Source organism: Notolabrus celidotus, chromosome 17 (assembly GCF_009762535.1).
Source record: "Notolabrus celidotus isolate fNotCel1 chromosome 17, fNotCel1.pri, whole genome shotgun sequence".
NCBI lineage: Eukaryota > Metazoa > Chordata > Actinopteri > Labriformes > Labridae > Notolabrus > Notolabrus celidotus.
In genome coordinates, this window is record NC_048288.1 from 22,829,067 (window position 1) to 22,973,245 (window position 144,179).

Below are 144,179 nucleotides of genomic sequence, written 5' to 3' on the forward strand. Positions count from 1 at the left end.
ATCAGTCACTCTTGGATGTGAATGTGTCATGCACAAAAAGTTTTGGTCCAATTTGTGCAAAAGTTGTTTCAGTTTTACTGTATCCTGTAGAACGTTGTATACAAGAAATATACGAGGGCACGGAAAATAATGATTCATTCTTAAAGAACAACCATCATAAAGCTTAATTGTTTAGTTTGTTAAGTAAATAATTTAAAACAGCATGCTATCTTTGAGTTTTGACTTCTTTGTGATCAGACTTTGTACAAAAACCAAATACATTTGAGATTTTTAAATGCAAAATTAACTTCTCCTACTTATTGATATAATCCAAATCTACAATGAATGCAAAAGTAACATATTGCTGAATTCAAGCAGCACTTTTTGACTTTAGATATTGTGTTATGTCATGGAGGAATATTTAGCTGGTTGTGAAATAGACTGAAATTCCTACTGATGTCTCTTTATGACTTAAAAAAGCAAACAAGATCATCAACAAGACAATACATCTGCTTTCTGCTAATACAGCCTTTTTTAATACTTTAGGGGCCATAATGTGGATTTGCATGTCTTATTTGTTATCATGATTATTTCCTTTTTATGGTTTACTTCATTTCCGGTTTTGGGTTCATGGGTCTGGTTTACCTTTTAAGTACCTGTTCAGTTGTGTGGTGGGAGGCATACAAAGAGGGTGAGTGAGGTTGAATATTTTTTGTTGACCGCCACCTTCATCGTCATTATTAGCGTTTATTTAGATCGTTTTGGTATTGAATTATTTTGAGTGTTTCGTTAATAAATAGAAAACTTTCCTTGGACTTTGATTTTGATTTATGGCCAGACACGTCACAAACTTCGTCCACTTAGTCTCTGCGGCACCTTTCAATCTTAGCCGCTTCAAATACGTTCCTCGGTAAAGATTCATGAGTGATTGTTTTGATTGTTGAAAGAGAGCAGGGTGAGTTATTTTGCAAGAAACTCTAATTACACATGTGCAAGACAAAGTCAGCAATTACTGCTTTGTCCACAGGGGGGCGGCAAAAATAACACCAACAGAGAGTTCCTCACAGGAGCTATAGAGAACTCAGAAAATTAATTTGGGCTGTTGCCTCACTGTCATACATTCAGTGGTTGAATTTAACTACATACTGTGATTGAGGTACTTGTGATGCTTTTATTGAAATGAATACTGTGTGAATGGCAGCTTCAGTTACTTGTAAGATTACATTTTTACAGCCCCCCTGCAAAAACTTCACAATTTCTTCTTTTTTTAAAAAGTTATATTTAGGGGCTTTTTTGTTCTTATTGATAGGACAGCTGGAGAGAGACAGGAAACGTGGGGAGTAGAGAGCGGGCGAAGACCAACTCCCAAACCAACGAACTCTCCGACGAGGACTATTGCCTCTATATGTGGGGCACTTGGACCGCTAGGCCCTCCCTCCAAAACACAAAAACAAACAAACAGAAAAGAAACCCTTCACAATTTCTGAATTTGAATGTGAACTTTAAAAGAAGACTTTGGATCAGCTGGATCACCGGACGATGTCATGAAGATGAAAACGGGAACATATTTAGCAGAAAGTGTACTTTAAAAAAATATGTATAAGAGCCTTTGATGCCTTTATAAAGAGGATAGAACAGTGGATGGAGTAGGAAACTGGGAAGAGAGGGTCAGGGATGACATGCAGTAAAGGGCCACACACTTTGAGGATCACAGCCTCTCTAAATGGGACGCCTGATTTAACCGCTGAGCTAAACCAATGTGAACGTGAGCTTTTTAAATACTTTTTTCAAGCTGCAGATTAAACAACACAACAGTATTGAACCTGTGTAAATTAAAACAGACCTAAAACCGGAAAAACAACAGTAAAAAGTAACATAGAAACTGACCCAGCAGTAATGTATTCAACTAGAATCCTAACAGAGACTTTTTTTCGGTACATGATGACGAATTGACCACGCCGAATTTCCCTCATCAGGATAGATGAATAGTGACTCTGATACTGAAACTTCTGAAACTTTTATCCTTTGTTGCTGTTTATAAATAGAAACTTAAAGAATTTTGAATGCAAGCTTTTTACCTGTTTTAGATGCAGTTAGAATGCTTAACTGGTGGCAGATGATAGAGCTATTGCACAGTGTTTTTGTTAAAATACACAATGAAACGCACTTTTAAGATTAATTTCTTTTCCTATTTTCAGCAGAGATCTACTGTAAGACAGTAGAGTAGTTTAAAGAGCATTTGTGTCGTTTGATATCTTTGGCTTACAGTCTAAAGACAGTTACCCAGGAAGACTTTTAATCTCTGAATCTGGTGGTTTATTGTTGTAAGTCCACAGAGGCCAACAGGAGCCGCTGAGGTCAGTGACCTACAGTCCTTCTTTTATTTTTGTCTGTCCAGTCCTTACTTCATTTCTTTTTCACCAGGATCACGGTGAAGCCTCCGGTCCTCAACCAACTGTCTGACTTACTGCAATAAAACATCCCCGTTCATCCTGCAACCACCTGAAATTGTCCTGAATGAGAGTGAGAGAGGAGAAAAGAGGAGAGGAGAGGGAGGCCGGATAGAAATATTATGACATGTCTGCGCTCCAAATGGATTATGTTTCAATATCAGTCAGGACACAGAAACAGAGAGGTGCAGAGGGAGCTAGCATGTGTTGGATGCAGATGGTTTTAAATTGCTGCCTTTGTTTTCCATCAGGCATGAAGCATTCACTTTCCTTATCTTTCAGACAATGCGCGGTGGGGCTGATGTTCTGCGTAAATGAACTGTCTGTACATCCCTCACCCTCCGCTCCTCCTCCTCCTCCTCCTCCTCTTCTGCCTTGTTTTCACTTCCTCCTCAAGGTTGAGATGTTGGTACACTGACTGTGAAGCCCGAGCTGCTCAGGCGTCTCCCACTTTGCTGCTCCACACACCCTGATGCCTCTGGAGGTGCAATTACCAATCCTCACATGCAATCGAGGTTGGCCATGCATATGATCCCTTTTACTTTCACTGTTGTTCCTCATTTTTTTCTACCTTTTTTCAGCATTATTAGCAATGACACAGAGTGAGGTATTTGCAGGTAGAGGAGTTAATAGCGCAGATCTTTACAGAGACACCTGTCTGACGTGAGCAGCTGATTGCATCTCCTCATAGTCCATTTCACTTTCTAGCAGCACAGTTTTTGAATGCACATCTTTAAGCTGTGATGTCTTCGTTTTCAGCGGCCTGAACTTATCTCAGTGTTTCTGTGGAGGAATCTTTTCCCAAAAGTCTCACAAACACACAGGTGAGACTGAAGGAGCTGCAGTAACACACCTGCTTTCCCCCTCTTTCACACACACACACACACACACAAACACACACGCACACAGAGAGAGAGAGAGAGAGAGAGAGAGAGAGAGAGAGAGTGAAAGAGAGAGAGACTGTACTCTAGATTTATATATGCTGAAGATAAAAGAAAGTGATCAATAACACTTTATTTAAAAGTTCACATCCAGCTCTAATGGCTTGAAGCTGTGTGAATGCATTTCTTTGAATACAGGGAACATTCACAGAAGGACCTGATGAAAACAGACAAAACAAACATGTATTACTTGGTATTACTAAAAGAAAATGTGTGTCTTTGAAAAGTTTCAATTCTTCATTTGTTACAGCTCATGAGCGTGTTTAATCGATAGCTCTATGATTGTAGTCACCTGTTTAAAAACCATTAGGACTCTTTTTTGAGTCGACCTCGAGTGCCAAAACCTTTATTTCTCAGTCTTATCCAACACTTCACATTATCTCTTCTGGCTAAGTTTTAAAGTTTCTCTCAGTTTTTTTGAAACTCTAGAGTTCTGTCCTCAAAGACAAACCTCCATGAAAGATAATCTTTTAAGAAATATTCTGATTTTTGTGCATATGTTCTGGCTTATGAATCTTTTTTATATGAAATAAGAATCGCAGCTTTACTCTTGTCCCTGAATTCAACACTTGAAGATAGTATGAAGATGATAAGGACGGCAGGAGCCTAGAAAATGTTCATGAAGAAAGGGATGGCCTTTCTTTCTTTTTTTTATCAAGGAAAACTTTTGTAACAACAACAGTTACCAATCTGAATATTGATTTATTCAGTTGTACCTCTTCAGGCCTTCAGAATAATAAAATGTGACAGTCTGAGACCAGGTGAATGGTTCTCATAGCTCCAGCTGTCACTGCACACTGTTCCAAATGTATTTAAGGTTATCTTATTTCTCTATTCTACTAATCTTTTTGGCATCTGTAGCAAAATAACAAAATAAAGAATATTCCATTAAGAAATAAGGATAAGCTAGGGACATAGCCACAGCTAGCTTTAGCTAAAGCTAAAACATATTTAAGCTCTAATAACTACAACTAAAATTAGGCATGCTAGTTGAACAACATGTGTAGTGTTTATGAACAGCTCAATTAATAACGGAAAGAAAAATTTAGCTACAACTACTGCTAATGCTGTCTGGCTTAGCTAACAATAAAACAGTTATAGTAACTTTTCACTTCAGGAGACGTATTAAAGTCTATTTGCCCATAACTCAAATATTTAAGTGAAGTTTACTGCAGTTTCATTCTGTATTGATTTAAGTTTTATTACATCTTTTTTCCACTGAAGAGAAATAGCCAAACCCATGCATTAGCTAACTAGCTTATTCAGCGCTGTAGCAGTGGCTGCCATCTCAGCTTTCCACTCTTCTTGTGACGAAGCAACAATACTCATATAACAACAAATGGACAGATGGGGGGATTATAGATTGATTTATTGTTGGTGTCAGTGTTCTGTAAATGAAAGTAGCACAAAGATGCTATCAAAACAAAAACGTTTTTGTATTTAGCTTAAGCTAAATGTTGTCTTCTAGAGTTGCCACCCGTCCAGTTTTTCACAGAATTGTTCTCTTTTTTCACCAGCTGTCCCAGGAAAATAAAAATCTTTCCTGGGACACGATTTGTCCCCTTTTTTTTTTAGGAAAATGCAAAAACCTCATTTGATTTCCTTCGTTCTGTAGTCTAGAGAGGTCCCCTGTGCTTCTGTGGCTATTTAAAATTATCTCTGTTTTCTTCCCATCTATGCATACGTCACACGCGTGGGCCCTAGCGCTCAAAGCGGCTCAAGCAGGGAGGGAAACTTGACCGAAGAGAGACAGCAAGCTGAATTGACTGACGTACTCCGCACTGAGGTCTTCTTTTCACCAACCTTTGGCGTCTCCATTTGAAATGGGAGGAGAGACAACTGACGAGGAAGGAGATGGAGCAAATACATGCAAGCCACCAGCATGAAAAAAAAAATATAATAGTTACAATCCAGACTGGGCGACACTGTCGGAGTTTGAATGGTTACGGCCGACCCAGTGAGACAATTTTTACGCCACATGTGTTTTGTGTCCGGTGAAATCTCAGTAAAATATGAAGGGAAAAACGAGTTGGAAATCCACACAAAAACCAAAAAGCATCAAGCTGTGGTATCAAACAAACAAAAACAGGCAGCCATTGCAACTTTAATGACCAAAAAAGGTTCACCAGAAGAAGAAAAGATTGCAGCGGCAGAGCTTACCCGTGTCCTATGTCCCAATTTGATGTTCATTTGGTCAGTCTGAACTAGTAATTGTGGCCGAGCCCTCCACCCAAAACAATTGGTCGAGTGTCCCTTTTTTTCAAAAATCCAAGGTGGCAACCCTACTTCAGGCAGAGTGAAGTTACTGTATATTAACACCGTCATGTTTCCTTTGTTTTCACTACTTCTTTTGTCCATTCTGTCGACAAAGTTGTTCAATCTGGTTAGTTGTAGTCATTCTGCCCTGATAGAGCAGCTGAGTGAACGTTGGTGTTTCAGGGGTCATGACCACCAGAGCATCAGAGGTGGAAGACTAGTGCAATAGCAGGCTACTGGGATATGTTTCATGACATAATACATCAATCTGAGGCAAAAGGGCTTAAGAGAATGCTAAATGGACTGTTTTTATATAGCGCTTTCTTTAGTCTTCTGACCACTCAAAGCACTTTTACATTACATGACACATTCTCCCATTCAAACAGTGAGCATCCAACAGAGGCTGCTACGTAGAGCCAATCAGTTTTTACTAATCCCATTCACACATCGATGATACAGCCCAAGAACACTCCGCATGTGGTCAGTGCGACCTTGGATCCCATCCCTGACCTTCCAATTGAGAAATGCCCGACCCTACCACTGAGCCACAGCTGCCCTGAGATTCAAACAATCACTCTGCACTCTCATTTGAAGCATTAATAAAACAGTTTCAACCAACAACAGAACTTTTGACCCATGTGGTTCAGCTGTAACATATGAAATAAAGCTCTCAATGATGCAACGGATGAGTCAGTACTACACACTACAGGACTTCCGTCGCTACAGATTCAGAGGATTTGTTCTTGACATCAGTTTTTCCTTTTAATGTAACTTGCTACTAGTCTATGACTCAGCTGCAAATGTCACCTTTTACTAATTCCATTTACAGATTTCATTAAATATGACTTTTCTCCAACCCTGCAGTAAAAACGTAGCTCCAAATTTGGTGCTTTTCTTAAATTTGAATGTATCTGACGAATGCATGTTGATATTGTTCGTTTATGGATGAATAAAATGGCCCATCCTCAAACTACTTTAATGATGTAAGAAATTGTGGGTATACTGTGGTAGAACTCAATGAGAAGCGCTGTTATTTTTTTAAGCTGTCTGTGCATCCCCTTTTTTTTTTTTTGTGTGTGTATGTATTGGTTGTTGTTATGATTATTATTTGTATATGTGTGTATGTAATTTTATTGTTTTGTTTTTTTAGTTCTAGGTGGCCCTTGCCGTTCAGGGTGCCCCTGCTTGTTTGTGCTTGTTTACTGTGAAAATAACAATAAACTATGAATCATAAAAAAAAAAATGGCCCATCCTCCACATTTGCAAAACAGTAAATGTGTTTCTCAAAACAATTCGTACAAATAGCAAAACATCATGGATCACCTGCAAAAGCTAGTATCTTGCTCAACATTCTTAGTTCATCTCTCAAAAGTAAATATCTGTGTCAATGAACATGTCAGTGCCATCAGAGTGACAAGTCCTTGTCTCATAGTGTACGGATAGACAGTCAAACTGCTTAGTCATGTTGTCAATATAACAGTGTACTGTGGAGGGACGTTCTGATGTGAACTATGGCTAAACTTTTGATGATAGTTATTGTAAATTGTAAGTTACACCTTAGTGGGTGTGGGAGATTGATTGCAAGAGACTGGACAAGATTCACATGTATGTACGTACTGTTTAAGTAAATGGTATATTTATAAGTAGGCCTATATATATACTTGCTGATGGTTCATGAGATGCACCTTTGAGCTGTGTCAGAAAACTGTTTGATCATTAGTTGATCTCATGCTTCACACATTTCCCTTCATTAGAGAAAGTCGAGATTCACCTGGGAGCAATTTACCAATTCAGGACAGATTTAGAAAAAAAGTCTGATGGAAATGTACAGAAATATGATATTCTGACAACATGTTCAACCATTTTGCATGTGAAGACTTATTTTGCATGTGAAGACTAATGCCTAAATGTTGTGGAGGGTGAGACTATTCAACAGAGACCCATTATAACACATTTTGATCATCAACATGACATAAGCACTTCATAATTTAGGAAACAGCAGAGAATTGTACATAATAATTTGCATGGATGTACCAAAGCATTTCAACTTGTTCAAAGAAATGAGAAACTGCTTTTTTGATGTGCACAAGTGACGCAATGATGTGAAGATTGAACAAGTAGTTTTGAGAATTTCAATTCTGATCTGAGAGATGTACCAAAGCGACTGAGAAAAACTGTAAGACGTGTGGCTCTCAAGAAACAGCAGCACAACAAGCAAATGATACACGTTCGAACACATGATGAACGTATATCAGTGTGTGAGACCAGTGAACAAACAATGGACATAGAAATAGAGAAGCATGAAAATAAATATGCTAAACTTTTAGTGATGACAAAGTTTTTCACTGTTTGGTTATGACACTTGAGTAAATGATCTGTGTGCCTCCTCACTTAGTCTCTCCATGCATACATTCCTGCATGTGTGCGGTTATATTTGCTGTAAAAGTTCTCTAAAAACCCTTGCCATCTTGTCTAAAATATGAGCAAATAGAATCACCGCACTCGGCCTGAAATGTGAGTGTATGACTTAAAAAAAAAAAGCAGCAGATGAAAAGTGAAATTGTTTCCCCCTCTGTCAGGTAGTTTGTAAGCAGCGCATGGAAAACCCTTTGGCAGAGTGCAACTCTCCTGCTCATGGGTCATCGCAGCTTTAAGAGCCGGAGGAAAATAACCGTCCCTGCCCTCCATCATCCTCTCATCCCGCTGACCTCTACGCACGGTATAGTATACTTACAGCACATGCAGAGAGAGAGAATGATTGCATATCTGAGAGGTGACACGCTCGGACACATCTTTGCTTTCTTATTAGTGGACGGACACTTTGGTCCTTTTTTTTACACCGCCTGTGATGAGACCCCTCTTCTTCTTTGTGCATCTGTGGAAAATGGCCAGGGGAAATCACAGATGAGAATCACTCAAAGACAGGGAGATGTCAACAGGCACATAATGATAGCTGATGGCCCCAGAACACTCTCCCCTTCTCCCTCTCAGCCTTACCTGCCCAAGTTGCACTACACTAGAAAACATAATTAAGGGTAAAAGAGAGAGACGGAAGCTTATAGCTGTGTTTTCTGTAAGCAATGCTCTTTGTTTTATACATCTGGGAGTCCTTTTTTTCTTCTCTATTTCACTTCATGGTGAGAGAGAGAGAGGGGAGGAGGAGGAGGAGCGCTCCCTCTGTGAGATGCCAAGGTGCTCCCAGTCCATTGTGCTGCTGGCTGTCAGGTTAAATTAGGGAGTACAGGCTCCGTGAGTGTAAAAAAATCAATACTTGATGGAAGATTGCTCCCCGGAAAATCTGTTTTGATTCCAGGATTAATTCTTGACCAAAGGCTCCAGCAAAATGACATGCCATTAGGCTGAAAATGAACACATTCTGTGGTGGAAATTGGATGGAAATGTGTCAGGTGATTGCCCCGGCTGCTTGTTTTGACTCCTTTCTGAGCGAGGGGGGACTGAAGGTGTGGCAGCCATGAATGAGGCCTCCAGGCCGACTCCATTTTCCAGAACAGGGACAGCTCCGCCGTGGCCTCGGAGCAACAGTCTCAAGGCCATTGTTGTCTAGCGGCTGCAAATGCATCCAACAAGGTGAAAGGCATTAAGGCCCACCGGCTACTCTCTCTTGTGTTTTTTCATAAAGCCTGGCATGAAAAATGAGAAGATCCGGAAATAAAACTGAGGAATTCTTTCCTCTACACTCAAACGTGAGGGAGAAAAGGGAGACAGGATGTTTTATTGATGGGTGAATAATGTGTTCGTCACAGCGGATGACATTTTCTGTTTGAAAACTTCAGCAAGGAGCTGTAAAGATGAACTGCAAAGTGATTTAAAGGTGCGCTAAACATGAAGTGCCCCAAAATCAACATGTCTTCAGATGCTTAACAACAAGTCTCTGAGCAATATAAATATAATTAATTTGATTTAATGCAATGATAAATTACTTCTTATTTGCATTTTTTTGCATACCAGATGTAAATGTCACAGAGAAACAGATTGGTTTTTTTTGCTGACCATGATTAAGCAAAAAATTATTGGATGTGTCATCTAAATCTGTTTCCATTATATTCATGAAAAATAAATGGTTTTTTTTTATTATTGTCATAGTCATATTTAATACAATTCAATATAAAATAATATTTTGAAAAATTAGATCAATATTTAATTAAATTTGGAGATTTTTTTTTTTAATTTTCCTGAATGTAGATCAGTAAATTTGGATTGATCCAACTTAATGAGACATTTTTGTTTTCACAATTTTGCACTTTTGTAAGAACTTTTAACATCGATAGTCTCTGAATCCACAATTTCTCAAAGTTTGATAGTGATGCATTTAAGGTAAGTTTCTGATGCCTGATCTGGCATGAAACATGGTTTTCACTGTACAGCAACCACACAGATATTTTACTTAATCTAGTTTAACTATCCTTGGCTTCATCACTTTTCTTGGTTCGACTTATTTCCTAAAAAATGTCCATCCTTTAAGAGTTGTTGATGGTGTGTCCAGATTAAAGAGAGAACAAAAGTAAAGTCATATAAAGCCAGTGTTGTTTGGATGATGAATACTGATTCTGAGACAAAGTTTAGAGACGATATTATCTGTGAACACATTGAAGCTGCTCTGCCTGAAAAGGTTTGAGTCTATTCAGTTACTGTTCAGGCTACACTAAATTTTACAATGAGATACTAGCGCCCCCTGCAGGATTAAATATTTAGTATCATCTGATGTGAAAGCTGCTCAGTTTCAGTCATTAAAACTACAGAAATTAAAGTTAAAGGAAAAAATACACCCTTAAGACTTCAAAGTACAACTTGTGAAATATGTATCATAACCGTATAATGTAATACAGATTTACAAGTGGACAGTTTTTAAAGCTCTTAACAGCCTTGCTCCTCCATACATCACTAATCTGTCATTTTATGTTCCACCACGATCACTGAGGACCTCTGATGCTTCCCTTTTAAATGTTCCTCATGTGTCCCTCACAAGCACCGTCCAGAGAGCTTTCTGTTTTAATGCACCAAAGCAAATCTTATTTTAGCCTTGTATCATTTTATCTATCATTGTTGTTTTCTTTTGTGAATCACTTTGGGCTGTATGCTTGAATGTATGAAAGGTGCTAGATATATAAAAATGAGTTGAGTTGATTTTGAATTTTTTTTGAATGTTTCAATTCAGTTCTAATTCATATGTATTGCCATATATGTATTGCCATAACTATTCTAACTGTTCACCAACCCTAAACTTAGGAGTCATCTGGCAAAAAGAAAGGCTGAAAACTCATTTTCTATTTCCTAGGTTTTATTTCAAAAGTAGCTACTAATTTTGTCGTTATTTTGTACTATAATGGGTATAATTCACTTTTTTTTGGTAACTTTTGTCATTCAACTTTTTTTATTGCATTTTTTTAGTATATCTTTGTTAAAAAGTTAAAAAATGTATATATAGTAATATAAAACCAACAAAGGGAAGAAAAGAAAATACAAAAAAATATTAAAATAATAATAATAAAAAATAAATAATAAAAATTAACAGTTCAAACCAAACGATAAACATAAGAAAACAAGGTAAATAAACAAAAATAAATAAATAAATAAATATATAAATAAATAAATAAATAATAATAATAATAATACACTTTTTTTTTAATAAATAAGAAAAACATTCCGGAAGACATCTCGTGACCCCCCATGTGTGTCTCATGACCCCCCAGGGGGTCCCGAACCCACTCTTTGGGAACCCCTGGTCTAGTTGAGCCCAATTGTACGCCCACTGATGTCAAAGTAAGACCAATTTTTCTCTTTATCTGCAATTGGTCCCAACCATAGACTGTAAATAAAAACAACATCCCAACATGACCCCACAGAGATAAAAAACGGTGCTACAATATAACTACAGACCTCTTCGTCCCCTTTAAGGCGCAGGATGATGACGTATAGCTAGCTAGAAGTTGCTCCCCGTTGCCTCAATGTTTGGTTACAGTTGAAGCCGCACAGTTTGCTAACATCTGGCAGGCTGCTCACATGTCAGACATATTTACCTTATTTTGTAAAGTGTTATTTTTAATCCAACATGGCCTGGGTGAAAGCTGTTTCGTATAATGGAGAGGACGTGTTTGACGAGAGTGCGGACGACTTAACTCTGCTCAGTAAAGAGTGGACATCCAACATGAAGAAACGAGTCAGGGTACATATCATGTTAGCTTCAAACACATGTGGCTGTCTCTGCTCCACTGCACTCAAAATATTCAACTTTACCCCTTTATGTTATCTGCTATTTCAAACGTATTATGTGTGAGTGACAGACCTGTAAAGCTGTGTTTAGTGTGTAAATGTGACACCTCACCTTCTCACTGGTGTTATGGACAGGATGGTTACGTTGACGGAGTAGACGCCGGGGAGGACGCTTTACTTCAGGTCGGGTTTAACCAGGGCTTCATGGAAGGGAGAGCCAAGACTGCAGCTGTGGGCCGCCTCAAAGGAATAGTAAGGTAAAAGATCAAAGATGCTTTAGAACAGGGGTGAGGACTGGGATGAACCCGTGGGATACTAATGTGATTTTGAAATTAAGTATTTACATATTATACACAATTATGGAAAATGTTTTCAGATATTTTATTATTCTGAGGTTTAGGCAGAGGTGTCAAAAGTATTCACATTCAATACTCAGGTAGAAGTATAGATACTAGGGTTTCTACTTCTGTAGAAGTTTAAGTATCAACTCAGGCTTTTTACTCAAGTGAAAGTGTTAAAGTACTGGTTTCAAATCTACTTAAAGTATAAAAGTAAAAGTAATGTAAGGGGGAAAAATGCCATTATGGACAAAAGCTTAGGCTGTGCCACAGGAGCCTATAGTGCACTATCCCACCTCCCCAAAAAAACATGTTTTTAAAGGCCATAATGACTATAATGTTATATTAATATGTTAATGTTGAATATTTGTTTCCGCAGCATTCATGCCCATTGAAAAGGAATGCATTTTCGTACAATGCCAATACATTAAAGAACCATATATGCATACTTTAATGCTCAGTGGTGCACATTATATGTGAAAAAGTAGTGCCAACTTCACAGGCATGTTATCAATAGCCTTTGTTGGAATGTCAATGTACATAATATGTGTTATTTTAAAGATGACAAGCCGGAATGAAAAGAAGCCGAAATGAAATAAGAGTAACAAGGCTATTTTTAAAATGTAAGGAGTAGAAAGTATAGATAATTGCGTGAAAATGTAAGAAGTAGAAGTAAAAAGTCAGCTGAAAAATAATTACTCCTGTAAAGTATAGATACCAAAAATGTCTACTTATGTAAGGTAACCAAGTATTTGTACTTTGTTACTTGACACCTCTAGGTTTAGGTATATTTTAATATCATTTGCTTGAAGCTTTCACATCTTGGGTTGAACTGGATATTAATCATGTGGCAGAAGTCACCAGCTTTTGAAAGCGGGCCATCAAAAGTCTTAATCCTAAACCAAACACGTCCAGATCTAGATTCAACAGAGAACTCCAGAGATACTCTGTTTGGATTCTTTACACCACTTCCTGTGATAATGAGTTAATGCCAGTTGTTTTCTGAAGTCTTGACCTAATGTCACATGAGAACAAACATGTAAATAAGCATAACCTACCTCATTACTGTGGGCAATGGTAGCACAGCACACTGGGATCTGGGTTGTCACAGTGGTCAGTCTATTGTTTGTTTTCTAGATTGTCTGAGAATTGTCCTGTTTTCCCAAGAAAAGATGCTTTGTTATCCCAAGCTAAATTAATATGTTATGATAGAGAACCCAGAATTGTCATCTCAATAAATACGTCAAGGTGAAGAGAAAGCAACTTTTATTTGCATGTCAAGAGAAAATAAATGAAATGTCAACTCAGGGCTTCCATAGGGAACCTCTGTTTTGAAATTCTGAGTGGAAAAATGATAAAATAACAGACACTTAGTAAACTTGGGTGTTGCTGCCACATAGTTGTTTCTGTAGATTTTATATTTAAAGATACTCAATGCCATTTCATCTCACTCTAAGCACTCTACTGTCTGCATCAAAAATAGAGTACTTAAATTTATATGCAGCACTTTGGAAAATAACATTGACTCCCTTTGTTACTGCCCTCATCAGGAAAGTCGTGTATGCACAGCGTTGAAAACCCTCCTTGGTGCAATATGTCAGCCTTTTTCTTGTACAGAAACATCCTGAGTCTCTATTGTTCCGCTCTCTTCTGTCCCAGTCTCTTCTCTGAGCCATTGTATAATCTGACACTGTGTCCTCTTTGTGTTTCTCCTAACAGCGCTATATGCTCCTGGTGCCAGATCCAGCATCCGGAAAGCCCTGTCCCAGCCTCTGTGACCAGCCTCCTGCAGCAAATAACGCAGCATGAAGAAAGAATCATGGAGGGTATCAGGTATGCTTTGGAACATCCTCCTCCCAGTGTGAGTATCATCTCTGAGAGCATGGAGGATCTGGAGGTGGAGCAGAGGGACTCAAACTGCTGTGGAGGAGGAGGATGTAAAGAGACAGGCTGCTGCAAGGAGGGAGAGAAAATGGACCTGAATGCTTCTCCACAGCAGCAAAAGTCTCGTTCAGGGTCTACTGACTGCAACTCTGGCTCAAGTGAAAGCCTGGACCTCCTGCTGCAGCTCTGCATGGATGTTGTGTCAGAGCTCAGCCTCCCACAGGAGCTCATCAGTCACATCCAGGAGCTGAGAAACATATAGTGGCTGAATTCTAAGGACCAGTTAAAAATACTTTCCAAACAACTTTTACATGAACTATGGAACTAAGAAGGTTTTAATGGAAATTTTGTACAAATGGAAAAAAAGTATTTTTGATGTAAATAATATGAAGTGCAATGTTGCATTCCTTCTTTGTATAAGATGGTTGAAGAATATTTGAAAATAAAATGGATTTGCTTTTTTGTTTCGAATTTCTGATTCCCATGTCCACTTTGATACCCACTTGAATAAAATAAAAAAACTGTGAAACCCCATTATTTATTGTCTTGTAATTTGTTGAGTAGAAAAATGTCATTGACTTGAATACCAGAATTGAGAATATTTAAATAATCTGTTTAACTGACAGTTCAGAAAACAGAAGCAATACATTCACAGTTAATAAACAACAGAGAAATGTTGTCAACATCTATTTTTTCATACAGTAAGATGGAAGTCCAATATTTTTGGTCAAAAGTCAAAATTGAAGTTCGCAGACGACACCACTTTCATCGGACGCATCAAAGATGGTGATGCGTCTGCTTACAGACAGGAGGTGGAGTAGGTGGCTGTCTGGTGCAGTCACAACAACTTGGAGCTTAGGAGAAACCCCCCTGCACCTTCCCCCCTCACTATCCTGAACAGCACTGGCTGCTGTGGAGTCCCTCAGGTTCCTAGGCACTATCATCTCCCAGGACCTTAAGTGGAAGACCCATATAGACTCTGTGGTGAAAAAGGCCCAGCAGAGACTGTACTGCCTCCACCAGCTGAAGAAGTTCAACCTGCCACAGGAGCTGCTGAAACATTTCTACTCTGCAGTCATTGAGTCTGTCCTGTGCTCATCCCTCACTGCATTGTTTGGTTCTTCTACCAAATCTGAAGTGAGGAGACTACAATGGACAGTCAGGACTGCAGAGAGGATCATTGGTGCCCCCCTGCCCTCCCTCCAGGACCTGTAGTCCTCCAGGATGAGGAAAAGGGCAGGCAAAATCCTCACAGACCCCTCTCACCCAGGTCACCACCTCTCTGACCTGCTTCAGAGCTCTGAGCACCAGAACATCCCGGCAGCGTCTCCCCTCAGGGCGTATCCCTCATAAACAATCAACAGTAAACCACTAAAGCCTCCTGTGATGGATCACATACATGTGCAATCCTCGATTTCCAGTGCAATATTGTAATTTAATCTATAACATATTTTATCATTATATTCCTCCACTAAAATTTGCATTCTGGCTTAGGCTAATTCATCTATGTCTTAAAAGTACTGCTATGCCTTTCTTTGTATAGATAGTATTTTTTTTTATTATTATTATTCTTATTTAGAATTTTTAAGGTTAGTTTTTAGGTTTCTATATTTATTGTCCTTACTGTTTTGTTGTGTCCATACTGTTTTGTTGTGTACTTACTGTCTTGTTGTGTCCTTACTGTGTCCTTACTGTCTTGTTGTGTACTTACTGTCTTGTTGTGTCCATACTGTCTTGTTGTGTCCTTACTGTCTTGTTGTGTCCTTACTGTCTTGTTGTGTCCTTACTGTCTTGTTGTGTCCTAACTGTCTTGTTGTGTCCTTACTGTCTTGTTGTGTCCTTACTGCCTTGTTGTGTCCTTACTGTCTTGTTGTGTACTTACTGTCTTGTTGTGTCCATACTGTCTTGTTGTGTCCTTACTGTCTTGTTGTGTCCATACTGTCTTGTTGTGTCCTTACTGTCTTGTTGTGTCCTTACTGTCTTGTTGTGTACTTACTGTCTTGTTGTGTCCATACTGTCTTGTTGTGTCCTTACTGTCTTGTTGTGTCCATACTGTCTTGTTGTGTCCTTACTGTCTTGTTGTGTCCATACTGTCTTGTTGTGTCCTTACTGTCTTGTTGTGTCCATACTGTCTTGCTGTGTCCATACTGTCTTGTTGTGTCCTTACTGTCTTGTTGTGTACTTACTGTCTTGTTGTGTCCATACTGTCTTGTTGTGTCCTTACTGTATTGTTGTGTCCATACTGCCTTGCTGTGTCCTTGCTGTCTTGCTGTGTCCTTATTGTCTTGTTGTGTCCTTACTGTCTTGTTGTGTCCTTACAGTCTTTTTGTGTCCTTACTGTCTTGTTGTGTCCTTACAGTCTTTTTGTGTCCTTACTGTCTTGTTGTGTCCTTACTGTCTTGTTGTGTCCATACTGTCTTGTTGTGTCCATACTGCCTTGCTGTGTCCTTACTGTCTTATTGTGTCCTCATTGTCTTGTTGTGTCCTTACTGTCTTGTTGTGTCCTTACTGTCTTGCTGTGTCCTTACTGTCTTGTTGTGTCCTTACAGTCTTTTTGTGTCCTTACTGTCTTGTTGTGTCCTTACAGTCTTTTTGTGTCCTTACTGTCTTGTTGTGTCCTTACTGTCTTGTTGTGTCCTTACTGTCTTGTTGTGTCCTTACTGTCTTGTTGTTAAGTAACAGTGTTCCATTCAACACGTCAAATTCCTTGTGTGTGCAAGCTCACTTGGAAATGAAGCTTTCTTGATTCTTGATTTTATTTTTTTTAATTCTTGATTGTGTCCATACTGCCTTGCTGTGTCCTTACTGTCTTGCTGTGTCCTCATTGTCTTGTTGTGTCCTTACTGTCTTGTTGTGTCCTTACTGTCTTGCTGTGTCCTTACTGTCTTGTTGTGTCCTTACAGTCTTTTTGTGTCCTTACTGTCTTGTTGTGTCCTTACAGTCTTTTTGTGTCCTTACTGTCTTGTTGTGTCCTTACTGTCTTGTTGTGTCCTTACTGTCTTGTTGTGTCCTTACTGTCTTGTTGTTAAGTAACAGTGTTCCATTCAACACGTCAAATTCCTTGTGTGTGCAAGCTCACTTGGAAATGAAGCTTTCTTGATTCTTGATTTTATTTTTTTTAATTCTTGATTGTAAGTACACAGGATGTTACAGTGAAGTTTCGAATTTCCGAGGAGCTCCTGAACGCAGCAGCACAACTATCGGCGCACACGAGTATGACGTCATGCGCTCGGACCGAGCCGTGACCTGCTGCTCTGGCTATGCTAGGGGCTCGTGCCAACAGATGTTCCGCAGAAAATACAGTAAATACACATTTTTTATGAAACTAGTCTGATAAAACGTTTCAGGGTTAGTCATTATAAAAAGTAACCGATGCTGTAGCAGTGACTCTCAGAAGCGTCGACCAGTTTTTAGTAGCGCATGTTTATGATTTAAGTTTATCTCAGCTAGCCTGCTAGCTAACTGTAGCTTGTTTTCAGTTAAAGTGAAACAGGAAGCGAAGCTACATGAAGAGTTTGTGTGTTGTTGACCTCGACATGACATGTCTGTTTTTACATTAATGTTGGTGTTAATGTGCAATTTAAGATGTTGCTGTGATTCTCGTTACTTCACTGTATAGACTGTACATTAAAAACCGGGTGTAGCTTTATTATTCAGCATGTTTACATTAAATACACAACATTGTTGTCAAATGGTAAAAGCAGATATCTCACCTAACTCTATGCTCCTTGTTTATAAGTGCTTAATGTTGTATTTGGGGAGGTGCAACCATAAAGTAGTGCCACCAAAGTAGTTAGAGTCAAACATTACAGATGTGAAATAATATTGTGGCCTTAAATGAACAAAGTAGAGTGTAAAAACATTATATAGCACACACTGTGTTGAGGATTTCTATTTTTATGTTTATTTATTTGCACAATTAAAAAAATACACACAAAAAAAGCGCAAAGATAAATAATATACTGTGCAGGAAGAGGCAGAAAATTCAGAGCTTATTTGAAGCCTCCACCCAAATAATGTTCTAAATCAAAAATTAATAAAAAAAATAATAAATTGACACATATAAAGACAATAGTTGATACTAAAAATAAAATAACATAATAATACACAGAATTAATAATTAATATAAATACAGTTATTACATCAACATAATTCAAAATTACAAATTATGAATATGATATGTATGGACACTTGTTTATGAATATGTGGTTGAGAATAATAAGTGTAATTAAGTAACAGTGGTTAAAACATTTTTTCAAGCATCCTTTATAACATTTTAAAGATAAAGTTTTTCAGCACATTGGAATAAATATTCCAGAATTTGCTGCCCCTGAAACATATTGAGGAATTGACTTCTACAAGTAAAACATTTAGGAAGATGACAAAATAAAGTTTGACAAGTTGAGTAAGTGTGGACCTGTAAATTTAATTTGAAGTAAGACATAAAGTCATCAGGGATATTCCCTTCACGTTGTATCCATCCATCCATCTTCTTCCGCTTATCTCGGTCCGGGTCGCGGGGGCAGCAGCCTCAGCAGGGAAGCCCAGACACTCCTCTCCCCGGCCACTTCCACCAGCTCTTCTGGGAGGATACCGAGGCGCTCCCAGGCCAGCTGAGAGACATAGTCTCGCCAGCGTGTCCTGGGCCTTCCCCGTGGCCTCCTCCCAGATGGATATGCCCGAAACACCTCCCCGGGGAGACGTCCGGGAGGCATCCTAACCAGATGCCCGAACCACCTCATCTGGCTCCTCTTGATGCGGAGGAGCAGCGGCTCTACTTTGAGCCTCTCCCGGATGTCTGAGCTCCTGACCCTATCTCTAATACTGAGCCCAGCCACCCTGTGGAGAAAGCTCATTTCGGCCACTTGTATTCGCGATCTTGTTCTTTCGGTCACTACCCACAGCTTGTGACCATAGGTGAGGGTCGGAACGTAGATTGACCGGTAAATTGAGAGCTTTGCCTTCTGGCTCAGCTCTCTCTTCACCACGACAGACTGGTACAGCGCCCGCATCACCGCAGACGTCGCCCCAATCCGTCTGTCAATCTCCCGCTACCTTTTCCCCTCACTCGTGAACAAGACCCCGAGATACTTAAACTCTTCCGCCTGGGGCAAAGACTCCCCTCTGACCCGGAGTGGGCAAGCCACCCTTTTCCGACTGAGCACCATGGCCTCAGACTTGGAGGTGCTGATCCCCATCCCCGCTGCTTCACACTCAGCTGCAAACCGTCCCAGTGCGTGCTGGAGGTCACAGCTCGATGAAGTCAATAGGATCACATCATCTGCAAAGAGCAGAGATGGAATCCCAAGGCCACCGAACCGGAAACCCTCCGCCACTTGGCTGCGCCTAGAAATTCTGTCCATAAAAGTTATGAACAGAACCGGTGACAAAGGGCAGCCCTGGCGGAGTCCAACCCCCACCGGGAACGAATTCGACTTACTGCCGGCAATGCGAACCAGACTCTGGCTCCGACAATACAGAGACTGAATGGCCCGTAGCAACAGGCCATCCACCCCATATTCCCGGAGCACCCCCCAAAGGATACTCCCCAAATACCTTCAAGTTGTATTTTATACAAAAAAAACACACATTTTAGAGATATTGATGTTAAGAAGCTGGAGTTTCTGGAACAAAGGAGCAGATGAGACGTGTGGCTTTGTCTATCAATCAAAGTACCAATGTAGGGAAAACATTGCTTCCAGAAGCATACTTGGTAAAATTCAGTTCAAGGTTTTTAAATCAGTAAGGTTGCAGAATTATTTATAATACCTTTTAGTGGTCCAAAATGCTGCTGCTAAGCTGTTGACCAAATCATCTAGGAGATCTCATGTTACACCGATCCTCATATCTTTGCACTGGCTTCCAGTTAAATGTAAGATCCAGTTTAAAATTCTCATTGTGTAGAGCGCTCAATGGTCAGGCTCCACTCTATATCAGGGAGCTGATGAAGCCTTATAACTCCAGCAGGACTCTGAGGTCCTCTGATCAGGGTTTATTGGTTGTGCCTCGTACCAGGTTAAAAACTAAAGGGGACTCTGCTTTCCAGGTTGTTGGTCCTAAACTCTGGAACTGAGAACTGGGGACACTGTTGACAGGTTCAAAAAGCAGTTGAAGACCTATCTGTTTAGACTTGCCTTTGTTTAATCTGTCTGTTTTTATGCCATGTTTGTTTTTATTTGCAATCGCTGTTTTGCCTTTTAATGTTTTTCTATTGTTATTGTTGTAAAGCACCTTGTGACCTCTGTTCTTGAGAGGTGCTCTATTACTTACTTACTTTTACTTCAAACTAGGAGTGTTTTAACACTTCACCCACTCATGTAGCACAACGCTCTGCAAGGTAGTAACTCCGCATCATGTATGACATTAATATTGTTTCAACAGAAGCTTGACCCTCGTCATCATGGAGTCCTGAAATCTTCGGTCGTAAGGGACTCATCAGGTCGCCTGATTCAGTGGCTTGTTGTGCAGCAGAGGTCAGCGTTCAGTCACCGACCTGTCTGACCTCCCGAGCAGAGGGAGCGAGCAGATGGGGAACAGTTGCTGTCGAGCTGAGAGTCCCTGTGGCAGCGCGGAGGAGAAAAGTGTTTTGCTGAAAAATGATTCAAAGACGACGGTGACCTCGGGTGAAACCACTGTGGTCGGCACTTGTGGTCCTGAAGGTGACGATGAAATAAGGTGAGATACCTATTACATAGATATATACTGCTGATACCTTTGAACTGTTGCCTGAAGGGACAGCTAAACACAGTAACAGAAGAAGTTTGTGGGAACAGTGGTATAAAATAGAAATAACTCCAACTTTCTGATGAACCACAAAAAGGAGAAATGGCCCCTACAGATATTCTCTCCATGAAGGTTCAGAGAGCTAGGAGATGCAACAAAACACACACATTTCTGGCATGCAAGGACAAGACAAGTAGCACCTTACAGCTTGAAGTTAAAGTGAACTAGAAAAGCACTAGGATGATGATTTTGTCCTAGGCTCCACTGATGACCTTATGAGTCTCAGCTGTGAGTAGCATGAGGTGAAGTCAGCACAGAGAGGTGTGGCTAACTAAGAGTTAGAGGTGTGACCTCTATTAAAAGACATAGCCAGAGAATGTAACAATGCAGACAACCCTGAATGTCAGCTTAGCTCAGTGCAGAATCGTATCTACAATCCAGTATCTTGTCAGGGGTTTCTGGGTTATGGTCTGATGTGACACTGCTTTCCTTCTCTTTCTTATGTCACCCAGTAAAACCCCCAATGAGGACAAAATGAAGGTGGAGGTAAAAGCAGAGGCTGTGCTGGTGAAGCAGAGGGCTGAGGTTCCAGAGAGAGAGCTCAATAACACTCAGGAGAACGGGCCCTCGCAGAGAGAAGCAACACAAACAGCAGCAGCGTCCTCTTCCAGGAAAGAATCTGAACTCCTAGACGACTCCACCAGAGCACAAGATGAAGATTTGAAGGAGTGTCATCCTGCAGATGATCGACCACCTGAACCTCATCCATGCACTTTAAACTCCCCTCAAAAAGAACATGCTGAAGTTGAATGGGAGGCCCCTCCAGCTCCAAACGCAGTAACAGCAGAAGAAAGTCCCGCTTCAGCACAGAACAAAGTCCTTGACAGCATGCTGCTCACAGCCAGTGCAGCCTGCCCTGAAAACCACACTGAGACAAACATGACAGAGCACAGCAAACAGAACACTGCTCCTGATAAGGATGAAGAATCGGGCTCCAAGGTCACTATTGATGATGCTGCCGCTGAGCCGTCGGGGGAGATTTTTCAAAACAATGACGTGCCAAACACTGAGCTCTGTGCTGCAGGTCTTCAGGTGTCGTCTGACTCTGCAGTCGGTCAGGAGGTCAACAGAGAGACGCAGAAAGAGTCTCCAAGTCGGTGAGTAAAAGTACAAAGTTTGGTTAAATCTTTTTTATTTATTTCATCATTTATAATTTTATACCGTATTAAGATAAGTCACATCATGTAGAGAAAAGCTTGATATGTAATAAAGGACCAGTGCTTACTAAGGTGGGGACAAATTATTGATGTGGCAATACGTTGTCTTCCTGACTCGTGCGATACAATTATCCCATTGCTGGTGCAGAATATGGATGTTTTAATTTGAAAACAATTCAGTGCTTTATTTAAAGAACAGCCAATGAAATAAATAAACCACTCATTAAAACTGCAAAATCTTTTAGTATATTTCAAACATAAATGATATCATGATCATGTTGAAGTCTCATAAAGAAACCGTCGTTGATGTAAGTTGTTAAACATGTCTGATTATTTGTGCTATTATTTAAGTTTTTTATTTGAATAATTTAATCTTAATTTAATTTAATTTGAGTTTATTTGATTAGGACAATGCACATTAATCAACATTTCAACAGTGTGTCTCAATGTAAATATGCCTGAATTAGCACAATAGCTACATTTCATCTGTACTCCTGAGGCAGGTACTCACATAAAACATAAAACAACAAGTTTTAAAACTACAGGATGTCACAAAACAGTTAACAGGACACTACATGAACTTACAAACAGATTTTACATACAGAACATTTGTGACATTATAAAAACAGGATGGAAGGTGAGGACAATCTTCCTCAAAAATCTTCTAATTTAAATAGACATGTATTGATTGATATGACGGCTGAGTTTTTTTTTACTTTACTTGTGATCAGCACAATAAAATACCACAGATGTGTATCAATATATTGCGTCATCACATCGTTTTTAGAAATGTTCCTCTGATCAGCACTGTGGGAGTTTTGTGTAAAATAAGATAACAACAATTAATGGTGTAGAGATGCGGCATGGCAAGACTTCAGCGTAGGATACCAGTGTATCCTCGCTCTGAGCTCCTCCTTCTCCTCTGAGAAGCCTCCTCTCTCCTCGATCCTTGTTTCCTCCAAGGGCATCTAACAAATTGAAAGCTTAATTTCTGGATGAGTAAATTCATGAATTTAGGAGAAGCCATGGTGATTTTGTGACCTGCGATGTAAATAGACCTTTTTGTTTTTGGATAGTACACTGAATGTTTTACTGATATGACAAGGCGAAGTTTTAAAAATGGGATATAACCACTTCCAGAGTGCTGTACACACAGAGTCAGATTGATTGACTGATACGACTTTATTATTAGCCCTGCGCATAGCAGGGGACCCCTGCCACCCGTCTCACAGCCTCTTCAGCCTGTTGCCATCAGGAAGGAGACTACGCAGTCTCCAGGCCAGAACCAGCAGACTGAGGGACAGTTTTATCCACCAGGCAGTCAGGATGCTGAACTCTCTCCCTGTTTTGTCCCCTCTTCCCATAGTGCCCCGGGTTAAGTTCAAAGACTTAACCCAGTCACTGACCCCACCCCCCCAAATCAACGCTGAGGGTCTGAGAGAGAAACGCAATATCAAATCCTCAGTATGTCTACTGCATACTGCAGTTTATTTGACAATAAAGAAGACTTTGAAATGTGTTTTGCATCAGAGCAGCTCCATTTACAACATCCAAATATACACAGGACACACAGATAAACACTTAACATAACATTTGAAATACAGGATTCAAGGCTGTTAAGAGGGCCCTCTGCTGGACAAAATCTGTGATAACGCCTTTCTTTAATAATCTACTGTGGCATTAGAAAAATATAATCTCCCTCACATTGTACTCTATCTCTTTTGCTGCATATTAAAACAGTCTTTCAGTGTGAACATTTTTGTGCTTTATTTATTTACAGAATTTGAAGGAAATATATGTACCATAGGTATAGTTCCTCTGTCTAATACTTTTAACATTTCATCAAAGTGATACCTCTGTGTTTGTGTTAGGCTGTCGAGGACAGTGTTGATGACTCAGTATTCCGGCTGCTTCATGGAACTGGATTTGTTGGATATTAAATTCACTTGAAAACTGACAGTAATGCTGTTAGGTTCACTTTTGTGCTTATATAACAATGCAGTGATTTTACAGAAACATACAGTCTTAAAAAGATTAATCCATTTAACCTCAATCTGCTCCTGTGAAGTGTGTGTTATGCATCTCTACTTTGTATAGATTCATATCTGTGTCCTATCCTCTTGTGTCCAGAGCTGTGACAGAGCATTCAGAGAGCTCTCCAGTGTGCAGGGAGGCCGATCCTAAAATCACAAGAAGCCACGCTGCCTCTGAGTCTTCTCCTGGACCCGAGCCCGCGGGACTCGACCACAGTGAGGAACTAGACTCAGCCAACCCTGCGAGGGAGGCAGAGACCACAGCTCTGACAGAAGCCAGCGAGAGGTCAGTGGGTTCAGTGTTTGTGACTCCAAAATAAGACGCTTGTTTACATAAACTTTCTCCTAGTTTGGACAGAATCCCCCTATGGCCACCAGGGGGCGTAGAGACACTACAGCTTGTTATTGTAGCCAAATGATCATATTTGTACCATAAACAGATGTTTTGGGATATTTTAGTATAGTCAATAACTTTATATTATGTGTTAAGGACATTCATTTTTCATTCTTATATAACAGGAAAATAACAAAGGTGTCTCTCTCTTTTTCTCTGTCTCTGTAGTTCAAAGCCTGATCAGGATGCACACCCAGATCTTGACTTAAAGGAGGTCACTACCTGTGAGAAGGTTCAACTTGACGAGGAAATAAATCCAACCAATCAGGGGAAAGATGAAGATGCGCCTGAAGTGAAGGAGGAAGAAGAGGGGAAGGAGGAGGTTGAAGCTCCAGCTGGGAAAGATACTGAAGTTCAGGAGGTCACTGATGAAGAGGAGCAGCTGACAGGGAGCACATCCACGGATGTGAAGGCAGATGAGACGATGAGACCAGAGAAGGAGGAGTCTTCTGAAGACGGACTGGAGAACAGGTTGGTAATGAATGTAGCTGGACATCACACATCAGGTTAGATGGTTTGGCCTGTAAAAGTTCAATTATGATGTCCGAAACTCTGGACTCAGGGTGCTCTTTATGATATTAAAGGTGCCATAGTCCCACCCTCGTGTCCTATCCTCAAGTGTTAGCTCATGAGAATGAGAGTGATTTTAGAAAGAGACCAATAAAGAGGAGCCAGAACCGCCAAATGAAAATCTGTAGTTCCAAAGCTTCAGTCTGAGGTCAGGCTCAGACAACGGAGCCACTTAATTGCAAAATCATCATTATCCCAATATGAGCATCTGCAATACACATACTGCAATAGTCTGAATTTATTGCAAGTAAGGTAAACAAATACTGTGTTCTCTCATAGCATGCAAAAACGTAACCTGCTGGTTGAAGGCCTGCGTTTAATGGTCATGCTTTCACTTCCCATTGAAGCTCAAGGTCTCTGTCAGTAACCCTCAGACTGTTTAGTGAAATTAAAGAGGTGACAACACTGGTTTCTGGATTTATACCGGATTCAGATCAAGGATATGTTGGGTGTTATGTAATACATGAAGTACATCAGATAAATAGAGAAACAGGAAGTTAAAGAGATGCACTCGGTACTATTTTTTTTTCACACCTCACATCCAATCACAATAGAGCATACTGTAAATGCTCACTGCATATCTTTCTCGTAAACATTCGCAACTCTGACTCACTTCTCTCATTTAAAACTCATCTCAAAACCTACCTCTTCAAAAAAGCCTACAACACCTGACCTCTGCTCTCTCCCTGTCTCTGATCTGTTCTGCACGCTATGTAAAGAGTCTTTGAGTATCTAGATAAACGCTCCTATAAGTCCTATCTATTATTATTATTATGTATATGTAGGCCTAGCTCTGACGACAGGAGATTTAGATTCTGATATGGAAACAGGACGGAGTCACACTCTCCTCACTCATTTAGGAGCATTTAAAAGAGAGGCTGCATGATGGCAGAGAAGGAAAAATTTCCCGCTCAAAGGAGTAGAGAGGACAATTTTTCAGTTTAGCTATGTGGTTATAAGGATCACAAAACAAAACAACTACATGATTGTCAGATTCTAACACATTTTCTAATGCTGTCTGCGGCCTGTTTGTTTCTACTGAAGATCTAGCTCTTAAAATCACCTGCATTACAAAGTGAGCTCAACATACCCAAATTGATCAAATTAAGGGATCTCATCAAGCGGTTATCCATTTGATAAATCAATCCAGAGTAACTGAGCGCATTCACACAAAATAACTCACAGATCGCAAACATGGCCCCCCCACAGGTTAGCGCTCCTCAGGCCTCCTCTCCTGGTCCTGAACCTCTCTCCGTGCACAGCTGCCCAACTAAGTTTCCTCTCTTCAGCTCCCTGCAGCCTGCTGACTCACAGGCGAAATCCAGTCCTGTCCCTCCACCACCAGAAGCTAGTCTCAGTTCACGTCCTGTTAGCCCCGTGAAGACAGACTCCAGTCCGAGTCCACGTCCTGTTGGCTCCATGCAGATAGAGGCCAGTCCCAGTCCGAGTCCTGTTAGCCCCGTGAAGACAGACTCCAGTCCGAGTCCACGTCCTGTAAGCTCCCTATCTAGAAAAGCGCTCCATAAGTATGATCAATTATTATTATTATTATAAATATGTAGGCCTAGCTCTGACGACAGGAGATTTTGATTCTGATTTGGAAACAGGACGGCGTCACACTCTCCTCACTCATTGTCTGCCAACAGCAGACCGTCCTATTTTATTAACTGAGAGCAATCTATGATATTAGAAAACACAGTCCAGACTAAAACACATCTGTGTTCGCAAAATGAAGGCACTGAAAAAGAAAAAATGCAGAGTGAATGTTCAAATATAAGACTTTTAATATCACATCATAGCTCCTGTTTATCGTCTCAAACGAAAGTGTTGCTCAGATTTGTTCTTGTGGCGTGAATAAGAGTTTGAGACATGATGTTTCAGCTACAGATGTTGTCCTGCGGGTTGACAAATTGCACTGTTGATCTCTCTCCCCTCTCACTATCACCTCATGATCTCTCCATGATCGATTTGATTGGTCAGGGTTTTTCAAAGAAGTTAGGTGTTAGGCATAAGTTACCAACTACCTTTGTAGTTCTGAAAACCCAGAGTTAACCCTGAAGTTACCTCGATTACTGCAAATCCTGCTTCATAGTACAGACCCCTGTGTGATTGTTATCTGCAGTGGATACTGGTCTTCAGTAAACCTCACTGTAACAGTACATGCTGCGTTTGTTGGGGACTATTTCCAGCTTTATGAGAAGCCTTTTAATTGCCCATTTTTGAGCCCCAGTGAGTATTTAAAGCAGTAAGATGCTGTGAGTGAGATTAACTGAAAATAGGCTTAAGTGTCCATGTTCACTTCATGGAACCAACATGTACTCCAGAGCAGCAGTGTGGCTCCCTGAGGCGTTCTCAGAGATCTGTGACCCTCAGACTTTGGAAACACACATGATACTAGTGAAACGGATCAGTTGTTGGTTTTAACATCCAGCCTCATGGATTCTTCTTCTTCTTTCTCTTTCAGTGATGAAGACCTGTACAGAGGAGCCGAGGAGCTGCCGGTGTCACAGAAACATCAACCAGCTGTGTCAGAACCTACATGTGAGCACATCTGTCATTCAATAACACCATAACTCAAACAAAGCTCTTCTTTTGTTCTTCCATGTAAAGTAAAGACAGTAGTCCTTTTGTTTTGCCATCATTTCCTCTTACGCTCTTCTTTTTTTCACTCAGTTTTAAAGTCAGAGGACAGATGCAGTCTGGCACCGGCTGTGGATATTCTGTCTTACAGTGAGCGAGAGTGGAAAGGAAACACTGCCAAAAGTACCCTCATTAGAAAGGTTGGTGCCTGTAGCTCTTCAGAAGTCACGGTGCAGATTAAAGACAGTTGTTTTTGAATGTTTCTGTGATGCTTAAAGAGGTTTCCTGTGCCGCAGGGTTATAAAGAGATGTCCCAGAAGTTTGGCAGCTTGAGGAGAGTGAGGGGGGACAACTACTGTGCCCTCAGAGCCACGCTGTTCCAGGTGCTCTCCCACAGCACGCAGCTGCCTGTGTGGCTGCAGGAGGAGGACATTACTATGGTAAATGCTCTCTTAATGAGGTGTTATCCATTCACTGCTGGTTAGGCAGACAAGGTAGTGTTTCAAGTGTTTCATTCTTGGAGAGGAAAGGAAAAAATATTGTAAAAGAAAAAGACCGACCATGATCTCACTCGAATTGTGTCAGATTAAAACAGGTTCTGAGAAATATATCACAAAATCAGTAAATAAAGTTGCATAAGAGACCGTCAGCAACAAGGCTGAGTGTCTATCTTAATGCCTGTAACTGCTGCACAGAGGTACGAAAGTATTCATCAGTAGTGATACTTAAAAGAAGACTTAATGAGATTTACTGTCAGAAAAATCTACCTGCTCATGTAAAGGACAAAATCAGCAAAGAGATAAGACTTCCTGCTTTGTCCACAGGGGGTGCTAAATTGAAAAACCCTCAAAGGAGCTTAATGACAGCTTGACGGTACCTAGAAACATCTGCAAAGCAAGGATTGGGCATAAAGCACAGGAAATAGTGTGATTGGCTGCCTTCATGGCTAGTTGTAGTTGTTGAATTTGGTACATTTCAGGCATGATCAGTGAGATTTGGGGCGTCAGGGTTACAATATATATTGAAATGTATCATATCGTATACTATTTATCCTGTCAGTCCTTTAAAATCATCTTGTTTTGTATCTATTAGAGATGAGCACATTTACTCGCAAATAAATGTCACCCTCGCATCAGAATCACAAGTCTGCTCAACAAATTATTAATATTTGTGTCACTAATGGCCTGAAATGCTGCTTACATATTGTCTAAGCTGCAATGCTGCCATTGGCCACTAGCCAGAGCTGTAGCTCAGTTAATGTCGACTGCTCTACTACTCTGATGTAAACAAGGACAAATGACAGACAGGGTTTTTCGGTGAGGTTTGTCAGTATTTTGATCGAGATAAAGGAGATGAAGTCGTCTGTAGGCTGCGTCTGGTAAGACTGGCATGTAGCAGATTTGAGCAATGAGCAACAACACAGGCATTCGAAGGTTGAGCTGCAAGGATGACCACAGGCTGGTGGTGCTAGCTCTGCTAACCTTAGCCGCACTCGGAAAACCATTTTTTTTATATATATGTTTTTATTTAATCTTTCCAATATGGACACATAATAAAGCAAACAATCAGAAATTGTCAAAAGGGAAGCTTATGGACATATAAAAGAGATTATATCTCTCGTGGACAGTGTCCATTTTATGCTTCCTTATAGTGACAGCATTGAAAACATAAACATACACAGAGCAATACAAACAATGCAAAGACAACCTAACCAAGCACACAAAAGACACAAAAACGGCTCACATCAAAAAATTGAAAGTTACAACTAAAGCAATTTTGGAAAATAAATAAATCAGAGAAAGCATCTGGAAAACCATTTTGACATAGTTTACCTGCAGACTTTGTGATCCTGTGTTTGGCCATGTGAGATAAGTTGTGCTCAATTTTGACTGTTTTCTGAGTGTTGTCCTACCTTTAGATTAGTCCCTTCAGAACATCCTTAGTATCGATCGTATCAAATCGCATGTCGTTTTGTATAGTATTCTATCAAACCATGTATCATGTTAGGGTAATTTGCTCAAAGACAGGGTATGCTTTTGCCATAGAAGGTACAAACATTGCAAGTCTGTTCTGTTGAGATGCTTACTCTAGATTTTCAAGAGTTGACTCAATCCTGCCCTTTCTTCCAGGAGACTGCTGCTTGTGTCCTGTGTCAAACCAAAAGCTAACGCTGACATTTTGACCTCAAACCTTGATCTATTCCTTAACCTAAATATTTGTGGCTATTTATACCACACAATACGCAATTATATGCCACACCTAGAGTGAAGAAATGTACAAATCTTGCGATAGTTTTAAAAATCACAGGATGTCGTCCACACATGACCAGATAAGCCACAGGACAGAAAATCTCTTCCAAATGAAATAATTATCTGTTGTCCGTGTTTGTTGGAGTTGGAGTTTCATCTTTCAAACTGAAATGTCAATCCAACATTTCACTTCTTGTTTACAGCTGCCAAAACAACTGGAAGCTCAGGAAGGTCTGATCAGTCAGTGGACGTTTCCTGGCGAGTCTGTGCAGGGAGACGGAACAGGAGATGCCATCGCTCAGCTAAAAGGATACATGGAGCTCCTCAGAAATAAGGTACTGACTCCAAATCTGCCCCAAAAGATTCATACAGTGAGAAACAGGGTTCCCACGCGTCCTGGAAAACCTGGAAAACCTGGAAAACAGTTGACCAGTTTTCCAGTACTGGAAAATACCTGGAAAATGAGAGAAAAAGTAAAATGTCCTGGAAAAGCACATATAGTCCTGGAAAATTATTTCAACATGGCTGCGTTTGACCTGACCCGATTAACAAAACACATCCCCATTCATTGAAAGTTTAGTGCACGCTGTGCTGGAAAAGACAGCGACACTGCGCAACTTTTTTCACATCTTTTCTCCTTCACTTCATAATCATGCATTCACAGAAAACGGGGGTATATTGTTTATGTTTTATGGTACATTTGGCTCAATTACCGTACTCTAGCTCAGTTGTTCTCAAAGTGGGGTCCTGGGACCCCTGGGGGTCTGCGAACCATAGCATGGGGGTCCGTGAAATAATTTGAATACATTTAGTAAATCATAAAATTGTGCTGTCATTTCAAAACAGCAAATACACCATTGTTATGATACCATTTGGTGGCTCGAAGGGATATGTGAGTCTTGCTACTGTTAATTTTCTGAAAGCTTTTAAGATCAATTACTTGAAAAGTATAAATGCTGTCATGTTGAGTCCACAAGGAATGAAATGACCCTCTGTTTTAAAGGATACAAGTGGTATTTACTTGATTCAAATTGAAGTGTTATCTGTTTATCACTATGGTACAGGTCTGAAGTATTTACATTGATACGTTTTACAATACAAATAGTTCCAAGGGAAACTAAGAGTGTAAATGGTAGTAAGCATGTGCTTTAGTGATGGGAAGTTGGGCTCTTTTCAGAGAGCCGGCTCTTTTGACTCGGCCCCCAAAGAAGAGCCGGCCCTTTCGACTCCCGAATGGCTGTTAATTTAGGATCTTTTGTAGCCGTATGTTTTACCTTAATTTTGAAAAAACGAATGGTTTGTGTTGAAAACCCTTTTACGTACAGTGTTTTTATGAGAAGCCTTTTAATTGCCCAATTGTGTGCATTTATTCTGTTACAAAATCATTCTCACCCTGATCCTAGGGTTAGGGTTGTGATTTAAGGTTAGGTTTGTGATTAAGGTTAGGGTTGTGATAAGGGTTAGGGTTGTGATTAGGGTTAGGGTTGTGATTAGGGTTAGGGTTGTGATTAGGGTTAGGGTTGGGGTTGTGATTAGGGTTAGGGTTGTGATTAGGGTTAGGGTTGGGGTTGTGATTAGGGTTAGAGTTAGGGTTGGGGTTAGGGTTAGAGTTAGGGTTGGGGTTAGGGTTAGGGTTAGGGTTGGGGTTAGGGTTAGGGTTGTGATTAGGGTTAGGGTTAGGGTTGTGATTAGGGTTAGGGTTAGGGTTGGGGTTAGGGTTAGGGTTGTGATTAGGGTTAGGGTTAGGGTTAGGATTAGGGTTAGGGTTATGATTATGATTAGGGTTAGGGTTAGGGTTGTGATTAGGGTTAGAGTTAGGGTTGGGGTTAGGGTTGGGGTTAGGGTTGGGGTTAGGGTTAGGGTTGTGATTAGGGTTAGGGTTGTGATTAGGGTTAGGGTTGTGATTAGGGTTAGGGTTGTGATAAGGGTTAGGGTTGTGATTAGGGTTGGGGTTAGGGTTAGGGTCGTGATTAAGGTTAGGGTTGGGGTTAGGGTTAGGGTTGTGATTAGGGTTAAGATTAGGGTTAGGGTTAGGATCAGGGTTAGGGTTAGGGTTAGGGTTAGGATCAGGGTTAGGGTTAGGGTTATGATTATGATTAGGGTTAGGGTTAGGATTAGGGTTAGGGTTAGGGTTAGGATTAGGGTTAGGGTTAGGATCAGGGTTAGGGTTAGGATTAGGATTAGGGTTATGATTATGATTAGGGTTAGGGTTAGGGTTGTGATTAGGGTTAGAGTTAGGGTTGGGGTTAGGGTTGGGGTTAGGGTTGGGGTTAGGGTTAGGGTTGTGATTAGGGTTAGGGTTGTGATTAGGGTTAGGGTTAGGGTTGTGATTAGGGTTAGGGTTAGGGTTGGGGTTAGGGTTAGGGTTGTGATTAGGGTTAGGGTTAGGGTTAGGATTAGGGTTAGGGTTATGATTATGATTAGGGTTAGGGTTAGGGTTGTGATTAGGGTTAGAGTTAGGGTTGGGGTTAGGGTTGGGGTTAGGGTTGGGGTTAGGGTTAGGGTTGTGATTAGGGTTAGGGTTGTGATTAGGGTTAGGGTTGTGATTAGGGTTAGGGTTGTGATAAGGGTTAGGGTTGTGATTAGGGTTGGGGTTAGGGTTAGGGTCGTGATTAAGGTTAGGGTTGGGGTTAGGGTTAGGGTTGTGATTAGGGTTAAGATTAGGGTTATGATTATGGTTAGGGTTAGGGTTAGGGTTGGGGTTAGGGTTAGGATTAGGGTTAGGGTTAGGATCAGGGTTAGGGTTAGGGTTAGGGTTAGGATCAGGGTTAGGGTTAGGGTTATGATTATGATTAGGGTTAGGGTTAGGATTAGGGTTAGGGTTAGGGTTAGGATTAGGGTTAGGGTTAGGATCAGGGTTAGGGTTAGGGTTAGGATTAGGATTAGGGTTAGGATTAGGGTTAGGTTTAGAACCAGATCTAAATTTAAGCATACAGAACCAGAATCAAACTCATGCAAACAGAACCAGAATCAAACTAAACCAGAACCGAACCAGAACCGAACCGGAACCGAACAAGAATCAAACCAGAACCGAACCAGAATCAAACCAGAACCAAACCAGAACCCTACCAGAACTGAACCAGAACCGAACCAGACCCGAACCAGAACCGAACCAGAAACGTACTAGAACCGAACCCGAACCGAACCAGAACCGAACCAGAACCGTACCAGAACTGAACCAGAACCGAACCGGAACCATACCAGAAACGAACCAGAACCGAACCAGAATCGAACCAGAACAGAACTGAACCAGAACCATACCAGAACCGAACCAGAACCGAACCAGAACCGTACCAGAATTGTACCAGAACCGAACCAGAACCGAACCAGAACCGAACCAGAACCGAACAAGAACACTACCAGAACTGAACCAGAACCGAACCGGAACCATACCAGAAACGAACCTGAACTGAACCAGAACCGAACCAGAACAGAACTGAACCAGAACCATACCAGAACTGAACCAGAACCGAACCAGAACCGAACTCAAGCAAACTGAACCAAAACCAGAACCAAACTCAAGCAAACAGAACCAGAACCAACTCAGGTAAACAGAAACAGAACCAACTCAAGCAAACATAACCATTTAGGAACTAAATTAGAAACTAAATTTAGACTGTCATACCAGCTTGATCATCAATGAAAATGTCCTGGAAAATTATCTCTGGAAAAGAGTGGGAACCCTGGAGAAAGTATTTAATATGCGCAGAGCGAGGGAACCACAGCTCTATTTTTGTGCCATCCGTGGACACTGAGGGTATTGATACTCACCCACAGAGCTCTTACATGTGATTGCTTCCATATGTTAAAGGGAGGCAGTCTGCTCTGACTCTCAGGGCTTTTTTTCCTTGTGTGTCATTAACAAACAGACGTGTAATGCTCTGAAGGTTCTGGAGGGAAATGTTACAACTGTTACCACCACACTGCCTCATCTAAAAACAGTGGAAGGCTGTGAGCTGAGTTTACAGGCTGTCACTGCCTCTAGCAGCTCCTGAGGAGTTGTGGTGTTTACTGCACGTGTTTTTTAAAAGTCAGGTCTCTGCCGCTTTAAGAGAGGTAGATGTGTGCCGGACTTTATGGAAAACATACAGTTACACTCACAAAGGAATGCTTTGTGTTACTCTGGCTGTCCTGAAATATGACTTTTGAGGTAGAGTTATTTCTACTGGCATGCAGGAAGTGGAGTTAAGTGAGAAAAACACCTTGACAGTCAGTCAGTCGCAGAGTTCGGCTCTATTATTTCAGTATTTTTAGATCGTTGTTTATATTGCTTGGAAGGAAATATCCAATTGTTGCTTTTTTTGATGACGTACCTTAAAGTCAGGAGTTAATTTAGTTGCACAGCTACCTTATTCTGATGTTCCTGTTAATTTTCACTACAGCACCACAACTGAAAATGAATTCCAACAGGTTGCTTTCACCTGAGAAGTCACAACTGACAGTAACCGCACAGAACCTGTTTACACCTGTTTGAAAATGTGTCCTGGGTGATCAGATCAAAGATGGATCAGGGTTATAGCTTCAACATTGACACTACTTTTTTAAAGTGCTCCAGGTCCATTTTTTAGGTTTGTGTAAATACAAATTCTCCCTGAAGCATCCTCAGCAAGGAGCTAACAGGAAAATATTGTGGTAATTCAGAACATCCGGTTTGTTTTGTTTTTTGTGCTGTTTTGCAAGCTGCAAATCACGTTGTCCTGCAAATCTCAACAGCTTGTTCACGTTTTTTTGTTCTTTAAACATTTTTGTTTCCTAATGAAGCCTTTCCTAAACAAATCTGACATTTGTATTGAAATGCCCTTGTGGTCCTTGTTTCAGAGGGGATTGATGTAGCTGCCTTCAACTACGTTCAAAATGATGAGATGACAGTCTGGACTTAAAACTGAACACTGAAGAGGAAAGGGTTTACACGTTAGCTGGTGATAATGACGATTCTAAACTTTCTGCTAACAGAATCAAACTTCACTCGGCATTGTGGGTAATGAAGTCCTCTTAATACAACATAAGGCCTCCAAAACATCTCATGTGATTACTACTTCACAAATATTCAAATGAAATGTACATTCTTCTTTTAACTTAATATTTACCAAATCAACTGTTTTACATAAACCATGAACTTATTAATCACTTTATAAGATATACTCAGTTTTAAAGTCCCTACAGGGATGTAAGTAGCATGCTGTAAACTTTGAAGACAAATATTAGAAACGGTTACATTTGAACACTGATATGAGTAAACAGAGCCACAGAACACAGATGTTCTTTGATGTCGGCTACTTTACTGTTAATATGACAGTAACGTAGAGTCTTCCACGGATGTACTTAACATTCTTGTGAACAGGATATCACAGAAAGGCAAGGCAGCTTCATGATTTACAACTCTGCAAAGCACTTTGAATCGCCTCAGTGTATAAAACATGCCGTACAATAATTACAGAGCTTGATGCTCAGTTTATATTTGACGCCAGGTTTAAAAAAAGGGGATGAGTTTACAGTTGTGTTGCATCGTCTCTTCATTTTCATAAAAATGAAAAGACTTGAGTTTTAACATTAGATGTTTTATCTATCCACTATTCTAATTAGATATAGTCTTTTAAGGATTTCCGACCAATCAAATTGTTTTTTATCAAATGGCTTAGGCACATTTATTGATGTATTTTAATATTACTTTTATACTTTTCTTTGTATACAAAGTATTTTTATTTATTTTATTTATAATTATAATTGAGATTTAGGTTTCTATATCTATGGCCCTCACTGTATTGTCGCTGAGCACCGGTGTTCCAATCACCACGTCAAATTCCTTGTGTGTGTGAGCTCACTTGGCAATAAAACTTTCTTGAATCTTGAATCTTAAATTTTACAGAGTCAAAACTTCTCTTTGAATTGGGGTTGTACAACTGAAAAGATTAAAAGATTTAAAGTTTGTTAAGATAATTCCTTCAAATCCATCAAAATAGTAAAAGTCCTCAGTTCAAAGAGATAATATAAAAACGTTTATAGCCATTAGCATGCATAGTATATCATTATGATTAAATACATTTGGTGCATGTTTGTCCATGTTTGGATGGCCAGTAGTCCTTCATGGTTCATATGACACAGAGAAGTGAGACACTTCAGATTCAGTCACTAAGTAAGTAAGTATAGTAAGTAAACTTGATTTATTATAGGACCTGTTTTAACAGACATAGCCACAAAGTGCTTTACAGAGTCGACATCAATGTCGACATGAAAATACAATGAGTAATAAATAAGATAACTAAGAAAGCAGACAAAAGGACATCAAATTACAATGGAAGGTCGAAAGCTGTAACAAACAAATGTGTCAAGCTGTAGAGAGGTTCACATGGAGACAGTTTGAAATCAAACTTCTGGGTAACAGGTAGCTGGTTTAGGAAGTTTAAAACTGGTGTAATGTGTTTGAGGTCCTTACTTTTTATTAGGACTCTGGCAGCAGCAAGGCCTGCTGGGAATTTCTTCACAGACGTCCACTTTAATAACTCATAACTCAAGAAAGAGGGATTATAATCTGATGCTCAGAGGACATTAGAACCTGTCAAACAACAATCATGTCCTCTGAGCGTAAACTATTCTCTCTCTGCTGACATAGTTGTGAAGAACAACAACTTATCTTTCAGCAGAAATGTGGTATTCCCCAAACCATAGTTCAAATTTTTCAAATTCTTGAAAAACACTCACACAGCCATCATCTCCAAGGTTTGTGACAGTCATAGATTAGGAATATCTAGAAGATAGTTTGAAGGATGAACTGATCAGACTTCATTGCCTCTCATTCAGTCCCTGTTTCTTTTTTTTATCCGTCCTTTAAAGAGGAGTGATCTGCAGCGTTCATGGATTGTTTGAAGCTTGACAGCTAAATGAAGGCTCACATTCAACAGAAACTCTTCCACTGTCCTAAAGCAGTTTTAATGTAATTTGAACTTTTACATATTGAGTTCTGGTTTTGCTGGTCCGGTCATGAGAAAGGCTCATGGGAACGTAACGGTTATAATCCCACTGGCTGAAGAGGCGTTTGTCTTTATGACATGTTCAGACAGGGTAAGAAGTATCCAGACGCCGTAACCGTGCTGAATCCAGACAGCATGTGTGCAGCTTCCTTAAAAAAACAGACTTTTAACCGTTCATCTATTTAAAAAGATTCCTCTGGGTAAATATCTGCAGCTAAACAAAGTTATTAATAGACGTTTTCAGCTGAACATCCATGCCTTAAAGAGAAATGGGATTCAAATGACCACTGTGGTTTTCCATCTTGCATTCCCCTCAGGAAAGACACGATGAGGAAGCAACTATTTAATCTCTCTCACTGATTTAGCCCTCAGTTGATTTCTATTATTTGATGGAAAGATTTGAAATGAGTCTGAACTGATGTTCTCATGTTGCAGTTAAAAGAATAACATCAGTCTGAAGTTAGCTGGTAAACTGAAAGTAAAGAGGAAACTTTGTCTAATTCCTACATTCACAAGCAAACCTTTTCATTTGATCTCAGTCTTTAATGATTCAACATTTGCTCGGTATGTTATTGATTAATCACCCGTCTGTGTTTCCAGTGGCAGGCAGCAGTGGACTGCTCCTCTGCGCTGGAGCGGCAGCAGCTCTGTGAGCGAGTGTTTCAGGGAGGAGAAGAGGAGATGGGGCTGCTGGAGGCGCTCAAGCTGCTGATGCTGAACCGAGCGGTGGAGCTGCACGGCTGCATGCAGGCCAGCGGAGACGTGCCCCTCTTCTGCTGGCTGCTGTTTGCCCGAGACTCCTCCGACTGCCCGCGCTCTTTTCTCTCCAACCACCTCAGCCACGTGGGCCTCAGTGCTGGCCTTGAGCAGGTAGGAAAAAAAAAACCTGACTGCAGACTTACTACAGCAGAAGCTTTTAAGACATGTAGGGGATGTTTTATTGGGTACATAAGGTTGGTTTTTTCAACATGTTGAACTACTCTCCCTTTTTGAATCCAGCTGTAAATTTCTGCAGAGTAAACTCTTGTCACACTCAGTAACGACCAAAATCAACAGCTAACGTGGGATTCAGGTGACTGGGTGTGTAACATTCTCTTAATGTAAAACATGAACAGTAAAACAAGCCTGAGCGTGTGCAGCCTCTTGTTTTTGAGCTGTAATTTCTCTCTCTCTCAGCCTCAGGCATGAGGAGGTTTGAAAAGGGACGCTGCAGAATGATTTAATTATTATTTTCAATCTTTTAATGAATGCTTTAACTGGGGAATGATCCCTATAAAACCACCCCACCCATAAGTATCACGTGCAGCTGATTAAACAGGGGGTGGTATAAAAGGTCTATAATCTCTGCTTTTCTATTACTGTGCTATTAAACCCCCTGCTTCTGTCCCCTCTGTGCAGGTGGAGATGTTCCTGCTGGGCTACGCCTTGCAGTGCACTATTCAAGTTTACAGACTGTACAAGGCCGACACAGAGGAGTTCGTCACCTACTACCCAGACGACCACAAAGAGGACTGGCCGTCCGTGTGCCTCGTCACCGAGGACGACCGCCACTACAATGTGCCGGTTGTAGAAGTTTCAGAACTTCACGAGGAGCTCGACTCGAGCTGATGCCACAGCAGAGAAGTCTCCTGCCATACACACAAAACACTCCTCAGGTCCTTCAAGATGATAGATTTACAACAAATAAAAGAAGTAATGCGACAGTTTGGGAACTAAGATCCTGCTCTCGTGAGGAGATTGACACCACTGATGCCTGCATGTTAAATGGTAGGGGAAAGTTTGCTTAATGCTGCACAAACACTAACAAGGGGAAGCAGTTTGTCATGGTTTCCTTAAAGGTGAAATAATCCACTTACCAGCATCTCTAAGGCTTAATGATACAGACTTTATCCTTCATAAAGCAACACTGGGGACTGTTCCCAAATACTTTAGATGGTATGTTGACTCATAGTAAGGACACAAGTGCTTTTAAATATCCTGTTCTGTCCTGAGAACCCAATTCAACACTCTGCAACTAGATTGAGCAGAGAATGTTTCGTGCAAGAATTGTGCAGCGCTTTATGGCACGTCTTTCCTGGCAGAAATCCTTGAAATAAAATTCCCTAGTAACTGAAAATTGCTTGAAAATCAAAAAGAGGAAGTGACTAATGAGTGGAAAATCTCAAACTAGCTTTTAAGTTCACACAAGAGTAAGTTGGGGGCGCCAAGTTGCAAAAAAGTGCTATTTTTTGTCCCTTTTGGCACTCTGTAGTTAAGCTGCCGCAGTGTCTTCCTGCTTCCTGCTGTCGCCGTTATGAAAAATAACACCACAGTGCTTTTGAATGGAACGTCTTCCTTAAAACACTCCCATACTACTCAGTTGAAAGGTCCATATTAACATCAAAATATCATCATTTAGAAATTGGATTTAATATGGAGTTACTTGAGATTAAGTATTGAAATTCAGCTATCAATCGTAATGCAAAGATATAATCGTTTGACCGCGCTAGTTCATAAGTAAGCATTAGGCAAATTGTACTCCCTCAGGGTGCAGGAAGGCAACCCGTTTCCTGTTTCCAGTCTTCATTTTATGCTAAGCTAACACGCAGCTAGATGTAGCTTCATATAGACGAGTGGTGTCAATCTTTTTCGTCTGGAGAAGATTAAATAAGTTCCCAAAATGTCGATCTACTCCCAATAAAGATATGCTGATTTGAGACCCTGTACAAGACGTGGTTTACACACTTTTGTACACACTGTACTGTATACAGAGTTTTCTATTTGCATATGTGTACATATCTGTTCAACTGATATTGTGAGATCTCAGTTAGGCCCAAATTAGTTTGCAGGGTGTCGGTTTGACGACCTTTTGTGTTTTACCTTTTATTCTAAAAAAAAGTTGCTGCGTTCAGCGCCAAAATGATAAAATGTCCTGTGTTTACACTGGAATTTGGGCACTTTAATTTCAGTATTAATTTATTGTTTTTGTTGTGTGTTTAAAAAATGCATTTTAAATGAATACGTGTGACAGCGATCAGTGAAACAGCTGAATTAGTAAGCAGAGGGTTTGACGACTTATCAGGTTTAACAACAGCTCACACCAGATGACGATCGGAGGACTGAGAGGACTCATCGCAGCCTCTGTGTCAGGCGTGATTTGTGATGATCTGTGATGATCTGTGTGTGTGTTTGCAGCTGTGTGTGTGTCAAACTCAATGTGTAACATGTTGCCTTTAACCAAGCTGTTCCGAGGGGGAAAACGTGCCAATGTTGCTGCAAATACTGGCAGCCTTCCCAGCCACCAGCCACTGGATTCAGAAGAAAACGCTCACTTGGTCCTCCATGTTGCCTTAGAAAAAATGCACAATAAGAATGAATGTTGGTCATTAGTGATACGAGGCTGGTTCTTTTCCCTGATTCCAGAGCAGGTGAAGCTCATTCATTAACATTAAAAAAGAAAGATGGAGATGCCATTTCAGGAAGGATCTTGTTGTTAGACTTTGGGATGGCATTTAGTTCAAATAAAAGTAAAATTTTTGTAAAGGTCTTTTCTTTTCCTGTAATGATTGATTGATTTTATTAGTATGATATTTTAACGTTTCCTAATTTAATGAAAGAAGAGCTGATGTAAGTTCTAAAGGTATGCTACAGTAATCATTATACATTACATCTGTTTGGAGCCTAAACAGAGGGTGAAAACTTGGTTAAATAAAATGGATTTTCCTACGGCCTACTATTTGTGTTGACTTTTTTTGTTTTATTTTAGCAGTTCTACTCCTGCCAAATTGCCAGAAGTCCTCCTGGACGTCTGAGGTCTAACAAGGTGCAGCTCAATAATGATTATAACTGTCCGTTATAGATTTACAAAGTTATTAATTGTGAAAAAGAAGTGAAAATGTTAGTTTACGCATGGCTCATTTTACACTTCATGGACAATCTCTTGGTGTCATAAAATGCTTTATTGTGAGATTGCAAAATGTGCAAAAATTAGTTTGTAGCTAATGTAAGGGTCAGTGCAAGAGTTGTTTTAATATTGAAATACCATAAAATCAGAAATATAAGTCCCACCAGTGGGAGGATGCCACTCACTTTTTGGATGACAAAAACGGCTCTTAAAGGTGCATCACATACACAGAATATTGTGGTGTTAGAAATGCCTCCAGTACAGTCCCTCCTTAAAGTAGCTTACCAAGTGAAAGTATATATTAAACAACTATTTTAAGAGGAAATAACAGTAGCTACTTCAGTTGCACTACCATGTGATAGGTGAGGGATGATGTATTGTGAGCAGGTGGTTATGTAGATTAGAATCCAAACGGAGTGAGTGTGATGTAGTGCATTATAAATGATTGATTGAACTGGTGAAAACAAACAGTTCAATGGTATGGCAGGACTGAAGCTCAGATCACAAAGGACCATACATTGTCATAGTAGTGTCGCATTTGTAAACAATGAAATAATATACAATAGAAAATAACCGTGTGGTGCAAGTTGACAGTCTAACATTAGTCAAAGCTAGCGTAATGTCAGCTAAAATGTTTCTTTATCATGTATGTTTCAGCTTTTTTAATTTTAAAACATAGAATTAAAATGATTAAAAACGGTGATGCAGTGATGCAGTGAGCAGCGCTGTTGCCTCACAGCTAAAAGGTTCCTGGTTTGAATCCCCGGCCGGGCAGGTGCCTTTCTGTGTGGAGTTTGCATGTTCCCCCCTGTGCATGCGTGGGTTCTGTCTGGGTACTCCGGCTTCCTCCCACAGTCCAAAAACATGCTCACTAGGTTGATTGGTCACTCTAAAATGCGTGTTTGTGAATGGTTGTCTGTCTCTCTGTGTTAGCACTGTGATAGGTTGGCGACCTGTCCAGAGTATACCCTGCCTTCCGCCCGAAGTCAGCTGGGATAGGCTCCAGCCCCCCGTGACCCCTGACGAGATAAGCGGCCAAGATAATGGATGGATGGATGGATGGATGGATGGATGGATGGAAAAACAGAGGGAAGCACTTAAAGCTGTAAAAGGTGTAAAAAACTACTTTTTTCTGCTTGGTTTGGAGAAAAGGTCATAAAACCGGTCTGTAAGTTAAGTAATTTGAGATCATGGCGAAATCTCTGTGTTTTCCAATGCCTTTGTATAAAGCAATATTATTATTCCCCTCGTTCCCGTTATCACGGACCAATCAGAGCTCCTCCCCGACCCTCTGTCGCCCTGGTTGGCTGGGACGCAACTTCTTCCTCATGGAACGCACACAATGATTTTTGTAGGCTGGGTTACGGGAGCAGAGAGGGGTAGTGTTGACATTCGAAATCTCTCCGAACTGCTGTTTATATCACGACTACCAACAGCAGCTTTAAATGTTGAAATCAATTTTACTACAACACTCTTTGGTGGACACTGGACGTCAGGAGGAGGGGCTGTGAGCTGAGCTGCTGCTAATGTTAGGAGTTCCTATGTTGTACTGGGCTCTATTGTTAAAAATAATGGTATTCATATTCCATTAATACATCAAGTAGTAAACAGATCCAAATATGTGCAATATTTACATTTAGGTATCTGAAGTAATCCAGTAAGCAAATGAATACGTCAAAACATGTCAGCTTGAATGAACAATAATAGGTCGGTTTTAAAATGATTGTAGTTTATATGCACGAGCAGTACAGTAAACAATGACAACATAGAGCCAACATCAACCAAACAAAAAGGTTAATAATAATAAAGCAATTTATTTGCCAAATAAGAATGCCTATACATTATATACAGTACGTAGGACAGTCTGAATACTACCAGGAAAATGCTTGGCAAAACAGAAGTAGATGGACTTCCAGACTGCATGGAAAGTGAACGATCAGACCAGTTTTCTGTAACACGCGATGATATATCGAGGGATTCCCGACCCCTCTGGGCATTAAATATACACATTGCATTACCTATATAAAACAACAATAATCTGTACACCATTGTATGTAAAATACGATTGCACAACCCAACAAGTCCCACAACATGTCTATATTTGAATTCAAGCAAGGCCTTGCTGCTTAATCTCGATAAAATAACATAAAATGATAAAACTCTGTATTTTGGCAACTCCACTACCACTCGACAGATGTTTCGTTCTTGATGCTGCGGAGGAGGAAAAGTTCTCCTGTGTCGTTTTTTTCCCTTGTTTACCAGTAGACACACGACAGAGGTTAATACAGCCGCTGATGTGTTGAAGGTCGGAAGACAGAGTTATTTACACTGATGAATGAACACTTGGAGGTGCATGGCTTTCTTTACAGTGTGCGTTTGAATGACGTGCAGGTCCAGAAGAGGACCTCTTCACTCTTATCCAAAAGTTTAGTCCGTCAGGAGAAACCAAAACCATCCTCAGGTCCTCTCTCCTCTTTGCACTGCAACAATCGACGCTCTCCTCTTCAGCTAAAGTTCCACATGGAGGTTGGTTTGAACCCTCCCTCCCTCTTGTCAGAGCTCACTCCTGCTCCTCTTCCTCCTGAAGCTCCTCGATGGCGTCCATCTGAGTCCTGGAGCACACCTCGCTCATCGGGGCTGCGTCCTCGCCCTCCACCACCAGCTCGTTTGACATCTCACTGTTCTTCTGCAGAGACACAAGAAGTTAAAATCTTTAAGAGTCGCAGAGAAAAAAAAAAAACCAAGCACCGTTCTTAACTGCAGCTTAGACCACTGTTATGTTTCCAACACTCCACAAATGGTAAAATCCAAAAATACATGAATGTGAGTATTTAGCAGAAGTACTTAGGAGCTTTGTGAACCTGTTAACCTCATCAGATTATGTTTCTGGTGATTAGCACTCACTTATAGCAGATTGGAAAATCTGGAGGATTTGGCTCTGATTACAGCAAATCTCAAAATGGGAAGTTAATAGAAAACATTCACGGGCAGATTTCGAGGGATGTCACTCCTCATTTGGCTCTCACTGAAAAGTGGAAGGTTAAGAAATGGGAGGATGGAACGATAGGTCTTGTCAAACACTGAATGGAGTTGAGTCACACAACTCCCTTTAATTGGGGTGCAATGTGTATCATATAATATAAACATGAGCAACTCAAGATTATAAGACTGACTCAATCACTTTGGACAAGAATAATAACCGTTCCAACTTTTTTTTAGAGTCTTGCAGCAAGTTAGACGAGAAGACTGATTAGAAATGTTTACTAAATATGCACCCACAACCAGCAGCCAATCATCTTGGCACAAAGGTAGGAGGACGCGTAAGCAGCTCGCTGTGCTCTGCCAAATGAGAACAAAATCAGCCTTCCGGCACCTCTAAAGCTCATTAATTAACACCTTATTTATAGTTTGTTTAATCTGGAACAAAGTAATCTGCACACAACTTTTCTGTTTTTGGTCTAACACGGGCTTATCTGCCAGAATAAAGTCAATTCAGCTTCAGGGTGCCGAGCAAACTAAAAATGACCCTGTTTGGAAAAGAAAGCAGGTCTGGCACACTGAAACCTCAACCTCTGGATCTGAAGCATTAGTATTACATTAAAAGAGGGTGTGTGTGTGTATTTGTTCTTGTCTTTATTAAAGGCACTGTGAGGAGGTTTCATGATGTTTTTTTCATGATCCCTTTGGATGAAGTCATTAAGTGTTTTTTCCGGGCTGAAGACTGCATTTCCCATGAGCACCTCTACCTACTGTCGTAAAGATGTAGCTCTCGTCAAAGCGTGCTTTTGTTATTGAAACAACCGAATTGAATACAGATCTTCTAGCTAGTTCAAGCTTTTTGCAGGATGCAGTGATGAGGTCATGTATTGGGTTTTTTTTGCTACGTAAAATATTTAACATCAAAACGACAAAATGTTAAATACTGTAATCTAATTTTTTATTTTTAAATTATATTTGTTGGCCTTTTTGCCTTTATTGTATAAGACAGCTGAAGAGAGACAGGAAATGTGGTGAGTAGAGAGTGGGGCAAGACATGCAGGAAATGGTCGACTGGCCGGGAATCGAACCGGCGACCCCTGCGACGAGGACTGAAGCGCTTGGACCACTATGCCACCTGTGCCCCTCTAATCTATTATTGTTAGTCAGAGTTTACGGTAGACTTTGTTTTCTGACAGTTTGGCGGAACATTCCAGAGTTTACATTTTTTGAATGAATGAATTAAAGTCTGCCCGAAGCCAGCCAGGATACGCTCCAGCCCCCTGTGAACCCTAACGGGATAAGCGGTCAAGATAATGGATGGATGGATAAATGAATTAAAGTCTGAATTTGATGATACACTGTGAGAAAGTGTGCCAGTGCTAACCTGGGGGGGATGAGACATAGACTGTATAAAATATGGACGTAGTATGCGTGTCGTCACCCATCTGTTTCTGAAGCGTGGTTTTAAGGCCAATCGTCGGCGGGAGCCATATTGCTGCTGTCGAGCGATTGTGACGTAAAGAGGCGGGCTTTGAGCCTCCTAGCCAACAGCTACAGTGTTCCCACCTGTCAATCAAGTCGGCTGTGCCTCTCATTGGAAGACTCGTAATCTCAATATCTTTGAAATTGCAGCGTTAGAAAAAAAATTCACCCCCGTACAGTGTGTGCCGATCGAGAAATGAGCTATCCAGACTACACCCATCTTGTGTACCAGGCTGTAAACATGTTTATTTCTGCTGTAAAGATCGTCTTTTTTGAATTGGTGTGTATGTGGTTTCTGGTACTTCCGGAGCCAGCCTCAAGCGGATCCTCGATGAACTGCAGTTTTTAGCACTTCAGCATTGGACTCATATTTTTAGACCGGAGGTTGCCGCTTTCTTCTAGCTAGTTCAAGACAGCTTTTTGCAGGATGCAGAGTGATGAGGTCATGTATTGTTTTTTTTGCTATGTAAAATTATTAACATCAAAACAACAAAATGTTGGATACTCAGATTTATTACTGTTAGTCTGACTTTACAGTAGACTTTGTTTTCTGACAGTTTGGCAGAACATTTCATAATTACTGAGTCAATTAAAGTCTGAATTTGAGGATACACTGTGAGAAAGTGTGCCAATGCTAAACTGCTGCACTGAGTGGAGATGAGAGGAGACAGACTCCTGTTAATATAACCATAAACCACAAACTATAAAGTAGACATAAAATTGTGAGAACTCTACGATCAGCACCAATGATGTCATCACTTTCCCTTCAAAAAGAAACCAAAAACACTAGCTGTGTGTGAATATATACGTCTCACATTAAAGCTTTTTCTCTTTCAAGTGTTCATAATTGATTTTCTACAGTTGAGTGCTTTATCAACCAAACAGGACGATCATAATAAAGGACACACCTGGTTCAAATGCTGCAGCTGTGGTTTGAAAAAAAAAAAAAAATCACAGAAGGTGTGTACCGTCATGTTAGCAATGACCTCAACGCAGGTGTTCTTACCTGTTGTCGATAAACATAGCAGGCTGCTATGGCAACCATTGTCGACTCCCCTATGAAGCCGGCCAGCAGGGACCCAACCCCAAGAGTGGCCCCATGAACCCTGAAATATCAAAGGATTGGGTGAAATATTCAGTCGCTGCAGCCTTTCATCTTGTTGTTTTTACAGGAGCAGTGAGGGGAATTCTCTTTGATCTTTTTAGGAATTAAAATAGAAACACATTTTACCAGAACAACACATAATACTTTATGTAATGACACAAAAAGCCTGAGTCACAGGGCTGACCTTTGTGACCTTGATGCTGTTCTCTGAAGTGTTGACTTACCCCATATAAGGCAACACAACTAGACTGGTGATGAGGACAATGATGCGGAGAACCGAGCTGGGGGCCAGCACAAAGGTCTTTTTCAGGGTCATGAGCCATCCAGTCAAATGAGCCCGAACAGTCACTGCAGGCACACACACACACACATACACACACATAAAGTGGAGACATCACCCCACTGTTGCAGCAAGCCTCGACTAAAGCCTCAGCAGGAAGGAAATCCAGCTGGACACTGATGCTGTGATAATAAAAGAACATGAATGGAGTGTCTTACCTGGCAGAGGAAAAAAGGAGAAAATTCGGAGCGGGACCACACACAGCTCGGCGAACGCATACTCCACCCCGATGATATCAACCAGGATCTTCTCTGATACGTGAGGCGTCCAAAACACCACAAAGCAAAGCTGGACACAGAATGAACAAAAGATCATTAATTTTCGCGTCCGCTGCTCCACAAAAGAGTCGCCGGGTTGCCTCATTACATTTCATCACTTCATTAACTCAAGGGGTTTCACATTGAACGTGAGCCTTTGAAGCTCACATGAAACACATGACGGACAATGCTATTGTTTCCAGAAACAAGTGCTGCCCAGGCACGTGCACCGGCACCACCAAAGCATCTCAAAGCTAGGACTGTACTGGAGACAATTCAGGGAGAGTTGAACAGTGGAAGCCTTTCTGATCTGAGCATGAATTATACATTCATTTGTTTAAAATTGTATAAAGACAGTTTCTCTGCACTCCAAACTTAGATCAAGCCACGGGAGGGGGAGGGGGGGGGGGGGAATCCATAAAAGGTGTTTTTCTGCTTCTGCTCTGACTCACTCACACACTGCTTGCTACCTTAGTCAGGCTCAATCTGGTGCTGTCTGAGCTGTGTGCAGAAAATAAACTGTATCAGCTGAGTCCTCTCCCACTTCGCACTGAGTAATTTTATGAATGGGAATGCTGTAGTGTCCAGCCCAACGTCTGTTAAGACCTCATCCAAGTCCAAGATGCATGAGTCTGCGTGGAGAAGTTCACATATCAGCCTTCCTACCGAACTAATCCCCATCTTGATGCCCATGGAGAGTCTTTCCTATCTTCTCTTTACATGTATTCCTATAAAATCCACCGAACGAAACACTTATCTAAGGCCTTTTCTAGACAAGGAGATGAGACGGGCTATCTGACTCCTTGCAAATGGAAATGCAGCCTTATGACCCCCTCTATTAAAAAAAAGTATGGCTTTAAATACCTTGCATCATATTCAGCAATTTCCGTTTACCTCATCTTTACCCGACTTGAGTTTTGTCCACTTTCTTGTTACTAAACTCATCTCATTGGTTTCATCTTGCTAGCCCTGATCAGAGTTTTTAAATTATGAACAACCCCTACTGAGCAAGGTAACTCTACTGCCCTACACTGCCTCTAGTCCTACATCATAGTGCTCAATGCTCACAGGAATCAGTCAAAGTTGGAAAGCAAGGAAAACAGTTAATGCCGGACTGAATTTCAAGTGGAGTACCACAAGGATCGTTGCTTGGTCCTCTGTTTTTCCTCAACTTTTTCCTCTCTGCTTATTTATTTGGATGGTTTCTTTAACCACCGCTATAGTGATGATACCCTGCTTTATCTTTTCTTTCCGCCAGACAACCCTTCTATGCCCATGCATATCTCATTCTGACTCAACTTCATCTCAGAACGGATAATAGAAAGCAACCAAGAACACAATCCAGTAAGACTCGACTCCTGGAGATTCAAGTCTTTGTTGTCAGTTCAGCACAATTTTAGTAACCAGGACTTTGTTTCTACTGTAAAGTCTAAGAACTCAGGGCATCTTTGATTGATTACCAGTTAACTTACACAAGCACACATTGGCCACTCTGTCATTTTGCTTTCCACTATATATCAAAAAGATCAGGTCTGATCTGAATAGACACTTCCCTCCTGGCACAGGCACTCATCATCTCTTGTCTAGACTACAGCCAGCAATCTTTTCCGCTGTGAGCAACCCTATCTGAGTTAGACATCTGCCCGCACTACCCATTTAAGTCTACATCCCAGGGCTTAGGGTTTTCACAGGAACCATTCGAGTGACATGGCAAGAAAAATAATTCACTCCCAACTTCTCTCCCAAAAGGGTATCACAAGGATCAAGACTTGGTCCCAATTTTACCCCAAAAGGTTACCTCTTCCCATGGTCTGATCATCCACTCTGATGTTTTTCTAACCACTGCTACGCTGATGATATCCTGCTCTATTCTTGCCACCCGACAACTCAGTTCATCAAAAGGACGATTGAACACGACTTTAAGCTCAATAGCTGTGAGATTGAACTCCTGGAGATCCAAATCAGTGTTGTCAGTGCAGCAAACATTAGTATCTAGACCTGTCGACTTTGACTCTCATAGAAGGTCTACAAGAAACTTGGGCATCTTGATGGATTACTGACCAACTTTAACTGAGTGTACAATGCTCACTCTGTCAATCTGCTTTCTCCTACGTATAATCAAAAACATCAGATCTGAGTAACAACTCTTTGAGCATGCACTGGACATCTGTTCTCCAGACTATTCTCGTGACCTTCCTACAACATGCACCGTCAAATCTCTGCAAGTGTTCCAAATGTGGCAGCATATTTCAGTATTCAGCCAGCCGCCACTGATTATATAACGATTCAAGCACCCATCCTCTGAGGCTTATTTGTTGAGACAAATTTATCATCCAGATGATTTTTTTTTAAAAGTATTTTACGCCGCTAACTATGAGTCATAGTTTTTAGAAAAACAAGTGAAGGTGAGAAGAGGGAACACACACCAGAAGTTCTTCTAACTCAGGAGTACAAAACAAACTTAATGGCCCTGAGCGATTCCATAAACATTTTACAATCTTGCTCTTCTTAAAGACTCACATATGTTGAAGGAAATTGAGATTGGCAGAAAAGCCTTTGATGTGGTTTTGTGGTTTTTAACCCCCTGAACCAGAGTACAGGAACAGATTACCTGTAAGTGATGATTTAATTTTGTATCACCTCACCATGCAGGATTAGTCAAGCAGGATGGAGGCCCATAATAACTAATGTATGTGGCTGGAGCTGTACCACTGTCTCTCCTGACTCAGCTGTGGTTTCTCTAAACAAGGTGACACATGCACACTCACTGCTTTGACATCCAGTCTGTTTTCATAAGGTGACATTTTTCTCTCTCACAGAACATTGCTGAGTCTCTTTCACAAAAACATTCTCCGATTTTCTCTGCGTTTTTTTCGTCAGTTGTGTTTCCTTTTCCTTATCAGAACAAGTCCTGGCATGAGGTCTGTCAGCTTGTGTTTTCAACACCTCTACAGTCTGTACCTATCTGCCTGTTGTGCTGAGCTGAGCACACACCCACACATGCATGTTTACAGCTCTGGGATCCACATCTGGTGTGCCAGTCTCCTCCTCCTCCTCCTCCTCCTCCTCCCAGAAGAACCAACCATTGCCACAAACTTCCTGTTTTTCTTATTCAGGCTGTCTGACTAACATGTGCAAACGCCCCCTTTTGCATGACAGAAATCAATTTTGCATTGTCGGATTGGCCTTGAGTAAAAGGAAAAGCTGATAATAGAGACTGGATCTTCCTGTTCTTCACAATTATTCAAATATTCTGCTGAAAAACAAAAAATGCTCTGCAGCAGTGTACATAGTGTGACTGCAGCACTCATTACTTAGCAGAAAAGTACACCTGCATGGGGCTTTAGGAATGTGTTAACTGATATGTTTTATGTGAATGCCTGTTTTATTAAGCTCTTAAAGCGCGGGTGGGATTGTTGGGGGGGACACAAAAGCCCCCTAGCCTCTTCACAAATTCCACCCTAATGTGTCTCCCTCTCGCTGCAACCTGAAACCACAACAGGATGGCGAAGGAAAAGTACATCCAGTACGTTTGCAACTCAGTTGTGAATCAACTTGAACATGTGGACTACACTATGTTTTGTAGCTCTTTAACTCCTACCGTTGTCTCTGACAGAAGAGCCAGGTTTGGTGATTTAGTGAGAAACATCTGACAGCATTGCCTTTGGCAAGCTATGCAAAAACTATGTTAAACATGTTTCTGCATAGCACTGGGCTGGTTGTGTCAGTGTTAAAGCTGAACTCTGACCCACATACAGTATCTTTCAATCAGTGGTACAACAGGATTTAAAAAAAGGTAAACACTGACTTTGTGTGTTTTAGTGTTGTTGTGTGTATTTTTGTTGGACAGAATCATCTGTGAGAAAACAGACAATATGTTAGTTTTTTAAAGTGACAACTATCACCCAGTAGTAGAAGGAGAGGTCAAACCTCAACAAAGACACCCAAGACTGTAAACTGATACTCTGCTGCTTTAGGAGTGCCTGTTATGAAAATTGATACTGGAACATAATACTGGTTGTATTAACCATAGAGTAAGGCCCAAGTGTTTGAAAGACACTGTGACTTAATGACAGCAGTGCCTGAAATGAACAGGCTGTAGACCCATTCATTGCTTTGAAAACAATGATGATTTATGCAGGGGTACGTGCGCATTTTAGCAACGGGACTACAGTACCTATGGTTATGTGCAGACTGTAATATATCAAAACATGGATTCTGAGCTTTGTGACCACTATGTATGAGACTTGGGTTGCGTACCAGTGCATATCAGGGTACAGATCTTTTTTTTGTTTTGGCTACCTAGCTAGCATACTCATTTGTTGGTTGACATAGCTGTAAAGTGAACATGAATTCTGCTTCTGTTAACCTTAATCCAAACTTAGACCCCTTACTTACCTCTCTATATTAAGTCCTTGTTGTCTTGCTCCTGTATCTTTGTCATAACCAGACCTTGAAGGCAGCATTTTCAATACCTACACACTGCAGCAATCAGGTTCAGAATTTTGGCAATTAATCAAATTTATTTGAAAAAACTGATTGAGCTTAGGTTGGACAAAGGTGTTTTGATGAAAAATGTTACCCTGTTAACTGGCGACTTTCAGCAGAATGCGCCTCTCGCAAATGCATCTAGTTATTTCATTAAAGACCATAGACTGTATAAATAAAGGACGTAGTATCCGTGACGTCACCCATCTGTTCCTGAGTGCTGTTTTGAAGCCAATCTTCAGCGGCAGCCGTATTGGAAATGCTGAACTCAACCAAACTTAGTGTGAGGTAATGAGGCCGGGTTTGAGCCTCTTAGCCAACAGCTATGTGTTCCCGTCTGGGAGTAAAGTCAGTCATGTCCTTAAATGGGCAAAACTCGTAATCTTAATATCTTCTGAACTGTTGCGTTATAAAAAAAATACAACCCCCGTACAGTGTGTGCCGATATTGCAGAAATTAGCTTTGTAGACCCAAGACATTTTTTGATCCAGGCTGTAAACATGTTTATTTCTGCTGTAAATATTGTCTTTTTTGAATTGGTGTCTATGTGGTTTTCGGTGTGTCTGCAGCCAGCCTCAAGCGGACACAAGATGAATTGCAGTTTATAACACTTCCGCATGGGCTTCATATTTTGAGACCGGAGGTTGCCGCATGTTTGAGACATATCTGATGAGTATATTTTGACATTATAATAAAAAAAAAATAGGAAACTTTTATATTGCTGCTTCCTGATTGTCTTGCTCCATGTATTTTATGTCCATTTCTCAAAGCCTGTCATATCATGTCCTTATGTAGCTTTTAGTCATTTTTAATCGTATAGTGCTATTTGTACTTTTCTTTTCTTCTCCTTTTGTTTGTTTGTTTGTGTTTTGGTTTCTCCTCTACCCTCTTATTTTGATCTTAATTTACCCTATTTAATCTTTGTTTGATCTTGATCTTTTTAGGGAGCCTTTTTAACATCTGGCAAGGGAAGTGTTAATTAATATGCATGGTCCTTTTAAATGAAAAATAAATAAAATAAAATATAAGGACCATGTCTTATTTTCAACAGTTGTTTTAAACAAGACAACCACTGTCATATTCGGCTGAGAGTCACAAGTTAAAGGGTCACTTTTTGAACCTAAACACCAGTTGCTCTGAAATGGTCATGATCCTGTTAGCATTCTGTAGAACTTGAGTCCATGACTGGGACATCCAATTTGACAACCAACCCTGCAACATCCAGACATGTTGATGACGGCTAACAGTTTTAATTCAGTGTTTAAAGCTTGCTAACTCTGGATGAATGGAGCAAAGTGCTTCCGTTGCCAAAATGTGCATGCATACTTTTGATGACATGGGCTGTAAACACTTTTTTTTTTTTTTGATAGCACAAACCCTCATGAGGGCTGCAATGTTTTCATGATCCAGCATAAAAAATGATGCACTGAAAAATGTGTGTCACAGTCTCCCAGAGCCAATGATGAAGTGTTAAAGTCATCTACAAAACATGACCAAGTTGAAACCTGTGATTTCTCATATTTGGGAGTTGGAAGCCAATAAATGTTTGCCAGCTTTGCTTCGAAACACACCTACACATTTAATCAATGAAGAAGTTTTTGTTAGTTTATGAGTGTTTGTGCACCAACCAGACGTTCTGGATTGTTTCCAGCGACATGTCAAAAACAACTGTCAACCACACCTTTTTTTTTCCTGCTGTAATTAAAGGTTGCTTCACCACCCTAACTGAGCCTGATTCGGTTTGTTGCATAAGTTTGAAAAATGCAGAACAGTTTGGAAGGAGGAGAGGAGAGTGGCATCGTGTAGGGGCTCAGTGACATGGAGAAGATAGCTTTAATTTGGGTTTTTAAACTGACTTTGATGACATAGTTCAGCATGGGCATTCCAGTTTATAGGCTATTTAAAAGAAGTTGCCAATTTCAAACCGTTTACTGCTGATCTTAAAAAATGTGGGGATTGAGTGCAGTGTGTACACCTTGGATGACATTTTCTGAGTGCCAGGGAAAGGAAATAACCAATAAAAAAGTAGAATTGAAAAATATGCACAGTCATCTTACCGTGAGCGATAGAGCCAGGCAGCAGGATGTAAACTTTTTGATATGCGACTTGTTGACAGAGGTGCCAATGATCAGCTTGTTGCTTGGATTGTTCTGTTGGTGAGAGGGAAAATTAGTGGCCAAAACAAAATAAGCTTCAATAAACTGTTACCACACTGAAGCAAGTGGGTGGAAGTCATTACCTTGTCAAAAGCAGGGTACACTGCTCTGAGCTCAGTCAACCAGCCATACGGCATGTGACCCACAGGATATGTGGCTGTGAGGACGGCCACGGCCTGGAATGACAAAGACACAGCAGCAATAAAACACCAGCACGCAGGCTATTTAATGTTGAAAATACCACCCTGAGAACACACAGCTAAATTAACAACCAGCGTCTAACAATAGCAGACATGAAAGCTACACGTCTCTCACACTTCCCAGCAAGTGTGTGTGTGTGTTTTCACAAGTTTATGTTTGGATAACAGCCTGGAGCTTCTTATTGTGCCCCCAAACAACAACGGCCAGTGTGCAGCTTTACGCAGGAACAGTAGGGACATGTGCGAATGTTTTCACTCGCTGTGATCACGCCCTGAACTCCATATGAACGCTGTGAATCACCCTAACCGCTGGCAGCCAGTGTTGTCAATGTTGTCCAGTGCATTCTGGTAAACAGGTTTTGTATTGTCTCTAGTAGTGAGGGTCTCTGTGAGCCAGAACGCTCCAGAGAGGAGTTTGTGAGTCGGACAGATCATCCGCTGTAACTTGAGGGAAAATGCGTAGCTGTGAAGTCCCTCTGAACGACAACACATGAAGAAGAAAAGTCTGTAATGAAGTCCTTTATGGCGGCTTTTTAACCACCTTATAAACAAATATAATAACAGAAGTTGATTCCTCTTAATCACATGTGCAGAAGCAGAAAACAGCTGTTAGCAATTATTTTTTAATGCCTGGAGATATCTGAAGACCACAAGCTCTATTATATTAAGATAACAAGATAATCAACCTGTAATGAAGAGGAATTGAAGATAATTTCCTCTTGCTGCTTGTTATGTTTATCAGGAGTATCATGTGAGTAAGCAAAGGATGACTTCTTGACAACCATAAGACTGATTGAAGCTAGACTGGTGAGATCACGGCTTACCACGTTTTAATCAAAGCATGACCTTGCTAATATAACTCCGAAATACTATCCAGATATTCTACAATCAAATGCTGCAGTGCTTAAAGAGCTGAGATCGTCTTTTAGGCGTCAGCTGTGATCTCTCCTTTTGAAAACAAAAACAAGCCAGACTTAGAAAAACAGAACCAGGCCAAGTGTTTTTTCAAACATGTGAAAGTTACTCAGCCTGTTTGTAGACACACAGAGTAGGTTTTCACATTGTTGAGAGTAACAGAAACTAAATGATGTCTTCTTCCCTGTTTTCAGTTAGGAAACTGTGTCAGAGTTCACTTCAGTCACAGTTCAGTTATAAATCTGCCCGACGGTCATGACATAAGTGGCTTAATTTAGATGTGATCAACTGATCCAGACAATCATTTACAAGTTCTCCGAAATCCACTGCTTAACTCTGAGTGATAAACTAATTTTCATGTCATAGACTCTAAAAAAATTTTCTTTTGTTTACAAAACAACACGTATCAACATGAGAATATGAGCTTTCTGGTCTTGGAAAAAAACGTACTTGTGATCTAAAGATAAAGTCATTGCGTAATCTTACTTTCAGTAGGACAGTCCTCGCCCTCTGTACACACAAGTAAGAAATGACAGGAAATTCCTTGCAGAACAGCTGAGACTTCTTTAGTGACTTTAATTGCTGATGCACCCACCTCAGTAGCATCAGAGGTCCCCTTGAGGTCGCGAGAAACAAAGAGGTTGACGATGGGTCTGCTGATGCGCTGTGTGGCTAGGATGAGGGCCAGGGGCCACCAGAAACTCAGCATCTTCTTGATAGTGGCATCTCCCTGCAGAGATGGAGACATTTAAACTGGTTGAGAAAACAAACTTCATTCTCTTTGGCCAAGTTCGATTGCTCATTTGACATAAACTTCAAAAGATGAACATCAAAAAAAGGCAGCACTCACTCCCACATCCAGTCCACTGGAGTCTGGGATGCTGTCGTGAATGTTGCAGTAGTAACCCAGACCGACTATGCTGAAACGGACAAAGGCACCCATATACAAGGAAAGGATTGGGATGAGTAGAGGCTCCACACATTCCAGGTTACTGTGGAGCAGAATGGCCACGAACACGATCTGCAGGGAGAGAAATGCAAGAACAAACAACAAAATAATCAAAACCTGCAAATCAAATTCAGCCAAGCTCTGCATTACAACAACACGGAGGAATGGTCTGAATTACCTGAGCCACAACATCAGAGATGGAGGCTGATCCCACTATGACGCTGTACTTGTGCTTGAGAAGTATGCCTGCATGGATCCACGCCTTCAGACAGAACAATGAACAGAGATGTTACCAAAAGACAAAAGCTCTATTTGAGCTGTTTCCTCAACCGCAGCTGGATGACAGCCTACGCTAAGCAGAGAGTGCACTTTCACTAGCATGGTCAGAGGATTTGAAAGGTGTCTTTTCTGGGTCAGGTGTGTTGAAATCTATGCTTCCATGCAAAGCTTCTCATGTAGAATAATCCTGATGTACTGTAAACTCACCATGGCATCCAGCACAGGGAATGCAGCCAGGTACAAGAAAGCCTTTCTTGTCTTCTGCCCCACAGATTCATCCACATGGTGGAGCTTATTAATGATGTAGTATCCTAAATCTGTGTAAGCTGTAAAAAAAAGAAAGAAAGAAACAGAGGCAACCATGAGTAAGGTGATCATTCCAAGCTTATTTTTATCGTTTTGTGCAGCAGGACAAAAAGCTGTCACAGGATGCAAAAAAAAAAAATGACAGTTTAGTGTGCCACAAAAACCAAAACAACATTGTTTTTTACAGGATGCGGTTTAAGCACAGCATGTCATCAAGCGCACAAACAAACCCTTAAAACACACACCTATCAAGATGTGAAGCACGAACGCGATGGCCCCGGCCGTCGCCATGCAGAGCACCGCCTTCCTCCGGTCCCTCTTGCTGTTGACAAACACCAAGCCCACATTCTTGAAGTCGCTCATGGGCCCGGTGAAGAACTTCATCAGGGAGTAGGCCAGGCCGTAGCTGGCCAGCATTTCAACCGCATCCTCCTTGACTGTGGCTATGCCCCTGTTGAGGGCCTGGAAAAGATATCACAGAGACGGTGAGGTGTCAGGGGAATGGCACACACATGAAAGGGGAAGAAGGGTTCAGCATGGCAGCGTGACAAGCTCACATGACCGTGACACAGCCTAACTTTATCCCTGACCAGATGGCAATAAGTGCTACCCCACCACAGGCCTTTATTGGAAACTGGATATTTAGATTTGCTTTACAGGCACAATAAAAAAAATCAGACCTTTGACTCAGAGCTGAGATTATTATGTTTGCACTGGAAGAACCCATAACACTCTATCCCTGATTTATTTCTTTTCAGTTTAAACCTTCAGAACAACTACTACAGCTGTCCTTCCCCTTTGCAGGACTGTGTGCTATTTATACCAGCTAACAGAGCCATTACATAAGCTTAATCCTAACATCTCCAAGTCACAATGTGTTTTTTTCACTCTCACACTATCTGCCCAGTGTCTCTCAGGAGAGGGCAGCCACTAGAACAGTCATATGTCTGGAAAAGAACAGGAAATGTCCAAGCAGGAAAATATGACAATTATAGAAGAAAGAAACAGCCGGGTGCATGATCCGACATCACGAACAGGGCATGATTCATGTTTACTGACTAAACAAAGGTAAATATGTCACGGAGAGATGGTGTGGGGTTTGTTATGAACAGGATGGGGGATAAATAGGGATACAAATCTGCAGGAGCTCGATGTATGAGTTGACAGAAAACAACCCTCCAGAATAAACTAGCAGGGGTGGGTCCAGACTTTGACTGGGCAGAGAGGTGGCATGAAGTATGTGTGCACAGACACATGGAGGAACAGCATTTATTAACCTTAATTATATCTACTTTGATCATAACATTTAAAGCTGCTGTTGGTAGGAATGGTGTAAAAAACGTTATTTTTTTTCTGCTGGGTTTGGAGAAAAGGGTCATAATACCCATCGGTACTCATCGGTAAGTGGAGTAATTTGAGACTATTGCGGAATCTCTGTGTTTTCCAATGCCTTTGTATCAAGCAATGTTATTATTCCCTTCGTTCCCGTTATGATGGACCAATCATAGCTAATCTCCATCCTCTGTCCTGATTGGTTAAGGGGTGGCCCCTACTACGTCCTCTGATTGGTTATGAGTCCGGCACTATCATGACTGCACACGCCGATCTGTGTTGGGGGGCTAAAAGGAAATCTGGTTGGGAGGGATAGTGTTGACATTCGAAGTCCCTCTCTCTAAACAGATGTTTACTCTGTGACTACCAACAGCAGCTTTGAGTATCATATGGATGTTAACACTCAATAATAATAATAACTTTTAAATGTTAAAAAGTAATGATAAGTGATAAGGAGTGATAAGGTTTGGAGTACTTAAAACAGCTAATAAATGTATTTTTCATAGTGAAACAGTGTGCAGGATTTTTCATTTTCATTAGATTAATTTCTCTCCTATTCACCTGTCTTGAGAGATGGATGTGTAGACCACGTGTCTACAAATTAAAATACCAACAAATTTTTTTTACCACATTAAAATGCAAACAAAGCTCATAGCTGCCTGTTGAAACAAAGCCCAAATACTTGATTCAACAAGAGTCCAACTCCTGAAAAGGCACATAGCCAATCATAGTTTACAATTATAAGGTGGCACCCATAGACTGTATAAAATATGGACGTAGTATCCGTGACGTCACCCATCTGTTCCTGAGTGCTGTTTTGAAGCCAATCGTTGGAGGCAGCCATATTGGAAATGCTGAACTCAACCAAACTTAGTGTGAGGTAATGAGGTGTGCTTTAAGCCTCCTAGCCAACAGCTATGTGTTCCCGTCCGGGAGTAAAGTCAGTCATGTCCTTAAATGGGCAAAACTCTAATCTTAATATCTTCTGAACCGGCGCGTTAGAAAAAAATTCACCCCCCGTACAGTGTGTGCCGATAGAGAAATTAGCAACAAAGCTTATCGCTGTAAAGATCGCCTTTTTTTGAATTGGTGTTTATGTGGTTTCCGGTACTTCCGGAGCCAGCCTCAAGTGGATCCTCGATGAACTGCAGTTTTTAGAACTTCTTCATTGGACTCATATTTTTAGACCGGAGGTTGCCGCTTGGATTCAACCAGAGTCCCACTCCTGAAAAGGCACATAGCCAATCATAGTTTAGGATTATAGGGAGGCACCTTACTTAAAATCAGATTTAAAAAGGGGGTTGGAGTTTGGGGCAGGCCACCACTAGCCCCCCCTCTCCCCTCCTCTCTGGACACACTCCTGTAGAGAAGGGCCTTTTTTTCTCACGGGCCTCCTATCTCCCTAAATAATGTGTATATAAAGACTTCAAGGATCCCTTCACAGTCACACGGCCCCTTACAGCTAACAACACAACCAGACAAAAACAGTGTCTATATATTCAGTGTTTTCAGTGTCACTGAGCAGAGACGCTGTTTGTGTTCACTGGAGATCAAAAAATGAGTTAGTCTGTATACTGCCTACTACATTAGTAGGTAGTATGTAGCTGGCTGTTTGGAAAACAGCCATAGTTTCGGATTATAGGGTGGCACCATTGACTGTATAAATAATGGACGTAGTATCTGTGACGTCACCCATCTGTTCTTGAGCGCTGTTTTGAAGCCAATCGGCGGCAGCCATATTGGCAGTGCGGAACTCAATTAGGCAGAGTGTTACGCAAAGAGGCGGGGTTTGAGCCTCCTAGCCAACAGCTATGTGTTCCCATCAGGGAGTCAAGTCAATCATGTCCTTATTTGGGCAAAAACTCGTAATCTTAATATCTTCTGAACCGTCGTGTTAGAGAAAATTCACCCCTCCCGTACAGTGTGTGCCGATAGAGAGATAAGCTATGTAGAGCCAAGCTGTTTTTTGTACCAGGCTGTAAACATGTTTATTAATGCTGCAAATATCGTCTTTTTTGAATTGGTGTCTATGTGGTTTCCGGTGTTTCTGAAGCTAGCCTCAAGTGGATTCTTGATGAATTGCAGTTTTTAGCACTTCCTCATTGAACTCATATCTTTAGACCGGAGGTTGACACTTGGATTCAACCAGAGTCCCAATCCTGAAAAGGCACATAGCCAATCATAGTTTAGGATTACAGGGAGGCACCTTGCTGAAAATCTGATTTAAAAAGGGGTTTTGGGTTTGGGGCAGGCCACCACTAGCCCCCCCTCTCCCCTCTCCTTTGGACACGCTCCTGTAGAGAAGGGCCTTTTTTTCTCACGGGCCTCCTATCTCCTTAAATAATGTATATAAAGCCTTAAAGGATCCCTTCACGGATCCCTTCACAGTCACACAGCCCCTCACAGCTAACAACACAACCAGCCGGTCTTTGACTGGCAAAAACAGCGTCGACAGATTCAGTGTTTTCAGTGTCAGTGAGCAGATACGCTGTTTGTGTTCACTGGAGATCAAAAAATGATGCTCGGTGGAAACAGCAGCGGAAGACTCGCTGAAATATGATATCCACAAAAACAGAATGAAAGCCGTTAAAACCGTTAGCCGCTGCTAGCAGTGATAACGCAGCAGTCTGGATTTAAATATATTATTGAGCAGAGAGGAGCAAACAAAACGGAAGCGTTACCTGTTCCCCGAGGTCGATGGCAACATTGGTGATCGCCAAAGGCACCAGAAAGCGGAGGAGAGGCCAGTAAGGACTGAGAGATGGAAACTCCACCATAGTACAAGCCGGGATGATAGAGCGAGGGGCATCTGCCTCGGATTGATTGATTAAAAAAAGGACAATCAGAGATCAGCGTTGAGACAGGCGGCGGTGGGGGGGCACCTGTGTTTCTAACCGAGATCTGCGAGGTTAGGAGGAGCAGCCGTTGAGCTTCGATGCTGCTGAGCTGAGGAGAAGGTCAACGCAAAATTCAGACCGGCGCATCTTCCTCCCAAATCATCATCATCATCAAGGAGGAGGAAGAGGGGGGGGCGCAAGGTGACATCAAACAGGAAGCGTACCGTTGTGTCGTCGTTTCAGATATGGATGACAGAGATAATCCTCAAAAAGGTTGGATTAGTTTCCTCCTCGCCCCTGACTGACTGACTGACTGTCTGCGCCGACTGTGCTGCGCAGTCCGGTTGTTGTCGACACTCCCCGAGGCTGCCGCACGTGGGCCTGGCATCCCGGCCGTGACATCATCACCGAGTCTAAACCTGGCTGTTATTTTTACTGCTTGTTCACACACAACACACAGGGCTGCACAATGTGTGTTTACATTCAGCAGGACAATGAAGTGGTATTGTTCTGGTGGGGGGTATTGTCATGGGGAATAACGCTACACACATTTAAAAATATTTCTGTGTACACAAGCAAACAAAAAGCAAAGGGGGGGGATTTGGCTGGACTTTGATACAAACATGGGTTAGGTAAATTAAAGATAGCAGGGAGCTGTGGTGAAATATCCACAAACCTCTAAATGTTGAATTATACCTTAATGAAAGAGTGTTCATCCCACTGAAGCTTTATGTTTCCATGTGCTTCTCCTTAGATGACAGAAATATTTTTAAGATAACCAGACAAATCCTGATTTGACAGTAGCAAATGGAAGAGTGACACCTGGTGGACCAAGGGAGAAAAACAACTCAAAGACAAGTCTACTTATATATATGGTAGGGGTCCCAAACTTTTCAGCCCTCGACCCCCAAAATATAGGTGCTAAAGACTTGTGACCCCCACTGTCCCTCAAAGTGATTTAATGTGGCTTCATTTAGCTGGTCTGCAGAAAATCAGCCTACCTATATGAGCATGTGGCTGTGTTTCTTGAATTAACCCACTGCTACTGATGCTTTTGATAATTAACTGTTCACTAACCCTAAACTTAGGAGTCATCTGGCAAAAAGAAAGGCAGAAAACTCATTACACTTTCTATTTTCAAGATTTTAGTTCAATTTAGCTACTAATTTTAATGATATGTTTGACTATAATGGGTAAAATGTACTATTTTTAGATAATTTGGAAGAAAAATATTCTGGAAGACATCTCACGACCGCCCATTTGTGTCTTGCGACCCCCCAGGGGGTCCCGACCCCGACTATGGGAACCCCTGATATATGGTACTCCTTACCACTAACCATCTATAACTCAGACTCTCTTCCAAATTTAATTTCAAACCCACCTTTTTAGAACTGCACATTCTCTGTTAAACACCTCACATGTACCTTTTTTATGCATTTCACCCTCCTAATCATTGTGTTCTTTTCATATTGTATTTATCGAGTGCTTTTTTTATATTGAGGGTGTTTTATTATTGTTACATTTGTAAGGTGTCCTTAAGTGTCCAGAAGGGAGCCCATAAATACAATTTATTATCATTATCATTATTATTGCGATTAATTTTTATTATTATTGTTTTTAAAATTCTTATCATATATAACAGTGTTTTTGTTGTTGCTGTTGTTCATACTTAACAAGACACACAATTTACAAACCATCCCATAATGTTGGTTAAAGCTAATTTTTGCAAATGGATCTATTAACTGGCTTGATGTGTTTTTTATGTGAAATATACAAGCCTTTTTTAATAATTTGCAAATATATGCAATGGGACTGTAGCTTAATTGTCTAGTTTTAACTTAAAATTGTATATGTGTTGAATAGATTTCATTTATTTTTAATTTAATTTAACCATCAAACCACAAGTGCAAAAAGCAGTCAAGTGCAGCATAATGTATGGAAAGTATTATATAACAAATAGAATGAAAGCTATGGGGCAAACATTGATGCCCTGCCCTTTCACACACATACAGGTATGCAGATACGCTCTGTCACAGTTAACAGGAAATGAAAATGTGCCAGGGTGTAAGTGTAAGGAGCTGTGATTAAAGCCTGAGTAATGTTCAGTAAGTTGTTTATGTTTTACCCCGATGCCTGAGGGAGCTTCTGTCATAATGTCACCAGATGAATCACCCCTTTACGAGCAGACATGCCTCTTTCTGGCAGCTGTAACCAAAGTCTGATGTTTACTAAACAGCTTAAATACCCGCGAGGACACTTTGTGAGTTGAAGCCACAATATAATTCCTCCATAATGTTTGGATTGTTTTATAACATACTGCCAACTGCTCGTATGGTTCTCAGTAACAGTGGTGGTTTTCTTTTGAAAGTTTACTGCTGACTTTTACAAGCTGTTTTATACAAGTCTAGAAGTGTGTTTAGTGCAGCATTTCTCCAACTTTGTGTGCTACTGCTCATTTTGTGGGTGTGAGTTTGGACAACAAAGCAGAAGTGGTGCCCAGGTATTCCTTATAAATGTGCTTGAGCGTCACTTGTAATGTTAGTGAGTGTGTGTGTGTGTGTGTGTTCCTGTAGCTGCCAAAGGAGGTGGTATCTTTGTTAAGCTCTCTGGTATTGGCATGAACATATTTCAATTTGGTTTCATTTTCCATGACTTGTAAAAGTGTTAACAAGTTTCCCAGATTATTAAAAGCCTCAAACAACATGTATTATATTTTGTGGGGTGCATTGGTGTTTCAGTGGTTTTCAGTGAAGTGCATATTTGTTTTTAGTTGTATTTATTATATGTTTTGTGCACCATACTGGTATAATTCAACCAAAAACAAGACAATAGCCAATTTGATGAACTCTGTGGCAAACCTAAGTAGAATTATTATTTCCTCTATCTATGAATGACACAAGTAACATCCCAGGTGATAAAACACGCCCTCTAGGGGCCATGATGGTACAATCAAAATCACTAGAGATCCATGATTGGTCCAGTGATTGCAACAACTTTATTCCAAAAGAATCTGGATTATTTTTGATTTAGGGAAGAAGTTGTATTCTGTTGCAAGACACAGAATACAACTTTTTAATAAGTTGAACATTTTTTTCAGTGACATTGAGTATAAAGCGGTCTGGTCAGAACTAAAGAAGCCTTTCGGAGGAGAGTTGAAACGTCTTCAAGGATTTCTATCAAGTCCAGTTGCCTTACGGATCAAGCTTTGAATTGAGTATAAACTTTTTAAAGAAATGTTTTGTATATTTTGTACTTCTTTTCTCTAAATGTTGTGTTGCTACCATGACATTTAAAGTAGGGTTATACAAAATAATGGATTTTGTCTTAACAAGATAACTCACTATATAACGCACTTAACCTCAAAACAGTCGTTTTACTTTGTGATCAGAACACTTAACCACAAAGTAATTTGATGACATATATTAGGAGTACTCGTCTGTACCTCTCTCCGAGTTGGAGAGACTGTTGTTCAGTACTTTCCCTTTTCTCTCCCTTCCTTCCTTCATTGTCCTTGCCTCCTTCACCCTCAAGGAACCACCATATGCACCAATCTTGACAGTCATCACCAGCCTTGAATCGTCCTACAATAAGACTACATTCTTAACCACCACACCACAGTTGTTTTGGTTTAACAACTTTCTAGTAGATCGTAACTATTCAAAATCATAGACCACACTACTGTAAGGCATCACCTGAGTGCAATTGTTAGCACTAACCCCGTTTAGCTGGTACCAGGTTGGAATCTCAGCAAGGCCCATCTTGGAATCCTTCCACAGTAAAGTGAACTTTGATTTTCAGTAACCACAATGCACTGAAAAGAAGATAAACCTTATTTACTTTCCATTTCAGACAATAATTCCAAAGTCTCTGGAATGAGGAAGCTGGAGCATTCTAGCTCTGCACAGAAAGACCCAGCTGGGATTCAAACCTAAACCACTCTGTGTGAGGCGACAGTGCTGACCACCACACTGACATGCTGCCTTTCAATTCTATCCTCTTTTTGTATATATTTCTTTACAATCTTGTAGATATTCAAAAGTGTAGCAGATACTTCAGTCAGCGGAAATCAAAAGATAAAGACCTTGTGGAAAACGATGAAACTTTCAACAGTATCCTACTGTTGTGTCTACAGAACAACTCCTTTGATTTGTTGTATGCATAGACTGTATAATACATGGCGGTAGCCTTCATGACGTTACTCACTGTTTTTGAAGCTGAGTATTGAAGCCTATTGTCCGCAGTCGCCGTATTGAAAATGCTGACTCAACCTCACTTTTGGATGACCTAACAAGAGGCCAAGAGGTGGAGATGAGGTGAGCTTTTAGCCTCCTCGATAACAGCTACAGTGGGCCTGCCTGTCAGTCAAGTCAGCTATGCCCTTAATTATGAGAAACTTGTCAATTTAATATCTTCAAAACTTATAGTTATAATAAATTCATCCCCTATACAGTGAGTACTAACACTGTTTTATGAACCAGGCTGTAAACATGTTTATTTTTGCTGTAAAGATCAGCTTTTTTGAATGGGTGTATAAGTGACCCCTGCTGCTCCTGGAGCCAGCCGCTTGGTTGTATGTAGAGGTTAGCAATGCTGCCTCATAGGTACAAGATTCTTGGTTCAAACTCCAGTTGGAACAGAAAGCATGTCAGCAACAAGACAAAGACAAAGATGAGACATAAGAAAAACTCTGAGATCCCTTGTTGAAACTGAAAGTGAGACATAACCATGACAAACACAAGACGTCCCCACATTTGATTGAACTCTGCACTCAATTCAATCTTGTTTGTCTCATAGAAGTCTCAACTTGTATTGCTCCAAATAGTCCTTTAGGAGTGAAGTTTCCCATCCTTACTTTGGAATCAATAAAATATGGCGACCTCTTTAAACAACAGATTCGCCTTGGATGTTTAGGTATATTTTTGTGCAAATAGGAGGCTAAGCATCAGAAAGGCCTATGTCATACAAAATAGAAAACATCATCTGTCACAATAGAGCACTACGGTTTAGACTGTGTGTTGGAGTCTGAAGCAGTTACAGGCAGTGGCTCAATAACTGTCTGTTGTCACCGTCAATAATTAATGAGTCAATTAGCTGTTGAGTAGTTGGACAGATCTGCCATGCTCTCATTGTTGGCTGCTTAGCTGGCAGCTTCCTCTCACCGACTAAGCTGAACAGATATTGATTTTCTGCCTCGTATGAAGGCATCATGCTGAACTGTGCGCTCACTATATGAGGAGGAGCACACACTGTCCATTTATCTGTTAGTCTGCTGATGTGTTAGAAATTAACTGAATGAATGAAAGTGCAAGTTTGATGTTTTTACACATTATGAAAACCTCTGAGGACAACCGTGTCAGCAACATGATAACATACACAGAGCTGGTTTTATTTAGCCTTCCCTTGAAAAAGAGTCTGACATTACAATGAAAGGTATTTCCTCTATAAAAAGGCAAAGTCAGACATCCAGGGCTGTAATAAAATTTAGATCTGTTTAATCCTCAAGTAATACCACCTCTGAAACTATTTAGTTTCATTAAAACCTCTGTAAGGGAACCTTTGGTCTATGTTGATTTTGGCACCCCCTGTGGCCACAACAATATTTGCTTTTTTTGCTTTTTTTCCTTTGCATGCCAAAGTACTGAAATTTGAAATACAAAACTGTTTGCTTTTTACAGTCAAACATCTCACTCATCAAGAATCTTTGACATGTACAAAGAAAACAGCTCTTCTGGAAGTGTTCTGTTCTGTGGAGTAATCACCTCTCATGACAAAGTGGTCTCAGACATTAAAAATAACTAAAACAAAACAAGCTCATGGTCTTCTTTTTTGTACATTACAAAGAGGCACCAGTATGAATTTCAATCTGTTTCATAGCCAGTTAAAAACTCCCTACAGGAGATTTCAGTTGTTATGTAAAGTCATAATGCTACACTATAAAATACTTGTATTTCAAGTTAAGGTCTTGCAAAGTATCTTTCCTTAACTCTCAGCAAAATGTAATACTGTAGGCAATGAAAAGTTTTTATATCAAGGTTGTAGTTGGAAAAATGCCTGTGACTTTTTGAGACTAAACTATAAAAAACAATTATTTGAGTATAAAATCAACTGATAAAACAATAAAGACAAATTGATAACTTGTGTTGTTTATTCCCTCCTGAATGTGACATGCTTTTTTTCTGTTACACTGATTGGTGGTATCCCGAAGCCTTCAGTAGTTCCACTTGTCCTTTTAAATAAAATAACATAAATTTTCATATTACCTTTATCTATCACTTTTATTTTGAAGTTAAAGTTATTTTCATATTCTGTTGAGGTCTAAAGATGAAACCTTGTGTTATTTCCTTAAATTTTCTTTAAATTAATTTAACATTGTTTACTTCTAACCCCTATGACTTGCCTTTCAGTGTGAATCCTGGATAAAACTTACAGGAAACATAACAAATGTTGAACTGAAAAATGTGATTGTTTAATTAAAAATATGCTTATTTTAATTTGATGCCTGCCACTAGTTTCAAACCAGTTTAACAGGGAAATTAAAAGGCTAAAAAGTTGTGCAATGCTAAAAAAAAAAAAATACACCTGGGGAAACTCTCCCTACTAATTGTTTGGAAGATTGCTAATTGTCTGGAATTGTAATTTGCTACAGGTTGGTAACATGACTGGAGTCTCTCAGAAGTTAAGATGGGAAGAGGCTCACCACTCTGTGAGAGCAAATTCTAAAACAAATAAGAATATTGTTAAGTAAAATAATTTGAGGATTCTATCATATACAGTTAATAATTTAATGAAAAGATTCAGAGAATCTAGAGAAATCTCTGTACAGAACGGACAAAGCTGAAAACCAGTACTCCATGGATGTGATCTTTGGCCCGTCAGATGATGCATAAGAAAATCCCATATCAGGCAAGAACAGAACAGCTTATTACTTTCAAAACTCCAGTCCCAAACATTTGTGTGTTACGAGTGTTGTTAAAAGACTGCAAATGATTTGCAAACCATCAGATTCTGTTTTTTTTCCAACATCCAACACAGCTTCCGAATTTTTTTTGCAATTGGGATTGCACTTTGTGGGCAATATGAAAGCAGATAATTGTGACATTGCTGTTTGATGTGTTATTTAACTTACAAGTTGTAAGTCATATTTACTTTCCCTTGCAAACTAGAAGTAAATCTCTGCCCTCAATGGCAAATAATGATTTCTTTTGTAAATAAAACCTCTGCACTTTAACGTACACGCCTCTTAATGACTGTATCAATCAAAAGTAGAGGAACCAGTTTTACTGAAAAAGAGAGAGAGAGACAGAGACAGACAGAGAGAGAAACAACTAAACCTTCCCTGGCACCTCCAGTCTGCACTTATCAGAGGAAATGATGCCAGCTGCTCTCAAAGCTCCCCTCTGTGTCTCCAGACACTCTGAAAATATGCAACAACACAAGAAACTTCCGGAGCTGATAAACACCATGACCACAACACAGGAGACTGTGGGTACGCTGGCCCTCCTGCACAAAGCATCCCAGAGTAAGGAAAGGAGAGAAGGAAAGGAGAGGAGGAAGGAGTCAGGTTTTCTTTTTCACTTCCTCTGGATCAGAGAACAGGAGAAATGTGGCCCTCTTCTCTCCTTTTTGCCTCTTCCTCTCCTCTACTTGCTCACTAATCCATTGATTTATTTCGCTATGAACCCCCAGAAGTGAACACTTACAGATAAATACCCATGATCAATACTGAACAGCAAACCCCTCAGTGGGCTCATACACACATGCTCACTTAGTCTGAATGGACCTCATGATTTTGAAAACCTCTGATTATTAAGAGACAGATTTTGCAGTTGTGTGAAAGTGAATATTGTGATTTTTGAGCCTTTAAACAGTTTGATGATAAAATGAATAAACACTTTTCAAAATCACTAGTTTGTGTAATTGCAAGTGTTGCTATTGGACTTAAATGCAACAGCACATATTTTCCCTATTGTTGAACCGTGAGCCTGTGCTTTAAGTTTATGTTCTTTTTTTCAAACTGAATGATTTTCTGCACCTATTCTTTTTTTTCCAAAACTGTCATGCGGTACTTCTTTTTCTTATTTTTATCATCACTTTTTTTGAAAGGTTTATTAATTTGCATTTCTATATTTTGAACTGAGGGTTTCTTTTAATGTTCTTTAATCTAATAGAAATACATTTACTAAATGTATTAAGTAATTATATTTTGTATATTTCATTGTCTTAGTTTTGCTTTATGTCATATTTCTTTAATGCTTTCAACAGTTCTTGTTTTAATACAGACATAAAAATGTGACCTTATTCTTAGCTCATAAAATTGTAAGATGCCAGATTGAATCCCACGAGACTTTAATCACTTGGTAAATCCAAGCCCACTTCATCAAAAGGATGCATGCTTGGATATATCAAATGATTGGTCGCTTCTTAAACTACTTTTGTATAAAGTGACCCAGTAACCCCAATAAACAGCCCCACTAACCCACTCCATGTCACTTTGAGTCATTTATATTTTTACACTCACACTCAAACCAGAAATCTCCACGTTTCTTTGAACTTCTGTCAAACTCTAATCTCTCTCTCTCTTGCTAAATGTTTCCTGGAGTTCACACTCACCTTGATCTGTCTTTGACCCTACACCTATCTGGCTGGAGTCCAGGCTTTTCCCTGCAGCACTGTGCCCGGCAGAGGGCGCTACGAGCCCGTTCAATCTCCCCCTCTTCCGCCTCCCTTCACGCAGCCGAGGAGAGCACCTCTATCCAACTGCGATACCCATCTGATTCCTTTAATTACTTCCTTCCTCTAGTTAATTGGTGCCAATCTGCCCAACTTAAAAAAAAAGAACCGAGCGACATGACACGTTCGGTTGCACAGGAGCGCTTACTGTTAAAGTTTGCACGAATCCAAAATACAACAACACTTGTCGAATCCACCTGATCCAGCAGCCAGTTTGCTGCAGACAGACAGACAGACCGAGGTAAGCTGCTGCACCTGTCAGCCATTTCAAATGTACTATCCTCAAACTGCTGCAGAAATATAACAAACATAGCACCAAGTGGCATTTGGTGGAACCCTGCATGCAATGATTTGGCACATTTGTGATGCAAAAAAACAAGTGTGTGTAGTTTGCATGAAGCCAGGTAAAATGTTCGTCTTTAACCTCACTTATCAATGAATTACAATACAAGAAAAGCTAATGTGTGTGTGAGCACATCATTTGTGACACTTTGGGGTGTTTGGGGTTTTTAAAGTGAGATAGTAGTGCAAGAACCTACGCTAATTATCTTCTACTACTACATGCATTAGTATTTCTTGCATGCCTCCCGTCAATGGGCGCTCTACTCTACTATGACCCCTCCCACTTCTTCCTAACCGAAGTAGACCTCCCATACGGGGAGAAGACCTCCTTTAATGACTATTTAAATGTATAAAAGCATATGCATCTGGCTTGAATCAGCACTTTAGGTGTTAAGAGATTTTTTTCGTCAATGAAAGTGAAGATTTACTTTGTTCTGTTTGAGATATTGAAAGCCGGTGAGTGTTTCGCGGGAAAACTCGCGGAGGGATATAGCGGATGAGCCAAGTTGTGGTGGGAGTGATGCGGCGGTTTTTATTGCAGCTTGCAGAGCACTCAGCTGTGATTCTCACGCTGCTGATGACAGACTGAGTGTCGTCTTCACCGGCTCGCTCGTGCAGCCTTTCAACCCTTCATGCATGCTTCACACAACCGCACCGAAACCGGCAGCAACACCCCCCGTGGAAGGATTTAATGTTTCAATCGTGTTGGACTAAGTTTCCTGCCTTTTTGCGCATTTTGGGACGATTTCCACCCTGCTTTCTTCAGACGACAGCTTATATTTGAAAAGGTAAGGGGAGGGAGGGGTTTCTGGAGATTGCACTTCACCTTCCCACGTTAGCAAAGGTAGAAAAGGGTGTTAGTTGATATTCAGAAGATCAGTCAAGGTGGGGTTTTCCCTCTTGTGCTTATTTTCCCAGTTGAGCACCTGCTGCTGCAGCACTTCTGCGTGCATGCATGCAAGGCGTGCACACTAGGGCTGATGTTTTGGAGTGACCATGTGATGTTGCTTACGGTCACGGATGCATTGAGCCTTCAAAACCTTCAGAGTCTAATTTTTTGTTTTCTTCCTTCACTTAGCTTCACCATAAGGACACACGCAGCAGCAGAGACATCATGCCGCTAAATTCTAGTTTGGCAAGTAAAAACTATGACTATGACTACGACTCTCTCCAACCGTATTTCTACTACGACAACGAGGAGGAGGATTTCTACCCTCAGCAGCTTCAGCCTCCGGCACCAAGCGAAGACATCTGGAAGAAATTTGAGCTGCTACCGACCCCTCCCCTCTCCCCGAGCCGCCGGCCGTCCCTGTCAAGCCTCTTCCCCTCCACGGCGGATCAGCTGGAAATGGTGACCGAGTTCCTCGGGGACGACGCAGTCAACCAGAGCATCATCTGCGACGCGGACTACTCCCAGACCTTCCTCAAGTCAATCATCATTCAGGATTGCATGTGGAGCGGCTTCTCCGCAGCGGCCAAGCTGGAGAAGGTGGTCTCAGAGAGGCTCGCCTCTCTGCACGCCGCGCGGAAGGAGTCTGCGGCGGCAGTGGAGTGCGCGGATTCTGCCGGTGCAGGAGCATGGAGGTTAAACAGCAGCTACCTGCAAGACCTGAACACGTCCGCCGCTGAGTGCATCGATCCGTCTGTGGTTTTCCCCTACCCTGTGGCAGAGACACCCAAACAGAGCGCTGGGACGCCGACTAGTAAGGATTTGGGGCTGGACACGCCACCCAACAGCGGCAGCAGCAGCAGCAGTTGTAGTGACTCAGGTAAGCGTCACACCCCTTTTTCTGCAAGCAGGATTTCTCCCTGCTCAATGTTCACTGAGTGCATAGACTATTTGGTATAAAATGAGGTCAATGATTGTTTTAATTCATGAGATTTGCAGGCAGGAGACATGCTGTCATGCTGCTGTGAGATTAGCTAGGGGGCAAGGCTGTAATGCCAACTCATGTGGAAGGAGAGATTGTAGTCCCTGCATGCAGCACGAGTGCATGACTGTGATGCTTTTGCTTTCTGTCTTGTGTTGCAGAAGATGATGATGATGATGAGGAGGAGGAAGAAGAAGAAGAGGAGGAGGACCAGGAGGAGGAGGAAGAGGAGGAGGAGGAGATTGATGTAGTCACAGTGGAGAAGAGGCAGTCAGTGAAGCGGTGTGACCCCAGCCCAACCGAAACCAGGCATCCCAGCCCGCTCGTACTGAAGAGGTGCCACGTCTCCACCCACCAGCATAACTACGCTGCCCATCCATCCATGAGACACCACGAGCAGCCGGCTGTCAAGAGGCTGAAGCTGGAGAGCAGCAGTAACAGTGGAGGAGGAGGAGGAGGAGGAGGCGGTGGTGGTGGTGGTGGTGGTGGAGGAGGAGGCGGCAGCAGCAGCAGTCACAGTCACAGCCACAGCAGGGTCCTCAAACAGATCAGCAGCAATCGCAAGTGTTCGAGTCCCCGGACGTCCGACACAGAGGACTACGACAAGAGAAGGACTCATAACGTTCTGGAGCGCCAGAGGAGGAACGAGCTCAAGTTGAGCTTCTTCGCGCTGCGGGACGAGATCCCTGAGGTGGCCAACAATGAGAAGGCGGCCAAGGTGGTGATCCTGAAGAAGGCGACAGAGTGCATCTACAGCATGCAGACGGACGAACAGAGACTCCTCTCACTCAAAGAGCAGCTGAGGAGGAAAAGTGAACTTTTAAAGCAGAGACTCTCACAGCTGCAGGGCTCTCGTGCTTAAAGTTTGAATCAGAGACTTTTTTTCTGCCTTTTGTTTTTTATGCAAGTTCAAGACTTAGGGTGTACAGTTGTTATTGCATGCAAATGCAAAGTGGATTAAGTTGTTTGGAATCTTGTTTGATTTCAATGTTAAAACTGCCTCAATTGAAGTTATGGGTGGATTAAATATTTAAAAGTTTATTTTTATTAATAAAATATTAAAATGGGGCTACCTTGTTGAGGGCCCAAACTAAAATATAAATTTGTATGTTTTGTATATAATTAATATTTCCTAAGAAAATGTATTTTTGGATCTCAATTGTCTGGATGTTCAGACCCAGTGTTTGTTTTTTCCATTATGTTCCTAGATTCTTTTTGAAATATAAAAACAATGTTTCTTCTTGAATTTGTGTCCTTGCTCTTTCTATGATCAAACACACCTCACACATGTTATCAAAGTCCCACCTAGAATATTTTCACTTTAATAAGTCCCGGGGGTCCGCTACGAGATCAGCTACATATACGACTTTACAGTCTGAACAAAGTGACTGAAAGGAGCTCAGGTGATTATGTCGAGGTGTGATGATTCATTTGAAAAGGCACCCATCTCCCTCTCACTTCAAGTTAAATATGAAGAGCATTTAGGGTTGCATAATATTACTACTTAAGATGTGAGATCCAAGAGTGTGGTTATAAAGAAGACAAGGTAAGCTCAGACAAACAGGTGCAGAAACTTTAAATTGAAACCAAGGCACATTCAAACCAAAAGTGGAGCTTCTTATTGAGACAAAAACAATAGGATTGATGCTGAAGTTTTCAGATGAAGCATTTCATTTTGGAAGACCCCTTTGAGATGCTTCTTTCAAAGAGGCTATCCTTGTTAAAAAATAATCATAGTAAAGTGATCTATTTTAAATCCAGAAGTGCCCTCATAACTGCTAAAGTGAAACAGGAATTTCAGCTTCATGAAATAGTCCTTTAAATCTATAAATATTGATCAGAGCCACTTCAGAATGTAATTTTAAGCAAACAAAATCAACTTATAAGGTGTCTTTCCCCTTAAAATTATTTTGGAACTGCTTGAAGGGAAATTTCAGATACTTTAAAGTCAGTTAAAAAGGAGCAATGAAGGTGATTGAATATCTGATTATATAATTGAAACATTTTAAAGCCTTAGATGAGATAAGAATGATGTTTTTGATGTAGACAAACTAAACAGATTGATCCAAAGTTACATACAGCTTTGATAAGTGCCTTTCCACAGTGCAGATGTGTTATTCTAGGATCGAATGTTTAGGGGTGCTGAGCTGTGCAAGATCAATTTCACTGTTTTGTTCATTTTAGTGCAATTTCATTCCCACATTTGTGAAAGAAAAGTATAACACTTTTTGGGAAAGTCTGTGATTAAACCATCAAATCTGATAAAAATTATTTAAATGCTGAGCCACAGAAAAAGAGAAATGGACTGGAATCATAAAAGAAACATATAGTAACCCTAATTTCTGAGGAAAGACAACTAATTTTGATACAGCAGCTCCTCAACATATACAGGTATGCTCATATGTTACCCTGGCAGAATTTTTGATTTTTTGGCCATTTTTCAGAGAATATGAATGATAAGAGAAAACCTTTTTTTTCACTTATGGTTAGTGGTTGTGTGAAGCCATTTATTGTCAAACAACTGTGTTTACTTTTTTGATATCATAATGACAACAGAAACTACCCAAGAAATCATAAATCCTGCCAGGGTGTGTAGACTTATGAGCACAACTGCATATAAACAATATGGATGTTTCTGGAGTAAACCAGCCTCATGTAGTGAGTACCAATAATACCAAAAATTGACATTGGAGATATTTTTTGGACTTTCATTTGAAATGCAATGCACAACTCGTAAAAGGCTGTGGAGCTGCTGTATTTTTGTTTTTAAAACATTACGTTTCAACCAAGTACTGCATGGTTTTGAAACTTTTGTAGTTTATTAAAATAGAATAGAATAGAATAGAATAGAATAGAATAGAATAGAATAGAATAGAAGAGAATGCCTTTATTGTCATTGCAACAATTACAACGAAATTGAAAGGTGCAGTCCTCATGAGGTGCCATTTAAAAGAGACAAAAACAACAACAATCAAGGTATGAAAAGTAATAAATACAGGAATAAAAAAACACTGTCATACACACACGACATACTGAGGACATACAGTAAAAAAATTAAAAATCTCTCAGATTTTTAGGGGTTCTGGGATTCAATTTAGAGGTGCTTCAGCACCCCCAAAATGGGCTAGAAAAGCCTATGTTTTATGATATAAAGAGATATAATTTTCGTCATAAATCATGAGAAGAATCAGTTCATAATATAAAGGAAAATAAAAATAGAAATGTAAAATAATTGCAGAAAAAAAGCAGCTTGAATGCACTCCTCGTTTAGTTCCACATCTGTGTTATAAGTGTTATATTTAGTCATATTATGATTGTTTTCATGTCTGATTTTGCTCCGATCTTCCCACTCTCGTCATGACGTCACGCGCCGTATCCCAGGCGCTCCCCTGAGCGCGTGGTCCTGGTCGCGAGCACATGGAAGTGAGGTCGAGATTTGTGTGTGTGAGACGCGCGACTGATCATCAGAGAAAAGGGATTATAAAGCAGGAGAACGGCGACCAAAACTACACGACCAGCGCGGTAAGAGCACGTTCTCTTGTCTTCTATCGACAGCTTGTTTGTTTTATGACAAATTGTTGAATTACAGTGATTAACAGGCCTGTCATTAAGGTGAAGAAAAACCTCTCTGTCTTAATGTATGTGGTGAAAACTTCATTTAAAAGAGGAGTACTTACTGTGGGAATGAAAACGACCTTGCAGAGGTTTAATGTGATGTGAATATAAAACGTCTCGTGATACAACCTGTCTAAAACTATTGTTCTCAGGACAAGTGTGATCTGTGTCTACCCTCTCTATTGTCTGTCCCTGTTCAGACTGCAGAGCTGGATGTGTTTATAACGCGTGCTCTGTTAGTTTACATGCTTTAGTTTGTGCTCTAAACTGAAGCTAACAATGCAGACTTCCCAAGCCTTTATTCCCCAGGGACCTTAAAGTCTAAATGGCTGCTTGAGGCACTGTTTTCCCTCTGCTGTCAGTGTGTTAGCACAGTGCTTTGGATCATAACAAAAGATGATGGAAGCCGTCTGTGATAGCATCAGGTAGAGCTCATCCTTTCTATTTCATGCATTATGTAGAGCTTGTTTATGTGCATCAAAATAGGGGATATTTCCAGGTTTGATTTGTGATGTTTTTATTGCCCTGTGGGTGCATATAACAGCAGTCAGAGAGAGATGATCAGGCTGCATGTCTGAGGCATGGGAGGACCACAAAAGATGGGATTATTGTGGGATTCATTGTGGGGACTATCTCTGTGAGCAGGATGGTGTTTTGTGGGAAGTGAAAGTGCTTAAGTGTAAGTAAGTAACCTGGGGTCAAGCAAGCCTCCACAAAAACACATGCTTTTACCCCGCTGAAGTAAAATACCTACGCAAGAAGGCTCTCAGAAGTAATCAGTACACAGCGAGAGTGTTTTTGTTATTCACACTGTGACACAGGGGCATTCAGAGTTAAGCGTGGCTTGATTTGGCTAAAGGGGAAGGTTTTGGTTATAATTAACCCTGGTTCCAAACCACATTTCTGCAGCTGTAATTCACTTTGTGTTGAAAAGTTTCTTTTTTATAAATGTAGATAAATACAAGCTAAAGTTAAATGTATCAAACCTAAAATATAGTAAAATCCAGACTTTTACAGCATCATGTAGAACAATATTTATTCTTTATGTGGAGGTAAGTGGGACAAAAAGTAGAACCAGAATGTGGCTATAATGTTTTCGAGTCACAGAGCGGAGCGTCCATCCGTTTATCTTTAAGATAAGACTAAATACACACCCATCAGGTTGTTAACAATGCTTGTCCCTTCTCTGGAGGTATTCCTCAAACACTTGTCTTACTGTGTGGATGAGGAAAAAAAAAACTGTGCTGCACAATAAAAAGATTATTAGCCTCTTTCCTTCGTAACCTCTCTGTTTGTTTTGGTAGCCTCTACCTGCAGTGTTTGTTTACAAAGGGAAACAGTTAAGGAGCTTTATCTGAATGCAGTCGCTTTATCTTTCTACTCAGATGACAGGGTGATTCAAACACTCCATTATCTACAGCTAAGAGTGAAGATCGTCAAGCTTGGGCTATAATGAAACTTTAAATTGTTTCATCATCAACTTGCACAGGAATTTGATTTCAGGGCAATAAAGTTGCAGAAATTGATTTAAAGAAAGACTGTCACGGTTGCCTCACAGCGAGAAGGTTCCTGGTTCGAGTCCCAGGTCGGGCAGGTGCCTTTCTGTGTGAAGTTTGGGTGCTCCGGCTTCCTCCCACAGTCCAAAAACATGCTCAGGTTAATTGGTCATTCTAAATTGCCCGTAGGTGTGAGTGAGTGTGTGTGTGAATGGTTGTCTGTCTTTCCATGTTTGCCCTGTGATAGGTTGGCGACCTGTCCAGGGTTGACCCTGCCTTCCGCCCGAAGTCAGCTGGGATTGGCTCCAGCCCCCGTGACCCCAAAACAGGATAAGGGGTCAAGATAATTAGAAACACTTTATTCATCCCGGGGGGAAATTCAGTCATTAAAGTTGCTCCTATACACAATAATTAAGAATATCAAATAGTATGAATAGAAGAAGTAATTAATAAGATATAAATACAAATAAAATGAAAATAATGATAATAAAAGTATGTACAGAAGACAGAATAAGCTATGTAGAAAATAAATGGTTGAAGTCCCCGGAGATCAGGAAGAGGGCACTCTGGTGGGCTGTCTGGAGTCTGGCTATGGCAGCGTTGAGAACATTGGATGCCGTAGTCGGGTTGGCAGAGGGGGGATGTAAACAGCTACCAGTGTGACATGTGAGATGGATGGATGGATGGATGTCACAGATATAGAAGTTAAGGTGATTTTGTCAGAGGTCTTCTTTTGTCTGACCCACAGTCCCAAACACACATAAACTGCACATTAGCTTAAAGTGATGCAAAACTGAGAAATGTTAGGGCACAGGTGTTTTCAGTACTGTAAGTGCACACTCCATACTGAGAGGCTATAGTTCTCATTGCAGCAGCTGTGGGTTCGACTCCGACCCCGGGCCTTTGCTGCATGTCAGCCCCCACTTTCTCCCCTAAATGCTTCCTCGTTTCTCCAGCTAAAATATTGAGTTAAGGCAAAATGGCCCAAGTTGTATCATTAAAAAGGAGAAATGTAGCAAAGAAGCTCAAATTCTAGAAAGTCAGCCTAGCTAATGATTATTAAATGACTAACAAAACAGGTCAATTTGACTAAGAGTAATTGTTTTTGTAAGTATTCTTCCATGCCAATTAAAAACAACATGAATGAAAATTAAACTTCAAATGGAAGAAGCTGAAAAAGGAAGATACTAAGATGGATAATTTCAGATAAGATTCATTATTAAGCTTCTTTAACTGTGTATGTAACTTCATATTTTCTCTGTTACATCAGCATTAGTTTTGTCTGATTCCTAGAAAACCTCTTCCACCTCACTGAAGTGCTTATGCAGTTAATGCTTTCTATATGTTGGAGTGTATCTTAGAGATCTGTGTGTTTTCCAGGCAAAGCTAACATGGAGCCAGACTTCACTGCCTCTCCACATGGGCTGCACACATACTTCTCAGATGCGTTAGAGGCCCAGGAATACATGGAGGTCTGCTCTTATGTAATGTGTGCTTTGCAGAGCTGGAACCTGGAATAGATTAAATGGGCTCATACAAATTGAAGTTCAAACTGCAGCCAGTCTGCCTGTTTAGACTTTTCTCTCTGGCTTCGTCTCACTTTACAGCGTCATTATTATCAAATGACATCACTTTCCTCTTTGGGAATATGCTGCCTCATTTGCATGCTCTGTTTCTGTCTCAGAGCTGTCAGTTTGTTTTCACACACATAAACAGTGTGTAGCTGCCAGCGTCTTTCAGCGTGACACATTTACCATGTGATAGTATCAAGGAGTGGGTTTACAGAGTCTTTTTATTATTCTTTACAGAACTATACTGTCGATAAGATGACTGTGCTGATTCTTCCAAAAAGTTTAAATCTTTTTTGGACATCTGTATGGAATTAGCGTGTAGCTTCAAGCCTGCGTTTGAGAGTTTTCCATGGAAACAGCTGACTGACATTTGAGACCAAGCAGTACTAAGAGACACATTGTCAAGATCTTTGAAGCCCTGGCTCAAACATGGTGGACTATTTATGATTCTGTTTCTCTACAGAAAATCTGAGCTGGCAAGATAGGCTAACTAGCTTCTGCTCTGAAACGGACACTGCAAGGTTAACTTGTTTTCTTTTCTTAGCAGAAGCTTTTAATCCAACCTTTCACAACATCCGACATTCAGGAGGGCGTGTCTCTTCTCCACTGAAAAACACATGAGCTTGCAAGATATGCTAGCTAGCTTCTAGAGAAAGGCTTTTGTCAAGTTTAATTTCTACACACTTCTTATAGCATAGTATTTTTACGCGCCTCACACATTCAATATGTTTTCCTCTCAGGGGCGGGGCCAGACTCTTTTGACTGGAGTGGTCAAAACCAGGGCACTGACTGCAGGGGTGGCCATAAGTATGCGTGCACACATGATGAATAGAATTTATCTATCCCTCTTATCACCACTTATGATACTTCAACTGCTAACATAACAGTATTAGGGATGCACCAAAATTAAAATTCTTGGCCGAAACTGAAAACCGTAAATGAGGAAACCAAGGCCGAAAACTGAAACACCGAAATAAATTATTATCCCAATTATTAGTGGGGAGCAGTCCATGCATTTTCTGTCTGTGTTGCACATCACAACATTTTGTTTTGGCCGTGTTGTTTCAGTGATAAAAGTCTTTTGGCTGAAAACCGAAAATGCACTTTTGGGCCAGTTTTGGCCGAAAACTTTTAGTGGCCGAATTTTCGGTGCATCCCCAAACAGTATCCAAAAAACATATTTATTAGGGAAGGGCATATCAGACCAAAATACTATTCGATAATCATTGGCATCTATTTGACGATTATTTGAATAGCCCAAATAGCTTAATTGAGCTGTGTTTCTTCTGACAGGGCAAAAAGCCAACCACTGTTTCGGACTTTGGGTTGGCCACTAGAATGGGCATTCAGATTTTAAGGGGGGCCTGCTTCCTCTACAGTTCTTGTGAACTGACTTCTATATAAAGATTCACGTTTGTTTTCCAATCTCTATAGACGTTGTTGTATAAACTGCACTTTGACCAAGGGTCTTTAAAACGGGTCAGATTCAGTGTTTGTTTTCACAGACTTTGTCAGTAAAGCTGATTTAGATCCTGTTTTCAAATGAGTGCCATTCCTTAATCTTTACAAGCAACTTAAGCCTCCCAATCACTATATTTTTACCTTGCTTGTGGTATGGATTAGTCCTCATCTTTTTCATAACCTCACAGTGTTGGATACTGTGATTTAAATAGGTAAGTAGGCTGATACACTGTTCGGTGCCTCAGAGAGGGATCATTTGGAGCTGTGCCGTGGGGCGCTCAGAGCGATGTCTGGCTGTTATGTAACAGTGTTGGTCCCTCTAGTGAATGATGTAATTGAATAACCTCATATGCTTTTAGAATACACAATTTGATCAAGAAACATATACATTCCCAAACTCCAACTTTAAACTCACATTCAGACTTTTCCCAGATTACAGGTTTAGTTTGACTCCACTGTGTATTACCCTCCTTTTCAAAGATTAAGAGTTCATTTTCTACCGCTCTAATCCCTCAGAAAGTTTTCTAACAAGCCGATTTTTATTCAACTTTTCAAGCTGATGATCCATCTGCATTCAGATGGAGCTCTGATGGAAATAGCTGCTGAATACTAAAGCTGGTCAAGTCTTTTTCTCTATCTGCATGCAGGGGCTGTCAGCACATAGTAGAGTATTACCATGATATATTTTAACAACAACCCTCATCAAAATAGGGCGCTGCAGTTGCATAAATGAACATTTTTCTACAGATTTGTCATGTTGTGTACACAAGTCTATAAGTAGGACCAAGAAGAGGGCAGGAAAATATTAAGTTTAGGTCTAAGAGGACAGTTGATACAGGTGTAGTGAAGGAAAAAGTAAAACAAATATGAAGCCCATGCGACAGTGTTATAAACTGCAGTTCATCGAGCACCCAGCTTGAGGCTGGCTTCAGAAACCTGTGCTGACAGACTCTAAGAGTCTGTACTTTTCATTGTTTTCACTCTGTGGTCTGTCTCAACCTCTTTGCTTAGAAGACGCTGTAGTGGTGCAATTAGAGGAAGAACGTCTGCTACAGATGCATCAGAGGAGCTGATCTCTTTAGTTAGCTGCTCAAAGGGGGCAAGAAGAGAGGGAATATTCTCTATTAAGACCCACTGGTGTGAAGTGAATGTCGCGGGGAACTCGTGATCTGCGCTGCAGGACTCACTTTTGCTCAAAACAATCCAGACGCGTTTTTTTGCTTGCGTCATCACAACATTCTGTTTCGGCCGTGTTGATTCAGAGAAAAAAGTGTTTTGCTGGCGGAATTTTTGATGCATCCCTTATAGCAATAATAAACATGTTTACAGCCGGGTTAAAGAAACGGTTTCGGTCTTACGAGCTCATTTCTCTATCGGCACACACTGTAAGGGGGTGAATTTTTATATAACACGACAAGTCAAATTCAAGTCAAGTCAAATTTTATTTATATAGCTCATTTTAAAACAACTGCTGTTGACCAAAGTGCTGTACAAGCTTAAAAACACAATCAATAAAAACAAATAGTTACATTTTTTTTTTTTTCTTAAGAGTAGCTATTTAAAAACACAATGGATACTACAAGGACAAAAAAGAAAAAGATATTTAACAGATAAAGTTCAGAAGATATTAAGATTACGAGTTTTGCCCATATAAGGTCATGACTGACTTGATTGACAGGCGGGAACACTGTAGCTGTTGACTAGGAGGCTCAAAGCCCGCCTCTTTACCTTGAACTAGTGTGCCAGTTAGGTTGAGTTCAGCAATTTCATTACGGCTCTTGCCGATGATTGGCTTCAAACTGCACTCAGGAACAGATGGGTGACGTCACGAATACTATGTCTATCATTGATACAGTCTCTGTGTGTGTCTGGATTTTTAGTTGAAGGACATCACAGATATTAAGACTGTGAATGACCTGCTGATTTCTTAAGTAGTCAATTTTCAAAACTGTCAACAAACATTCAGCACAAGGTTGAAGTTTTTGCTGGTTTCAGCTTCTTAAATGCCCTCCTTGTGCTATGAGAGCACTTACATGACTTTTTTTTCACTATAATCTGAAATTCTACAGGACAGAACATTGATAACTAATTGAAATAGTCCTAGCTCTAGCTACTATACACTGCTGTTAAAGGACCAACATCTTGAATCCAGCTTTCCTGAATATGGTTGACTCCTGGGTCACAGTTTTAATTGGCAGACAGGTACAGAGCAGTGTGAAGTTTAAATAAACGGGTTGTGAAAGTAGACGGTTGTTCATGATCAAGAGAAAAAAACATCCAAGGATTCAGTAATCTTTTGTCCGCTCACATTAACATCTCCACCCAGAGCAGGGATTACAGACTCCAGTTTTCAATCAGTCACACTGACGTCCGGCCTTGAGTTGTTCCATTCAAGTGAATGGATACAGAGAAGGTCACATGACGTCAGTTTCAGACAGGATCTAATGTCCTGGTGCTCTGAAAACATTTCTGCTCTTATTGAAATATTGAAAACTTCTCTCACAGGAACAGAACCAAACAAGCACCAGCATTTCTCTTTTTTTTTAATTAAAGTTTCACTGTAACATCTCCTATTGGTGAAACAAATTTAGCAGCTCATTCAAATGTTTTTACACCCAGAAGTGATGCAAAATATTGCCCCAAATTAGTATCTCTCTCTCTCTTCGAAAAACTGACAATAATCCTACATACTGCGTAAATTCAAACACTTGACCTTTCTTTCAACTTAAGTCATATCCTCTCGAACGTCACATGACTTCCTGTAACTTTCCCTTTAAATATGCAACACATTTGCACATTTTTCCACCATGTGACGTATGATTCTCCTCCTGCTTCTTTCAGATCTCCATTGAAGTTTTGTCACACTTGTATTAAATACGGGAATTCATGACTCCTGTTTTGACGACTGTAACATTATGACAAATGGAAAATTGTACTTGATGCATGATTTTATCTGTGTAAGTGAATTTCTTTGAATTCGTCTCACTACATATTTTTTCTGTTTTATGCTCATGTCACCAAATGAAGCCTCTCTCTCACAACCCGACAAGAAATGACAACTTGACATTAGCACAGTGTTTCAATCTAGGATGCTTTGGGTACCAATCAACCTTTAGATCTGAACACTGTCCTCTCATTCTTGTTTTGACATGCCTGATATGATAAAATCTGGGAAGTTTACTTAGGCTGGAGATAACACTTGCTTTTAACTATGTGTTTGCTACTCGTGATGGCTGCCCTGCGTTCCCTGCATCTGTTTTAGTGCCTGTCCCCAAAAAATAATGCTACCCTTTCACACAACGCAGAATGCACATGAACAGTAGAGGCAGTGTAGAGGTAGAGAGGATGTGGCAGGGATGACAATTGCGGAAAGCTTTGAAGACAAGATGATCTAGATGACTTCATGGTCTTCATTTATCCACATCTGTACAACGTCTTATGTCACCACGATGAACACACTTGTCAAAATAGCTAGGAACAGGTAAGTTACATGTAAGAAGTCAATATGGAAACCTGGATAATTAAACAGAAACAAGTCCAGGACCATAATGTCTGCATGTAAGAAAATGTTGGAGAAAGAAGAGGGAATTTTTATGTTTGTACACAAACTTCATCAGTCACCAGGCCATAGTTGCATATAGCCTAAGCTCTCTGGTGTGCCCTCTAAAAGTATCCTCCAGTAACATGTGTAGTATATAGCGAGGTATGTTAACTATTGCTTTCAGGAAGCAGCTGGGTGTGTACATCAATCAATCAATCAATCGATCAATCTTTATTTGTATAGCACCAAATCACAACAAACGTTATCTCAAGAAGCTTTATAAACAGAGCAGGTCTAATCTGTACTCTGTTAAATTATTAACAAAGACCCAACATCAAGACAGGATAAGATCCAGTCCCACCTGACAGGCAGGACTCAATCTGATCTGATCTTAATCCGCCATGAGCAGAGCACTTTGCAAGTTACAGTGGCAAGGACAAATGTCCTTAAATAGACAGAAACCTTGAGCAGAACTAGACTCATCTGCCTTGGCTGAGTTGGGGTTGGAAAGAGGGATAGAGGGAGATGAAGAGAGAGAGATGATAGTGGTGAGATGGATAATAGTAGTTGTAGCAGTTGGTGTCGGGAGCATCCACAGCAGAGGAATCTACAAGACAAGGGAGCTCGGAGACTCCCAGAAAGGTCTATGGTTAGTAACTTTAAAGGGACAGGAAGAGTTAAAGTAAGTGATAGGCAGAGGGAGGGGAGAGATTGGATCCAAGTGTGTCAGTTCCCCCTGTAGTCTAAGCCTATAGCAGCATAACTAAGAGCTGGTCCAAACCTGAATGGAAGGTTAAAAGGGAAGTATATCTCCGACCTCGGGATGGTGTTCAAGCTGAGAGACTAAGGTTGATATCAGTGTAAAACCAGCAGGTTTAGTCAATGTAGACTCTCTGGAAAATTAACTTTTTTTTAAATTCTGATGTGTATTTTAGCTATACTACTTTACCTACTATACCTTAGGCAGATAGACACAAGATTTAGTGCGATCATTAGTGCTTATTGAAATCCAAACCATCATTTTTCCTAAAGCTACATAGTCAATTCTTAGTCCAAACCACAATGTTGTCCTACTGTACATACAGTACATGACCTTGGTGACATGAAGATGTGTTACTTGGTCCTTATGTTAACTTAAAACATACATTTTACCCAAAGCTAACCAGGTTGTAGTGCTGAGACCAAGTCAATCATTTCTGGGATTAAAGAGACAAGTTGTGCTGATTTAAAAAAAATAAGTAAAGTTTCCTAGCAAGAAAGTCTTGGAAAGTCTTACCTGATGTTGCGTTTGTATTTTGGCTAACTGCATATGTTAAGCAGACACTAGAGAAGTGCCTAAAGAGTCATACTTTGATGTTGAGGGCCACTGACTGAGCTGCCAAATTGGATAACTTGGCAGTGAGAATGTGCTGCCAAAAGATTGACTGCACTCCCGAGTTCTGATTTTGGTGGCATCAATCATTAGAGCACGAAACATGATCCCCAGCTGCCGTCAAACCGCTTCACGAGTAGACGTTGGCACAGACACACACACTCTCCTATCGTGGAGGGCAACATGAAGGAGGAGGCGAGGCCTTGCTCTACTTCCCAGGTTCTCCGACTGAGATGAGTCACCCTTTTACAAACAATGTGTTTGATTTTTGTTGTCAGTTCACCTCAGGCGTGGAGGGAGAGAACAGACACAAACAGTTTGACTGACCTACATACTGTGTTTACGTGTCCCACTGCTGAGCGAGTAGAAGGACTTGAGTTTGAATGGAGACAAACCCACACGTTTAATAAGAGGGTTTTGGAAATCCATTGTCGAGCTGACAGAGCAGAGGAGGAGCGCAGGATGGATACACACCTTTTTGTTGGTGAGCGGTGCTGAAAGGTAAAGCCCACATGCGCTCAGTGATGCTGATGCATGCCAGCTCAGTGCAAATAGGATGACTAATCTGACATGTGGCACCAGCACTGCAACATAAACCCTTTTCACACATTGAAACATTGGTGGCTTTTTGGCATTCAAACTAAGAATCTGTATTGGCTCTTTCCTACTGGTCCGCAACATGGGAAGAAGAAAAAACTACCACAGGTTGCATACTACATGCTTTTTTTCTCATGTTTCTTCAATTTCTGCTTTTCTGCAAAATGACATGCAGTTTCCCCTTTTAGAAGCTAAAAATATAATTCAAATTGGGCAGATTTACCAATATGAAAACTGCTCACAACTTCACCCATTCACACCGTGGTCAATTTTGGTGTATTTAATATCCATCACAGACGTAAAGGACACTAAACCTTGTATAAATGCCCCCAAATTGATCAGCAGTAGCAGTGCTCTGTTTTTTTCCTATTTTGATCCATATTTCCTCTCTTCCAGTGATCGAAAATGGTAGAACATTTTAATTACAGGACATTTAAACATCCACGTTAGCACCTAAGTGGTTTATCGTCTGATTTTGCAACACTACAGTACATTTCAAGCCATGTTCTGAGGCATGTTTTTGCTGTATGATCCTGTCTCTTGCTGCCTGAGACCTCCTGTGAGATGAATTTGGAAGCTGGGTGTGAGCCAATCACGTAGGTGGGATTAAGAATTATCTTCCTGTGCCAGAGCAGAGGAAATTGTTGACACACAAAATTGCCACAAAAACAGTAACAAGGGGGGGGGGATTGGCAGCTGTACAGGTTTTTGATAGTCAACTCGGGGAGATTACAACTGTTGTCGCTGTACTTTTTATGCTGTGCCTGAAAGAATCATGTTTCTCGGTCCATCCCGTTCTTGTATACCCGGTATCTGAGAAACACCTTGAGGGAATTTCTTGATATTTGGCACAAACATCCACCTCTTCATTTTGCCTGAATAGATTTTTTAGGTCAAAGGTCACAAATTTAAATCATGATAAACTCTCAAGGAAAGTTTCTATTCATCATAATTAAAGAGATTTTCAGCTGATTACTACATCGCCCCGGTATCTAAAAGGATGCATTGATAAGCTGATGTAATTCTTCACCCAAAAGGTTAAAGGTCAACTTCTCTCTGGCATTGCAATGTAATGCTAAGAACCCTTTTCTGGCTTTTTTCATCTATTATTCTTATGTGCACATTTTCTTTCAAACACTGAGAAAGACTTTCTTCAATTTAGGTACAAAATCTTTTTCAGATCAGACCACTGTCAATCTGTGAAGAGGAACTCTTCTTCTGAAGATTATCAGGACATTTCTACCGACCTGGAGAGCTTTAAACTTCTTTAGTTAATACTTCTTTACTCATAGGAGATATGACTGTATATGCCAGCATTCGAAGAGAAACTCTTTGTAGGTCAATGCTTACTTGGCAGCGATATCTAGTGGTCAGATTAAAGATCGAAACGCTCCCCTGCTCACCCCTCCCATCAGTGAAACAATGGTGGCCTTGGGGGACAAGAAGCTCCTCTGATGCATGATGAATATGATAAATACTACACACTGTACCTTTAAATCCTTGCGGTGCAACCTCTCCTGTCTAGTGTAGACTTGTATAGTTAAATGATCCTTTCAGATATTCAGTTTGCTCTGTAGCAGAAACCGCAACTTCACAAGTTGGTGGAGTAATCAATCAATCAGTCTTTATTTCAATAGCGGCAAATCACAACAAACATTATCTCAAGAAGCTTTAACATAGGAGGTCTAGACCGTACTCTGTGTTAAATTATTAACAGAGACCCAACATCAAGACGGGGTAAGACTCAGTCTTATCTCATCTTAATCCAGCATGAGCAGAACACCTCACAGTATTTAACTAGTTACAACGGCGAGGAAAAACTTTAAAATGGCATCGTAAATGGCAAAACAGTCAAAGGGCTTGTACTTCTTTCACTACATGTCACAATCACCCATCCCCCCGCTTCATATACTCCTGGTAGAGGTTGCTAAATTAGGGACAATCAGTTTGAACTAATTCTATTCATATGCATCCACACAGTGCTGACTCATGGTGACTATATCCCTGGGTGCCATGGGGTCTGGTCCAACGACGCATGGGATTGAAGCGCTAACCGTCCGACTGAGAGACAACTAACTGTACTACAGAAACTATACCTGCCCCACATGAACTTTGGCCTCCACCATAACCCAAAGTAAAAACACACCCCTGCACACCGATGTTATGCTGTTACAGGTTTTTACACCCAGAAATGATGCCAAATATTGCCCCAAATTAGTATTAAACTAATTGTTAACTGTATCAAAGCATATTCAATGAGATGCTTAGATTTAATGCATTTCATTGAATCCCTTCCTCCTATACTTGCTTTATCAAGCATTTTCCTGGCTATTCATCCTCTAAAGCGTTGACATTGAGCAGACTTTTTAATCGTATTTATTTGCAACCCGCTGCATGACGGAACATAAATAAAAACACTTTTTCTATCTTTATCCAGCGCTGAAAGAACAGGATGTAAAGCTTGTTTAGTGTTAATTTACCAGTAAATTAAGTGCATGTGTAAAAGAGCCTTGAATGGCAACATTTTCAGTGTCAGAGCCACTCCTTTCTCTCTAACTGCAGGCTAATTCATCATTATTTATAACACACAGAGAAGCAGACAGTACAGCACAGGATCACATGTTACCAGCAGAGCTCGTGGTGCAGTTTAATGATCATTAAAGCAGCGTTAATGAAATATTAAAGCCATCTTGTCAGCGCAGACTCTCTCCCATCAGTCGCTCGTTGGGGGTCGGAGGTCAGGCTGTCTGGCAGAATTCATCAGGCTGATTAAAAGTACCTGCAGAAGGTTAAAGCAGCCTCTGTGCTCCTCAGCCTTGTTATTCCCTCTTTCATGAAGTAGAGGCAGCTCTCTCACCTCCCCTTTGTTGTGTCGTCCTCTTGTTGTGTTATTGAAAGTGAGAAAGTGTGAAGGCATCTGCCGCTGTCGTACACTGCGCCTAGGTGTCGCAGGACGTCCCCTGACACCTAAATACAGCCGTGTCCTCGTTGAGGCATCCTTGGGTTGTCACTCAGGAGCTCCAGCTGTCTGAGTGAGGAATAATTTGTAGCACAGTAAAGTATTCTATCTTCTCAGGAGGAGGGAATATCCATGAAGACAGATGTGAGAGTAAACGTGGAGGTTTGTGTGTTTAAAGTGACATTTAAAGGTTTTCCTTTGCACAGTTCCTTCAAACAAAATCAGCAGATTGGTTGATTCTGAGGCATTTAAAGTACATTCACACTTCATGGAGCTCAGCCTTCTTTCTCTCTTATTGAGAAGCTTTAAGCACACTGATCCCGCTCTCTTTTGATGTGCTGACTGTCTGCCCCAGGGGGGTTTTGATTGCCTCTTTACTCCCCTTCCTATGTAAGTCAATAGCAGTCGGCCTGCCATCTGTGGGAATTGATACCACTGCTGAATCATACTATTAAAGTGCTCCTCCATCTTTCCTTTCCTCTATCTCTGCTGCCTCCTGCACCCTCTCACCCCTTCCCTCCCTTCCCTCTCCCCCTCTCTCTGTGAACCCGGAGTGAGGGGTCTTATCTTACGGCCAGAGATGCAGAGATGTGTTTGCCAATTGGGGCTAAGGCCGCGCTCAGACTGAAAATAGCTGCATTGACTACATCGCTGTGAGACGATGACACATGAACATTGGAGCCCGTTTTTTAATAAGACTTGTAAGTTCCCAGAACTCTCCACAGAGGGTTAGGGTACTACAAGACATGCAACTCTGCGGGATTGTACAACTCTGTCTCAATACTTCAGTGTATCTGTGCAGAGGAACTCTTATGAGATATGACTATATATACCAGCATTCGAAGAGTAACTCCCTGTAGGTCAATGCTTCCTTGGCGGTTGGCCTGATCCTGATTGTAGTATCTGAAAGAGATTAATACTGCAGCTTTTTGCAAACTGAAGCTCAAAGAAATGATTGGTCTGTTGTTTGAAAATAGTCAGAATTTGAATAACCTTCATTATTCAAGCAAAGAAGCTGAATATTTTCTGGTTCCAGCATCGCAAGCATTTTATGCTGTTTTTTCTCATATGATACAAAATTAAAGTTCCTCACTTCATTATTTATTAGTTTTTTTAATTTATTTTTTCAAGTCATATTTTTAGGCTTTTTCGCCTTTATTCGATAGGACAGCTGAACAGAGACAGGAAATGTGAGGAGTAGAGAGTGGTGGAAGACATGCAGACCTCTGCGACAAGGACTGTAGTCTCTGTATGTGGAGTGCTTAGATCAGTAGGCCACCAGCGCCCCCTCACTTCATTATTTTACTTGTTGTGAGATAATACGTGTAATTTTCCCTGTTTGCTGAAATTTTTGGGACAAACAAAATTTAACATATTAATCAAGCTGCAACCTCCGGCCGCAAGAATTGAAGCCAATGCGGGAGTGTTAAAAACTGCAGTTCATCAAGTGTCCACTTGAGGCTGGCAGTACCGGAAACCACATACACACCAATTCAAAAAAGAAATAAACATGTTTACAGCCTGGTACAAAAGACGAGTGTAGTCTGGATAGCTCATTTCTCGATCGGCTCTCACTGTACGGGGGGGGGGGGGGGGGGGGGGGGGGGGGGGGGGTTAATAGCGTGGCAATTTCGAGTCTTTTAATTTAGAGGCACAGCTGACTTGATTGACAAGTGGGAACACTGTAGCTGTTGGCTAGGAGGCTCAAAGCCCGCCTCTTTAACTCGACAGCAGTTAGGTTGACTTCAGCATATCTAATATGGTTCCCGCCAACAATTGGCTTCAAAATAGCACTTCAGAAACAGATGGGTGATGTCACGGATACTACATCCAATATTTATACAGTCTATGATATTAACTGACACTAAAGCTAAGCTGTTAGTTTCAGCTGTGAAGTTCTCCAATTCATGTATCAAGGCTGTTTTTGTTTGGCTTCTTATCCTTAAGGACGTTAGTTACTGGCCTTATTGCTCTTTATAATGAAACTATATCTATGCAAAGTTTCAATAATGGTTGTAACTTAATGGTGGGGCAAAGATCCTCCCTCCAAGGCAGTAACATAAGCTAAATGGGGGTACATAGTGGTGATGTATAGGGTTGGAGCTGGTAACATGGGATGGTGTATATATGTGGCGCTCCTGCTGTGTGTTTTACAAGTCGTGCCTCTTGCGCTCCAGCAACCCTAATGCAATGTAAAACCACTCACTGGTTCATCAATGCTATGCTGTTTCAGGCTGCAGTAAGTACAAAGACATAGTGACGGTGGAACTTCCAGCTGTGTTTCAGGCTTGCAATGTGCAAGAAGCTGAGTTTGTGAGAAATGAGCCATCTCGCATCCTTACTACCTCTGCTGAGAGTTGGCCATGCAAAACAGCAACCGGGACACGACATGTGGCAAAGTAGCGGCAGCCAATGCAACACCAATATGTCCTAAACCTTCTCAAGTCTAAAGTCTGACTAAGGGCTGCAAAGAGAAGGACTGCCAGTAACATTTGTAACCTTGCTTATTATAGGAGCTTGTCTGCAGTGTGGGAGTGTTTGAAGAGAGGGCATGCTGGACGTCTCTCTTTAAACAACTATGACATTCAGCTCAACAGTCCACATTTAGGGCCATGCTGTGTGTGTTTTCTCTCTTTTAAAACCTCACTGCTGGGACAATCCAACTTTTTCTCTTTCTCATCTCCTCTTCCTTTCCTCTCTTATCACTTCACAGTGAAGCAAGCTCTTACCATGTTACTGTAGTAACCAGGATACAGATCAAACATCCCTCTTACATCAACACTAGTCAAGCTTCAAGCCAAAATAAACATATTGTTAAAATAAAGATCTTAAGGGCATGTTTTGAGGTTGACATAGTAATGTCAAATTTAAAGCTGTGAGCCAAATAAGAGCAGATTAGTTGCATAATCTTTTTCAATAATCGATGACTAGTCAACTATAAAAACAGTTATTAGTTGCATCCAGTTCATCCAACTTACATTTTACAAAGTGAACAGGGGACATTGTTCAGGGACTTTATGAAACCATGGTACTATTTTAAGTAAATAAAGTTCCACTGTAGTTAATGATTACATGTGCCTCAGATTTATTTTCTATCCCATATTTGGGGCCCATGAACTCTCAGTAGACAATGCTGGATCGATAGATGATGATAATTTTGGTGACACTCATTCCAAAAATGTGTTCAAGTAAGAAAGTTTTTTTGCCACCACATTGAGTCATGTGACTTAAGAGTGAGCTGTTTCTGAAAGTGGTCTGTAGCTGAAGTTGTTTGGTTACTCAGCGCTTAAACTCACTACTTGAACAAATGTTTATTTATTGGTGGGATTCTTGGCAGCTCATAAATTACGTCTCAGCTCCTCCTGTGTCACTTGTTTCAGCTATTCTTGGAGGACAGTTGTGAAAACATTGATAGCGTCAACAGAGGAACAGAAGCCGCAGCCAGCTGACACCTTCAGCCTCTAATGGAGATACAGTGTGAGGAGGGAGGAGGAGGAGGGGTGTGTTTGTCACTGCAGGCCCAGCAGGCTCATCCTGGTCCTGATTAATGGAGCTGTCTGCGGGGCCTCGCAGGGGAAGAGCAGGGCTGTTTTCACATTTACCAAAGCCCCCGTTTATTTGCCCACAACAGATGGGCCCCCTGGGGCCCCCGGCTCATTTGCACCTCCCCTGCCTTCTGCGCACTGCATCCTTCATCTTCATCAGTGAGCAGGTTCCTGAGCACAGCAACCTGACCCACAGGTGACCTCTGAGACTGTCCACCTTTACAAAGTTAGCAGGGACTCTGACGACAGCCGGTCATTACTCTTCATATACGCCCAGGTGCAGCTCAGACTCTACAGGGGTCACTTTCTTAAAGTGTGTTGTTATCTTGTGTTGCGTTGTGAAGTATGTTTGTTTAAAGACTCTACTTATAGTGCAGTACCTCTGTGTGTCTGATGTGATAAGTACTATCAGTGTAGAGTATTATGTTCTGGTCTAATGTCAAGCCTGAACTTGGACAGACCTGAATACTGAAGATTGTTAAGTCATGTGTAAAGATTTGATTCTTTTCTCGTTTTTAATTTATTTGGGGATTTTGGACAAATTTAAAGGACTAAATTGAGACTGACTGAAAATAATGGAAACTTTTTTAAACATACAAATCCATACTTTTTTTAATGCAAAAATGTCAAATTCCTGGTTCTGTAGAGTAAGATCCAAATAATCTGACAGAGATCAAAAAACAACACATGAACATCTTCATCCAAGGATAATGGAAACTATTCCATGTAGGTCCTTAGACTTGAAATCTAATTTAAAAACATTGTCTCTCAGAAAGCTACAATGCTCTACTACCCAGATATAAAAAAACACAGGTTAAAGTTGGGATCTCGTGGTACAGCTTTTTCTATCAGAAATTTGTTTTAGGAAATTGAGATGAAGTTGGAGGTTGGCTGTGTCTGGTTAAACTGGCATACACCAACTCAACCAGCACAATGCCTAAGCAGCATAGACATGTGGACATTAGCCTGCAAGAAGAACTGAGTGCTGGTGGTGCTAGCTCTGCTATTGTTAGCCACACTCTGTAAACTAAACTAACATTGTTTACTGACAGACTCTGTGATCCCATATTAAGCTGTGTTAAATAAATTGTGCTCAACTTTGAGTGTCTTCTGACTTCCTTCCTACCTTTGGATCAGTCTGTTGGTCGGAATTAAAGTTCCGGATTTAACGATCGGGAAATGAGTCACTTCTGAGGTTTCACATATTCTGAATTAGTCCTGACCAAGCGGTAACCTCCGGTCTCAAACTATGAAGCCCATGCAGAAGTGTTAAAAAACTGCAGTTCATCGAGAATCTGCTTGAGGCTGGCTGCAGAAACACCGGAAACTACATACACACCAATTCAAAGAAGATGATCTTTACAGCAATAATAAAGATGTTTACAGCCTTGTTCAAATAACAGCTTGGCTCTATGTAGTTAATTTATCTATCGCACACACTGTACAGGGGTGATCTTTTTTCTAACGTGACGGTCAGAAGATATTAAGATTACGAGTTTTTGCCCAAATAAGGACATGACTGACTTAACTCCCAGACGGGAACACATAGCTGTTGGCTAGGAGGCTCAAACTCCACCTCTTTACGTCACGTTATGCCTAGTTGAGTTCCTCATTTCCAATATGGCTGCCGCCGTCGATTGGCTTCAAAACAGCTCTCAGGAACAGATGGGTGACATCACAAATACTACGTCTATTATTTATGCAGTCTATGGTCCTGACAGATTCTGGTACAAATGCATTTGCTCACTTAAAAATTGAAGAGTAATTCATGATTTCCACGAGTTGTTTCCTCAGCTCAGTCTCAGGAGATCAGAGCTTCAGCCATCTTTTGCCTCGTGTCATTCTGTCATTTCTCATGCACAAAAATGTGTGGCTTCATTTGTGGTTTTGAAGATTGGTTGAGCCAATCAAGCATTTCTAATGTTCGACCATGGGCTCTGGATAATTGTGATGGAACTTCTTAAAAGTTGTATGAACTTTTGCAAACTTAAAATAACGAGCAGAATAATCCATTATAAAAAATATTAATTAGTTGCAGTCCTTTTCAAAATGGTACAAATTGAACTCCAACTCCACCAACTACAATCTTTGTTTTACATAAATGCATGTGTATAAGTAACCTAATGATAGTTTATAGCAGGCTTACAGTAACATGGGACATTTTCCTGAAGTACATTTCCCTTACAGTTCTTGAGTATGTTTACTCAAGCAACATTTCAATGCAGGGCTTTTATCCGTCATGCAGTAATTCAACACACTGATGGTCATACCTTTACTTCAGTCAGATATATGAATACTTCCTGCACCACTTTTGAAATAATATATCTAATCCAGTGACTGACGCCTCCCCAGAGGATTAAATTTCAGGAGCGTCTCAGACAGAAACAGCTTAGGATCAAGAATTTCTCTGCAGTATATGAGTCGCATGTTGGTGATCCAAACGCTGTAAAAGTAGGAGTAAAAACAGCCAATTAAATATTTCCTGCTTTTAGCCACACTCTGTTTCTGTGCCAGGATTTTCCCCTACACTTGTTCTTGTAAATCTAATCTGCCAAGTGAGACAAATGTAGCACCAGACTGCAAAAAAAAAATGCTTCGTCCCAGAAGCGTCTGTGCTCTGCCATTTCTCCCGAGCTTTTCATTCACACAGCAGATTGTCTTTGTTTGTCTGAAACACTCATGATGAATTCTACATTGTAGATGGAGAAGACAGTTTGAAGACTCCCTGTTAATTGTCACGAACGGGATCCTTTTGTTTAAGCCTCAGATTTGGGAGAATTGAACATGTCTTATCCTCCTCTCTCCTCAGTGGTGACATTGGACATTGTTTCCTCTTCCTGCTGATGGCTGTTGTTCTTTTCACTATCAGGCAGCAGCAGGACGGGACTTTTTCAGTTGCTGCTGATTCACCACAGATTAGATTGTGTCCCCCAAGCATGAGATTTCTCAGTTTCACTCTGTAATATTACATGTATGCTATAGGCTACAATGCATATCATTATACATGGCTGTTTTGACCGCTGACTGTAAAGAAGCGACTCTTTGATGTCTCATAACTGCTCTATACATTAATACTCAGCTGTGTCCAAAGCATTTGTGCCAGATTGAGCAAAACCCTGACTACAGATCACACTTAGCCAAAGCTTCTTGATTATTTCCCTCCAAGTTGAACTGTGACTGACCCAGGCACTTTTTCTACTTAGCAAGGAGTGAAACAGATGCTCCATTTGGGAGAATTAGCGAGATCTCCAAATGTAAACTGATTAAGGATTAAGAATAAGAGAGTGGAGTCAATCCTGCTCTCGTCGCTCTTTTTCCCTTCGCTGCAAACTTGCCTTTTTTTCAGTCCTGCCTCTCCTCTTTTCTGTAGAGCCTCAAGTAAGGCTGAAAAACTGTCTTTGGATCCCATCTTTGCTCAGTTAGGGTTTAAACCTCCAGGGGACCCTGTTCAAAATGGTCACAGTGGTTGTTTGGGTGCATACTACTGAAGGAAGCAGCTTAAAGTCTTAGACCTAACAGTTTTTCACACCTCCAGTGCAACCTTTTGGCAGTGTCTAAATACAGGATTAATTGATTTAGCTAGCTAGGAAATTAAGCTAACACTGTCTCCATGTGTTCATTTAAAACCTTTTTTATCTTTATGTTTGGAGCCTGTTTGGTTAAAAAAAAAGGCCTCTTAAGGAGGCACTTAGAGGTCAAACAGTACACATCTAAAACATTGAGATTAAAGCCAACACATCCGAAGTTCAAGTTAGCATTTTTCAGCAGATGATATGTATATAGGTCACATCTTGTTCTGTGGCTCTGCAGGGTCAAGGGGCAACTTGTGAAGGTGCCAAAAACTGCTGTTCATCAAATGGCCACCTGGGGCTGGCTCCAAAAATGAGTGAGTTCCAATCAAGCGGCAATCTCCGGTCTTAAAATATGAGTCCAATGTGGAAGTGCTAAAAACTGCAGTTCATTGAGGATCAGCTTGAGGCTGGCTCTGGAAGTACCGGAAACCACACACACCAATTCAAAAAAGACGATTTTTACAGCAGAAATAAACATGTTTACAGCCTGGTACAAAAGACGAGTGTAGTCTGGATAGCTCATTTCTCGATCGGCTCTCACTGTACGGGGGGTGATTTTTTTAATAGCGTGGCAATTTCAAGTCTTTTAATTTAGAGGCACAGCTGACTTGATTGACAGGCGGGAACACTGTAGCTGTTGGCTAGGAGGCTCAAAGCCCGCCTCTTTACGTCACAATCGCTCAACAGCAGCAATATGGCTGCCGACGCCGATTGGCCCCAATAGAGTCCTTTATAAAAATGAGAATGCTTGACTGGAGAATTAAACATGTTTACAGCCTGGTACAAAATATGTATTTGGTCTCTAAAGCTAATTCTTTCTTTCTTTCCATGACGACTTGTTTCATATAGCTCTCCTGCTATATTGAGTCCTAAAGTTAAACATAGTAAGGGGGCATGGAGTAGCAGGTGGTGCCATTGGCTGTCAGGCTAGATGTCACCTCTGCTAATTCGATTATTGAACTTAACTTCTTTGCCAGGTTTGTGTTTATTAGATTAACATATCTTACTGTGCCGTTAACTGTACCAACAGACCAGATTTGGAGTCAAATTCGAGCAATGAGTATTTTGGATTTCTGCCTCAATTAGCATCGATATCAGCGCTTTCCATGCCTGGATAGCTAGCTTGTTCAGTGTTTGTCTTACATTGATTTATTTGTCACAGCTTGTGCTTGTGAATCAGCACTGTTGTTATCTTTTCTTATAGAGAGGATGGAAGACTAAGTGACAAAAAGACCAATTATTTCAAATTACTCCAAATTTGTCAAATTAACATTTTTTATCGTCCATAGTTGATGACTGACAGTCGTTTAAACCACATGTCAGGAAATCCATACCTTGGTAAGGGGTTAATAAGCAATGATTGGACCACCATTGGTCAGAGGAAGGGTTTAGTGAACACTCAGTTAGATGTTTCTTTGAAAAAAAGCAGCCCTAACATGCCTCTATACATCTCATTCTTCTGTGATGCTGAATGGTTTGCTCCCAGCTGATCAGATGGCTCATCGTCTTTGTCTGTAATGCTTCACATGGTAAACCAGCCTACCTCCGTTTAAGCTCTTTGGGCCTGAGCCAACTCTAAACGCACAGATCGCCTCTTTTCACAGAGACAGCAGCGTCAGCAGGGCTGTGCTTCTCCTCTGAGCCCCCCGAGCAGACCCCCGGGTCACTGTCTCCCATGCCCTGAAAAGGAGGTTGAACCTGTGGGACCCGGGCTGGAAAGTGTCCTGGTACTCATCAGCTGCTGGAGGTGTTTTGTCTACAAGTTTTTTTTTCTTTCATTCACTCTTGTGTGAGTGTGCTTTTAACATTAAACAAGCAAGGGGCTGATGTGTAAATATTTAGCCTTGCGTGTTTGAGCGAGTTCAAAGGCGGCAGGAGAAATGAATGCTCTTACCTCTGCTCCAGATAAGAGAAGCTGAATTAAACACCCTTAGTGAAACTTCACAGCTATACCCACGCTTTTATTGTGAAGGGGTACCGATTAATCACCGACCTGTCTTTAATGTAGGACAAGAAAGATTCCAGTTTCACTTCTCCCTTGAGTTTTCTCAACAGTTTTATGTGCCTCAAATTCAGACTCCACTGTCCTGAAAAGCAGGGTTAGTTATTGGATGTTCCTGGAAGTACAAGGCATGCTGGGACTTGTTAGAGGACAGGTTACATGGGTCTGGATTCAGGGGGAAAAGTCATGGCCCGAAAGCACGAGAGGTAATTTTGGGCACGAGCGTGGCCTCTGTAAGATGCGGACTGGTGTCCAGACGGTATGGGTTAAAGAGGCCATGACCTTATCGTAGGAGCTGTGTGGGAGGAAGAGTTCAGGTGATGCAATTTGACTTCCTCTTTTTAACTGAAACACACCAAAAATTATTATGTACACAGCTTATCATGATTTTTTTCCTCTGTATGTTTAATTGGAAAAAGTATAGTTATCCCCAGTTATTAATTTGTAAATAAGATATTTCAGCATCTGGGAGTTAATTTCTCTTGTTAACATTGTTTGTTTTTTTTACTGTTTCTGCTTCTGCATGTTCAGCCTCAGCTGCTGCCCTTGAGGCACAAAAAGAACAAGAAATACCTTGTGACATTTAAAGAAATCAGATATGTGCATTATCTCAGGCATCAGGTGGTTCACTGTTGGGTCAACTACATGAACTGACATCATGGAAAATGTCAAAGCTGTCAAAGAAAGAAGAGGTTCAAAAGATTCAGAATTTTCCCACATATATTCAATAAAGACTTTGATATGAAATGTAGGATCTGTCTTATAAATCAGCATTGAAAGTTAGCAGGATTTCTTTGTCTCCCCTGAGGGAAATAATGACTTAAGATGTGGGAAAACCCAGATTAAAATTCTTCTCCTGATTTTCTGAGAATGATAATGGTGTCGTTCTTACAGCAGGAAATAAACACTCTCTGTCAGAATGCCAATGTGAGGCCTGGTTGTTCATTAATTGGATTTGTGGGATGTTTCTTAATGGCTGGAAGTGAAGATGAAAGAAGAATAAACAGAGTGAAATTCTTTGCATGCCGCTGAGAACAGGAAAAGCTGCACGCAGGAATCATCTGCCTTTCTTAACTATTCCTACTGTGTCATTTAATAATTTCACACAAATGTACTCATTTCCTGAGGAAGTCATTAAAGCAGTGCACACTGTGGACAATGTCTGTGGTTTATTGAGTTAGCTTAAGACCCAACATGACCCAGGAGAGAGCTGAAATATGGATCTTTGGAGGAAAGTTTTCTCCCTCACTGAGTTTCTGTATTCATCATGTACCTTTAATCACTTACAGGAATAAGAGCTGCAAACTGGTCTTTTCATTGTCGACCAGTCTGCCTGTTGTAAAACGTAAAGTAGTTAATAGTGTAGAATAGAAATAAAATAAATGGTCATCCCCATTTTTCTAAAGTGGGTCTCAAGTGACCGTTTTAATGTGTACATTAATACTTATATATAATATGATACAATAAAACATGATATGATGCAATCAATGTGACACAACATGACACATGATACAATACAATATCAAACAATTCAATACTTTACTATACAGCACTATGGCACACAACACGATAAAATACTATATGATATATATATATATATATAATATATGATTTGGTATGAGCTATGACATACATGATATGTATTATGAGACATTGCTTGACATTACAACACGATACGGTACAATCCTACATGAGAGAACATTATTACAACATACAATAACATACAGTACCATACCACACTATATAATACAATATGACATGATATAAAACATGATGCGATACACTACACTGCACTACAACATGTCGTGACACGGCACGTCAAGACAGTACGATACAGTACAATAAGATATATATGGCATGACTTGAATTAACTTGACTTAGCATTACATGGCATGACTTGAAAGTAACATTACATGGCATGAATTGACTTGGCATGGCATAACATGACATGACATGATTTGATATGGTATGGTATGATGTGAGTTTCCCTTTCTCCATCTTCAAGTAGATTGTTTTTAGTTCTTTGTATAACATCATGAGCAACCAAACAGATGTATCTGATCAGATAATAAAAAAATAAATGATATCATTCTCTGTAATGACCACAGTCCAAATCCAAAGATATTCATGCTGAAATAACATCCCACAAGGCAAAGCAGCACTTTCTTACATTTCGAAGCAGCAGACGTCAAATATTTAGCATTTTTTTCTCAATGATGACTCAAATGATGATCTGATAATGGATGAAATGACCCCACTGTATGGTTATCTGTAACCCTCACATGATCCATGCACCAATACAAATGTGGGAATTTATAGAGGAAGTGACTTAATTGAGGATGTCTATTGCCTGGAGGTCAAATAGTTGATACACACGAGAGAGAAAGAGACGCTCAGCTGGGATGGAGCCATCTAGACCATAATATCTTCTTATATTCTGCCAAACTTTAGGGAATAGGAATGCTTTGGGAATACTGAATACTCAGCAAAGTAAAGTTTCCTCTGATTCTGACTCCAAGCCTCCTAGTAATACAAACCGTAAGCTGACTAGTGGCAGACGATGTGTGCTTGTTGTTGTTAATTAAATCCGGCTGTGTATTTATTTATTTTTAAGTTATATTTTGGGCATTTTCTTCTTTAATGGACAGGACAGCTGAAGAGAGACAGGAAATATGGGGAGCAGAGAGTGGTGGAGGACATGCAGTAAATGGTCGAGGCTGAAATCAAACATGCAACCTCTGCGATGAGGGCTCAAGCCTCTTTATATGGGTGCGCGCTTAGACAGCTAGGCTTTTTTGAATTGGTGTGTATGTGGTTTCCGGTACTTCCAGAGCCCTCCTCAAGCGGATCCTCCGTGAACTGCAGTTTATAACACTTCCGCATTGGACTCATATTTTTAGACTGGAGGTTGCTGCTTGCTGCCACTGTGTCATAACGCTCTTCCACTTGTATAAACAAGCACAGATGACTGATGTCTTCTTGTAGCATGGTGCGGTTTGGCAGCATTTTGATCTAGATAATGGGGATAAAGTTGTATGTAGGCTGGGTCGAACAGCGCAGTAAGTAACCAGCATAGACATCCGGGCGTTAACCTGCAAAGAGGGCTTAAGGAACACTTGCTGTGTTAAATAAATTCTGCTCAATTTTTTTGCCAGCAATTTTAAACTTACATTTCAAGGACTAGTAAATGAATAGCCAGGAACATCCCGAACCCAAGCTCCACATCCTTGCACTTTCAACTTTCACAGGCTTTATTACTTGAAAATATCACCAACAAGGCCATGGTCCTTTAAGGGGAAAGCTCTGAAGGACAGTTACGCTTTTGATTTTGATACGGCCAAAAAAACGCTCAGACAACAGACCACACACAGCTGCTGAATAGAGATTGTGGATTTTTCTTTGGTCATTAAGGAGAATTTGGTCGGCTACAACTCCTCTCACTGACTGTTTGGACAGTCATCAGGGGCCGTTATGCTCTTGGGGTGGTTTGCAGGTTATGATAAACAAGTGCTGAATGTACCAGGCTGCCCAAACTTTTTACAACCCGCTCTGTGAGCAGAATTTAAAAAAAAACCTCAAAAAGTTGATCCATCTGGAGGATCTCTCTATAAATTATATACTCAGTTTCATTATCTTGCGCTTATTTTCGAAGGCAAAAGTCCTGCAAACTTCAGTGTTCTTGCTGTTTTTGAATAAAGTTGAAGCCGTAGATTGATGTTGAAATTAAGTGAGGATGAGTGGACAGATTTATGTTAGGAAATAAGAATCATTCATCTCTAATGCCACGGTCACATTTTTACTTTTACTGGAAGCTTCTCATGTGACAGATCTTTAATCAAGAGGAAGTTAAGAAGCGCAGCGGTCCACAAACGGACAAAAGGAGGCTTCACATCTCTCAGCTAGTTTCACTTCAGACTCTGTTTGTGTGTGTATGTGTGTGTGTGTGTGTGTGTGTGTGTCAGTGAATGTCAGAAAGGTGTCAGTGCCATTCACAAAAAAAATATAGCTTCAAAATGACTCCTACAAGCCAAGTTTCTGTCGGGAGTCTTGAATTTGCGGACGTTTCATGAAGGCCTGTCATTGTTTTAGCCGAGGCCGTTTCAGCATCATAAGTTCTGCGGGCTGAAAGCGCCTGTCTCCCTCCTCTTTGTCCTTGCTCCTTCAGAGAGGGAGAAGGGGAACTGAACAGAAAAGGCGGGTGTGCATTCATTCTGGAGCTGCACCTGTTGATTGGAGAGTACGTCTTTCCCGTTTTACGTCTTGAATTTACGGCCCTCAGCTGGGGAGGGGGGACGACCTTTCATTTGGCTTCTTTGGGAGAGCCGCGGCAGCTGTGATGACTTCACTGACTCCTCGTGTAAAAAGACATCGAGGAGGAGGAGGAGGACCCCCCACTCTCTCTATGCACCTTGAACCTGATAGCAGCCTGATTTGACATGCCGCCTCCATCAGCTGTTAGCTTCTATCTGACTGAAGCGACTTTAAAAGAACTTAGAAAGGAAATTCATTTCACCCCATTTGTATCTTTCATGCCTCTGAAAGACAGGCAGGAAGAGCCCGCTAAAAAGTCCCCCGTGTTTCATATGTGTGGTTTTGGCAGCAGAAAAATGTCTTTTTTATGAGGCCAGCAGCTGTGTGAAGGGAAACATTAGCAATGCTGACTCAGTACAAAGAGCCGCTAAGAAATCGGTGCCAATTTATCTCTGGTTTGGCAGAGAGAGGCGTGTATGAAGAGAAATCTCTGCTTTGTAAATGATGATTTTAGGAAGCGCCCCATTAGCGAGCAGCTCCTTTTCCCCTGCTGGCTTCCCTCTGGAGCAGCTGTCGGTCAGCGTGTCAGTGGGTAAATCTCTCAAACCCAGATTGCTAATGAGGCTGGAGCTCTTAGAGCAGCCTGGCCTTGAACGCAGCATCACACACTGTGGAGTGACGAGGTTCCCCTGGATATAACGTACAAAATTTAAAACCTGAGATGTCTACAGAGTCTCTAGATCTCATCCCGGTGATCTTTCAAACCCAGAACAGTCCAGGTCAGACCTTTAACCTCCCTCCAGGATTATCTAAGCTGCCTGTTAACTCTCCTGTTTGTCAGACAAGTCAAGAGGTTCCCGGGTAATGAGCTTGTTCTCGATGAAAGACGGGTTACAGATCGTGGCCCGAGCAGCCGGAGTTGCCGCTGTTGGCGTGAACGCTGCTGAACATTCCTGCTGGGTCACGTTTCACTCGGAGATGTGGAGCAGCTGGAGATGTACGAATTTAGTAACGGGTGACTCAAAGGGCTGACGTTGCTTTTATTCAGCGAGTTGGAAGCAGTTCTTTGCAGACCTCATGATCTACAGGAAACACCGTGACCCAGTACTCAAGGATGTGAGTTCATCAAGGAGAAGGAGAACTTTTCCTGAATAGCTCCTGTGACTTCACTGGTGCAATTAGTGAACACACTTTTTAGTCTATTATTTCTACCCTCAAAGTGTAAAGACGCTATTATTTAACGTAGTCTGCTGTGTTAAATACCTGATTCTGATTGCTTAAAACCCCCACAATAATAAGAACTCATTCTTAAAAGCAAAAGCTGCAGAAATCCTGATCACACACATTAAATCAAATCAACCAACAGAAAGGAGTGTGGCACAGTGGGTAGAGTCGGTCGTCTATCAATCGGAAGGTTGGCGGTTCGATCCCAGCTCTGGCAGTCACATGCCGAAGTGTCCTTGAGCAAGACACTGAACCCCGAATTGCTCCCTCTGTTGTTCAGAGGTGTGTGAATGTGTACGAATGAGATTAGCTAACACTGATGGTCCCTTACTGTAGCAGCCTCTACCATCAGTGAGTGACTGGGGATGAATGGGTATGAATGGGTGAATGTGACAAGTAGTGTAAAAGCGCCTTGAGTAGTCAGAAAGACTAGAAAAGCGCTATATAAGTACAAGTCCATTACCATTTACATTTTCACCTCTGCCAGTTGACATTGCTATGTTTACATGAGACTTTAAATTCCTCTTTAATTCAGAATAAAAATTAAATTCTCTTTAAAAAGATTTAAAATGACCTTGTAAAAACCTAATTCTGAATAAAAATGACCATTCTGAATTAAACTTAAATCCGAAGTAAGCGGCTGGTTTATTCTGATTTTAAATCTGAATTGAATAATTCCTCGATCATGCATACGTTTATTCCACTTTAAATGAATTCCGGTCATTCTGCGCATGCTTGTTCCCTTGTCCTGTCACGATGACGCACATATGGCCGCCCGAAACAAGCGTTGGACTCGAGCCGAGAGTCTTTATTTAATAGGAGCCTTAGAAGAAATGGATATCATGAAGAGAGTTGATGGACGGAAGCATAAAAATGTTTGTGTCGAGCTGCTTATTCAAAACTACAATCAAAATCAAAGCGAAAATTGTACTTATTGTGTGGTCTTCCATGTTGTCACGCCGCCCCTGTCCCACAGAACCCTTCCCAACCCCCAGACCTTAAGCGGGATTGAATAAAGACGATTAAACGTGTTTTCCATGTAAACTTCAATTCGGAAATACTATTTCCATGTAAACACGAAGCCGAATTATTTAATTCTGAATAATTAATTCAGAATTTAAAAAATAAAGTAACAGTGGCCACTGTGGCAAAAAAGCTAGTTTTTGTTTCGAGTAGGTCTTGAAAGTTTGGAAATAATCAGTTTCAGGAGATGCAGCCTTGCGAGCGACTGTGCCACAAGAATCTCTGTTAGGGAAATGTTGAGCAAGATCTTGTCGTGCAATCCAGACCACAGCAGCAGAGCAGAGGGTGAGAAAAGCCCCTCCACTTCACATTGAGTTTCTGCTCTCTGTGTTGGGATTCTAATTTGCAAAACCACCCATTCATTATACATGATCCCTTACTTAAGCCCCGTTTCCACCAAGTGGTTCAGTTCGGTTCATCTTGGTACGGCACGCATTTTATGGCGTTTCCATTGAGGTCCCCAAATTACCATGCCGTACCGTCCCACTTTTTGGTACCCTTCTGTTGGGGTGCCAGACATACCGATCTGACCCCAGAAGGTGGAGCTAGAAACACTGCAGTCCGTTGATTGGTCGAAAGAATCGTCACTTCCCCGTGTGACAGCGGTAATAAAGAACAACACATAACCCTGCCATGTTTAAATCTCCAGTGGACTTCGGGAAGATAACTATTTTTTTTTCCATCGTTGCATTTATTAGCGGGGTACACTGTGTCACGCTGCCATGACGTCACGCTATTATGTAGCTGACGCGGCTATCGGCATCCAGCTTACACGCCGCCCACCAAGTAGGGCACGGTTGGCTGGAAACGCAAACAGGATCAGGCGTTACCGATCTGACCCATACCAAACTGTACTGATCCATACCAGACCGCTTGGTGGAAATGAAGCTCTACATACTTGTCCACTTGTTTGATGGTGCAAACATTTTCATAAACATTCATTCATGTTGATTTTGTTGTGAGACAGTTTATAGTTCGACTATTGAAGAGACAGAAAGATGAGATTGAGCCATTTGTGTTATGATCGTGATATAACAGTGGCAGAAGGGTCTCTAATAAACAACCTTGGAACATAAAGGTGATGTAAATTATTCCCATGTAATGCGGTCTCTTATTCTAACACTTTCAGTTCATTCTTGATCTTGGAAATAAAAAGTGACAATAAAAGCTCACCTCAGGGTCTAATGTCTGGAACCTTTGATATTACACTTTAAATGCTTAATAGTCTAATGTCTGTTAATCTTCACAAACCTGCAGTCCTTACTGGCATAAACAATTTCTAACTCAATCACTATCAGACCTCATGGAGTCATTATATGTTCACTCAGGTGGGAGGCTTTCCCTCCGAGCGTGTTGTTATCAAGTGACTGACCTGCTGTAATCTAATGAAACAGGATTTCCCCACAGCGCTTGAGTCACAGCGGGAAAGCTGTCCTGCCTATGTTTGAACTGCAGCCGGTCTGTTAGTTACATAATTGAAAGTGTAAAACAGAATCGGGTTCAGATTTGAGTGTTCCTGAGAGCTGCTTTGTACTGTAAGGGCTCATGTGACCGCCTGCAGCTGAGCAGATTTCATCTCCAGTTTTAGCCGGGGCGCACTCAGATACCTCACCTCCGTAAATAGTGTGAGATCACGTGAGAGGAGACAAGGTGCCAGCAGGCTCGTATATGTTACAACCTCGCCCACATTCTTTTAATGTCTACTGGAAATATGTTTTCTCTGACACGTGGCGTCACTTTTTTACAGCCCGTCAGCTGCCGGAGATGTCAGGTTGTGTGTGGATGGAAGAAGCAGATATTTATGAAGCAACGCAGGCATTACGAAACATTCAGGAAGATTCTGTGTGAGGTTGACGGTTGCATTAGTTTTCCCTTGAAAAGATGTTACGAAAAAGTGGTTATGTCAGGATTCACCTGATTTAGTAGACTGGTTTAATGTGATGCACAACATTTTTGGAATGGAAAAACTAACATTTACTCTGAGGCCCAAAAATGATGTTTTTGATAAATGTTGGAAAGGATGGATTGAACTGATTAACCCACATAGAGCAGATTTCAGGTAAATATCTTCAGCTTGACTGTAACTCCCTTAGTCCCCTGCTACACATGGACTGTTGTGTTTTCTTTGTTTGTTGTATTTTCGTTTGTCATCTTTGTTCAAGTGCTCATTTGAGAATGTGTTGAATAATTCTACCTTAAACTTAAATTAAAAGAAAATTGAAAAAAAATAGAAGCCATTGTCACTTGAATGGTTGTAGACTTTACCAATTCATTGATTCTATCTTTCATTCACACTCTATTTTTTATCATGGGAAATGTAGGCACAACTTTTTATGCTGCTTGATTCGGAGAAGGGAAAAGAAGCTGGACATCTTTTCCTCTGATTGTTATAATGTTTAAACATTCTTTTCTGTCTTATCTGTCCCTGACAACACTATGGAAGAGTAATTATGAAATGAAGTGCCTTAAAAAGATTCTTAGTAGTTGAATATCAGGATGCACTGCACATTAGCTGCTATTCAATCAATCAATCAATCAATCAATCAATCAATCAATCAATCAATCAATCAATCAATCAATCAATCAATCAACCAATCAATCAGACTTTATTTATGAAGTGCTTTTCATACAATGGCATTGTAACACAAAGTGCTGTACATAAAAACAACTTAAAATAGGATAAATTAAGAAAAAGAATCCACCCCAAGCCCCGACTCCAAACCCACCCCACAATCCTAAGGTTAAGAACACAATATATGCAACAATAGTAATACAAACTGTCAAAATTAAGTCAAAAAATTAACAATAAGTTGCTGAACGAACCGAGGAAACACTCTTATGATATATTTTTATTTCTGCACAAGAGACCATTGAAAAAAATTGGAAAATCAGAATTTGGTCAAGTCCAAATTTCATTTTTTTCATCAGAGATTTTCAAAATGTCTAATTACTTTTAATTACTATCACCAAATTAGAGCTAAATTTTAGGGCTAATAAAAAAAAGACCAGTGTTTTGACCAGTCACCCTGCAGCCATGTGTTGTACCAGCAACTTAGTCCTGCTCTCTCAATGTGCATCAACTTTCACCAAGAGTTCTGGTTTCATATAGAGACTCCTAACTGGTCTGTTCAGTGTATGTCATTGTATGTGTGAGGTGTTGTTCTAGGATTATAATCATGGCTTGTTTTGACTCAACATCCTTAACAGATGATTTTTCCCCTTATATCAAACATGTGGCATCCTCTGCCGTTGTTATTGAACTCTCATTTTTCCTCTAACATCCCACACAAACATGAGCCGACTCATCACTTTCCACATGTTTTACATTCACGCCTTCCAGGGTGAATTTCCCCGACGAACACAGACACACACATCACTCAGTGTGGGTTCAGGTGCAGTGACAGGAAGTGTAGGAGGATTTCAGAGCTGAAAGTAGAGCTGTCCACTACGACATCACTGTCACTTCAGTGAAATGTTGCTCTCAGCTTTACAACCAAAGGCTATTCTGAACCGTCAGCTGGTTCACAGGGTCGGCGTTTGATTAAATGAGTATGGATTCACTGAGCTGATCAATGTGTGTCAGACACTTGATGGTTTAACCCCTTAAACCTGACCAGAGCAGAGCTAATTCTGTTTGACCTAACTTTGGTCTGAATGCCACAGGACGCTTGTCTGGTCCTGAATTCGAGGAAATAACCTCAAGTGATGAGTGCACTACTCGGCAAACTTTAAATGGCTTACAAGACGAGCTGCAACAAACTGCAACAAGCTCATTAAGAGGCAGTTGCAAGTTTAGTTGGTGCACCTGTGCAGTCTAATTCACATGCACAGTGATATTGATTGCATTTGTAAAATTCATGATACTTTTTTAAGAATGTTTAACTAATGCTGCAGTTTCAGTAGTTTTTTTCAGGTTGTTGGTAACCCAGTTTATGTTCAAGCTCTGTGTAGGGAGCATTGGTTGCAGCCCTGAGCAAAACACAAAGTACATCCTCCCAGATAACTTGACTTTGAAAAAAAAACATTGTTGCAGATAGCTTTCCACCATTGAGTCTGGTTCTGTTCAAAGTTTATTCCTCCTATAAGAAGCTCTTTCTTGCCTCTTTCTTGATTCTAGCAGTCTTTGTATTCCACCATAGCAAACTATGTGTGACACTGTAGTGATAAGTAACTCTCACCATGGATCAAATTGAATTCATAAGAAATAAAACAGTTTGACTCAACCCACCGCAGGGTTTTTACTGCTTGATGTGGTACTACCGATAAATGGAGTTGTTTCTCACAAAGCTGAGTCACTGTAATGAGTTAGTGACTCTACAGCTCTTCTATTACATTCCAATTTCACATAAACTCTGTTCACACTTAGATTATAATACTGAAAACTTCATCAGTTGCATGTGTGAATGCAAACGGCTGCATTTTTCAACGTCATAGGTGCTCTGTTGAATTTTGCTGCCTTGTTGAAAAATGCCACCTTAGCAGGAAGTGATAGCAGAGGCTGTCAGTTTTTAAAGTTATATTTTTGGGGCTTTTACACCTTTATTGATAGAGGGAGAGGACAGTGGATAGTGTAGGAAACTGGGAAAGAGTGGGGGAATGACATGCGGGAAAGGAGCCACAGGCTGGATTCGAACCTGGGCCACCCGCTACATGGGTGCGCAACTTAAGGCCAAATTCCACCAGATCCGTGTCCGGTCCTTCTCCGATCCGTCACGGCACCGGATCTGATAGGTTTCTACTCTAGTCAATGTGTTAACTTCCACTGGATCCGCTCCGTTGTGCTCCGGCTGCATCTCTGATCTAGCAGATTGGAACGCAACGGATCAGATACGCAGGACTTCTATTTTTGCCGGATTCCAGAGCACGACGCATCAATTCAGCACAGAGCAGATGGTGTGGGACAGGAAGTCAGGCACCAAAAGAAAATAAAAACCTTGTTAATTTTCAGAATAAAACACTGTGTTATCACCAGATCGTATTTAATTTAACTATGACAACAAAAAGTCATTTTGAGCGGAGGCAGGCCTGGAGTCATCAAGTCAGAGGTTTTCAGAGGACCATAAAGACAACATGGATGAGAAGAGGAGGAGGACAATCCTTGATTCAGTGATTGCCACTGGAAAACCTTGGTCACATGACTCCAGCTGTCCGGCGGTCCTGCTCCGTGCTGCGTTCCAAAAATGCAACCGGTGGATGTTGACGGACGAGAGCGCACGGAGCCGCACCGCAGCAGATCGAAGACGGACCGGACACGATTCTGGTGGAAGTCCCGTGTTAACCAGTAGGCCAAGTCCGTGCCCAGAGGCTGTCAGTTTTTGCTGTTTATTTATGTTTTCTGGTGACAAACAGAGGTCAGTGTACTGTAAGAAAAAGTGCGAGCATGTCAAGTCCTCTGTTCTAAAAACTTTTATTTAAGATTTAAGGAGAAATGTATCCAGAGATAGACCACTATCGCCTCTCAAACAATGCTCACAGTACAGAATCCCAGTGCTTATAAGGTCGTTCTTCAACAGTCGGCTATGGTGAACGTATGTTCAAAAACCTTTGACTTTGTCTGGAGAAGCGTTAATAAACTCAGTAGAGTCAGCAGCTCAGTAGTCCACCATTGTAGTTACTACCCTCCTACTAGTGCATGGCTATTTGCCTGGGAACATAATACACATGTGTGAATGGGGCTCTGACGTCCACTGAAGGGGTTGCGTTTTCAAAAAATTCTACGTCATGTCCAGCGTCCTGAGATCCCCCCTGCCCTGTCCAACAGAAAAGACTTGAGGGGGACATGACAGTCAACTCAGAAAAATTTTGGGGGCAGAAGTCATGAAGCTGTAGTGAAATGTTCCACTGCTTTCCCGAGTGCATGTCTGAAAACAGATATACAATACCATCTCTTAATCACTTGTACTTTTCGTCGGTTTAGTTTGAAAGCTCAGAGTGGAAATAGGGGGAAGAGAATTTTCATGTTTACAGCCAAAAAAAAGAGCCAAAAGCAGACATTCATTTTCTATTCCATTTCTTACTTTGACTGACTGAAAGTCCCACCAAATGTTTGACGCTCAACCTAATCAAATAAACTGATTGTTGTGTGAACTTGTTTTTACTCAAGTTGTGAATAAAGACGGGTGTTCATTGTTTTATACGCCAGTTATCTGAGTTTCACACTAACTGTGCGACTCAAAATGAAAAGGAGTGGCTCATTTTCAGAGTTGAAAGTTTGCTTATGATAACTTGCATTATGACACTGTATTAGCCACCACTCAGTCATATCTGTAGTGTAACATGTCCTGATCTTCTCTGTTTTGCAGGTCGGTGGTGTTGCAGACCCTCATGCAGACTCAGGTTTTACTGCAGCTGCCCCATCACTGACGACGGGAGAGAAGACGGATCTGAACGGGGAAGACGCAATGGTAGAAGCAGACAGTGTTAATTCAGTTTCACAGACTCTTAATGAATCGCACACACTCTTACACCACACTCTTACACACATACACAGGGCATGGGTTTAATACTATCCACTTCCCCATTTCTGAGAGGACACACACACAGATACCCTGAATGGGCCCCTGTGGTGATCCGCTCTGTGGTCGGGAAGTACCTAGAGTTACAACTGTCAAGCTGCTCTGCTTAAAGGGACAGCGCTGAACACTTGCACAACAGAGAGGGTCCTTTCTGAATTATACATGGCAGACCTGTTTCAGGGGTCCAGAAGTCTAAGACTATAGTCAAGATACTTTACTCATGCATCATTTTTGAAAGTAATGCAATGTTTTCTTTATTGGAAGGGATGAAGGGATTGTAGGAAAATGTTGAAGCTTTAAAAAAATGTACATAATTTTATTTATTCTAGTATTTAACTTCAATAAGGACATAAACTTTAGGATCCAAACATCTGTTAAAGGAAGTCAGTTATGCCGTGTTATTGCGTGGCATAGGTGATCTGGTTGCAGGACTTGTTTTTCATCTTTGATCTTCAAGTCTATTTTTTTTAAGTCTAAGTGTGTCTGGGGTCATCCTGCTGCAGAGTGAAACCTCCTCCACAAAGATGCAAACTTTTTGTCTCAAAGAATAGAGGTGCTTCTCATCAGTCTGGGTTTCCTAGCCTTTAAGTTGTCCCCTGTAAAAGTTTCATGTGGTTGAAGGGAGGAAAGTCCAGGACTCAGCAGTCATCTTTGGTCTTCAAGTAGCAAAGTTTTGAGGTGTTTTTGGAGTCATTGTCCTCTTACAGTTTGAAACCTCCTCCACGAAGATGCAAGTCAGAGAACATCTTCGAAGGATAGCGAGGTATTGCTCATTAGTAATGACAATAATTCATAATAATTTTATTTGTAGAGCATTTCCAAAAAACAGGTTACAAAGTGCTTTACATGGGCAGCAATATAAAACAGGCAGCTCATAAAAACACACAAGACAAGATATAGAATTAAAACATATCTTAAAAGACATACAATTCCCCTAAAAGAACTCTAAAGGAATACAATTATTTTAAAATATATTTCTTAAGACGGTTTAAATAAAATAAAATAAAGTCAAATAAAATTCAGATAAAATCCAGGAAGGCTCTGCGATAAAAGTCTGTTTTAAGAAGGGACTTAAAAGAGCTCACTGACTCAGCAGACCTGATCTCCTCGGGCAGGTGGTTACAGTGTCGGACCCCTTACTGCGAACGCCCTGTCCCCTTTCGTTTTCATTTTTGTAATTGGAATGCACAATAAACCTCTGTCAGGGTGTACGACTTCAAAGCATCATAAACCTGGTACTGACATAAATCCCAAACCTGGATTCATTCAACAAATACATTTTTTTCCTGGTCATCCTTCCTGAATTCCTGATATACATAAGTGCACTCCATTTGTCTGAAGGTGTTTAGAAATGTCCACTGCCCTCTGAGATCACTCTTCCTTTGACAACACTTTGATGGTGTGGTCACCTTCAGTCATTCTGAATATGCTTCTGATGAATATGAATCAGTTTCTGTAAAGCCTTCATGAATCCCACACCATGCCTCTTTAGAAACCGACCACACACACAAAGCATAAATGAAATGCTAGGTTTAAACATGTCTGTATTTCTATAAAATGAATTGTCATGATTCTAGAAAAAGGGAAGTATGACCATCATGAAACGTCATGGGCATAATGCAGTGAGAATATACTATATTGTGTAAATGTCTATCCACAGTTTGTTTTGCACTTCTAAAAAACACATTCACTTGTACTTTTATTTCACTTTGCATGGGTGCTTTCTTTCCACTTTTTTCCACTCTTAAATGTTCTGTTACACTGTTAAGTTCACTTTGTCTGAATAAAATTGTTCACCCTGGGAGATCTTTGCTAAGCGTGTGTTTTTCTTCAGGATAAATGCATCACACTGAAGTAAGTGCTGGTTTTCATAATGGTTTTACTCATCAGATTCATTGCAGAGTTGTTTGACGGTAACATGATTGTTAAATTAGTGTAATGGTGAAGGCTACATTTCACAGTTGTTTAGCAAATGTTTATTTGAAGACAGCGTTAGCTCACCAGCCTCAATATTCAACACCAAATAATGTTAATACTAGTTAAGTAGCTACACCTCCTCCTTCCAGATGCTGCATTGAGTGTTTTGCACTTTACTGAGAGAAACCTTATCTTAATCTACCCTGTATTCTCCCCTTCATCCCTGTACACAACTTTACTATTTCCTTCTTCTTTCACCATTACACTGTAAAGCAGTTTTTCACTTTGACAATATTCTAAATATGTTTATTGTCCCACTTATAACTCACTATGAGATTTCAATTTTCACACTTATATTATTGTACTGATTAAAAAAAACCATATCAAATACACTAGTAGCTAGGTAGCTAGTACCTTACCTTATCTTATGCTAAGCTAACTATCTTCATCATAGAATATCAAATTGTTGATTTCATGGTTTCATTGGTGGAAAGACACAAATGTAATATCAGCTACGAGTTCCTGAATTAAATTTTTGACTATTGAACTCAGCCAAGTTGGCCACTTTTGTCTTTAGGCTAAGCTAACTATGTAAAACATATATTTCAAAGACTGTTTTTATGCTTGTAATTACACATTTCATGTCCCACTCAGCGGTTAGAAAATACCAAAACTTTATCATAGTGAAAGTTAAAAACACAAACAAACATGAAATGTACGCGCAGGAGGCGGGCAGAACGGCAGGACGGGATTTGATTGGTTTCATATTTTGGCTCCTGATGGCAGGGATTGGTTGGTGTTTTCCCAGGTTTACTCCGGCTGTAGATAGCAGCTTTTTTCACAGTATAACAAAAAGTGTATCTAAATCTGACTACCTACTACTTTGGTGTTGACTACCAACCCCAGCCTTAAGACATTACACTATTACATCTCTGTACAGATAAAAACAAAATGTTATCAGCTAGGGTTCCAGCGGGTGGATATGTTGACTTTCAAGCCTATTTGGGTCAGCTGTTTGTGGTTGGCTGAGCTAGCTGTAGCTCTAGCTTGGTATTTGTCCAACTAACTTCCGAATCATAATTATTTAAGAATGTACAGAAGCGCTTTGCTTTGAAGGCAGCTTGGTAATGATTTAGCTGTCTCCAGGTGTTCAGGTTCATTTGTTGGAAAACATTCCTCTCACTCTTCGTCAGCTGAGAGATGAGTCCTGCTCACTGTACTGTAAATCTTTCTCCCATGTCACTTCTTACCTCCCTTAAGAAAAAAAACTCTCATGTCTTACATCTTTGTAAGACTTTGTTTCACTTTTACTCCGATTCATTCAGAGTAATTCTGATTGTTCAAACACAAACTGATGACATCCGGAAACTGTACAAAGTTGAACTCTCAGATTTTTAATCTTTGGTCTCTTTCATGTGAAGCCGTGTTAGAAAAGAAAGGAGGTTAAACAAACATGAACCTCATTAAAATAAACCTCTTGTCAACTCCCACTCCCTGATTCAGAGCTTCAGGAATGTGCCGTCGTGCTTCACATCCCACACAGAATCGCTGCAGTCCTCCAGGTAATGAATGAAGCTGGGATACCCACCTAGCAACCAGGAAACACAGAAAACCTGCAGACCTTACTCCCCGCCACATCGGTAAAGGATGACTGAGTTTCCCACCATCATCCACTTCACTGAACAGGACAGTTTCACACACGGAGCAGTCATGCTCTCCTCATCTGTCTTAGTAAAGTGGTGAACATTGCAGGGATTTTTTGATGACCAAAATGTCTAGTCCCTGTCTGCCTGTATAGGAAAAGAAAAACTCCCACTTTTTTTATCACATCTTATTTTTCTGTAGAATCAGGTTTATTGCCAATTGAGTTTTTATAACCCTGAAATAACAATAAAACTTAAGAGACAATAAAAAAAATCAGGTATTGCAAGTCAAGGGACATTAATGAAAGAAGAAAATTGGCAATAAACTTAAAAAAAAAAACACAAAAATATATACAGTGAAAATTGTTTTTTAATCTATAAAATAATATATATATATATAAATATAAAATAGAGCTAATTTGTTGACTTTGGTACCCCCTGTGGACAAAGCAATACTTTAAATATTGTGCTGATTTTGTCCTGTGCCTGTGTAAAAACTTTGTTCTAGAAAATTCTCATCCTGCCTTATTTTAGGGATGCATCGATCCGATCCTAGTATCGGATATCAGCTAGATCGGGCTCAAAAAGCTAGATCGGATATCGGTGACAAAGGGCCGATATATAATGCAGATCCATATGGCAGATCTATTCATCTCAGTTCTATGCTTTTCTGTGTTTACAACCGCCACGCTTCTTTTTCTACCAACTTGCAACATGTGCAGCAGTAATGTTTCAACGGATGGCAGTCGCGCTGAAAAATATAATGGAAGCCCAAAGGAAGAAGTTTATCTGAGCTGTAGCCGACTGCAAAGAAGCAAGAAACCTCCTAATAATGGATCCAAAGTGTGAATAAACTGACAGTTTATTGGATTTAATTGTTCCGGATCCTTGAAATTAAGGGATTCCACCCTCTGGTTTAGCACTTGGAACCCATGTACAGTTTGCCATCAAGTCAGAACAGCCTGAAGTTGCCAAAACATGATTCTCTCCTCACATTAAGGAATAGAGATTGTTAAATCAATACCAGGATCGGATCGGCTAGTATCGGTATTGGCAGATACCAAAGCCCAGGTATCGATATCGGTATCAGGACCTAAAAAGTAGGATCAGTGCATCCCTAAATTTAACAGTTAATGTATCGGTCAGCAGCAATCTATGCAGTAGGAAATGAAAAAAAAAAGACTGTTTCTGCAGCTAGCCGTCAATCTGCATTAGCAGTTTCAGACATAAAAAGTGACAATATAGAGAGAAATAATGTGGTTGCTGAGGGTCTGGTGTGCTTTGGTAGCTCATATGGAGGCATCACAATGGATTTCAGTCTGTTTCAAAATCAGTAAACTTCTCACAGGAGCTTGAAAGCCCTGATAAAATGTCACTGAACTTTCTAATAGAAGAGATGAAGTCCTAAATAAACACAGACTAGCTAAGCTTGTGCATGGTACCAATCACAAAGATCTAAGAAAGTAGAAAACTTTGTGTTGAGTAACAAAGTGAGGTTTATGTGTAGTGATCTCATGTGCTCTCAATGTGCTGTGGTCTTTACAGCCCAGTAAACCTGTTTAAATGTCAGTTTAACTGAGTCTGACATGTCATTCTGTTTTTACACAGCAGGTATGAGGTAAAGAGGAAAACGGAGACAGTGGAGATGAGGGCAGAGGGCAACATCAGGGATCACATTCCAATTAAAAGGAAGAGTTCAACTTTTTTGTGGACAGAATGAAGAATAGACAACACCTTGTTTGGCAACTAATAGAACAGTTCCCACTTTCATGGAGGACTTTTTCTTGAGTTTGAAGGTCTTTAAACATAACCAGCAGCCTAAATAGATATCAGACAGTGTTTCTTTTGCACTGTATTTATCACAATGCATTGTTTATTTGTAGAAATGATCAAAGACATCGTCTGGGAGAGAAAAATTAGAGTGATTCTAGGGGCACATGACTGACAAGGGCAATACAAAAAATGAGAATATTAGGTACATAAAATCCCTGGGGCTCCCCTAGAAGTAATCATAATGGCCTTGTCAGTAACAAGACAGTGTTGTACGGTGGTCCTAAGGTTCAAACTTTTTTTGTCAAACTACAAAAAAATCTGAAAAACTTGAACATTTCAAAGAGAGTGGAAATATTTAAAAATCTGCAAAACTATCTCACAAAACATGAAGTGGTTTTCCTTTTTTAGCAAACTTTTTTATTTGATATGATTTTGCGTTTCATGAAATGTTTTTTTTCTTTTGTAAAAAACTAATAATTTGACTTTTATGCAGTTTCAAGAATAATTTTTGCATTTGATGATCTGTGTTTTTAATTAATGTTTTGGCATTCAGTTTAAAAAAATGTTTTGCATCATGAAATGTTTGTGCAGTTAACCTTTAGGGCCTCTGTATTTTTGGCTTGCAGGAGAAATTCTCGCCACAGTTAAGAACACGATTGGCAGCAGGGCAAAATTGGAAGCAAGTCTGAGCGTCAAAGCAGCATTAAAGTCTTATTAAAATAAACATCCATTAAAAGAATCAGCCAATAACTATTAGTTGCATACAGGTTAAAAAGTTTCATTTTTTCAGTATTAATTGAAAATGTTTCAGAGCCCTGAGACGGTAAATTTATAAACAAGACAAATTCCAATCCAGCTTCAGTTAAATCTCATCAATCTTACATCAATACCTACTAGGAACCACAGTTTGTGAATAAATAGATTTATCGTTTTACAAAGAATCATAAGTTATAAAGAATGTGTCAGTCTAATTTAATTTGTTATCATCATAAACTCATTTGTAAGGTTAAGTTTAAGTTTTAAATCTAACTAAAAATAAGTAACCATTCAACAATAGATATGAACTGGAACCAAGAGTTAAAATAAATAACGATAAACAGCATCAGTTGGATTGAAAGGCATCATAAAAGATGCATTTTGATCCTCATCATCCAGGTTTTTTTCAGTGTAGTAAAAAGTCCCACATCTGTGACCCGGTCCTCAGTGATCCAGCCTCAGTTCACGCCCTCAGCTTTTGATGTGTCTGCTCTGTTTGTTCACCAGCGCCAGCGGTCTGCTCGCTCACATTCAACAATCTGACACTGGCTAAATCCCTCACTCTCCGGGCAGCAGCGGCATTGTTTGCGTTTTTTTACACCAGGAGGTGTGAAACATGCGGTCTCATTCACACCTCTCTTGAATCGAACCCTGCTGCAGAGGTCACTTACCCGAAATCAGCTGTGACTTCTCACCTCAATCCAAATCCAGCGTCCTGATTGGCTTTTTAGTCAGAGGGAGAAGCATCTGTTCTTCTGTCCACCTGGGACAAGAAAAATATTGATTATGGAAAGAAGTCAGAAGTCTGTTTTCACTTTCATCAAATGAAGTGGTAGAATTTGCTGTCTCTACCTTAAATCTGAGTTGAACATACATACACAGGTACATGATTTATGACATCTCAGAGGAGTGTGGGAGCCAGTGGTGTGATGTAGACTTTTAAACCTCCAATACACAAATACACTGACTGTTACAGAGAGAGAGGGAGGTCAGAGAACTTTGTCAAGCAGTTTAAAATGCTAACAATGACCAACGTGTACGAATTCATTTGTTTGTGAAATACAAGAGAAATATGCTGTTTATTAAGCTGGAAAATAGACTGTTTAAAGGGTGGATGACATCACACTACATGAACAATTCAACCTTTTAACCTCCCTACAACAAGTTCGGCCCACTAGGAATTTTTCTGGTTCTCCTGATTAGCCACTCTGAGCCTGCCTGGAAGCACTGGACCAATTTGGAAATAGAAAATAGTCTCAAATCTCTCACTTCATTTTGATTCCCAAAGAACAGGTTCGGACCGAATTGTGTGAAAAAGTAATTTCTTAGACAACCAAGCAGAGCAACAGTCGATGTAACGTGCCTAGCCTATGCAGCCAACCGGACGGGCTGTCGCTCAGTGGGTAGAGTCAGTCGTCTATCAATCGGAAGGTTCCGGCAGTCACATGCCGAAGTGTCCTTGGGCAAGACACTGAACCCCAAACTGCTCCCGCTGAGAACCGTAAAAGAGCTTTAAGTGGTCAGAAAAGGCTTTTTTCGACCGAGGGAACTTTACCCTGGAACTACGGACTTTGCCCCTAAACTGCATGTGTTCCGACTGGAGGAACCAGGGTCTAAATTAAGTTCAGGGGTAGATCATCTCCCCCCTGAAAAGCCCCTGCTTGGGGGGTAGTACTTTTCAAAGGTCCTGGGACTTTCAGCTGAACGTAACGGTGTTTGTGGAGTTAACACAGTTGTTGAGACACAGAGAGAGTTACGGGAGTGCATCCCCGTTTAGTTTTTTATTCAGATTTCAAAATACTATTTAATCTACTTTTCTCGATACGTCACTGGCCTGATTTGCACAATCCACCCAGGACTTCTGCCCACGGTCGAAATCGAGATAACAATGGGGGCACAGGAACCTTTTAGTTCCGGGTAAAGTAGTTCTGGGGGCTAAAAGACCCCAGAACTCTTGGACAAAATGCACCTAAAGACAAGAAAGGCGCTTTATAAGTACAAGTCCATTTACCATTTACCATAGTCTTGGAAGCATGTTCCAAAGTCTTTGAAGAATTAGTGCCTTTCTTCTCATTGAACACCTGCAGACTCTTTGTTTCAAGTTAGATTTGTATTTACTGTTTCTTCAAACGTGGCTCTCTGACAGGAATGTGATCAGTGATGCACAACGCTCAAATGTGAAACAATAATTACACAAGAAGCAAAAAACTACCTGAAACCATGATTCACCTCCAGATGAGGCATACACCCAGTTTTGAGATTCATGAGGAAACAACATGAAACGGTCTCAGTCGCAGCTTTGCACTCCTCCTGGGGTTTGAGGGGAAAAGTAAAAGTTTATTTATTCATTGGAAAGTTTCCAAAGTCCAAACTAAAGCTGTAAGACAACATCTTTGTGAATCATGGCTAACAGGAACTATTCAAGATAAGAGAGTTTATTTTAAACACAGTACGGTTACTCATTGATATGTTCTCTAGACTTAAAGGCTAGAACTTAAATGTAGTACAAATAATTCAATATTTACATTGCTTTATACCTGAATGAGCTGCTGAATCATTAATACAGTAAAGGAACAAAGTGTATATTGTAGTAAACCCATGCTGCAGCGGTTTTACAACTCATTGACAAGGAAGCATCGCAGCTGAAACTGAAGAGAGGAAACCATCAAAGTATCACGTTAAGTTCCTCCTGTCTTGAAAGCTCACACCAGCACCATAAAAGGAAGGAGCTCATTCACAAATTTTGCACCCTGTGAACCCATGACAGAACCCAGTGGCACCTCAGTTAGAACACTGCATAACTTATAGCTTGCAGAATCTTTGCATGACAGGAGATAAAACAGGGCAATGTTTCACCTTTAATATTCAGAATAACTGTGGAAAGAATGCAAACACTGTGCATGCATATTCAAAATGCTTCCTTGAACTCTTGATTGTTATCAGTTTTAGATAAAGTGCATGCAAAATACCCTATTACTCCTCAATTTAAGCTTTTGATTTATTGCATTTAACAGTATTTTTAGATTGTAGCTGTGCTTCTAACAACATGTGGCACCATAGATCCAATTTCAGAAGACAGAATAAACTTATTCAATGCTATTAAAGTGGGTGACATAGTTTCCTGTGACTCTATAGCCCAGTATTTTTACTACTAAAGGTCAGTGAGGGTGTATGAGATAAAAATAAAAAAGGTCTATTAAGCAATAGAATGTCTTCATCAGCAAATCTTCAATTAAAACAGCTCCTCAGACCCCCATTTAATCTCTTTATCTGCAGGATCTGGTCCATGTCACTGACGTGCACGTGCAGCTTTATGTTTTTATGTGACTGCATTTCCTTATCTTCACATCCAGTAATATTATACAGTCGCCCTCACTTCAGATTATCTCTTTTTTCTATTTCCCTCAGATCTTACATAGATATAAGAAACTTCCCATAACCTCCCTGAAGGAGAGGGTGTGTACATTAAAAAAAGTGCTGCAGGTGAGCGACTAACCCAGCGTTCCCAGGCTCTGTGTTAAAAAATAGTCAGACAGCTGTGGGAGGTCTCAGAGTGCCTGTAACTTGGCAGGAGTACGTTCAAAAGTATGCCCTCTCCTAAGTCAAACACCGGCGCAGGCTGCTACTTGCTCCTGTCCAACTGATCTACCCGCCCACACATGGGAAAGCACTCTCCAGGAATCACGCTCCAGAGATCTCCGTGCCCAGCAAAGGCACTTTTATTGCATTTAAACCCAGCGCTTTGTTTGGGTTGAAGAGATTCCTTAAACTAACATTTTGTACAGTAAAAGGATATAAAGTTTCAATGGCATTTCAAACAGCGCTCTTTAATCAGAGGTTTGGCTCCGAGTCACAAATAATGATGATACAACTGTAAGTGAATTTAGTGCAGCTAGCTCACCCTATACTGCTGAACAAGCCGCAGTATACAGAGCCGTCACACATTGTATAGACTCAAACCGCTCTGCGTTTTCAAAGCACTACATCAAAAGGCCGTCTCATTCCTGCTGGTAAAATACAGGCTCTGTCACGCTAGTGGCTGCTGAGCTTTTCACTTGTGTAGCATTTTAAAGTGGATGTATGACGGAGTCATAATTGGAATTTATCCAGAATGCTGTCAGTCATTCACTGCTGTATGCACCGGATAACTCTGTTAGCTATCCAACAAAGGATCTTAAATGAAGACTTTCTACAAGACTACTGACATATGTGTCTATGTTTTTCATCAGAACATACTTTGTCAAAATAATCAATTCAGGAAAAAGTTGATTTTTACACAAAATAAAGATTGTTTTGATCCTGAAGTGATTCTGACCAAGGAGAATTGATTAAAATGGCTGAACCCCCAAAATAACAGTGGCAGCTTCTGTCTCACAGGCTGCAGGTATTAGAGATAACATGCTCCTTTTACACATTCATATATTTTAAGAATATTACGACAACACCAATGTTTAAAAATATCCAGACACAGAGAAATATGTTTATATGGTTACAGCCAATTTCATTTAGTTGGCTGTCAGGATGGAAACATTAGAAACATGATGATATTTCACAGAGTGAGAAGCAAAGACTGCTATCTTGGGTTAGCTAACATTACTCAGCCCTTCATCAGAAAAAAGTGACGTAATGTGGATAAACCTGGTTTAATGTAATGTGAATTTAACTGTTATTCACTTCTTGTATGTGAAGAGGCAGGAATAACAAACAGTGCATTAAACTAGAAATTTGAAGTGATACACAACAGCTAGCAGTGCTGGTTGGTTGCCCAAGTGCTCTATGTTGTAAGCATAAAGCTTTAGTGTGTAGCTTTATTTTGATCCAACATGCATCTTCAAAGTCATGTCTAGGAAAAAAAAAATCTGAATAATGAAAATATTGACTTAAAACTTGTGTTTGTGTTGAGCTAAGAGCTGAATAGCTTAACTGTTAGCTAAACTGAAGTATTGAAGACTGTGGACTAGGGTAAAAAGCTAAGTTAGTGCTCTCTTCAACAAAGAAAAGTAGCATTAAAGGGCAATCTGTATTCAGTTTAAATGCTTCCACAACAAATACACGCTTTGGCAAAATTCACATCTGATGAAGTCTCCATCCCAGGAAAATACAACAAGGCTGAATCCCAATTTCCTCCCTAAACCCTAAACCCTGAACCCTGAGCCCTTAAGGACTTGATTGACATCACCTGCACAGAGATTGAGGGCACAAGGCTGCAAGGGCTCAAAGTGGTATAAGTAGGAATGGGAGAGCTCTTTGCCACTTCTCACATAAACTGCGTGGCATCATATAGCTAATATAGTGACATTAGAAATCTTTATTGTACCATTTTCTGTACGGAGCTGGGACGCATCGCTGCACGCTCTGTGTACACATGAGCATTGACTAGAACGGGACCGTATTGACGTGTGTTGGCTGCGACGTGTGCGGCACAGCCATAACGCGACACTGCGCATCCTGTGTAAATTGGGGGTTAGCAGTAATGCGCCTTAAGTTCGGTGTGGGCCCAGTGTGGTCCTTTAGGGGTCACCAGAATCAACACTATATAAAAACTTCTTACAGTGCCTTTAACTTCTTCAACCTTGCAGCTACATTCACTTTCTGATAAACAGTCCCCTGTTACCGACTCTCAAGAGTCTTTGTATGTTTGTTTCTCTAGAATCTGACCGTGGTTGCACTTTGACAAGACATCTTCAAAGTAAGTCATATTCATTTCACACCATCACAACCAAAGAAAGACGCTTCACACTCTCACACAATGAGGTATTTTTGGATTCCAGAGAAAACACAAAAACTTTGTTATGTGTGGAAAATGTTCAGCCATATAAGTATTGAAAATTTCTGTTTTGCTTCATCTGTTGTGTACAGCACCTTCACTCTGAGTCATGTTTAGGGGAAGTTGGCGCTCTTTTTATGCATATGCATATGGAACAGCAATGAAGAGTAGTGTTGTCTTTATAAAGGTGCCATTTAGAAATCATACTCTGTGATCTGGGGCCTCCCCTTTTCACCAAGCCTCTCACTTCTGCTAAGCAAAGTGAGCATCCACTCACTACAACGCTCCATTAACCTCAATGAACATGTGTATTCTACTGTAGAGGGGGGGCTAGAATACCACAAATGACTCAAGACTCTTCTTTTAAATAATGCAGCAGTTTACATACCAGAAATGTGCACTCAAATGTCACTTCTTATCTCCTGGTGAGCCACAAATATTTGAATATGACAGATCTTTTTTGTAATGATTAACATCAGAGGCAGTAGCAGCTGATCCAAGGGGATGCATATGAAAGTGGTTCACTCGTCTTGTGCTCTTTCCACAAGAACAGCGGGGAGCCGACGAGTGGATTACCTTGGCGTTTACACAGATGCTGACATTTAGACAGGGCCATGAGAAAGGTGAGAGACACAGTGATCAGGTTGCAGGCAGTGAATCATTTTGTGCTCCTCAGATTCTCTGTGTTTATGGCCGAGTGTGTTGTTGAGGGCTAAGATAACGGATGGCACAGCTCACTCGTGTGTTTACCTGCTGGGTTGGTGTTAGCGGGTGTCACTGTTGCTCTCTGCCCCCCCTCCTGGGTCTCTCAATGGGAACTTTGAGGGTGTGAATGTTGGTTAAGCAAACTCACATCACTCCAAGCTGCTCTCTGACACAGCTGATGGAGCTCAAAATGAGGAAAATAATAAAATCCCATTCTTTTTTTAACACAAACACACAAACTGCCACTTACCTGTATGGCTAACAGACACTAAAGACATACTTTAACATTCAAATTGCACAACTGGGAGGAAATTGCATCACAACCCTTTAGAAGGAAGTCAGCATGCATATTCTGAATTTAATGTGGTAAACCACTTTTCTTTGCAACTTTAAGGGTTAGTGTATCTTGAATGGAAGCCATGCTATGCATGTGTTTTGACTTCACCGTAGCCCTAGCATGTTTATCACCCCAGTGACACTTCTAGGAATAGAGGTTGTCACCTCTTCGCAGAATGTATAAAATGCTCTTTGTTGTAAAAATAAAACTGCTGTTTCCTCCTTGCTTGAAATACATGTTGGCTTAAGGAGATTCACTGCAGCTCTTTTGCTTTCTATGCAAGCTTATTAAAAGGCTACTTTAACAAGCCAGAGGTTAACATACAGGATTAATCTTAATAAGTGGGACAGTGTATGAAATATGCATCAATAAAACACACAGACCAATTTGTTGAAGAATAACTGAGGGGATTTTTCTGTGAAGTCCCTTGTGGCTGCATCGCTCCAGAGGGTGTCAGCAGTTTGAGGTATAATTTAGGGATAGTTGCAAGAGGAGACACCCCCCCCATTTCACCTCCTGTCCTCTCCTGCAGTTCATGTATGGGTTATCAGAATTGCAAATATAAAGGGCCGGCTCCTAAATCAGAATTATTAATGATCCAGCCTTTTGAAGTTTACTGTGAAAGGATCCACTCCTCAGACGAGCAGGAAGGAACTTCTCTTCTAGGACCAATCTCCCAAATCCATATTATTGCAGTAGTTGTTCTACATAGATAAATATTAGAATATTAAAGTCAAGTTGTAAGTAAATTCAAAACCATTCTTTATGTTTAAGTATTTGTGTCTGAGGGGGTTTAAAGTATACGATTCAAAATAAAGTACAGCAGATTTGTGATGTGAATTATTAGATATTAATCAGCTGGATTTTTGATGTATTCCTTCGAATCACAGCCCTCAGGATGTAAACATAAATAAACCAATTCCCATGTGCAATAATAGGTATGATCCAAACTCTGTCTGCTGCAGTCATGCAGCATATTTACATTGAGGTATTATTTTTCTTCATAGAAGATTTCATTGTTAGGGGTTTTCCAGCCTTTATTTCCTAAAACAGAACATTAAGCACTGCTAACGAAACAATGGCACACTGCAGAGCTGAAGTATGACATACAGTATATGTATATATACAGTATATACGTATATATATACAAATGTTTATATATACACAAACACACACATATATACACACATAAACACATAGTATAGTAGTATATAATGCATTATGATAGTACAGTGTGAATTTGTACTGAATATATGGTTAAGTTTAAACATAAATGGGTATATACAGTAGATATGTGTATATATGAAAAGAGAGGAAATGAGCTAGTTCACTATATTGTAATAGCAGCAGCACTTGTATTATACAATTATTTAATTATTTAATATAAAATAATAATATCTAACATTATAATGCAATTTAACATAATAACATAATATAATACAAATTCATATAAAAACAATATAACAATATTGTGTAATATATTAAATGCTGTAGCTACTATATCGCCATCTTCTGGGTTTATTACAGATTAACAATAACATTTTCTCTGTATTTAAACTATATGTATTTGTGTATTGGTCACACCGGTGCAGGACACAGATGAACAAAAGGTGCTAAGTGGGTCTTAACCCCAAATTCAATGATAGTTTTTAGATTAATTCAATCGGCACTTTAACTTTGGTTATCACCAAATAACTCAGGATGAAGTCTTTAGTATGTAAGTACTTATTTCCATTCATGAAGTACTCTTTATGAATACACCCGAGCAGCTGTGGTTCGGTGGTATGGTTGGTTATCTCTCAATGTCCAGATCAATCCCAGCTCCTGCGGTCACATGCCCGTATCCTTAAGCAAGACACTAAACCCCAAATTGTTACCAGTGGTATAGTCACTGTGACTGTTTGTGACTGGGGTTATTTGATACTACTTAACATGGCTTCCTGTGGTTTGAAAAGGTGACTGTGAAAAGTGCTCAGAAGACTAGAAAAGCGCTATTTACCTCCCAAAACATGATGAAAGAATTGGTAATTTTGGCGATTTTGAGTACTTTATTGCAATTTGGCTATATAAGACAGACTTTGCTCTTCTTTTCTGAACATCGTTTTCTTGTTTGCCATGATCTCCACACATTCAAGCAAACTGAGACCAGTAACAGGATGTTTTAGCATCCAAGACTTTCTGCCAGACAGCAGTGCGTCTTTGAGTGTTACACACTTATTCCTGGAGATTATACCAGCCAAACACAGTTAAGACAGTGTGTGCACATCAGTTACAGTGCTTTCATTGGAGACTTAAAAAAATCAATGTTGCATGCCAAAAACAAGAAATCACATGCTTTTGGTAAATGCTGTATAAAGGGTTAAAGTACAGCATAACCGCACAGTGTGGAGGTTTCTAGGTCATGAGTGCAAGGGGGTGTTTTGGGTCAAACATGCAAATTTGTCCCAAATATTATCACTGATACTTCACGCCCTGTGTGAGTAAACTGATGTGATTCAGACAACATGAAATCTACCGTGAGACGATGGGAGATCAGTAGATTTTGAGATACTCTCCATGGAACATGAAATCACAGGACTTCCTGATTTAATCCCATGTACTGTCACATAAATCTGTACATTTTATTCAATAAGAAACGCTCACTCTGTTCTCACTCTAGAGGCTCAGACTTTCTGGAGACACAGAGAACACAGAAGCAGCTGGGCAGGGACCATGTGACGGTCGCTACAAAAGAGCTCAAACTCACACACACACACTCACAGAAACCACAATTGGATCAAAGCTTGTAATTTTCAGCACTGTGGCGTTTAGGCATCTCCCATCTAATGTAGCCTCTGTTGTTGGGGATGAGTATAGTCCTGGAGGAGCAGCGTAGAATCATGTGCGTCCACAAATGACAGCTCAGGCCCCAAAAAAGATGCAGAAGTCGCAGAGTTCATCTGAACCGCATCTGAAATTTTGCCATCAAGTGATCAGACGCTGCAGCAGGAGAAGGTTAAACAGGAAAAAACATATGATGATTCACCACTCTGGGGGAATACCGCCCTTGACCTCATGAAGACGCTTTTTTTTATTTAAACTGGATAAATCAATTATGGTCTTTGTGCGCAGTCACAGCCGCGAGACCATCTTTTTATATGCTGCCACGTTCATAAATGGACTGATTAGGAGAGCCGTGGGTGTGAGGATCATGTGCTGCAGTGTGACAGACAGTGAATGGTCGGCTGTGTTAGCTCACAGAGGAGGAGACTCGAGGATGCTGTGTACATGAAGGGCCCTCTGTGTCTCTGTCGTGCACACAAGTATGCATCTCATTACTAATTTTGGACTGAAATAACTCCACAGCTTTGGGTTTTTTGGGCTTTAGGCCACCTCAGCTGAGCCCTGACCTATACTCTCCACAAACGTGACCCTCCAACGTCATTCGTGTTTCTGTTTCGTGTGAGTACAAGCCTCTGCCCCTACCATGGTCAGACGGTAATGGGTAATTGGTTTATCTGTGTTTGCAATGGTGCATTTGCTGAATGGGCCAGGAACAGAGCGTCTGTATGCAGGGACATTTCTACATTTAATGTAGAAAAGTGAATTATGCAGGGACAAAGAGACTCAAAATGCAATATAAGGGACTGGTATTTAATTATCTGGTATCAAACTGCAAAGAGACACAAAATGGAAACATAGATTCGAAACAATCCCCAAAAGCAAGATATAAATGACCCCTTAAAGACACGAAACAACCCCTTGAGATACAGAATGACTAGAAAGATGCTTCACAACTACAAAGAGACCAAGAGTAGACCCCGAAATTGAACGCCAAGTAGCCTAATCAATAAAAACAGACAACACAGACAACCAAAACATCCAAAGAGAGACACAAAAAACATGCAAAATACAAAAAAAATTCCATAAAAGATTCAAAATGATGATTTACAGAAACAAAGACACAAGGAAAATACTCAATTTAACACTTTAAGGATATAAAATGACCACAACAAGATTGTAAACAACTATAAAGATGATCGCCCCTAATCCAAAGCCTCAAAACATTTGTCTGCTGCCCTCAGAGTCCGCCCACTGGTTCATAGTCCACACTCCTGCCCATATCAGCAGAATGTGTCCCACTGCACTGTGACCACCCTGTGTCAGAGGGACTGCCACACTATTACACCGTTACCTAATAACTAGCCTACATGATGAGTACAGGAATGAGACAAAAAGACATGTACACAGAGACTGACAGACTGACATACAGACACACACATAGTAACCAGGGTCAGTAATTAACAGGGGCTCAGGGCAGAGGTGCCCTTGAAAGTTCATAAAAAGGCCTGTAAAAAAAGGAGGAGGGAGGGGGGCAAAAAGCACCCCTGATAATTGTAAGGAGCCTCTTTTGCATTTTACCCCATTCACAAGTCTTTGATGGGCTGTCAAATATTCATGTGAGAGTCGAACCGCTGTCCCTCATGGCCAGCTGACGGTGTTTTGAGGAGCTTTTGATCAGGAACTGACTGAGTGTGCAGTAAAGGGCAGCAGGCACTAATTGAATGTTGGGAACCGTATGTTTAAATACTTACAAATCTTAGTGGAATGAAGAAAGTGTGTTGCTAAAGAATTCCAGTGAATGATGTCCTGATCAATCATAACCTTTTTATAAAAACTCATCTAAGAGGAAGATTTTTGGTGTTCTTTGTGGATAAAACTTTAACCTAACTCTCCAAGCCCCGTCTTTGCCAGCATCCATATTGAAGTATTGTAAAATGTTGTAGATGCATACATTAAAATATTCACCTATACAGGTGTTCCCAAACTTTTCAGCCCGCGACCCCCAAAATAGAGGTGCCAAGGACTTGCGACCCCCACTGTCCCTCAAAGTGATTTAATGTGGCTTCATTTAGCTGGTTTGCAGAAAACTAGCCTACCTATATGAGCATGTAGCTGTGTTCCCTGTGCCGTTATGAATTAACCTACTGCTACTGATGCTTTTTGATAATTAACTGTTCACTAACCCTAAACTCAGGAGCCATCTGGCAAAAAGAAAGGAAGAAAGAAACTCATTACATGTTCTATTTTCAAGGTTTTATTTCAAGTTTAGCGACTATTTTTGTCCATATTTTTACTATAATAGGTAAAATGTACTATTTTCAGATGACTTAAAAAAAAAAAAAACATTCTGGAAACTGTGTTTTTACTTGGGTACCACTTATAATGCAGGTTGTGTGCTGAAAACCATGATGGCTGACTTGGGCCAATCTAGCTGCAGCAGCCTAAATTAATCTCATTAAGAGAAACAGGATGCTTATCCAGAAACAAGCGATCCTGTTTGCAAAATCACAAGTTTTTAAAACAAATACAAAGATTGAGATGTACTGCAATTAAAAGAACTTGCTGCAAAAAGCCAGAACAAATGCATTTACAGCAAACACGCTGCAATTACACAAAACGCTGCAGAGTCAAAAACAGTGTAAAATATAGAGTTACAAGTATATCAGTCAGGAGCACTCATCCAAGATAATTAATGATTTGCATGCAATTAACCTGCTGTGTTTACAACAAACTTTGCTTACTGTAAAAGTTTGATAAGTAACCAGGCTTTTATTTGTTTGAAAGATACATTTAAGTTATCAAAGCGAAACACTGATCCCTCATGGCTAGCAAAGATGTTTTTGTCATTTAGAGCCAGCCTCAAGTGGACAATCACGGGACTACAGTTTTTTGCCCTTCATCGTTAGCCTCATTTCCAACACTGTAGCTTCCAGCTTGGTGACAACCCCCCAAAATAAGTTCACGCTTATTCTCTGTCCCCTCTGAACCCCCTGCTTTTACATTTTATTAGCCAGCTCATAAATCTGGCAGCAGGAAGTGGGTCGACCCTCGACAAGTGAGGGCGCCTGCACTGCACTGCAGTGTCACCCACTGAACCCGCTTACCCCCCCCCCATTCCTGCCCTGTGACAGAGACCCACAGCTGCAGCATGGATGTCCCCATCCCTCACTGTCAAAACATGGCACCCGCCCAGAGCAGCGTTCAGCTCAGTAGTAGCTGCTTATGACCTGGGAACGCTGCCAAGGCCTCGACACAGAGATACTATACGTACAATAGTTGTAGCATTCAACACTAATCCCCTCTCAGCTGTATTGTGTGTTACTGTGTGTGTACCTTGTGTGTTCATGCACTCTATGAAGCCTTTGCTGACCTTCTCTTTCTTTCATTTCACTTTATTTGGAGTACTGATCTTAAATAAAGTGATTGAATTTAGGCTGAATCCAATTTCCCATTTACTTTTTAACTAATCAGGTCCGAATGACTTTCTTTAAAGAGCTATCAGCAGGTGGACTGAAAGGCCCAGAGGCCTCTGAGTACAAAGATCACTTATTTATGGTCACTAATCTGAATGATTTATCTTCAAGATCACTCATTTGCAGCTTTCTTTGACAGTTCCTAGATATGCTCAGGTTTATACAAAGTATCCGTCAAACCCCCGCAGGCCTCAAATACTGCAGGTGTTAGGAACTCAGATGGAGGAACAGTTGTCACCTCAGGTTAAGTAAGACCTGGCAGCTCTTGCTCAATACAGCTATTCGAAAGGTTCACAGGAAAAACTGCAGCCTGGGAATTTGTAATTGCGAGTCTAGTTCTGTTCTAATCTAGATATAATCCTTCAAGGAAAAACATTGTGGGTTTTCCTTGGAAGTTACGTACATGTACTTATTTATGCATCCCTAAAAGTCACCCTATCTACCACCCCATAGTGGCAGCGGCAGGTGTGTAAGAGCAGTGTATTACCATCAGTGTATTTCCCAGTATGTATATGCATTCGTGGCTGCAGCAGGGTGAGCAGGGCTGCTGGGGCTGGAAAAAGGGGGATGACCCACGGCTTCACGTGTAACCGCTCCATGTGACGTACCTGTTATTGACACTGAGCATTCGACAGGGCTCCTGCGGGACCCTTGAACTTGAGAGGCAGTCCCTGGGAGCAGCACTGGAGGGCTGAAGAGTTCAGCGCAGTTAATGTTCAACTCTTTTGATCTCTGCCGAGAAGTTGCATTCCATGAATTCCTCACCAGCGTTTCCAGCAGTACAGAGACTATGAATGGCTCTACAGTAGACAGTTAACACTCTCCCATGCCTCTTTTCCTTTTTTTTCTCTCACACCTTGGAAAAAGCACAGCAAGAATAAAAAGGAGAGCTCAGGGGTTACAAAACTTTGGAGCTCACTGTCAGGAAGTGCTGCGGCTAATTTGATCTTTTTGTCAGATATTTTATGGTCGTCGCATAAATTTCTTTCTTTGGAAATACTGATAAGTTGTGAACAGATGCTCTCCTGTCTTGGAGGCTCATCTATCCAGCAATCAGGAGGCTAACATGAAGGGTTGTCAGCTGATAAAGCTCACCTGGACCTCACCTCTGGGTTGTAAAAGGTAGCCAGAGCACTCCCTCCTTTCCTGCAGTTTGCATCCACACGTCTTAACTTTCTCTTGGTTTGCACCTTCAACCAAACAATGCACCTTTATCCCATGCATTCATACTTTGCTTTTATTTGACAAGCTTTGATTATAAAGTCACTGAAAACACAAATCACACTGGAAAAACTGCCCCTCCAAAAACAAGGATAAAAAAACTTATGTCAAGGTACTCTTACCTTGAAATAAGCAAAAAGATCTGCCAATAGAACAAGTGAAAGTTTGCTTGGTAAGATTTCTTAAAATAAGATGTAATATTTAGAAAACTGTGATCTTAAATACTACTTTTTTTAAGCAATATTCTACCAGTATTTTAAAGCTTAGTGTCTCAGAATAAGCCAGGAATGCTAACAATTAGTATTTGTTCCCTAAAAAAAAGACTTCTGCACTAATAAAGTTGGATATACTAATATTCAGTCATGTTTTTTTTTAAGGATAAGCCAGCTATGTTCAAAAGTAGGTGTTTCATTGTGTGCATGTAGTTTGAGGATGTATATTTTTCTCTGAATAAGAAGAAACAGTGCCTGAAAACTGTAACCCACCCTTAAAAACAACAATCAATGGAGCTGTTTTCTGATAGATTCTCCAATAAAATGCATTTATTTAAATCAAGTAAAGGGTTTGTCTTAAATCAAGATTACCCGTCTTCTACAAATACGATCTCAGCTTGAAAAATGTATGAAATGTAAAATAAACCTTGTTTCTTCTAAATTACAACTCAAAACAAGATCATTTCAAGATTGTTTGACTTAACAAGATATTTAAGATGTATTGTCTTAAAACAAGTCCCTCTATCTTGCTCAAATGTTACTTGTTAAGTAAATGTATCTTAAATTAAGTGGGATAAGACATTTTGACTAAAAATGAGACAATTTCACTTGGTAAGATATTGAGTCCTTTGTACATCAAAGTTAGCATATACAACATCTCAAGTTTGTTTCAATCAAAATGCAAGATACTTTCTTGTCGTCTCCACCAAAACTTTAATATTCAGTTTTAACAGTGAATTGTTAATTTGTATTTTAATCGAATTAATCCTCAACTCATTAATCTTAAAGATCACACAGTTGTTATCTGGCTTTTCCCACTTAGCATTAACATCCTTAAGCAGCCAGGTTTTGATGGCAGCAGTTGTTCAGGGCCCTGGCTGTCTTTTGATCAGCATCAGTAGTTTAGTTCAGACCATTTGGGAACCATTTGCAGCAGGTGTTTAGCACCTGGCACATTGTTAGCTTCCTAATTATATAATAGCACTAGCTAACGCCACAGAGCCATCATTGAGCATTACACTCATTGCTGCTAGAACAAATGGGACAATCTTAACTAACATACAGTTGAATGTGTATGCCAACTGCTAACCAGGATATGGACATAAAATCCCTGAGTGTAACTTAACCATATGCTGTATAAAATCATGGATGGCACAACAGTGACCCCAAGTTAAGTCATAACTTTTAAAGCTCTCCACGGTGAGACCCACCTCTTCCATTATAAGAGATGGAACATGTGTCATACTAGAATTAAAAGCATTAAATAATTAAAAACACAGTTCAAGTTCATTTTTCTCACACACATTTTATTACAGCAGTAAATTCTGATCGTGCAGATTCTTCCAAAGAAGTTTTGTCTTTAATTCTTTTTTTTATGTTACAAGGAGGCGGTGTGGCTTCATGATTGAAAGCTCCATTGATAAATGAGAAGCAGAACTTCTTGCAGGGATCTTCTTTTTTTGAAAAAACTTTGTTTAATGATTTTCACAGAGAAAAACAATTATATCCAAATCAGAGGTTGGTACATTTTCCTTTTTTTTGAAACAAAAAAAACACAGAGACGACATACGAAATACAAAACAACAAATAACCCCCCACCCTGACACATACTCCCTCCAGATTAACTAAATAGAACTCAAAAAATGGAGAACATAAGACAAAAAGAACGTATAATAAAATTAAACAGATGAATGCAATAATCTAAACATAGTAAGACACACCATGGTGATGCTCAGTCTAAAGACACACAGCAAGCTGAGCTATCAACATGAGATTTTTTTTAAAGATATGAGCTTTGCCACTCAGGGTCAGCCTAATCTTTTCAAGTTTAAGAAAATAAAGTACAATCTTAATCCAGTTTGAATGGTTAGGTGGGACAGAGGACTTCCAATTCAACAATATCAGCCTTCTGGCCAACAGAGTCGTAAATGCTAACATGTCCTTCTTGGCTGGAGAAAGAACAGATAGAGGAGAAGACACACCAAACAAAACAGCTTCTTGCAGTGTTCTTCACCAAGTTAGCAAAGTAGAAGAGGAAAGGTGAGAGAACATGTAACAAACACCAACACAGGAATCACTGACCATCAATATTTACAAGTTTCCACTTCAAATCTACACAAGAATCTGTTCTGCTGTGGACTGTACCAACCTGAGGGGTCTCCATTGTTTTATAATCGATCAAATGAATGTGTGTCTTGGTTCGAAGAACGGGGTGTGACATCAGTCCCACTGGTTCACCAGGCAAATTGCTTCAGCGCAGGCCTTGGCTCAACCTGCGCAACATGTCAGCACCAATCAAGTTGGTATTTTGGCTTCACTTCTCACTGTGGAGGGAGTTGCGCTGTTCATATAACTGTACAGTCAATGAGCTCACCATTCAGGGACTGACTGGAAGGATTCTTCAGATAGCAGAACCTCAGCTCCAGACACACTGTATAGCACTGCTTCAAGCTAACCATCACATGTGCATTTGTTTTGCACATTAACCAGTCAAATGTAATGTAATATATGATCTGCTACATCACAACAAAACAATCTTGTGGATGTTTACTAAACCTCTCAACTTTGATATGTTTGTACTTTATTACAAGAGTGAGAATTCCTCTTGAGCTCAAGTTAATTATTGGGTAAATACTGTTTGGATACTTTGCATGATGTTATCAGAAGCTTAGAATTACACGCTTAGCCTCACTTCTGACAAAAGATGCACTTTTAGGGGACTTAGCTTGCTTGTCTGTAATTGCCCCAAAGGATTACATTGAAGTCATTGTTGCTGAGTCATGGCTGCAGGCAGAGCTGTCTACCAGGGGAATTCCAAAGAAATGTCAGCCTGCTAGTCATTACATACCAACACATGTTAGTGTAGGGCCGAGTTTAAAAGAAATAATACAAGAATTCTCTTTTAATGTGACTCACAACTCTTTTATCATGTAAGCATTCTTTCCTCGTCATCGTCTTTGGTCCAGTTTCATAGCTGTGACAAAAAAGAGCAAAAGATCAAAGAACCTCCACGTCGAATGTCACGTTATCAGAGAAAACTCCATTAATCATTGCCAAACAGGATGATCTAATGCTGCTGTGAGGTTTTTTTTTAGAAATTCGGCCTTTCACTGAATTTGCCCATCCACTTGATCTGGTCAGGGTGACATGCAGCTTTGAACTCTGGGTAAATTGAGCAACGGGTCAGGCTGAGTGATACAGGCCTGCTATTTGTAAAGAACAGAAACTCTTATCCTGACCTACACAATCCTCCATGTTTGGACATTTACTGCTCTCTGAGTGCTGCAGACTCCAAAGCTGCAAAACCTTTTTAATGACAATAAAGTGATCACGCCAGCAGGGGGGAATGTGTTTAGTAATTTGGTTAAAACGTTGGCCATGTGGATACCAGACTTTATTCGCAGTGGTAAAACTCAGCAGATGTCAAAGCAGAGTGGTCCAATTTACAGCCATATGAATAATCAACGTTTAGAGCTGTGATCTCTCTGAGCACTGCTGCTGTAAAATGCTGATTGATTGTGTGAGATGTTTTCTATTGTTCGAGCGCCAGGCTTAGGAGGTTTAGTGTTAGAGTGATTAACTAATGGACGGACTTAATCCCAGGTAAGAGTCAGTCGCTGGAGCCCACTGCACAATGAACAGCCTTCACTTAACCTCAACCAAAACGCTGAGTTGCAAAGCCTCCGTCACCTGGCAGACGTCATTCTTGAGGGCCATCTGTGTCTGAGAGGACTGGACTGAACAGAGGAGTACAGCTGGTCTGAGATCAGCAGCATGGACGACTGTTCAGAGACCAAGGTGACAGACAATTAGAGTGACTTTGGTGGTGCCTGTTGTCTTTGACATTGACAATGACAGAGAGCTGCTGTACTTGGATTTGGCAGAGCCTTTGTTTCCACCAGTGTGAGGAAGGAATGACAAAAAGACCAGATGTACAAACACTGTGTTAAAGCTGCAGTGGTTCTCCAAGGACAAAGCAGACCTCAGAGTGAAAGTAAAAGTAATCACAATTATTCACTTCAAGTGACAAAGTAATGCAACTATCAAAAACACGACTGTGTACAATACAACATATGTGGAAATGTATGAAACTTCATCCTGGAAAATTGCTTATATGGTGTTTGATGGCTTAAAAGCAATAGATATAAAAAAATATATAGATAAATTGGTTGGTATGGATTGAGCTTTATTTTCCTAACACACAGAAATCCCAAGTCGTTCTTAGACTGCGAGTCTGCAACAGTGCTTTAACAAAGCTCTGCCATCGTCACGCCTTTACACTTTTATTTTTAAAATATTGGAGTCCCAGAGTGTCGTTTCATATTGTGTTGCGGTGATGTGGGAGCACGACAGGTAATCAAAACACAGCGGGACTTCACATGCACACACACACTCAGTGCTCATCCACCCAGTCTGCTCCTACGGTTCACGTCGATCCTGAAACACCTCTGTTGCTCCCTCTGATGAGCGGTGAGACTTTGTGGTCCCACCATCACACCTCTGTAACATTCATATTGAAGGTGAACTGTCAGCATTGAAGGGACCACAGATTTTCTCCCAGTTTAGCGAAATAACAATGTTAGGCCAGGGGTCTCTTTTCAATGATTTCAAATAACTGATTCTTGTTTCTGTTCCTCAGTGGGATTACTTTAATGTTCTGTAACATGGTACCAAAATCTGTGCTGCTGGTCAGCCTTGTGTAAACTGCCTAAAAGCTGTTTTTAGTGACATCAACAAAGAAACTTCTACTCTGCAAACACTCCAAACGAACCAAGTTTCTGGTCTTCCTTCTATGCCAAAATATCTCATCAGACTCAACATAAGTCAGAGTCACCTGACAAGTAGATGATAAAAGCAAAAATCAGACCAAATTAATTTGAGGTGTGACATGAAATAAGAATAATGCCTTCCCTCAAGCAAAAAGCTAATTTTACTTACCCTATTAGCATATTTTATACTCATTAAAAGCAATCCATGCCTTGCTTTTAGCATTCACTATCTAGAAATAAGACATTCATCTGGACTTGTCAGGTGAACTTGGCTTATAGTAGATCTAATACGACATTTTGACCAGAGATAAGACTGAACACTGACTTAGTTCAGGGTTTTTGCAGTGTGCTGGAAGCAGTTAAGTCAGTATCCAGTCTGTTGTGATTTGGTTGCATCCTTTCCTTTTTGGTCTTTTCATCTTGTCTGTTGTTGATAACAAAAACATGAAATAACTTCAGCATTGTCCTCCAGGCAGATGTTCTTATCTTGTGACCCTTACAATGACACCAAGACTTCTTGTGATGTCTCATGTTGAGGTTGCTCAAGCCAGTGAGTTGCTGATTCTGAAGTGAATGTTGAGAGAAAATGAGGACAGTGAAAAGACTCCAGAATGTGTTTTTACTTGTTTCCTAGAAAACCTGACTGACTGACAGAAAACTACGAACTTGTGATGAGGCCGGTTTACTCGGACATCAATCTTTAAAAGTGAGAGATGCAGACGATAGCATCTGAGTTATGAGTGCTCAGCTTTCCCTTTCTTTATCTGATGCATGCTTTTGAGCAAACAACTGTTGAGGGAGGCCTGTCACAGGTTCTTTATTTATTGTTGACCTATTTTCCTCTTGGTTTATGTTGTGATTTCTTCGGTTTAACATATGACGATTGAATAAAGTTGATTTTGGTCATGTTTGGGGGATTCAAACTTTGGTTTAGAAACCAACCACAGCACTGGCCCTCGGTTCTTTGAGAGTTAGGGGCTCAGTCTGTATCACTGGCTTTCTGATCTGACTGACTGAATCTGACAAAGCGACGGTTTCCAGGAGCACCTCAGTGCCACAGAGCAAATGGCTTGATGGCTTTATGTTGCACCTTTGCTCTCACGCCATATGGTTGAGAGTTTCCTGTGGGCAGTTTGTCAGTTGTTCTGTCACTCAAACAGCCAAAGAATGAGACAAGCATCTGAGCATGTGCAAAAGCTGCTGTCATCTCCGGGCCTGAGGGAGAAACAGCCTGAACCTGTGAGCTGACTGTCCCATGACTATTGGGATGGGGAGGCACTGTTCAGACTTACAAGAGAGAGAGGAGGGGGGCTGTACGGGGGGTGATGACCATGAGGTAAGGCCCCTGTGGCTTTACAGTGACATCAGAGGATTGGTGATATAATCCTCTTACTGTACGCTGTATGCTGTGAGGGGATGGGAAACTTTGAAGACTTCTGTAGAGCTGCAGCAGAGGCAAAAAGGAGAAAAATGACGAGTAGCTCGGATTTCACTCATCAAACAGGCTGAGAGACTTTGGTCTTTGCTTTCATTATCATTGAAGGGAGTGGGAGGGGCTAGCAGGGTCTTAAGCCTACCTACTGAAAAAAGCCTGAGCCCCTCTAAGCCCCTCCTCCCCTTAAAAATTGAAATTATTTATGGATAATAAAGATTTGAATATGGTACATATGGTGAGTTTGATCCGTCTCAATCTATAACAATATACATAATTTGAATCACATTTTAATTTAGGTAACGACGTCCCAGTGACGTGAGTAATGACAGCTGTTAATCTTTTCAGATTTTTGTACTAATTTTATTGTCTGGTTTGGATCATTTATATTCTCATTACAAATGTAGGACGGCATAAACATATGTTTTCCCGGCGGTTTCTGGTCTCAAAGTTGCAAAAAGTGTCTCATCAATCTGGTGAAATGTGATAACTTCCTCAAATTTAGCTGATTTTGGAAGGTGCTACTTTTGTAAACAATCATCAACAATGGAGAGTGGATGGTTTTGGTCTCAAGGGTGTATGACTGCTAACTCCAGCATTGAGGAAGCTGATTACTGACATGTTATAGTCATAGATAAAGAAGTAAGAGGACGATGAAGAGGACTGTTAGCCTTACGTCCAAACGTAAATAAACTTCCAGATTACTGAAACTGGAGTTTCTTGAATAGCTTCTAAAATGGAGATTTTTTAAACTCTGTTTCGATGTTTTCATTTGGACAGAAAAAGTTTAAGTAATTCTGCATTGGTTTTATTATCAAACATGGCTGCTTGGTCATGAACTGCGTGACTTATCGACTAGCTTAACAGGAGTTGAAAAGTGTAGTTTCTTTCAAACAAATCAAACAAATCTGTATATCTAACTGAAGCAGTGAAATAATCATTTTTGCTTTCATTATTTTGCTAACCCACAGGTGCTCATTGTGGAAAATATGAGTTTATGGATCATGTTGTTAGCTTTTCTGATGCATTTGAGCGCTTCATTCCTGACACAAAGAATGAATTATAGCTTTGTACATCTAGTGACATAGATTGCAATCCGTTACCCAAAATTTGAAAGTGAATCTTGTTGTTCTGTGTTGGCGTTGTTTGTTGTGACAGAAATCATTACCCTATTGCTATAAAAAAAAAAATCAGCCACCTTATACCTTCCCCTATCATAATCTCCTGGTGTCACGTCTGTCGGCAGCAGCTGAGAACTTTATGATCGCCCTCACAGGTGTGCCAGTCCGGACCATGTCAGTGATGAGTTACACTCAATGAAACCCTGCACCCCATCATCTAACTGTGTTTATAAAGCTGCAGCTCGTGGCAGCGTGTTCCTCTGGTGCTGTTCCAGGTACTGACACAGAAAGAAACAACTGTGTTGTATCTCTCAGTTGCCTTTAGAGTGAGTTTTAATCTGCCACTAGATATTTATCTAACAGTCAGATATGATGTGATCAAAAAGTGAAGATGGAAAATTCTTACTAAATTTTAAAAGATTCTTTAAGCTAGATTTTTATATCACTTGTACTGCCATTAGCCACTTATATTAAAACAACTTTATTTTATATTTCTTAAAAATGTCCCTTTAAAAGTGAATCTGCAAGTTAAATGCAATCTAAGTGAATTTGATTTTTGATTTTTAGTCCCCACCGTGCAAACTACATCTTAACATGGATAATCTATAGACCAGCAATGCTTGTGACGGTATGTGGATGGATAATAGTGGTTCACATGCAGAGCCAAGGTATTTTCAGGACAAAGAAGTTGTGATAGCTCCTCATTTTTTGGGGGGGTTATTTTCCTTTTTGACTGTTTTTTGTTTGGATCATGAAACCTATTTTTAAAACAGTGACAGTAAGACATAAAAATCAATAAGAGGGTGAATGACGTTCAACAAATTTTTCCACAGAACACAAAAAAGGAACACTTTGGTCCACTATGTACTACCCTAAGGCAGTGACAGTGCTCATCACTTGTACATTTAAAGTGTTGTTAAAAACCACAAAAAAAACATTTTTTTATTCTCTCATGAAAGTAAAATAACAACTATCTTATGAAAACAGTATCTAGCTCGGTTCAACTATGTGTAAATATACAAAATGGTTTTAGAGATTTGTGTGGACTAGCCCTTTAATGCACTTTCACAGGATTAGGGTAGCACATTGGCGGCATCAAACTGTGAGATGTCATCCACCCGCCACAAAGGCTCAAATATTTTTAGGAGCAGCAAATTTCACCAAAAAGAAGAAGAAAAAAGAAAAAAACGCAAACCATTGCATTCACACCCCCAACGGCTTCCATGCAATCATGCTTCAGAGAGACGTGGGAGTGGTGGTGCTGGTGGTGTGGGTGTTGTGGGTGGTTGTAGGGGGGCTGGATTCTGCCTATTTGAGGACTCTCAGTGCTGCTGTTGCAGCTGCTGCATTTCTCACAGTAGCAATTTCAAGGACGCCAAAATGAATTACACATAGGGGAGTCTGCGTTTGGTAAAAATCTCTCCGCCTAATCCGCACAATCCCGTCCTCCTCGGCTAATTCCATATCTGCTGCGATTCAAAAAGGGAAACGCACACCAGTATGTGCATGCACACTCCTGCATTCCCTGATCCTCTCACACTCTCTCTTTCTTTCTCAAGCTTTCGCAAAATATTTGGTGAGCCCTGGTCTGTGATTTGCATGAGCAATAATTAGGAAGCTTGGGGATTAAAGGCACCGCGGTTTGCTTGAGTGAGGAGGAACGCGGTGGGAGGTGTTACTTAATCGACAAGTGCCGTTCAGATAATAAAGCAATGAATAACAAGTGCTCCCCGGTGCATGTTCCTGACACTTCATTGGGGATATTATACGAGCTGTTAGAGGTAGGAAACACAGGGAAAGGAGTTCAGAAGATATCAGAAAGCTGGTTAGCCTCAGTGTGTGTGGGTGTATGTGTGTGAACCAGCAGCCTGTCTGCACTTGCTCCATCCTTCACCCTGCTCTTATCCCACAAGGCCTCGCTCCCTTTTCTCATCTGCTGGTGTCTTATCAGGGGACTGCTCGTCAGGGACACACGTGCCATCGTTCTGACACTGACCACGGGTCATTGAAATGCAAACACAGAACACACTAAACCAAATGGGGTCGAAGAGCAGCGGCAAATATTTGGCCAAGACCTTCTTTTTCTTTTTTTTTTCACTGATGGAGCCGGCCTGTTTATGGTCGATGGAACAAGGTTAGACCAGATGGCCGTTCGGCGTACAGGGCATTCGTTTGAACTGTCCCCAAATCAAATAAAGCCAATAGTGCTACTTGTAGAAAGAGGAAAAGACGTACAGGAGCTGAGTGTCCAATCTCCTCTCATGAAAGATTGAACAGGAGGAGGGTCAGAGTGAGAGCAGGTATAAAGTGATTCATCTGAAAACCAATACAGTGTGAAATAAAGACGTTAAAAGCCACTTTTCCCCTGATACAGCTCCATGTATTCTTTCAACTGAGGGAAGACTGAGCAGAAACTGTGACGAGCCTTCAAAACAAGAAGCTGGTTCATGACCTGTCATCAAAACTTCACACTCAGAGGGATAAGGCAAAGTACAGGAGAGGAGCTCCCTCTATCTACCAAAACCAAAAGAGAAACTTAAGCTCTCTGAATGAATCTCTCTCCATGATGTTCCAAATACTTTTTGAAAGACTCCAAGAAACAGCAACGCCCCCTTCTACCCTCCACATCCAGAGGAAACTTGGACCGGTGTTTGCAGAGAAGCAGGAGTATCTCATTTTGAGAGTTTTACTAATTTTACAAAGTTTTTGGTCAAACTTAGTTTTGTGATTGACCACATTTTTCTTTTTATTCCTGTTTACAAAACTTCACTTGTATGTATTGATCTGAACAGAGAGCAGCTTCATGCTTTTGCTCTTTTGTATTTGACATAATAAGAGTTGTCAGAATTTGAACGGTAAGAATGTCTCTAGTCACAGCACGGGCATGAAGACCTTAAGAGTCCCACACTGAAGACTGATGAATTCTGTGATTAACACCAGTCATTGTACCCCTCACTGGCTATCTATGAGTGTTCGATTGATGACAAGATCTTACTGAATGTCTCCAAAGTCTCAAACAGCCAGGCTCCAGCCTACATCTGCAAACTTTTAACTGGGTGAGCCAGACTGCTGCTTGAGTTCTCTAGCAGGGCCCTACTCATGGTTCCGAAACCTCTAGTGATGTGTCAGTCACGAACAGCTGAGGAGACCTGAGGAGCTCCTGAGCCCCAACCATCTCTGAAAGGAAAAGTGGAGTAACATCCTGTCCTGTAATCCAGGAAAAAGCAGCAGAGGTGGGGAGAGCATTTCTAAGCTACAGATCACTACAAAGTTAAACCATAAGGAGTAATAATAGCAACAGTTTGTGACATTTGCCTCATCTGTATTTAGAGGTGTGTCAACTGCAGACCTCCGAGAAGGAGAGCAAAATGAAGACAGAAATGTCAACATAAATATTCCTGCAGAGGTCCAGTTTAATTTCCATCCATCCATCCATTATCTTGACCGCTTATCCCATTAGGGGTCATTAGGGGTCGCTGGAGCCTATCCCAGCTGGCTTCGGGCGGAAAGCAGGGTACACCACGGACAGGTCGCCAACCTATCACAGGGCTAACACAGAGAGACAGACAAACATTCACACCCACACTCACACCTAAGGGCAATTTAGAGTGATCAATCAACCTGGTAAGCATGTTTTTGGACTGTGGGAAGAAGCCGGAGTACCCGGAGAAAACCCACGCATGCACGGAGAGAACATGCAAACTCCACAGGAAAGGCACCTGCCTGGCCGGGGATTCGAACCAGGAACCTTCTAGCTGTGAGGCAACAGCCCTACCCACTGCATCACCGTGCAGCCCCAGTTTAATGTAATTTAGAACAAACAAGTAGGCTGATGTTGGCTGACTTGACCATTAGTTGAAATGCTCAGTTCCTACCTAAAGGGGGCTGATGTGAAATACTCTGGAAGTGAATAGTTACCAACCGTAAGACTAGAGTGAATAATCTCTGACCTTTATATCATGTGACCGCTGCAAACCTAGAGAAGCGACAGGTAACAGGATGAATCAAGAAGTAGTCAGAATAGCAAACATGTCTCCACGTCTGCACATTTTAGTGTTGATATAAATGCAAAATCATCATAGCATATCTCTCTGTTGCTTTGTTCATCATCATGCTGTAAACATTACATTGTGGCTTTTGTAGCATGCTTTTGATGTCATGGGCTACCTCAAGAGACTCCTACCAACACCCCCACTCCCCCCTTGTCCAACAGGAAAGACGTCACGCTGAGGGACGTGTGAACTTACAACTCTCAGGGGCAGAGAGACACACATGTGGAAGAGACAAGAGACACAAAGAGAGGTAATTTTCCTGAGTTGTTGTCTTAAAAGTAAGCAGGAGTTTTCTTTAGCTTGTGTAGTAAAGTTTTTTTTTGCTTTGATTGACACAAATGCAACAAACAGCGGAGGCTGTTTGCACAGCTCGTGACAATCAGGCGATCAAATAAGCAGCCGATTCAACAACATGAACGTGCTCATCACCACTGGAAACAAAGAGGGAAACACCAACGAGCAAGAGACTCCTTTGGTTTCAGTTTCCTTTGAATTAAACGATAACAGCATCCTAAAATAGACACTGCTTGGTTCCCATACTGTTGACTTTCTCTTAAAGCATTTGAATCTTGAAACCTCTTTAAAATACTGAGTATTGCTGAACACAAGGGGATTTTTTTTTCATCTACTGGCAGCAGCCTCCCACGCATCCTTTTTCAGATGTCAAGAAAGACGGGATCTTATAACTCTGAGCGTAGTTAAATGCAGAGATTTCTCTGATAATGAGACTTGAGGTGGAGGCTGAATGTGATCGACAGAGAGAAAATTACATGATTAGGTTTTCAAGAAATGTAAGTAAGTGTGCAAATACAAAATAAATGTATCTCACTTTTAAAGCTCCTGAAGCTTGTTCTCTGAGCTGTTGTGTGCTTGTTTGGTGAAAATGAAACAAGATCAAGTCCTTCTCTAAAAAATTGGACTTAAATACTTCCGTAAAGCATTGTGAATAAACTTAGTAAAAATATATCTTCCTCTGAAACTGTTGCCTCCAATACCCACAATGCACCTCAGCTGCCTTCAACTTGTCAGAGTATCTTACCTGTTATGCTAGTAGAAACTCATGTAGAAGTGTATCATGATTGAAAGCTCCACAACAGCTCTTTAGCAATAGCAATTTTATTTATAAAGCACACTTCATTACACGTAAGGTCAATGTGCTTTACATGGAGAATTAAAAAAATAAAAAAAAAATTCCAAAAAGAATAAATAAAAACAGAAAAACAACAGATGCACCCAGCATACATCAGACACAGCAATCAAACAAACAGCAAGTGTTGCTGCACATGCGTCCAGTCACAACAGTCATTATATCATTCATACACTTGAGAAAATAAATATGTTTTGAGTCTTTTTTTTAAAGTGGAGACAGACGTTATGGACCTGAGGTCAGCAGGCAGTTTGTTCCAAAAAGATGGACCACAGTAACTAAAGGACCCTTCACCAGACTTTGATTTGACTCCGGGTACAAGACTTCCACCTGCTGACCTAAGGATCCTGGTCGGGTTATACACTGTGAGCAAGTCAGAGATGTACTGGGGAGCTGAACCATTGAGTGCTTTATGGACTAATAATAGGATTTTGAAATGGATTATGTATTGAACGGGGAGCTAATGAAGTGTTTTGAGAACCGGGGTGATATGGTCATATTATCTTGTATGTGTCAGGATTCTAGCTGCTGTGTTCTGGATGAGTTGGAGCCGTCCTATGGAGTGTTTGGATAGACCTGTGTACAGTGTGTTGCAATAATCTAACCGGGTTGATATGAATGAGTGGACTAATTTCTCTGCATCGGTTTGGGATGTTTAGCTTGTGACTTCATAGATGCATACACTGTGTGAAAAGATGGACAGCATGAAAGGCACCCTAAAGTAAAGCCAAACTTTGGAGCTCCCTCTGCTGAATGGCTCTTAAAGCCCACCTCTTCCATATTAACAGATGAGACATGAGTCAAACAAATAAAATCAAAATCACATTGAATCTTTTTTTTTGCAAAATGGGTTTCTATAAGAATAATTAGCTACTATTGGGATGATTTTTGTCCAGGGGTAAATTTTTCTTAATGTTGCTGCTTACAAGAAACTAGTTGTTTGATGCTATAGAAAGAGGAATATCCCCATCAGTGACAGTTTGATGAGACATAAGATAAGATAAGATGAGATAAGATAAGATA

General features: G+C 40.7%; 4 protein-coding genes across 7 annotated transcripts; 3 read left to right on the forward strand and 1 right to left on the reverse strand.

Annotated features, from left to right (window-relative positions):
• The first annotated feature begins 11,535 nt into the window (after positions 1-11,535).
• Positions 11,536-14,616, forward strand: otulina (OTU deubiquitinase with linear linkage specificity a). Its single transcript, XM_034707036.1, has 3 exons — positions 11,536-11,810; positions 11,993-12,114; positions 13,915-14,616. The coding sequence occupies exons 1-3, from the start codon at positions 11,697-11,699 to the stop codon at positions 14,339-14,341; spliced, it is 663 nt and encodes a 220-aa protein (XP_034562927.1). The 5' UTR covers positions 11,536-11,696; the 3' UTR covers positions 14,342-14,616.
• Positions 14,617-17,271: 2,655 nt separating this feature from the next.
• On the forward strand, positions 17,272-40,525 carry LOC117828939 (protein IWS1 homolog A). The gene is made up of 11 exons (XM_034706357.1): positions 17,272-17,381; positions 20,461-20,754; positions 21,315-21,959; positions 24,150-24,338; positions 24,615-24,917; positions 27,481-27,557; positions 27,690-27,796; positions 27,893-28,036; positions 30,049-30,180; positions 37,414-37,683; positions 38,212-40,525. Exons 2-11 carry the CDS (start codon positions 20,606-20,608, stop codon positions 38,419-38,421), a joined length of 2,226 nt encoding a protein of 741 aa, XP_034562248.1. The 5' UTR covers positions 17,272-17,381; positions 20,461-20,605; the 3' UTR covers positions 38,422-40,525.
• Positions 40,526-42,490: 1,965 nt separating this feature from the next.
• On the reverse strand, positions 42,491-69,646 carry ankha (ANKH inorganic pyrophosphate transport regulator a). 3 transcript variants are annotated; one of them, XM_034705969.1, is made up of 12 exons: positions 68,932-69,646; positions 56,398-56,614; positions 56,054-56,172; positions 55,746-55,829; positions 55,469-55,639; positions 55,214-55,348; positions 53,587-53,679; positions 53,405-53,497; positions 46,761-46,890; positions 46,487-46,610; positions 46,164-46,263; positions 42,491-43,382 (listed from the first exon to the last, which is right to left on the reverse strand). In XM_034705969.1, exons 2-12 carry the CDS (start codon positions 56,567-56,569, stop codon positions 43,257-43,259), a joined length of 1,347 nt encoding a protein of 448 aa, XP_034561860.1. In that variant the 5' UTR covers positions 56,570-56,614; positions 68,932-69,646; the 3' UTR covers positions 42,491-43,256. The 3 variants fall into 3 exon arrangements, with proteins under 3 accessions (XP_034561860.1, XP_034561861.1, XP_034561859.1); XM_034705970.1 differs by lacking the exon at positions 68,932-69,646 and adding an exon at positions 60,546-60,691; XM_034705968.1 differs by lacking the exon at positions 68,932-69,646 and adding an exon at positions 60,166-60,691.
• myca (MYC proto-oncogene, bHLH transcription factor a) lies at positions 69,044-72,510 on the forward strand. 2 transcript variants are annotated; one of them, XM_034705972.1, is made up of 3 exons: positions 69,044-69,292; positions 70,472-71,162; positions 71,426-72,510. In XM_034705972.1, the coding sequence occupies exons 2-3, from the start codon at positions 70,508-70,510 to the stop codon at positions 72,124-72,126; spliced, it is 1,356 nt and encodes a 451-aa protein (XP_034561863.1). In that variant the 5' UTR covers positions 69,044-69,292; positions 70,472-70,507; the 3' UTR covers positions 72,127-72,510. The 2 variants fall into 2 exon arrangements, with proteins under 2 accessions (XP_034561863.1, XP_034561862.1); XM_034705971.1 differs by lacking the exon at positions 69,044-69,292 and adding an exon at positions 69,925-70,181.
• The last annotated feature ends 71,669 nt before the right edge of the window (positions 72,511-144,179 follow it).

Coding starts and splice junctions, on each gene's coding strand:
- LOC117828939 (XM_034706357.1), top strand. CDS start 20,606: ATGGGGAACAGTTGCTGTCGAGCTGAGAGTCCCTGTGGCAGCGCGGAG. Junction 20,755..21,314: donor GAAGGTGACGATGAAATAAG/GTGAGATACCTA, acceptor TATGTCACCCAG/TAAAACCCCCAATGAGGACA. Junction 30,181..37,413: donor TGGAGCTCCTCAGAAATAAG/GTACTGACTCCA, acceptor CTGTGTTTCCAG/TGGCAGGCAGCAGTGGACTG.
- myca (XM_034705972.1), top strand. CDS start 70,508: ATGCCGCTAAATTCTAGTTTGGCAAGTAAAAACTATGACTATGACTAC. Junction 71,163..71,425: donor CAGCAGTTGTAGTGACTCAG/GTAAGCGTCACA, acceptor CTTGTGTTGCAG/AAGATGATGATGATGATGAG.
- otulina (XM_034707036.1), top strand. CDS start 11,697: ATGGCCTGGGTGAAAGCTGTTTCGTATAATGGAGAGGACGTGTTTGAC. Junction 11,811..11,992: donor ACATGAAGAAACGAGTCAGG/GTACATATCATG, acceptor TGTTATGGACAG/GATGGTTACGTTGACGGAGT. Junction 12,115..13,914: donor CGCCTCAAAGGAATAGTAAG/GTAAAAGATCAA, acceptor TTCTCCTAACAG/CGCTATATGCTCCTGGTGCC.
- ankha (XM_034705968.1), bottom strand. CDS start 60,261: ATGGTGGAGTTTCCATCTCTCAGTCCTTACTGGCCTCTCCTCCGCTTT. Junction 46,891..53,404: donor GCCTGGCTCTATCGCTCACG/GTAAGATGACTG, acceptor TTCTGTGTCCAG/CTTTGCTTTGTGGTGTTTTG. Junction 46,264..46,486: donor GTTGTGTTGCCTTATATGGG/GTAAGTCAACAC, acceptor TTGATATTTCAG/GGTTCATGGGGCCACTCTTG.